General features: G+C 43.7%; 2 protein-coding genes and 4 pseudogenes across 2 annotated transcripts; 4 read left to right on the top strand and 2 right to left on the bottom strand.

Annotated features, from left to right (window-relative positions):
- Positions 1-40,109: 40,109 nt before the first annotated feature.
- Positions 40,110-41,034, top strand: LOC119924307 (annotated as a pseudogene).
- Positions 41,035-59,267: 18,233 nt separating this feature from the next.
- Positions 59,268-61,894, top strand: LOC119924323 (annotated as a pseudogene).
- A 2,011-nt stretch (positions 61,895-63,905) lies between these two features.
- LOC119924322 lies at positions 63,906-82,415 on the top strand. Its single transcript, XM_038743209.1, is given in 12 exon segments — positions 63,906-64,029; positions 66,996-67,253; positions 67,256-67,378; positions 67,381-67,588; positions 69,604-69,725; positions 72,548-72,617; positions 74,593-74,652; positions 76,153-76,236; positions 77,592-77,687; positions 77,689-78,469; positions 78,873-78,878; positions 82,317-82,415. Coding segments are annotated over 12 exon segments (2,031 nt in total).
- Positions 82,416-92,424: 10,009 nt separating this feature from the next.
- LOC119924321 lies at positions 92,425-93,470 on the bottom strand (annotated as a pseudogene).
- A 6,330-nt stretch (positions 93,471-99,800) lies between these two features.
- On the bottom strand, positions 99,801-100,754 carry LOC119924331 (annotated as a pseudogene).
- Positions 100,755-139,112: 38,358 nt separating this feature from the next.
- Positions 139,113-140,142, top strand: LOC119924319 (E3 ubiquitin-protein ligase TRIM52-like). The gene is made up of 3 exons (XM_038743207.1): positions 139,113-139,549; positions 139,735-139,819; positions 140,014-140,142. Exons 1-3 carry the CDS (start codon positions 139,113-139,115, stop codon positions 140,140-140,142), a joined length of 651 nt encoding a protein of 216 aa, XP_038599135.1.
- The last annotated feature ends 4,037 nt before the right edge of the window (positions 140,143-144,179 follow it).

Raw genomic sequence — 144,179 nt, 5'->3', positions numbered from 1 at the left:
GCCTGGGGGGAGGGAGAGAGAGCAGGAGCAGAGATATAGAGTTCGGAGTCATCAGTGTAGAGATAATGGTTCAAGACATGGGAGTGAATGAGTTCACCAAGGGAGTGAGCATAGACAGAGAACTGAACGTGACCATTAGCTGACCTTTGAGGAACCCCTGCAGCAAGGGGATGGGAGAGGGGGCAGGATTCTGCTAAAGAGACAGAGAATGAACGGCCAGAGAGATAAGAGGAGAACCCGGAGAGGACAGAGTCTCTGAAGATAAGGTTGGATAGCGTGCTGAGGAGAAGGGGGTGGTCCACAGTGTCCAAGGCAGCTGAGAGGATGAGGAAGATTACGATAGAGTAGGAGCCATTGGATTAGGCAAGGAGGAGGTCAACGGTGACCTTTGAGAGGGCAGTTTCAGTGGAGTGTAGGGGATGGAAGTCTGTTTGGAGGGGGTCAAGTAGAGAGTTGGGATTACTCAACAGCCTTGTGACCCAGGTAGTCTGGCAGATCAATGGGGTGAGGAAGAGAAAATGGGGCAGGATGGGTGAAAGAAAGAAAGAGGAGTGTGGAGTATAGGAAAGAAAAGGCAAGTGGCTAGAAATTTACCTCCACTTGCCTGCTGTCAAGCAACTACTAGTTGAGCCTACAAAGAAGGTGGACTGAAAATCCCCAGCAGGTTCAGATACGGAAAACTCCACGTATGTACAGTGACAGTGAGATAGCATTCGCTCCCACGGCTTCAACTATCATCTCTACACTGATGACACCCAAATCTACATCTCTGCCCCTGCTCTCTCTCCCTACCTCCAGGCTCGCATCTCCTCCTGCCTTCAGGACTTCTCCATCTGGATGTCTGCCTGCCACCTACAACTCAACATGTCCAAAACTGAACTCCTTGTCTTCCCTCCTAAACCCTGCCCTCTCCCGGACTTTCCCATCACTGTTGATGGCACTACCAACCTCCCCGTCTCACAAGCCCGCAAGCTTGGTGTCATCCTCGACTCCGCTCTCTCGTTCACCCCTCACATCCAAGCCGTCACCAAAACCTGCCCATCTCAACTCCACAACAATGCCAAGATCCGCCCTTTCTTCTCCATCCAAACCGCCACCCTGCTCGTTCAAGCTCTCATCCTATCCCGTCTGGGCTACTGTATCAGCCTCCTCTCCGATCTCCCATCCTCCTGTCTCTCCCCACTTCAATCCATACTTCACGCTGCTGCCCGGATTGTCTTGGTCCAGAAACGCTCTGGGCATGTTACTCCCCTCCTCAAAAATCTCCAGTGGCTACCAATCAATCTGCGCATCAGGCAGAAACTCCTCACCCTCGGCTTCAAGGTTCTCCATCACCTCACCCCCTTCTACCTCACCTCCCTTCCCTCCTTCTACAGCCCAGCCCGCACCTGCCGCTCCTCTGCCGCTAATCTCCTCACCGTGCCTCGTTCTTGCCTGTCCCACAGTCGAACCCCGGCCCACATCATCCCCCTGGCCTGGAATGCCCTCCCTCCCCACATCCGCCAAGCTAGCTCTCTTCCTCCCTTCAAGGCCCTACTGAGAGCTCACCTCCTCCAGGAGGCCTTCCCAGAGTGAGCCCCCTCTATCCTCTCCCCCTTCTTACCTTCTCCATCCCCCCCACCTTACCTCCTTCCATTCCCCACAGCACCTGTATATATGTACATATGTTTGTACATATTTATTACTCTATTGATTTATTTAATTTACTTGTACATATCTATTCTATTCATTTTATTTTGTTAATATGGTTTGTTTTGTTCTCTGTCTCCCCCTTCTAGATTGTGAGCCCACTGTTGCGTAGGGACCATCTCCATATGTTGCCAACTTGTACTTCCCAAGCGCTAAGTACAGTGCTCTGCACAGAGTAAGCTCTCAATAAATACAATTGATTGATTGATTGATGTAGCGAGTGTAGATGACTCGTTCTAGGAGTTTGGAAAAGAAGGGTAGGAGGGAGACAGGGTGATCATTGGAAGGGGCAGTGGAGTCAAGAGAGGGGATTTTTAGGATGGGGGAGATGAGGGCATGTTTGAAGGCTGAGGGGAAGGAACCAGTTGAAATTGAGGAGCTTAGGATGGAAGTTAAGGAGGGGAGGAGGGAAGGAGAAGGAGTTTTCATAAACTGAGAGGGAATGGGGTCTGAAGCACAGGTGGATAGGGTGGCACTTGAGAGGATGGAAGAGATAATTATCAATATCTTAATTAAGAGATTAAGTGGCTTGTCCCAGAACACCCAGCATTCCAGGAGCAGTAACTATTAATAAGAATAATAATAACAATAATAATTATGGTACTTGTTAAGCACTTACTCTGTGCCAAGCACTGTTCTAAACTCTGGGGCAAATACAAGTTAATTAAGTTGGACATAGTCTCTGTCGCACATGAGGTTCTCACTCTTATTTCCCATTTTACAGATGAGGTATCTGAGGTACAGAGAAGTGAAGTCATACAGCAACTCTGTGGTGGAGTCAGTATTTAAACCCAGGTCCTCTGACTCCCAGGACTGTGCACAATCCACTAGTCCATGCTGATTCCCACATGAGGGTCTCTCACTCCCAGTCCTATCATCTTTCCACTGGGCGATAGTGCCCAGCAATAAATATATACCTCTAGAGATCATATCTGTGGCATGAGGATGTTTCAGCATTCAAACAATCTGATTTCCTTTTCCTAATGAATCCCACTCTCCTTTGAATACACACCTTATCATAGCAGTAGAGTTTGTATAAGATGTGAAGCTTAGAGCTTTGAGTAAGAGAGCTATTCTCTCATTGACTTACCCATAATGGATAGGTCTAAGCCAAAGCATCAGATAAAGTTGTTTCACCTGGGCAGCAGCAGCATGGGAAAGAAGGCAATAGAAAAGGAATTCCATATTTTTGACCAAGAAAATTCTATGGACTACAAACCAGAACAAGTACAGATGAAAATGTGATGGTCTGGGGAAGCAGTGTCGAGGAGTCACCATGGGTCAGAAATGACTCAAAGGGATTCAACAACAAGAATACAGCCCATCAGTCATGGGTTTCCTTTAAGGACCACCTGATTAGAACCAAGAAGTCACATGAGGGTGTATAGCCAGATATTCTTTAAACAGCCCTGGGGATCTGCCAAAAGAGAAACTGTGGGCTAAAAAAATGAATTTTATCTGTCTCACAATATTTCAGAATTAAGACTGTGACTTTGGTGAAGACCAAAATTCACAATCCATGCTCAATTTTCCAAGAAGAATCAGTCAATTCGAAACTAGGGCCTTGCCATCCATCTTCCTTTTAGTATTAAAACGGCAAGGGACCTGCATAGGAAAAGTTCATGAATCAAAGAATGAGAACTGGGAAATCAAGAGAAAACTCTGTTGTTATAGAAAAGAAAAAAAATCCTTACCCCTTTGTTATTCTTCCCATAGCGATTCATTTCTGTGTGCTTGGATGTTTATGTCCAGTCCAGTCACTGGAAACAGAAGGCTTTTCAGAGCTGCATCAGGACAGAACTCAAGTCTCAGTGGAAATCCAACCATCACATTGGATGGACTCAGTTTCCAAAAAACTGGAGATTCTGACTCTCCAGTCATCTCTGGTTTCCCGAGAGTCACATTTATTTCCTGGGGGCTGTCTGAGACATTCAACCTCACCCACCTATGTCTGAGCTCAGAGGGAAAAGGAAAATAGAATGACACCTACAAAGTGCTCCCCCACAACCCAGCAAATGCATGGTGCAGAGCTAACTGTAGAAAAACTTTGCCTAGAAGACCCAGCTACTAAAGCTAAGCATTTTAAAGGTCCAGGGACTCTGCTAACTCCCAAAGTCCCTGAAGATCTTCCTTATCAGAGGTGGGGGTGGAACAAACCCAGAAACGTTTCTTCATCATGTTGAAAACAAGTTTGAGTACAGCTTCCTGGGCACTGCTATCAATTCTGTAATTATGCCTATATTTTCGATTATAATTTAACCATTTGTTGATTATTTTCTTGTCCCCAGATTATGCCCTCTCAACTAACCAGTCAGTTCATTTGCACTCACAGCCAGCCATAAACCTTAGGCACTATTAAATAACTTAAAGACTCATTTAACCATCTTTCCATTTTCTTTTTCATCCAACTGGAAATTATTCTGTATCTCTCACTGCCAATAGATTGTACATTACTTGAGGCCAGGAATCATGTCTTTCATCTTTATTGTACTCCTTCAAGGGCTTAGGTTTGTGCTCTGCATGAAGTCGATACTCAGGAAATACTGTAGACTGATTGTTTTATGAGCCAGTTACAGAAAGCATATGGTAAACCTAATGGTCAATGTATACGATAAATGTTCATTCACCTTTAAATTTCAAACTATTTTATTCTAATAGTTGGCTACAGATTTATACAGTTATGAAAACATTGATGAAACTCACAAATCATACAGTTTAGGTGCCTTGTTTAAAGAGAAGCTGATAAAAAATGTCCTTTGGAAATAATAAATTATACATCATCCACGTGCATTGAAACTCAGGTTTAGCTAGTTCTATATCATTCATTCATTCATTCATTCATTCAATCGTATTTTTGAGCGCTTACTGTATGCAGAGCACTGTACTAAGCGCTTGGGAAGTACAAGTTGGCAACATATAGAAACAGTCCCTACCCAGCAGTGAGCTCACAGTCTAGAAGGGGGAGACAGAGAACAAAACAAAACATATTAAGAAAATAAAATAAATAGAATAAATATGTAAAAATAAAATAAATAGAGTAATGAATACGTACAAGCATATAAATATATATACAGGGCTGTGGGGTGGGGATGGAGGTAAGCGGGGGGATGGGGAGAGGAGAGAAGTCTTTGCAGGTGGTCTTCAATTTTTTTCAGAAGCAAAGAATCAGCAGGAAATTTACTGATGGAGTTTGTGTCTCCCTCCTGAGCACAGCCCACATCAGCATGTGGAGCAAAGAGCAGGTCAAAAACACACAGACCAGCCGTGAATGGAGAAGGTCACCTACAAAAGGCCCTCACTGAATTAGCTCTCTCGTCAATTACTTTCTGCACCCTGCGTTCTGCAATGACCGTGTGCTTGTCTGTGTACCTCTTAAGAAGTTTGGTTTTGCCCCAGCCCCCATCATTTATAGTACATCTCCTTATGCTCAAATGTTTTCCCAGCTGTAATTGTTTTTAATGTCTATCTCCCCCTATAAACTGTCAGCTCATATGGGCAAGGGTAATGCCTACCAATTCTGTTGTATTGCACTTTCCCAAGCGCTCTGTAAAGTGCTCCAATCACTTAGTACAGTGGCTTGCACACAGTAAATGCTCAATAAATACTACTCAATGGAGACCACTGTAGGCTAGGATTGACTCTCTTTATTGCTGTAGTGTACTTCCCAAGTGCTTAGTACAGTGCTCTGCACATAGTAAACTCTCACTAAATATGATTTAAAAGAGCTCACCCTAATGAATTAGTCCCTTAACAATATTATGGATCATTAACATGCATTATGCAATGGTAAGATGATTTTTTATTCATCTTTTTAAAATGCTTACTGTGTGCCAGATAATGAACTAAGCGGTGGGGTAGAAATAAGATAATCATTTTGGACACTGTCTAAATTCCACATGGGGGTCAGAGTCTCCGTTTTCATTTTACAGAGGAGGTAACTGAGGCACACAGAAAAAAGTTAAGTGACTGGCGCAAGGTCACACAGGACGCAAATGGAATAAACAGGATTAGAACCCAAATCCTCTGGCTACTAGACTTGTGCTCCTACCACTAAGCACACTACTTCCCACTGAAAATCATAAATGCTGTCCCCGCCCCCCATGCCTGAAAGTAGTTTTCAAACCCCCTTCTGTGCCTTGTCTACCAGCAAGGAGTGACTGAAGCAACTGCATGAATAGAAACCACTGAGAACCTTGCTTTGCACGGAAGAATTTACTAGAAACTATATCTACTAAAACCCACAACTGCCATTGTTGCACAGCACACATCAAAGATGTAACTCCCTCTCCCTAGAAGCTTACAATTAATTTTAACATCAACTGAAGACCCTAATAAGCCTTCCATTCCAATAAGAAAGGAGATATTCCTTCCTTCAAATATTTTATTTGAAATGGCAAAGGATAATGGATGGCTGCATTAAATGTAGTCCTTGAGGTGGAGGAAGGGATGTTTACAGTCAGAGTAAGAGTTCTTGTTTCCCCGAGCCTAGGAGAAAACCTGGGTTGATTGTACAGAGAAGAGTTAGGTGGATAAAATAAGCCAAACGCAGGAGGTGAAGACAGGAGATGTGGACATCCATTTCACCTGCCTGATTTTCCCTTCAAACGTGGCTTCCAACATCACACCTTTCTCATGGCCGTTTTCATCTCTCTGTTCCTCAGCGTGTAGATGAGGGGGTTGAACCTGGGGACGGTGATGATGTAAAACAGAGCAAACACCTTATCCTCGGGGAAGGTCTGGGCTGGCTGGAGGTAAATGAAGATGGAGGGCAAAGAAAAGCAATGCCACCACGGTAATGTGGGAAGCACAGGTGGAGACGACTTTGTGACGTCCTTCTGAAGAGTGGGTCCTCAAGACTGGCTAAAATGGTGACGCAAGAGAAGACCAAGACTGAAAAAGTAACCAACGCCATTGTTCCTGAACTGGCGAGGACTACAAATCCAGTCACATAAGTATCTGAGTAAGCCAGTTACAGGAGACAATAAACACCACAGAAATAGTGATCAATCTTATTAGGGCCACAGAGGGGCAAAAAAATGACAAGGAGCCACTGGAACGAGGAATGGAGAAGTGCTCTTCCCCAGTACCCTGCAACCATTGGGGCACACTGCTGCTTGTTCATGATGACCATATAGTGTAAGGGTTTGTAGATGGCTACATAGTGATCGTAGGCCATCCCCGTGAGAATGAAAATCTCAACCCCTCCAAATAAGTGCATGGTGAAGAGTTGCATCTTGCAGTGTTCCAAAGAGATGGTTTTCTTCTCGGACAGCATATCTCTGACCAGTTTGGGAGTTACCGTGGAAGTATAACAGATGTCCATGAAGGACATGTGGAAGAGGAAGAAATACATGGGTTGCTTGAAGAGGGGGCTCCCTTTGACGGTGATGAGGATGAGGAAATTTCCTTAGAGGTTGGCAATGTAACAAGAGAGAAGCAGTCCAAAGCAGAATATCTGCAAATTTCTACCACTGGACAGACCTAAGAGAACAAATTCTGTGACATTGTTCCTGTTATTTTCCGTCCTGTGAATGAGGAGTATTTACCTGTAATGATTTCAAAAGGAAATGTCATAGATAGTATGTACAAAGTTGCAATAGTTTTTATTATACGTGATTTCTCACCTAAGCCTTATAACCAAACTGCAACAGGTGACATATTGGCATAACTTGGAGCTTTCAATTCCAAATTTTCATATCCTCTCTATTCAACACATCTGTCCTTCGAGTGATAACATTCTGTAAATTGATCCCCATTCAAATCCTGTCCATAGGAAAAAAAAATACCAACGAAATAAATGGTCAATATCTTTCAGATGAATTTTAAAGCCTCAGTTGCCATACCTCATTCTATTAGAAATAGCCAGCTGAAATGAAACATTTTTGCCTCACTGAAGCTATTTCACATTTGAATTGGGAAAAAATTACATATTGATATATAAATAATCATGTTCTGTCACTGTTAAACTTCAGAGTTGATGTGTTTGAGATTCCTTTAAAACCTGCCTGATGGATCCAGAATGTCTTCAGAGAATGATCTGATGGGAGAAGGTAAGCAATCCTAGAAGCATCATTTTTTTTTTTACAATTCTCACTGTGTATGTCACTGACCGACTTTGGACATGACAAAAAAAAAGAAGTGCTTGATATTGTGTCAAATATTTAGGATTTTTTCTTACAAAGTCTGAGGATGGTGGACACAAGACTCCATACTAGCATGGAAAGGGGGTGATTCAAATCCAAAATGTGAATTTAGTCCAGATGAGTTCTTCCAGTAAAAGATAGTTTACAGTGCTTCATCTAATGTGCTAAAATCAGAACACATATGTGAGTTTCAAGGACCTTATGACAATTTCCCAGGAAATAAATGCTAGAATGAACAGAATTTTATCCCAAGAAAACATATCTCTTATCCAGGAATATGCACCAAAGCTTGATAAGGAAATACTCTCTTGCACTCAAACACAAACCTCGTTTTAGGCAGGGAATTCATTCTTTCAATAATATTTATTGAGCACTTACTGTGTGCAGAATACTGTACTAAGTGCTTGGGAAGTACAAATTGGAAACATATAAAGACGGTCCCTACCAAACAATGGGTTCACAGGAATTTCATTGTTTATTTAATGTACCTTCCCAAGAGCTTAGTACAGTTCTCTGCACACAGTAAGCATTTAATAAATAAGATTGAATGAAAGTAAGAGTTTAACAAATAAGATTGAATGAATGAACCAAACGCTTTTTTATAGGTAGACAATACCTAGAACTAGAAGACAAAAATAATAAGTATGGCAAACATACACCCCTATACGTCTTACTGAAGGATTTCTCAGTGGTTCTCTGGTCAGTTTACCAGCTCCTTATTTGGGAACCAGTAAAGATTTTCACGGCTACATAGAAAGCACTGCTGGATCTTTTGCTTGTTTACAAAAATGAAGTACTTACACAGGAGCAACGTCTTAGAAACCGGAGGTCCCGAGTTTCAAGTGGTTTCTGGTTTTCATGAGTGAGACTAGGGAAAAGTCTCTCTGACCTTTTTCTTCATCCAGTTGGGTCTGAACACAGAAAACACTCAATGAGGCTGAGCCAATAGCTCCCATCCTTGACTCTACTAATGCCCAGAGCAGAAACTGTCTTCCAACAATCTTTGCTGAACAGACTCCATATATTTAAAGGCACTTAAGGGGCCAGGGAATGACTTCCTGGGAAGACTCCATAGAGGAAATCTGGAAACTTGCCCCATCTCTATTAATATTTCTTAAGCTCTTACTATGTGACAGGCACTGTGCTAAGCATTGGGAAGATGGAAGCTAATCAGGTTGGACACAGTTCTTGTGCCACATGGGGCTCATAGAATTAATTCCCATTTTACAAATGATGTGATTGAGGCACAGGAAAATTAGTGACTTGCCCAAGGTCACATAGCTGACAAGTGGTGGAGATGGTATGAGAACCCACTCCCAGGCCCATTCTCTATCCAGTAATATCAGAAGTATCAGAACCAAACAAAAGTACAATAATAACAATGATTGTTGTATTTGTATGTGTAGTATCAGAACCAAACAAATTAACAATAATAATGATTACTATTGTATCTGTTAAGTATTTACTATATGCCAGTGCCCTTTGGGGGTTGGAGCTAATGGTTTTTTTTTCAATCCAGAAACTTTGTCTCATGCACTTAATTTGCATTTTAGTTAACCGTTTGACCTCTGCCCTCATTCCGTCTCAGCCTTCTATTTCTGAGCTCTGAGTGAGGCCAACATATTATAAGGAGAGATTTTCTGCCTTACCCATCAGTCTTACTGGAAACAGTCACTGGGAGCCACACAGCTGAAATCAGGCAAGTTCTGGGCAGGAGGCATTTATGGAGTTGAGGAGTTAACTTCTTCAAAGATATCAAAGATAGTCTTGGATTGTTTTCTCTCCCAGTTTCTTGAATTACTATATTTTCTTTTGGTAAACCCATCTGGAAGATGCAGAGTACCAAGGGCAATATATAGCCAACCTTTATCCTTCCCAAATATTCTCCTCCACCTAACTTCCCATCACAACTGACAGTACAGATACCCTCCCCTTTTCTAATGCCCACAGTTGTGGGTTTCTCATTTATTCCTCTCTCATTCCCCATAGTCAATGTATAGCCAGATCCTGCTTAAGAGAATCCTTCCCCCATATGTCCAGGTTCCTGGAGGAAGGCAGGAGGAAAGTTGTGAGTAATGGGGTGAATGCAGGAGAGGTGAGAGCAAGGCACACTGAGAATCAAACAATCATATTTATTGGGTGTTTATGTTGTGCAGAGCACTTCACTAAACAAAGAGTAAAATATAAAAGAGTTGGTGGTCACATTCCCTGCCCACAAGGAGCTTACAGTCTAGGGGGGAGGAGAGGCATTAGTATACATAAAGAAGTTATCGATATGTACACAAGTGGTGGAAAGCTGAGGGTGGGATAAGTAAAGGTGGTGAATCCAAGTGCAAGGGTGATGCAGAAAATGAGAGGGAGTTGGGAAATGAGGGTTTAGTCAAGGAAGGTCTCCTGCAAGAGATGTGAGTTTAATGACACTTGAAGGTGGGGAAAGTGGTGGTCTGTAGTATATAAAGGAGGAGGAATTTCCAGGCCAGAGGCAGGATGTGGGCGAGAGGCCAGTGGTGAGATAGGCAAGATCAAAGTACGGTAAATAGGTTGGTGTGAGAGGATCGAAGTGTGCGTGCTGGGCTCTAGTAGGAAATCAGGGAAGTAAGATAGGAGGGGACAAGGTGGTTAAGTGTTCGAAATTCAATGGTAAGGAGGTTCTGTTTGATGCAGAGATGAATGGGCAACCAATAGAGGTTCTTGAAGAGTGATGAAAGATGGATAGAATGGTTTTGTAGAAAAAAAATGATCCAGGCAATGGAGTGAAGTATGGACTAGAGTTGAGAAAGGCAGGAAGAAGGGAGGTCAGCATGGAGGCTGATGCAGTAATCAAGGAGAGATAAGATAAGAGCTTGGATCAAGATTTTAGCAGTTTGAATGGAGATGAAAGGGCTGAATTTAACTATTTGAGAAGGTAGAATCTACAGGATTTGGTGACAGATTTAATATGTGAGCTGAATAAGAGAAATGAGTTGAGGAGAAGCCCAATGTTACCTCCCTGTGAGACAGAGAAGTAACATCGCCTAGTGGATAAAGCACAGGGCTGGGAATCAGAAGATCTGGGTTCCATTTCTGGAGCTGCCACCTGGCTGCTGTTTGGCCCTGGACAAGTCTCTTAACTTCTTTGGGCCTCAGTCTCCTCAACTGTCAAATGGGGATGAACTGCCTGTTGCCTCTTCTATTTAGACTGTATGTATGTGTCAAGGAATGTGTCTACCAACTCTACTACACTGTACTCTCCCCAGTCCTTAGAATAGTGCTTGACTCATAGTAAACACTTAACAAACACCCCCCAAAAAGGAAGTTTGGCTTATAGCACCTAACGCCTGGGCATCATATAAAGATGGCCAACTAGAAACTTCACCCTGCCATGTTAGCGTAGGTGTTTGCAGATCGAATATAATGGTCTTAAGCCATTCCCACTAGAATGAAGATCACAACCCCGCCAAAGAAATGCACAGCCAAGAGCTGAGCCATAGAGTTGGAGAAAGAAATTGTTTTGCTCCCAACAAGTAGGTTTCAGATCATCTGGGGAATAATGATGGAGACATAGTAGAGATCCATGGCAGACAAGAGACTGAGAAATAAATACATAGGCTGGTCGATCAGATGGCTATGTCTGATGGTGTGAAAATGAGAAGTTTTCCCAAGAAGACTATAAGCTAACATGTTAAGAACAGGACAGAGCACAGTCTTTGCACTTCCAGGTTTGGGGAAATTCCCATGAGAACAAATTTAGTGACGTTGCTGTCCTTGTGTTCAGTGAAATCAGTGAGGGGGCAGGAAAGCTTTAAATGATCTGAAATAATACCAAATATACAAAATTAATCAATCATTTGTTTTCAATATCTGGTTCATGTGAATGACTCTTTACCTTAGAGGACTGTAGCTCTAATCCCAGCACTGTCATGTACCTGCTGTGTGACCTTGGGCAAGTTACTTCACTTCTCTGGGCCTTAGTTTCCTCATCCAAAAAATGGGGATTAAATATCTGTTCTTCCTTCTACTTAGGCTATGAAGCCTATGTGGGATCTGATTACCTTGCACTTGCCACAGTGCTTAGCACAGTGCTTAGCAGAGGCATAATTATCATCATTAATTATTATTAATAGATTGTTATGTTAGAATATTTCAATTCCAATTCAGAAATTCAATTCAACCAGACTGCTGCGCCACAAAGCACAGTGCTTAGCAAATAGAGGCACAATTATCATCATCAATTATTATTAATAGATTGTTATGTTAGAATATTTTCATTCCAATTCAGAACTTCAATTCATCCTGACTGCTGCACCACTAAGCAAATTGTAATCATTTGTGCAAATAGCCAAATCTAGAATGAAACAAAAATATTTCAATTGCAAATTGTTCCAGGAGGAATCCATCCAGATACAAGAAGAGGTTCGTCCTACCGATCCCTTTCAGAAATGTTCACTTAATGAACGGGCCTGCCGAGTGAGGGAGCAAGATGACAGACAAGATCTGCAATCCACGGAAGGTTTACTGGGACATCTGTAGAAGTCGAGGGAAAAGACCTGACTTCCTGCCGACTGCCATCTTGGCTGCCTCCTCCCAGTCTTCTCCCCAGCTCATTCAACCCTTGGCAGCTGAGCTCCTTATCTTTACTTTGGTCAATGCCATTGATGCTGTAACATAGATAGTTGGTTCCAAGCAGCTTATCTCACCCAATGGCCTAGGTTGGCATCTTTGGCCAGGAGGATCCCAATGAAATCTGCAGCCTTCCACTGGCCAAGGAATTAGGCAATGGGAATCAGTGTGGCCTTGTGCATCGAGCACGGGCCTGGGAGTCAGAAGAACCTGGGTAGTAAACCCGGTTCTGCCACTTGTCTGTCGTGTGACCTTGGGAGACTCATGTCACTTCTCTGTACTTTTGTGACATTATCTGTAAAAATGGGAATTAAGACTTGTGAGCCCCATGTGGAACGGGGATTATGTTCAAGCTGATTACCTTGTATCTACCCCGGTGATTAGCACAGTGACTGGCACATGGTAAGGGCTTAACAAATGCCATAAAAAAGAAGAATGAAGAAGAGAAAGAATTTGGAAGAGGAGGAAGAGAAAGAGGAAGAGGAAGAAGAAGAGGTCCCCTATAAGAATTTCTAAGGATAGAAAAGCCTATAAATTGAAAATTGCTTTTGAACTAAACAAGAATGACATAGAAAAGGAGAAAGATAGCATATTTCCAAAATTTACTTTACCTTTAAATTAAAAAATTCCAGTGATGTAGAGTTCACACTTTTTAATTTTTTTCCTAGGAAAAAACCATTCCAAAAAGGTTGATTTCCATGCCCCAGGCTGGGTAGCAAGGCTGGTGTGGGAAAGGGCATAAGATTCTCCTACAGTGATGTTTCTAAACTCTGCACCTGTCAGCTCTGAACAGGTATTTAGGGACGGTCGTGGTAGTGCAATTCTTTAAGCATCCAGTTCTTCTTTCCTTGTCATCATCCACATGAACAGCATACCCGAACATTGGGTTTGAGCAGCTGTGCTGGAAAGTTCTGCCCAGGATCCTGTCAGTCGTGGCTGTTCATAAAAAGAGTCCATGTGGCACACAAAAATATTGCAACATCTGAACATACCCTAGTGTGTTTGGGGAGTGGGAAGGGGGTGAATGAATATAATACCTTTGTCCCATGGGCCAAAGTCTTGAAAGTCCTGTTCTGTCCTTGCAAAATTCCTTTACTGAATGGACCCCACTAGTCACATATTAATGCTCTTTTCCTTGAAATGCAGACACCGAGGGCAGGAAAGATGCCTGTTCTTGTTGTACTGAACTTTCCCAAGCACTTGGTACAATGCTCTGGACACAGTAAGCACTCCATAAATATAATAGACTGACTGACTGACAGATCCACCTTACTGCAGAGCCAGCCAAGGTTCCCGTCACTCCTAAAGTACGGCAATAAACTCTTAGAAGCCGAAATGGCCTGAGACTGCTGAGTCAATCTTTCTCATCCTCCTGAGCTCAGGAAGAACAGAAAAGTTGTTAGGTGGCACCAATATCTCTGGTGAACCAGTCCAAAAAATCCTCCAGAAAATACTTAAAGGCATCTGAAGACTCAAGGGAACCAGTCTCCAAGGGACCTCAAAACTGTCCAGCTATGAATTCTAGCTAATGAGTCTAATGAACTTGGTATCCATTTCATCATCTGATGAAGAAAGCTTACTTATTTTTCTTTTCAATTGCTTCCTTCCTAATTCAGGTAACCAAATCTCAGCTACTTTACATACTAAGAAATGCCAAAAAGCCAAGTGAAATAATAATGATATTTGTTAAGCACTATGTTCAAAGCACTTTTCTAAGTGCTGGGGAGATACAAGGTGATCAAGTTGTTCCACATGGGGCTCACAGTCTTAATCCCCATTTTACAGATGAAGGAACATGTGGCACAGAGAAGTTAAGTGACTTGCCCAAAGTCACACAGCTTACAAGTGGAGGGGCCGGGATTAGAACCCAAAACCTCTGACTTCCAAGCCCGTGCTCTTTCCACTAAGCCATGCTGCTTCAGCATGATGAGTTCTTTTCCTCATCTCCTCCAACTCACCCTTCCACTCTTTTTCTCTTTTTCTTAATGGTATGAGTTAAGTGCTCACTATGTGCCAGACACTGTACAAAACACTTGGGTAGATAAAAGATCATCAGGTAAGACACTGTCCATGTCCCAGATGGGGCTCACAGTCTTAATCCCCATTGTATAGATGAGGCAACTGAGGCACAGAGAAATGAAATGGCTTGCCTAAGATCACACAGCAGGCAAGTGGAGGGGGCAGGATTAGAACCCAAGCCTGTGTTCTTTCAACTAGGCACACTGCTTCTCTTCTTTCTTCTCCCTTCTAGTGCCCTTCTTTTAACACTACCTATATTGTTGCTGCTTTCTACTAGTCAGTTCCTTCTTTCTTGCCTCATCTCAGCCTCCCCTCAAGTCCTCTTGATCTAGTGCTCCCCTAAACTCTTTGCAGGGGTGTGGGTTCATCCTGAGAGAGCCAAACATCTGATTCACTGAACTAAAATCAGATGTTCACTGGCCAGGTTAACTTGAGGGATCTGATAGATTTGGATTGTGAAACCCCTGAGGGACAGGGTCAGGGTCCAATTCCCATCTGTGGATTTTCTCCCAGACCTGAATACAGTGGCCCACACAGTGAGTGCTTAATAAATGCTGTTACTGCTAATTTAAACCATTCCTTTGATTTCAAATGTTAGGGAGAGTCGGTATCTTCTGGCAAATGTATCTCTTCGGGTCTTAGTTCCTTAATAATGTTGTAATCTTGATGACCGTGGCAAGATTCCATCATAGAACACCCAATAAAGGCAGAGAACATGCTTTCACATTGATTAATCTCTATATACAAGTCCCCATATGCATGTGGCTGGTTAATTAGTGATGCCTGAAACTTTTCTGGCCATTTGTGGATTGCTATGTGCTTAGATTGTAATGGGTTTGGAGTTTAAAGCTAAAAAGAACCATCATTTTAGCCTTAGGTTTAAGCCATTTTAGCACTAGTTATAATCTAAACCTGGGACTAGTCACACAGTGTATAGCGATAGACAGAAAGAGAGAGGGAAGAAGGGAGAGAGGGAGAAAGAGAAAATATATTGGTTCAAAGGCAGCACACTCACCTATTATATTGCTACACTTTACTTTCCCAAGCTGTTAGTACAGTGCTCTGCACATAGTAAAGGGCTCAATAAGTACGATTAATTGATTTCTGGGGTCAGAAAATATTTAAATACACATATTCATTGTAGGAAATAGTAAAGGTACATTATCTGCATCCAATTCTGCTCTATCAGCCTGGGAGATTAATACAGTCCCCTTTTCTTAGTAATGGGAAATTAGATAATAACAATAATATTAATGATAATAATATTCATTCAGTGCTTAGTAGGTGTCCAATACTTGGCTAAGTTCGGGGGTAAAGATAAAATAATCAGATGGACATAGTCCCTGTTCTAGGCAGGGATCACAGTCTAAAGGGTTGGTAAATAGGTTTCTGATTCAGCTTTCCAGATGAGGAAACTGAGGCAAAGAACAGTTAAGCAACTTGTGGACAGTCACACCGGGGCCTCCTAACTCTGAATCCTGTGCTTCTTTCCATTTGGCTACACAATTAGGTTAACGGGTTCCAGTCATGATACCTTCCATGTAATGCCTACTTCCTTTCATCCAGTGAGGAGGTAAAAAATCTTTCAGTCTTAGGAATATTAAAAACAAAACAGACACAGAAAGCAAGCAATGGCCTTCAATAGTAGTTTCCATATGAATTCACGCTGGGATTTGCAAGCTGTAGTATATCAACAATAATAATTAATTACAGTATTTGTTAAGCACTTACTCTGTGCAAGGCACTGTACTAAGGTCTGGATATTAGTCTCTTAACTTTATGGAGCTAGTGTCAGAAGTGTGAGGGTGGAATTATGGTAAATGCAGGCAGTACTGATGCAACATATGCAGATCGAATGAATTTCTCAGGTCTGAATATTTTTGAAAGTTATTTGCAAAGGTAACTTACTGTTTCACTGAAGTATGCCACAAGCACGTTGAAATAAATCACACAAAACACCTGGCTTTATATTTTAATTACTAAATGATCACTGTTTTAGGAGCCATTACACATGCAAATGACTATCATTGAAAATTGTTCTCAAGAAAGACATGAAGAGTTCCATGATCTTGAAGATTTTGGAAGAGGGGAAACCTTGGCAGAAGCACACCATAGAACGGTTGATAGCCGTGTGATGTTAACTCTGCCACAAAGGGAGCAGACATGCTGATGATCATTTGATGTACACGATGTCAAGGATCATGTTTACCAACTCTGTGGTATTTTACTATCCCAGGCACTTATTACAGTGCTCTGCACACTGAAGGCGCTCAATAAATACCACTGATTGATTGGTACAAGAAGGGGGCTTGGAAATACAAACTGTGGGTATGCTAATTTGGAATAATGTATGCAGAAAACATATACTAATGCTAATTCATTCATTCAAGCATATTTATTGAGCGCTTACTGTATGCAGAGCACTGTACTAATTGCTTGGGAAATACAAATGGGCAACATATAGAGATGGTCCCTACACAACAACGGGCTCACAGTCTAAAAGGGGGAGACAGACAATGAAACAAAACAAGTAGGTGTCAATACCACTAGAATAAATGGAATTATAGCTATATACATATCATTAATAAAATAAATGTGGTTAATATGTACAAATGAAATAAACAGAGTAATAAATGTGTACAAATATATACAAGTGCTGTGGGGAGGGGAAGGGAGTAGGGCAAAGGGGGGCGGTGATGGGGAGGGGAGGAGGAGGAGGAGAGAAGAGCTAATGCACAACGCTATGCTAAAGTGTATAGAAAACATAAGAAATATAAGTCAATTTTATGCATTTATTTTCTTTCTGATAACACTTTTGTACACCATACCTTTCTCATGGCATTTTTCATGTCGGTGTATCTCACTGTGTAGATGAAGGAGTTGAACATGGGGGCGATGATGGTATAAAAGAGGGCAAACACTTTATCCTCGATGAAGGAATTAGCCACGGGAATATAGGTCAAGATGAGGGGCAAGAAAAGCATGAGTACCACAGTAATTTGTGAACCACAAGTAGAGAAAGCTTTCTGCCACTCCACTCTGTGGAGTGTTTTCTCAGGATGGATAAAATGATGAGATAGGAAACGATCAGGGCAAAAAAAAAGTTGGTAGGGACAGAACATCCGTGCTGGCAATGATTGAGACGTTGAAAAAATAGGTCTCGGTACAGACGAGCTTCAGCAGAGGAAGCACATCACAGAAATAGTGGTCAATCTGATTGGGGCCACAGATAGGTAGCTATACCATGATGAAAATCTGCACGATAGAATGCAAAAAAGACCCTACAAAGGAGGCCAAGAACAACGTGTGACAAGTCTGCCGGCTCATAACCATCAGGTAGTGGAGAGGCTTGCAGATGGTGACATAGAGATCTTAAGCCATGGCCACTAGGATGAATATTTTGGCATTGCTGAAGAAGTGAGTGCTAAAGAGTTGGACCATGCAGGAGTTGTAGGAGATTTTTTTTTCTTTCCACCAATAGGCCTGCGATCATTGTAGGAGGAACTGTGGAGGTGAAACAGAGGACCATGGTGGACAAGGAACTGAGGAAAACATACATAAGCTGTTGACTAAGATGGCTGTTTCTGATGATGATGACGATAAGAAGGTTGTCCAACAATATGACTAAATAACGGAGTAAGAACAGCATGAAACAAGTTACCATCGCCTTTTGGTTTGGTAGGAGACCCCTGAAGACAAACTCTGTGATGTTGTTTGAATTCTCCATCAGGTCGGCCAACGTGATGAGTGTACAGCAGATGGATATTTACCTGAATCAGCCAAATTGAGAAATATCAAGCATTACTAATTTTGAAGCACTAGCCCAGAACACAGGCCCTCATTCTGAATAGAAATGGAAGGACTGCTGTACTATTAAGAATACATTAAAATATAATAATAAAGATGATCATGATGATTATGAAAGGAGTGAGAAAGGCACTAGGAAGTTTCCAGTGCTATACTAAACATTAGGTAGACACAAGGTAATCAAATCAGACACAGCCCAGATTTGGGCAAGTTTGTTAGCTTCTCGGTGCCTCAATTTCTTCATCTGCACAATGGAGATAAAATACCTGTACCCCTTTCCTCTTAGACTGTAATCCTCCAGGGAATATTTAACCCCATGGTATAGATGAAGAAACTGAGGCACTGAGAAGTTAAGGAACTCACCCAAGCTCCCACAGCAGTCCAATAGCACACTTAGGACTAAAAGCCAGAGTCCTGGTCTCTAACTAATTAATACCTCTTCCCTTAATATTTGCTGAGATCATTTCTCTAAAAGAAAACATACTTGAAAGGTCATTGGATCCCCTACAATTCATTGTTTAGAAATTTACTGTAAGCAGTTCAAGATATAAATGGAATCTATAACGTCTCTCAACCCCACTATCATTAAGCATTTTCAGGATGCATTTTTTCACCAGGTTTTACAAGTTCAACATTAACTGCTAGTTATACAAAGTTTTTCCTAGTATTTTCAAATATGAGGAGATCGGAGGTGCAGGTTGGATGCCAGGGCCGAAAACAAAGAGAGTTAAAGAGAGATGCATAAGCAGTCATAAAGACAGAAAAATAAAGAGACAGAGATAAAGGAGGCAGGGCAGGAGAGAGCTGTCTGATAAACTTAGATTCGTCTTCAGAAGAGTCCTATTAGCGAGACTCTTCAGGTAGAGCCTTACATTAATATAAAAAAACCCAACATCTTTGACAATTGAAGAACTGTGGGTAGAACATTCCAGAGAAGTGATCTGGGAGACATAGTGAAGTATGGACCGGAGGAAAGAGAGAAAAGAGGCTGGGAGATCGTAGGGAGCGGGGGAAGGCGATGAGACAGGCAGTATGTGCACACAAACCGTACCCAACGGCTCAAGGCCAAACAGACTCAACAACAGGAGATAAAGAGACCAGGGCAAGAAAAACAAGCTTGCACCTGCAAGGCTCGGAGGCAACCTCAAGGCCATATCCGCAGCCAGCGATGGTTGGCAACGGGTGGCTGGGGGCGAGCCAGAGCAAACGCTTCGTGACTGGCCAGAGCTGTTGCTAGGCTAGTGGCTGGAGGGCGGCGTGTGCCACGGGGCAAAGCCTCGATACGCCATTCCCCGAGAAAACCCTGCCCCCGGGCAACGGAAGGTATAAGAGACGAACAAGACAAGGGGGGGCTCTCTCTCGCGCGCTCTCTCGCTCTCTCTCGCCTCTCTCTCTCTCTCTCTCTCTCGCTCTCTCTCTCTCTCTCTCTCTCGCTCTCTCTCTCTTTCAACCATGTAACCGCTGAAAGCAAATAAACGGCAACCAAGCTTTGAACCTCTGGCTGACTCTTCCTGGTGTGAATGCGCGGGCCGCGTCCGGAGATGTCCGAAGACCCGGAGAGGGTAAGAACCCGAGAGTTGCCCCCGAAACCCCGGGGAGCAACGGGAGATGAGTTAGGAGGGCTTGTAGAGTAGTTATGTCAGGATAAGACAAGTGCCTAGACCAATGTGGTGGCCATTTGGGTGAAGAGGAAGAGGCCCATTCTGGGAATGTTGTAGTAGTAGAAACAAAAGCAATTGGCAACAGTCTGAATATTGGGGTTGAAAGAAAGGGAAGAGTTGAAAATACTGCTTAGGTGGCATTATTCTCACGTAGAGAATTCATCCAAAAAACATGATTTCATCTACTCCCTGATAGCCCCAAATTATCTCTGTAGCCCTGACCTCCCACATCCTAGCCAATCCCCTATCTCCTCCTGCCTCCACATCATGTCCATTTGTCAAAGTCTAAAACTGAATTTCTCAGATTCCCTTCTAATCCTCTTTTCTTCCATTCTGTCCATCTACAATCAATCAATCAATCAGAGGTATTTACTGAACAGTTACTATGGGTGACAAAACTGTGCTACATGTAAAGGAGAAAACAATAGATTTGGTGAACAGGGAAACAGTCAGAGAAACACATTAAAATAAAGTACAGGTAGAGGATGCAAGGGTATATGCGTCAGCACATCAAACACCACCTCGCCTCTCTATCCTCTCTACCCAGTCTTGAGGACCAGATTACTGCTCTCAACACCCACCCTCTCCACTCAACTCAACTCACTCACTCCCCTTTCCCTTTGCCGCTCTCGTACCACTAACCCACAGCCTTGGATCACTCCCATTGTCCACCTCCTTTGCTCATATGCTCGAGCTGCTGAACGCTGCTGCGAAAGTCTAAACACCACGCCAACCTCCTTCACTTCAAGTTTATCCTTTCCTGCCTTAACTCTGCCCTCCCCTCTGCCAAGCAAAACTATTTCTTCTTCCATATTGACATCCATGCCCATCATCCTCGTCAGCTCTTCCGTACATTTAACTCCCTTCTCATGCCCCTTGTTCCTCCCTTTCCTCCATCCCTCATCCCCAAAGATGTGATCTCCTACTTCATTAGTAAAACTAACTCCATGAGGTCTGAGCTCCCCAAAATCACTCCTCCCCCTTCTCCATCCCCCCAGCTCTCAACCCTCTCTGCTACTCTCCCATTCTTCCCAGCAGTATCTTCAGATGAGATCTCCTCCCTCCTCTCAAGTGGTACTCCTTCCACCTGTACTTCAGACCCCATTCCCTCTCATCTTATGAAATTTCTCATCCCTTCCTTCCTCCCCTCCTTAACATCCATCTTCAACTGCTCACTCTGCACTGGTTCCTTCTCCTCTGTCTTCAAACATACCCACGTCTCCCCCATCCTAAAAAAAACCCTCTCTTGACCCCATCTCCCTTTCTAGTTATCGCCCTATCTCCCTCCTACCCTTCCTTTCCAAACTCCTAGAACGAGTCTTCTACACCCGCTGCCTCGAATTTCTCAATGCCAACTCTCTCCTTGACCCCCTCCAATCTGGCTTCCGTCCCCTATGCTCCACCGAAACTGCCCTCTCAAAGGTCACCAACGAACTCCTGCTTGCCAAATCCAAGGGCTCCTACTCTATCCTAATCCTCCTCGACCTCCCAGCTGCCTTCGACACTGTGGGCGACCTGCTTCTCCTCTACACGCTATCCAACCTTGGCTTCACAGATTCCATCCTCTCCTGGTTCTCCTCTTATCTCTCCGGCCATTCATTCTCAGTCCCCTTTGTGGGCTCCTCCTCCCCCTCTCATACCCTTACTGTAGGGGTTCCTCAAAGGTCAGTTCTTGATCCCCTTCTGTTCTCTATCTACACTCACTCCCTTAGTGAACTCATTCACTCCCACGGCTTCAACTATTATCTCTATGCTATGACACCCAAATCTACATCTCTGCCCCTGCTCTCTCTCCCTCCCTCCAGGCTCGTATCTCCTCCTGCCTTCAGGACATCTCCATCTGGATGTCTGCCCACCATCTAAAACTCAATATGTCCAAGACTGAACTCCTTATCGTCCCTCCCAAACCCTACCCTCTCCCTGACTTTCCCATCACTGTAGACAGTACTTCCATTCTTCCTGTCTCATAAGCCCGCAACCTTGGTGACATCCTCGAATCCCCTCTCTCGTTCTCCCCACGTATCCAATCCATCTCCAAAACCTCCGCAACATCACCACGATCTGCCATTTCCTCTCCATCCAAACCGCTACCTTGCTGGTTCAATTTCTCATCCTATTCCAACTGGATTACTGCATCAGCCTCCTCTCTGATCCCCCATCCTCCCGTCTCTCCGCACTTTAGTCTATACTTCACTCTACTGCCCAGAATTTCTTTGTGCAGAAACGCTCTGGACATGTTACTCTCTTCCTCAAAAATCTCCAGTGGCTGCCTGTCAACCTACAAATCAAGCAAAACCTCCTCTTTCTTGGCTTCAAGACCCACCATCACCTCACCCCCTCCTACCTCACCTCCCTTCTCTTCTTCAACAGCCCAGCAAACACCCTCCACTCCTCTGCCTCTCACCTCCTCACTGTACCTCGTTCTCGCCTGTCCCGCTGTCGACTCCCAGCCCATGACCTTCCCCTGGCCTGGAATGCTCTCCCTCCACACATCCGCCAAGCCAGCTCTCTTCCTTCCTTCAGAGCCCTACTGAGAGCTCACCTCCTCCAGGAGCAGCATTTTCCCTCTCCTCCTCCCCATCAGCCCCCGCCCTACCTCCTTCCCCTCCCCACAGCACTTGTATATATTTGTACAGATTCATTGCTCCATTTATTTTACTTGTACATATTTACTATTCTATTTATTTTGTTAATGATGTGCATATAGCTTTAATTCTATTTGTTCTGACGATTTTGACACCTGTCTACATGCTTTGTTTTGTTGTCTGTCTCCTGCTTCTAGACTGTGAGCCCGTTGTTGGGTAGGGACCATCTCTATATGTTGCCCACTTGTACTTCCCAATCACTTAGTACAGGGCTAGTCACACAGTAAGTGCTCAATAAATACGATTGAATGAATGCATGAATATGAGGATATGTGCAATAAGTATGAGGGTGAGGGTCAGATGAGGATCAAAGTGCTTAAATCTCCATTGTCAACGTTACCCTCCACCCAGTATCTGGAAGTAACATCCTTGGTGTCTTCTTCAGTTTCAGCCCATATGCCACGTTGTTTCCTAGGTTGTCTTCCTCTTTACTGTAAGCGCAATGAGGACAGGGAACATGTATACCAGATCTCTTACATTGTATGCTCCCAAACACCTAGTACAGTGCTCTGCAAACAGTAAGTGCTCAATAAATACCATTGATTGATTGATTGATTTTCCTGAAGCTAAGTACTTTTCCCTTCTCCTCAAAACCCTCCAATTTTTGTCGACTTTTCCCTGCATCAGACAATAAACTCCTACCATTGGTGCTCTCCATTTTACATATTGGCCCTTCTAACTTGCTACACTCAAGGTTTTTTGTTTCGTTTTGTTTTTTACCATATTTGTTAAGTACTTACTATATGCCATACACTGTACTAAGCATGGGGGAGATACGAGCTAATCGGGTTGGACACAGTTCGTGTCCCATATGGGGCTCACAGTCTTAATCCCTATTTTACAGAAGAGGTTACTGAAACACAGGGAAGTGAAGTGACTTGCCCATGGTTACAAAGCAGACAAGTGGTGGAGCTAGGCTTTGAAACCAGGTTTTTTCACTCCCAGGTCCGCACTCTATCGACACAGCTATGCTGCTTATCAATTCATACTCTTCCTCATTTAGAATGCTTGCCCTTTTCCAGTCTATTATTCAATCGCAATTATTGAAAACTCCTATATCTCCCTCTCCCTGCCCCACAGCTTGAAACTTCTTTCCTCCACAAACTCATCAGAACTCAACAATCTACATTTTAGTAGCCTGCCTAAAATCCCAACGTCTCCAAAAAGGCTTCCCCAAATTTTTTACCAACACCCTGAGTGGCATAAACCTCACAGCCAATTCTAACACTAGTGTATTAATTTCTGAACCAGCCTCAGCATGATATAAATCTTCTAACCCATCTTTAGCATTTTAATGTGATATTCAAATATTTTATTTTGATTTTCCGCTTTGTAAGCATTATTATGCCTGTTTCCCTTATAGAGGTGGCAGTTCCTGTAGAAAAGGAATGTATCTTCTGCTCCTGTCATACATAAAGTGCTTAGCACAATACATTGTTCTCAGCAGTATCTCAATAAAAAGCACTACTACTACCAATACTAATGCTACTACTATTACTCCTAAATGAGACACAGATATTTCAGAAAACTTACAGTTTTTGCATCTGCCAACTCCAAGACGTTTAATTGGCTTCTAATTCATTAATTCTTTCAATCGTATTTCTTGAGTGCTTACTGTGTGCAGAGCACTATACTAAGTGCTTGGGAAGTACAAGCTGGCAAAATATAGAGACGGTCCCTACCCAACAGCGAGCTCACAGTCTAGAAGGGGGAGACAGACAACAAAACAAAACATATTATCAAAACAAAATAAATACAATAAATATGTACAAGTAAAATAAATACAGTAATAAATATGTACAAACATATATACATATTTACATATATACAGGTGCTGTGGGTAGGGGAAGGAGGTAAGGAAGGGGGAGGGGGAGAGGAAGGAGGGGCTCAGTCTGGGAAGGCCTTCTTGAGGAGGTGAGCTCTCAGTAGGGCTTTGAAGGGAGGAAGAGAGTTAGCTAGGTGGATGTGCGGAGGGAGGGCAGTCCAGGCCAGGGGGAGGATGTGGGTCATCATCAATAGTATTTATTGAGCGCTTACTACGTGCAGAGCACTGTACTAAGCGCTTGGGAAGTACAAATTGGCAACATATAGAGACAGTCCCTACCCAATATTGGGCTCACAGTCTAAAAGGGGGAGACAGAGAACAAAACCAAACATACTAACAAAATAAAATAAATAGAATAGATATGTACAAGTAAAATAAATAAATAAATAAATAGAGTGATAAATATGTACAAACATATATGCATATATACAGGTGCTGTGGGGAAGGGAAGGAGGTAAGATGGGGGGATGGAGAGGGGGATGAGGGGGAGAGGAAGGAAGGGGCTCAGTCTGGGAAGGCCTCCTGGAGGAGGTGAGCTCTCAGCAGGGCCTTGAAGGAAGGAAGAGAGCTAGCTTGGCGGATGAGCAGAGGGAGGGCATTCCAGGCCCGGGGGATGACGTGGGCCGGGGGTCGGGGATTGATAGCGGGACAGGTGAGAACGAGGCACAGTGAGGAGGTTAGAGGCAGAGGATCAGAGGGTGAGGGCTGGGCTGTTGAACGAGAGAAGGGAGGTGAGGTAGGAGGGGGCGAGGTGATGGAGAGCCTTCAAGCCGAGAGTGAGGAGTTTTTGCCTGATATGTAGGTTGATTGGTAGCTACTGGAGATTTTTGAGGAGGGGAGTAACATGCCCAGAGCGTTTCTGCACAAAGATGATCTGGGCAGCAGCGTGAAGTATAGATTGAAGTGGGGAGAGACAGGAGGATGGGAGGTCAGAGAGGAGGCTGATGCAGTAATCCAGTCGGGATAGGATGAGAGATTGAACCAGCAGGGTAGCAGTTCGGATGGAGAGGAAAGGGCGATTCTTGGCAATGTTGCGGAAGTGAGACCAGCAGGTTTTGGTGACGAATTGGATGTGAACGGTGAATGAGAGAGCAGAGTCGAGGATGACACCAAGGTTGCGGGCTTGTGAGATGGGAAGGATGGTAGTGCTGTCTACAGTAATGAGAAAGTCAGGGAAAGGGCAGGATTTGGGAGGGAAGATATGGAGTTCAGTCTTGGACATATTGAGTTTTAGATGGCAGGCAGACATCGAGATGGAGATGTCTTGAAGGCAGGAGGAGACACGAGCCTGAAGGGAGGGAGAAAGAGCAGGGGCAGAGATGTAGATTTCGGTGTCATCAGCGTAGAGATGATAGTTGAAGCCGTGGGAGCGAATGAGTTCACCAAAAGAGTGAGGGCAGTTTCGGTGGAAAGTAGGGGATGGAAGCCAGATTGGAGGGCGTCGTAGAGAGAGTTGGCGTTGAGGAATTCGAGGCAGCACGTGTAGATGACTCGTTCAAAGAGTTTGGAAAGGAAAGAGATAGGACGATAACTAGAAGGTGAGGTGGGGTCAAGAGAATTTTTTTTTAGGATGGGAGAGACATGGGCATGTTTGAAGGCAGAGGGGAAGGAACCAGTGGAGAATGAGCGGTTGAAGATGAAAGTGGAGGGGAGGACGGACGGAGTGAGAGATTTCATAAGATGAGAGGGAATGGGGTCAGAAGCACAGGTGGCCGTAGTCACACTTGAAAGGAGGGAGGAGAGCTCCTCTGAGAATACTGCTGGGAAGGATGGGAGAGTAGCAGAGAGGGTTGAGAGCCGGGGGGTTGGAGAAGGGGGAGGAATGACTTTGGGGAGCTCAGACCTGATGGATTTAATTTTATTAGTGAAGTAGGAGGCCAGATCGTTGGGGGTGAGGGAAGGAGGAGGGAGAGAAACAGGGGGCCTGAGAAGGGAGTTAAATGTGCAGAAGAGCTGAAGGGGATGATGAGCATGAGTGTCAATAAGGGAGGAGAAATAGTTTTGTCTGGCAGAGGAGAGGGCAGAAATAAGGCAGGAAAGGATAAACCTAAAGTGAACGAGGTTGGTATGGTGTTTAGACTTTCGCCAGTAGCGTTCAGTAACTCCAGCATAAGAGCGAAGGAGGTGGACAGTGACAGTGATCCAGGGCTGTGGGTTATTGATATGAAAGCGGCGAAGGGAAAGGGGAGCAAGGGAGTCGAGCTGAGTACAGATGGTAGAGTTGAGAGCAGTAATCTGATCATCAAGATTGGGTAGAGAGGAAAGGGAGTCGAGGTGGGGTGTGAGGCACTCAGAAAGATGGATGGGGTCGAGAGAGCGACTGTTGGACTAAAGATAATATTGATAATAATTACATTGGTGGTATTTGTTAAGCACTTACTAAGTGTCCAGCACTGTTCTAAGTGCTGGGTTAGAGACAAGCTAATCAGGTTGTGCACAGTCCTTGTCTCGCATGGGACTCACAGTCTTAATCCCCATTTTACAGATGAGGAAACTGAGGCACAGAAAAGTGAAGTGACTTGCCCAAGGTTCCACAGCAGACATGTGACAGAGCCAGGATTAGAACGTGTTTTCCGACACCGGCCTCCTCAAAAATCTCCAGTGACTGCCTGTCAACCTACGAACCAAGCAAAAACTCCTCACTCAGCTTCAAAGCGCTCCATCACCTCACCCCCTCCTACCTCACCTCCCTTCTCTCCTTCTACAGCCCAGCCTGCACACTCTGATCCTGTGTCACTAACCTCCACACTGTGCCTCCTTATCTCCTGTCCCACCATCGACCCCTGGCCCACGTCATACCTCTGGCCTGGAATGCTCTCTCTCCACACATCTGCCAAGCTATCTCTCTTCCTGCCTTCAAAGCCATACTGAGAGCTCACCTCCTCTAGGAGGCCTTCCCAGACTGAACCCCCCTTCTCCTCTCTTCCTCCTCCTCCCTTTCCCATCTCCCCTCCTCTGCCCTACCCCCTTCCCCTCCCCACAGCACCTGTGCATATTTATACATATTTATTACTCTATTTTATTAATGATGTGTATAAAGCTATTATTCTATTTATTCTGATGGTTTTGACACCTGTCTACTTGTTTTGGTTTGTGGTCTGTCTCCCACTTCTAGACTGTGAGCCTGTTGTTGATTTGGGACAGTCCCTATATGTTGCCAAATTGTACTTCCCAAGTGCTTAGTACAGTGCTGTGATCACAGTAAGCACTCAATAAATACGATTGAATGAATGAATGAATGTTTTCATCTGGTCAGTTGATCGAGATAAAATCTATATCCCAATGCATTATTAGAATTGTGTTCAAATTACTTTTTTGTAAATGCATAATACTTCCCCCAATGGTTCAGTGGTCGATATAAGGGAGATGCAAGAAATAGAAACATTAATTGCTAAAAGTGTGAAAAAAATTCATGGTTCTGCTCTGAGGCATTTTTGGTTTGTGATTTCTGTACAAATGGTGCTTGTTTCTGTATAAACAGCACCCTTTACATATTGATGTTGTGAGAGGCATGGGTGAGAGACCCTATCAAGCAATCATTCAATCAATTAATTGCATTTATTGAGTGTTTACTATGTGCAGAGCACTTGGAAGCATACAGTATAACAGAGTTGGTAGTCCCTGCCCTCAACAGTGGGTGAAAGGTATTCGACCGACTGCTTTGGTCTCCACTGCGGGGGATCCAAAATGCCATGCAAAGTTCAGTGTGTGATACACAGGGGCCCTAACTCTTTTCACGCTGTACGATTGAGTGTTTTCATCCTAACAGCGAAATAGTTTCCAAAGTATTTGTGATCATGTTCAAATTATATTACAAGTTCTCTCATAATATAGTCCTAGTCCTTTGTGGTTAAAGCATTGAGATAATTGAGACAGTTCAGAAACCGCATGATCTGGTTAAGTCAAGCATAAGGGATAGTTGTTATTGTTCTGTTTTGCTGAATTTTCCAGCCCATCACCTTAACCTCACATGGAGTTTCTCAAGAGTAATAAGTACTGTACCTTGAGAAGCAGAGCTACCGGCTCCTCATGGTTCAGAGGCCAACAGTTACAACCACAGCAACTTCCATAGCCTTCCCGACATTCTAAAATTTGTGGAAGATTTGCTACCGGTGTGTGAGTCATTCCTGGCCTGACTGGCCCAGGGCAGGTCAGGAGAGAAGCCCCCAGCATCATCGTAATCATCATCAGTATCAGTAGTATTTATTGAGTGTTTACTGTGGGCAGATCGGTGTTCTAAGTGCTTGCAAAAGTACGATATTTCAGACACAATAGACAGAGTAGAGACAGTACCTGCCCTTAACGAGCTTACAGTCTATGAGAGGGAGTGAGACATTAATATAAATAGATAATTTATAATTTATAGACATGCATGCAATGTTTTCGAGGTGGGAGTGGGGTGAATATCAAATGCCCAGAGGTCTCATATCCACATGCTTGGACAATGCAGAAGGGAGAGAGAGTCAGGGAAAGAGAGCTTAACCAGGGAACTCCTCTTGGAGGAAATGTAACCTTAATAATTCTTTGAAGGTGAAGAGAGTGATGGTCTGGCAAATTTGGAGGGGGAAGGGAATTCCAAACGTGGGGGGAGGGACGTGGGAAAGGGGATGGACGTGAGATAGACAAAATCAGGACACAGCTGTATCCAATCTGATGGTCTTGTACCTATTCCAGTGTTTTGTATAGTACCTGGCACATAGAAAGTGTTAACAAAATGCCAATATTATTATTACTGAGCTCCTTAAGCTATAGGGCATGGGATGGTCTGTTGTGTTATAATATCCCAAGTGTTCGGTATTGTGCTCTGGACACAGTAGGCACTCAATAAATATGATCTGATTGATCAATGTCCATTTTTTCTGTCTCTAATTTTTCTGTAATGCTGTGTCTGACACCCGCTCCCCACCACTAGGCTATGAGTTCCTTGAGAGTGAAGATTATGTTTTAGAAATCCGTTATTCTGTCCTGAACATTTAGCAGAGTGATCTCAAAGTAATTGTTAAATTGTGATCTGGTTGCTCCATTTTCAGAAAGATAAAGTGGGGCTGGAGAAGAACAAGAGAAGAGCAACAGAGATGATTCAGCTTTCTTGTGAAGAGAAAATTTAAGTATTTAGGTTCAAATCTAAGAGGTGGTGTGATCAAAATCAATAAACCAATGAAGGCTGCAGACAGAGCAAATCTGGAATTGGTAGTAATTCATTCATTCAGTCATATTTATAGAACGTTTATCGTATGCAGAGCAGTGTACTAAGCGCTTGAAAAGTACAATTCAGCAATAAAGAGAGACAATCCCTGCTGACACCGGGCTTACAGTCTACAAGGGGTAAGCAAATAACACCACATGAGGAGAAGGTGACACCTTCAAAGCTTTGGGAGGACGGTTCAAACCAAACAAAAGAAAACACTTCACTCTGCAGTAATGATCATTTCAACTTCACTGTACTTTCTTTAGTTTAATGATATTTTTTAAGCACTTACCATGTTCCAGGCCCTAAAATGGGGTAGGTACCATCTCATCAGATTGGACAAGTCCATGTCCCACATGGGGCTCAGTCTTAATCCCCATTTACAGGTAAGGTAACTAAAGCCTAGAGAAAGCAAGTTACCTGCCCAAGGTCACACAGCAGACACGTGGCAGAGTCAGGATTATGACCCATGTCCTCTGACTCCCAGAACCATGCTCTGTCCACAGGTCAAGCTACCTCTCTGTAACTGTTCAGGAAGACATGGTAGTGGAAAATATTAGTAGGTTCAGGAGGTTGGAATTAATGTGTGGATGAACAGATCACAGTGATTTCCTACAGAGACATAGAAATGTTGAAGGGGAAATTAAGAATGGAAGAGAGTAAGAATCAATCAATCAATCACAGTGCTTTGCACATAGTAAGTTCTTAATAAATTCCATTATTATTATTGTTATTATTATCACATAGTAATTGAGCACTTATGATATGTGCGGAGTACTAAGTACTGTACTAAGTGCTTGGGAGAACACATTACAACAGAGTTGGTAAACATGCTCCCTGCCCAAAAGGAGCCTACAGTCTATTCAGTGAAACAGACATTAAAATAGATAAATTATGGATATGTATGTAAGTGCTGGGGGGCTAAAAGTAGGATGAGGAGTAGCTTGGCATAGTGGATAGAGCACAGGCTTGGGAGCCAGAGGTCATGGATTCCAATCCTGGATCTGCCACTTGTCTGCTGTGTGACCTTGGGCAAGTCACTTCACTTTTCTGGGCCTCAGTTGCTTCATCTGTAAAATGGGGATTGAAACTGTAAGCCCCATATAGGAGAGGGACTATGCTGAGTGCTTACTATATGCCAGGCACTGCTCTAAGCATTGGGGAAAATACAAGAAAATTGGGTTAGGCACAGTCCCTGTCCCAAGTGGGGCTCACAGTCTCAATCCCCAATTTACAGATGAGGTAACTGTTTTACAGTTGAGGTAACTGTATGTTAGATCCGGCCCTGGGTATGTCCATTCAGACAATTAATGACAATATTCGCACTTTTACAATAGAATGACAAGAGCAAAGTTGACGGTATTTAATTGCATTGATTTAAGACAAGGAAAAAAAATTGTGAGTTGTTTTTGAGAAATAAAAATCAAACATAAGCAAATATTCAAATATTACATTTGCTGCATTCTGAAAGTAGATTATGTCCTCTGTCTGAGTTGGTTTTTCCTTCCAGCTCTGACTCTCTCAGGTACTGCATAAGTTCAGATTGCAATGCACCAGTGCACCTTCAGGATAGAAAGTCAGCATCAGCATTCAATTCAGGCACTGACTTCAAGTGCCATTATTATTAAAGAACGTTGAGTCCTAAGTGGACCTAAGTGTTACCTGTATCCAGTTGTTTCCTGCAGGTGTGATCAGGACTTGGTACATCTCCCTGTCCTCAGAAAACTGGGAGAAGCTTGCCCTGCCATTTGGGGTCAAAACTCTGCTAACATAGCACGCTCAATCTGCTTTTTGTCACCATCAGCTCTCTAACCATCTCCTCACAACAGATATTTTATCTTGATCAAAGTTAAGAGACCTAGTTAAGCACCAATTTTCACTCTCTCAGAGGAATAACTAATCTCCTCTGTTTAGAACATTTGCCAAAGTGTATCTACACTGGGCTTTGTTTTGGTCAAGTGTTGGAGGGACATAAACATTTCCTGAATCTGTCCTTTATATGACTTGTTAGCTAAAGCTTAACTTGTCCCGGGAGGAGAACTGAAGTATTGAAAGCCAAAACCTCTCCCCTTGTGGAAGCAGCAACCTGGGAGGAGGCGGTGCCTGGGGTTCAGGTGGACAAGGATGGGGATGATGGACTCTTATAGGCATAATTCACACCCAGAAGTACCTGAAGAAGGGCAGATCTTCTAGACTGGAAGTTCATGTCTTCCAACCCTGTTGTATTATACTCTCCCAAGAGCTTAGTACAGTGCTCTGCAAAGAGTAAGCACTCAATAAATATCAGTGATTGATGCAGAATAGTAAACTCACACATTTGGAAAATTCTGTTTAAAAAGGCAGTTATTATGGAAGTGGATATTTGAATGTTTTTAACACCTTACTTTAAGTATCTCAGGACACTTATTCTTAGTACTTTTTTGAGAGGCAGAGGTGGGTCACCATTATCACCATTTTACAATACATGAGCAAGATTCTGACACTAGTCCCATGAAAGAAAAGTTCTAGTTTCCTCTTTCTGGTAAATGATCCTTCATTCTGTTCTCTTTCATATTCAATAAAATCTAACTACTATCTATCTATCTAATATCTCCATCTATCTATCTATCTATCTATCTATCTATCTATCTATCTATCTATCTATCTATCTATCTATCCCGTTGTCATTCGTACTCAAAGGCCATTATGATTACGATGATTATTAGTTCACACAGCTCCTGGAAGTGAGAGCGGAATTGCTCCAGTTGAAGTTGAAGTTGAAGTTGATGGAATCTCACTGAAATTACATCTCTTCCAAAAGGCCTTCCATGAGTAAGCCCTCCTTTCCTCTTTCACTCGATTTTGTGTAACCTTGACTTACTCCCTTTATTCCTCCTCCCTTCCAGCCCCGCAGAACTTACATACACATCTATAACTGTATTTATATTAATGTCTGTCTCCCCATCTAGACTTTAAGTTCATTGTGGTCAGGGAATGTGTCTGTTATAATGTTATATTGTACTCTCCCAAGCGCTAAGTATAGAGCTCTGCACACAGTAAGCACTTGATAAATATGATTTCCTGACTGGCTGACACCACATCCCATATGCTCCACTATGTCTTGGTCAAAAGAGGTAAGAAGCTGTAGAGTTTGTTTTTTTCTTTTGTTTTGCAATGTTTTACTTTTTAATGGCATTTGTTAGGTGCTTACTGCATGCCAGGCATTAATTTAACCATTCGATTGTATTTATTGAGTGCTTAATGTGTCTAAAGCACTATACTAAACTAAGCACGTGGGAGAGTATAGTATAACAATAAGCAGATACATTCCTTACCCACAACGAGCTCACAGTCCGGACGGGGAGAAAGACATTAATATAAATATATAGAGAGTGAGGTATATATAAATCACAGTATATACAGGTACTGTAATAAGTGCTGGGGTAAGTACAAGCTAATCAGGTTGGATACAGTCCACGTCCCATATGGACGTTCCCCTATGGACGTTATTTCTTTGGTAGAAAGAAACACTCTTGGGTACATGTCTCAAAAAAGAGGGGGTTCACCAGAACCAACCCCTTCACCCCCGAAGCAAGTTGATTCAAGACCCAGGAGCCACAGAAAGGAAGAAGACTTTCAAGAAAGTAATTCAAGCAAAGAAAGGTCTGATTCACCTCCTGTTCCAGCAGTAAAAAACAGACTACACCAGGCACAAAGGCAATTAAATTCACCGGATCTCCCTGTAAAAAGTAGCAATATTGTAACAGAACAAAATATCCATGTTGATAACTCACAATTAGAATCAACTTCTGGAGTGACTGAACCTGAATGGCCTGCTTCTCATTTTATTCCTTATGTTCGAACAAATGAAGTCTACTATCTTGATCCAGATGCACCAATGTCCAGACCTTCAACACATGATCCTCAAAATAAACATGAGAATACCCAGCCTGCACCCTCCGCTCCTCTGCCACTAACCTCCTCACTGTGCCTCGTTCTCACCTGTCCCGCATCGACCCCTGGCCCATGTCCTTCCCCTGGCCTGGAATGCCATCCCTCCGCACATCTGCCAAGCTAGCTCTCTTCCTCCCTTCAAAGCCCTACTGAAAGTTTACCTCTTCCAGGAGGCTCTCCCAGACTGAGCCCCCTCCTTTCTTTCCTCCCCACCATCCACCCCGCCCTACCTCCTTCCCCTCCCTACAGCACCTGTATATATGTTTGTACAGATTTATTACTCTGTTTACTTGTACATATTTACTGTTCTATTTATTTTGTTAATGATGTGCATTTAGCTTTATTTCTATTTATTTTGATGACTTGACACCTGTCCACAAGTTTTGTTTTGTTGTTTGTCTCCCCCTTCTAGACTGTGAGCCCGTGGTTGGGTAGGGACCGTCTCTATATGTTGCCAACTTGTACTTCCCAGCGCTTAGTACAGTGCTCTGCACACAGTAAGCACTCAATAAATGCTATTGAATGAGTGAATATGGAGCTCACAGACTTAATCCCCATTTTATAAATGAGGTAACTGAGACACAGAGCAGTGACTTACCCAAGGACCAAAACCAGACAAGTTGCAGGACCAGGTTTAGAACCCAAGCCCTCCCAGGTTGCTTCAGATTGCATTCTAGAACTGGGACATCTTCCAAATGAATCGTCAACTCATTAGCAAGTTGTAAATCACCCCCTTTAACAAGATGGAGGTCAGTCAGATAGGGGAGCCCAGGCACATCCATAATCCAATCAAATACCTCTTAGGAAAACAGCACCAACCCTCCCCCCCCTCCTTTATCCGTCAAGTACCTGCTGGTGGTCAAAGAGTTAATATCATTTCAACATATTCCACAACTTATCTGTTGCTTTGGGCAAGTCACTTCACTTCTCTGAGCCTCAGTTACCTCATCTGTAAAATGGGGATTGAGACTGTGAACCCCACATGGGAAAGGGACAGCATCCAACCCAATTTGCGTATATCCACCCAAGCAGTTTGTACAGTCCCCGGCACATAGTAAGCACTTAAAAATATCACAATTATCATTATCATTACTATTTCATATGTATCCTGCTGAGGATAAGGTGGATGCCACACCCTTTTGGTGACTCCGTAGTGAGTGCAGGAACTGACAAATATGATCTGGCACCAGGATCAGCAGTCAGGGAGAATTGGGCTTTTGAGACATTAATAATAATAATGGCATTTATGAAGGACTTACTTTGTGCAAAGCACTGTTCTATGCGCGGGGAAGGTTACAAGGTGATCGGGTTATCCCACGGGGGGCTCAAAGTCCTAATCCCCATTTTACAGATGAGGTAACTGAGGCACAGAGAAGTGAAATGACTTGCCCAAAGTCAAATAGTTGACAATTGGCAGAGCCGGGATTTGACCCATGACCTTTGACTCCAAAGCCCGAGTTCTTTTCACTGAGCCACGGGATATGCTACAAATAACTAGAGGGAGCATGTCCAGTAGGATCTAAAATTTGGAAACTCATTTGTAAGCAAATTTTGAAATCGAAGTTTACAAGTAAAGTTTGATTCTTCCCCTCTTGCTTGAAAGAACATCTCAACTCTTCCTTCTATCCCTCTCCATCTCTATAGGAGGTTTGCATCTGGTTACTTCAGAGAATTGATTGGCCACTTCACAACCAGCAGTCCTGGCTGCTTTCTTGCCAAAGTAAGGCCTTTCAAAGCACTGAAAAATCAGTGAGGTGAAAGGCTAAATCTGGGGCATTTGGGGGGAGCTAAGGACAGTTGCAGCAAATCACCACTGCTCTAACCCTCCCTATCTATTTCCCAGCCCAAATCATTCCCCCAAGATACTTAAAAGCATCTCAGCATTTCTGAATCCAGGTTTAAGGGCAGGGAAGATGTTCTCCACTACTCCCTTGTGACAGCTACCGAACATGGAGAAGACTTGACTTCGTTGACTTGACTCTTGGATCACCCATTCTCTCTGCCAATCAATCAATCGATCAATCAAACAATAGTAATCAATTGAGTACTTACTATTTGCAGAGCACTGTTATAAGCACTTGGGAGAGTTAATGCAAGAGAATTAGCAGGCACATTCCCTGCCCATAATTAGCTTGCAGTCTAGATGGGGAGACTGACATTAATATGAAAATGAAACTTGGGAGAGAAGGGTTACGGTGTGCTTGTCTGCATGTATGATCTAGTTATTTCAGTGTCCAGAATTCTCTTGATCAGTAGTGGGGAAATTTCTCCTCAAAAAATCAACAGAAAATCTCTTTTAACAAATTTCTCCAAATACCAATAAATTAATTTGGTACTGAGACATTTATGGATGATAACAGTCACTTTTCTGCACATACCTCTTCCATGAAGGTTTTCACTTCTGAATTTCTCAGAATGTAGATTTAGGGGTTTATCATGGGGCTTAGAATAAAATACTGCTGTCACTCATCGATGAACAGGGTGGAAGTAGGTCACACACAAAGATAAAATGTATGAAAAATAAGACAACAGTGATGTGGGTAGTACACGTGAAAGACCTTTTCATCTCCCCCTCAGAGTTGAGAGATTTCAAGGAAGCTAAAATGACAATGTGAGAGACAAGAAGTATTGCAAAGATTAAGATTCACTGTAGTGACAACTAAAAAGCCAAACATTTGGGTGAGCCCCAAGTGGGACAAGGGGCTGTGTCCAATCCGATTTGCTTCTACCCACCCCAGCACTTAATACAGTGTCTGGCACAGAGTAAGAGCTTAGTAAATACCATAATTACTATTATTATCTATCTAGGTAGTCTGTCCGTTGCCTCTCTTTCCTGGTCCAGCCTGCAGATAGAGGCTCCTCATAGCTGGGAATTTCTAGACTGAGAAGGAATACTTGGGGGACTTCCAGCAGCAGCTGTCAATCACCTGGAGTGGCCCTGCCATTCCAAATGATGGAGATGGGAAGGCTCTCTATTCTATCAAAAGCTCTCAAGGGAAGTACACCAGTCAATGGACCCCTTTTGTGAACTTCAGTGTTGGATGAACTGCTGGCAGGTGTTTTGTCCACAGTAGGAATTCACCTTGCTGGTGTTTTTATCCCCAAGAGTCTCTTCAGAGTCTGAACCCCAGTTAGGTTCACATGGAAGATGATAAATTCATTGGGGGATTGCAGCAATCCTTTCTGAATTCACAGAATAGGCATAGTATCAGGGACAGAACATTCAAATGATGCAACCTTGTAGGCTGTTATTGTTCAAAACATATCCACAGGGTGCTGAGCCCTCTCATCACCCCCTTTCCCCCCACGATGGGAGTAAATGTCATAGTCTACATAATAACCGGTGCCACTTTCAAGGATATAGCCAAGAACCTGTTACAAGACGAGACTCATAATGAAAAGAACCAATTAGTGAAGGACACAAGTTTTTTTCCAAAGAACTATCCAAATTCACATAAGGCTTAACGACCGCTTTTGGCATAAAGACAGTACCAGAAAGGGAGGTAAGAAATTCTACAGAGACTCAGAGCCCTAAGTATTACAATAGTCCCCCAAACTCCTTCAGAGGCGACTTTAAACATCATTCTGTAACCCAAAGAAAAATCTGAGTAAGAGCAATTTGAGAGTGGGGCTGGAGGGAGAGCTATTAACTCCAATTTCTTGCTCTTTTGTGGTTATAGATTTGAAAAGGGGAAGTTCAGAATGTCCTCCCTGGTCTATTCATTGTCCTGTCTCCTTAATGAGCAAAGAGGTCTGGTGAACAGGATGTGAATTTCTACCACTAAATACATTTCCCTGAGAAGATTTATTAAAATGAATTTCTGACTGCTGACTGCAGCTAGACAATCTGAACTTTCTGCTTTAAAGGCTTGTTTTGTCTTTCATCTGTAAAGGACTTTACCATGTGAAGAGGTAAGCGGAGAGATAGAATGAAGTCTCACTCCTTCAGACTCTTTTAGCATCAACAAATCTGACTAGTGTAAATTTTCCAGGCTTCCTGATTTTTATTTTGCATTCCCATTCAAAAAAACACATTTTCATCATTACTCTTTAATATTTTTGGTGGTGTTTACAAATAGATTCTCTTCCTATAGCTCACAAATATATTCAAGTTTTATTTTTGGTCTTATTTACATTCACTTGATACTGTCTTGATATGATCCTTCTAAAACATATTGCAACTGCAAGCAGTGTGGCCTAGTAGAAAGAGTATGGGATTGAGAGTCATAGGACTTGAGTTTTAACCTAACTCTGCTACTTGTTTTCTGGGTGACCTTGGGCAAGTCACTTCACTTCTCTGTACCGCAGTTTCCTCATCTGTAAAATGGCAATTCCCCCCTTGTTCTCCCTTGCCCTTTGACTGTGGCATTCAGAATGTACCTGATCTCTTCCACTCTGGCATCCCACCATTGTTTAGATGCATAACCTAGCCTAACCTATAAATTCCATGGCAGGATTTTGTAGACAATTTTTTGTTTTGATCATCAGGAGTTTGGAGGGGTTGATGCATTTCTTATTTTGTGGTAGGTAGTCTTTAAACCTCTGCCGTTTTCATCAACCAAGGTCATGGGTTCTAATCCCGGCTCTGCCACCCGTCTTCTGTGTGACCTTGGGCAAGTCACTTCACTTCTCTGGGCCTCAGTTAGCTCATCTGTAAAATGAGTATTGAGACTGTGAGCCTCACGTTGGACAGGGACTGTGTCCAACCTGATTAACTTGTATCCACCCCAGCATTAGTGCAGTGCCTAGCCAGAGTAATGTTTAACAAATACCACTACTATTATTATTATTAATCTTGATGGTGTCTCTTTGCTGAACCCCCCTGCTTGATAGCTTCCTAAATCCATTCTCATCTACTCACTGTCCATATCGAGACCTATCTGAGTTTTCTTGTTCCAGTAGGGCTACTGTGCATTTGCCACCAAGGACCTAGGATAGTGGATAGAACACGGCCTAGTGGATAGAACCTAGTGGCCTAGTGGATACAACACGGGCTGGGAATCAGAAGGACCAGTATTTTAATCCTAGCTGAGCCACTTGTCTGCTGTGGAACCTTGGGCAAGACATTTACCTTCTCTGTGCCTCAGTTACCTAACCTGTAAAATGGGAATTAAGATTGTGAGCCCCATGTGGGAGAGGGCCTGAGTCCAGCCTGATCAGCTTGTATCTACCCCAACACTACGTACGGTGCTGGCACATGGTAAGTACCTAAAACTACCTTACAAAAAAAGGACTACCAATCAATCAATCATATTTATTGAGTGCTTACTGTGTGCAAGGCACTGTACTAACCACTTGGGGGAATGCAGTATAACAATAGGTAGACAGAATTCCTGTCCACAACCACTATTCAAGTCTTTTCCCAGAGCTTGATTGTTTTTGAAAGGTTGGATACCACCTTCCAATACTTTGTTTGTACCAATATCCACACATTGAAAATTTTAAAAAGGCTTCAAGCTTGGCCCTACCACCAGTAAAAGTTGGAGAGGAAGCAATTACCACTCCTATCAATGGGAAGAGAGTCTGCTATTGTTTGATATGAAATTTTGAGTATATTGTGTATTTCGTGTTCCTATGTGAGATTCCTGGGTTACGTACAGTCTATTTCCTTGATAGAACTTTCTTTTCTTCTTTCTCTGGAAAATATATGTGCAGTAATCCCATAAGAAGGAGGAAGAAACCTAGGGCTGCCATAAGAGGAGAAATAATCTCAAGGGAATAATCAGGGGAATATAAAAGGTTGTAGGTTTCTTGTCTGCTAAGCATTTGGTTTATCATCCTCTGCCCAGTAGGATTTTAGAAGGTCCTGAACCATCAGCCTAATGCACTTTTCTCTTAGGGGAAATGTGAATGTGATTATCAGTTGGCATTTTTTAGACTGGAATAGTCAGAATTACTGAGCTTCTTCTCTTTTGAAAGGGGCATGGACAACAAACAGAGTGTACTCCAGAGATTACTGTATCAAAAAGACTCTGAAGATATTGACTGTGTTGCCAACTCCACCACTGACCACTTAGGACACCTCTGGATAAGTTCATTCATTCAATCATTATTTATTGAGCACTTACTGTGTGCCTAGCACTGTAGTAAGCACTCGGGTGAGTACAATATAACAATTAATAGACACTCCCTGCCCACACTGAGTTTACAGTCTATATGGGGAGACAGATATTAATATAAATAAATAAATTACAGAAATGTACGTAAGTGCTGTGGGACTGGGCAGGGGGCGATGGATAAGGGGATCAAGTCAGGGTGATGCAGAAGAGAGTGGGAGAAGATAAAAGGGGGGCTTAGTCAGGGAAGGCCCCTTAGAGGAGATTTACCTTCAATAAGTCTTTGAAGCAGGGAAGAGTAATTGTCTGTCGGATTTGAGGAGTTAAGTTAACCTGCTCTACTTCAATTTCCTGCTGTATGAATTGAATACAGTAAATACTTTCCCATCTGGCCCTGGGGTTCGGAGAAAATTGACAAGATGATAGAAATGTGGTACTTTGAGTTCTCTTACTTGGTCGTTTCAAAGCAAAACTAACCAGGATCATCATTCTCTATACAGAATTTGCAGCTCTCACCTGTACCTTCATTGCCTATCCTGAATTGATGGGTAATGAAAACAACGTCACAGAATTCATTCGACTGGGACTTACACCAAATCCAAGGTGGCAGAAAGTCATCCTTATTGTCTTTTTAATCAACTACATCATCACCATAGTGGGAAATCTGATCATTGTGGTAACCATAACCGCCAGTCAGACTTTGGACTCCCCCATGTAATTCTTTCTGGCCTATTTGTCATTTATTGATGGCTGCTATTCTTCTGTCAGCACACCTAAACTGATCGTCGACTCTCTCTGTGAGAAGAAAATCATCTATTTCAAAGTCTGTATAACTCAGGTCTTTGGAGAGCATTTATTTGGTGAGGCCAAAGTTATTCTCTTCACGGTGATGGCCTATGACCGTTGTGTGGTGATATGTATGCCACTGCATTTCACGACCATCATGAACCTGTGTGAGTGTGGTGTGCTGATAGGGGTTGTCTGGACAGGGGGCCTGGTGCTTGCAACCATCCAGATTCTCTTCATGATCAATTTACCCTTCTGTGGCCCCAACGTCATCGATCACTTCATGTGTGATTTGAACCCTTTGCTGAACCTTGCCTGCACAGACACCCACACCCTCGGCCTCTTTGTAGCCGCCAACAGTGGGTTGATCTATTATACTTCGTCATGTTGATGATTTCCTATGTTGTAATCCTGTGCTCCCTGCAAACACACAGTAAAGAGGGTAGGCACAAAGCGCTCTCCATCTGCGCCTCCCACATCACCGTCGTCGTCCTGTTCTTCATTCCATGTATATTTATGTATATGCGGCCGCCTCCACCTTCCCCTTGGATAAAGCTATTGCACTATTTTACACGATTATAACCCCTATGCTAAACCCCCTCATCTACAACCTGAGAAATTACAAGATGAAAAATGCCATCAGGAAGCTATGGAGAAGAAAAGTGACTTCTGAAGATAAATAGGTATCACCCTGTGAAAACGGTAATATTTGTACAAGGGAAGTGGCAAACATGGATTTCAGGTAACGTTTTTAGGAAAAATGTATAGGGAATTCAAAGCTCAGGGAATGTATAGGGAATTAAAAGCATGTCTCATATTTCTGTTGTATTTCCCAAAAGCTCATTATAGTGCTGAAGTAGGTGCTGCAGAAATACCACTACATGAACTACTAAAGAATTTCTTAGCTGTAAAGGTATTCATCCTCACTTCAGCTTATTTAGCAACCATTACATGTTAAGAGCTGGTTTTGCTCCTGCTACAGCTGCTTTCATTTATCTTTTTATCCTTCTCTCATCTCAAATGAGGAGAAATCAGAGGAGCCTGCTCAGTAGTGCACTGTCAGACCTCTTCAAGTTTCAAGTATAAAATTAATGTTTCTTGAGCAGCAGAGTGTTGCCTTTTTCCTATTCCTTTTCCTATAGCTCCACCGAATATCACATTGTACCAGACATAACATAGTCATTAGCAGTAGAATGGGATGTTTCCTAATTTGATTCCTGCAAAGCAGGTCATAGAAAATGGGAATTCCTTGTGAATTTCAAAACAAACCAATGCTAGCTTTTTGCCAATCAACAATCAAAGAGAGACATTAGGAAGAATGATCCGTGATAGCATTCCACATGCATATCATGATGCCTAGCTATGAAGCCACTCAAAGTGTACTTTCATTCATTGATTCTACACTAGATTAAGCAAATCAGAAAACAAAAACAACTTAGAGGAGCCCAAGATCAAATCAGAGGCATTGGGACTGCTTGGCAAACTGTCCCAGCCCAAAGAAAGTGGCTTAAGTAGGTCAGTGTCCAATTTGAGGGATCCAAGTTTACATAAATCTGCATCAGCTCCTTAAAATGAAAGCTGTGAGGGACCAGTCTGGGTCCACTGTGAGAAGTGGAATGACTCTGGAAAGAACGCAGGCCTGGGAGGCAGAGGACCCAAGTTCCAATCCCAGCTACTCCCCTTATTGGCTGTGTGACCTTGGGCAAGTCACTTTATTTCTCTGTGCCTCAGTTCTCTCATCTGTAAAATGCAGATTAAGGCTTTGAGCCCCGTGAGAGACAGGGACTGTGTCCAACTTGATTATGTTGTTTCAACCTCAGCGCTTACTATAGTGCCTGGAACAGCTTAAGCACTTAAAAAATACCATTTACAAAAAAGAGAGAAAAGGAAAAGACAGAAGTGCTTGTGGTGGCAAGGGAAGAGCAGGGAAAGGGACGAATTTGTCAGTTTGTTTTTACCTTTCTCCCAGGGACACAAGTTATTACCTGATAGAAAATGTATTGGTGCCAAGTGCCATCACAGAAGACCCAAAGAGTTACTAAGCATTTCATTCATTCAATCATATTTATTGAGCGCTTACTGTGTGCAGAGCACTGTACTAAGAGCTTGGGAAGTACAACTCGGCAACATACAGAGATGATCCCTACTCAACAACGGGCTCACAGTCTAGAAGGGGGAGACAGACAACAAAATAAGACATGTAAACAGGTGTCAAAATCGTCAGAATAAATAGAATTATAGCTGTATACACATCATTAACGAAATAGAGTAGTAAACATGTACAAGTAAAATGACTAGAGTAACAAATCTGTACATATATATATACAAGCGCTGTGGGGAGGGGAAGGAGGTAGGGCAGAGCGGGGGATGGGGAGGAGAGAAAAAAGGGGGCTCAGTCTGGGAAGGCCTCCTGGAGGAGGTGAGCTCTCAGTAGGGTTTTGAAGGCAGAAAGAGAGCTAGTTTGGCGGATGTGTGGAGGGAGGGCATTCCAAGCCATAGGAAGCTTGTGGGCCGGGTGTCGATGGTGGGACAGACGAGAATGGGGCAGTGAGGAAGTTAGCGGCAGGGGAGTGGAGTGTGCGGGCTGGGCTGTAGAAGGAGAGAAGGGAGGTGAAGTAGGAGGGGGCGAGGTGATGGAGAGCCTTGAAGCCGAGAGTGAGAAGTTTTTGTTTGGTTTGAAGGTTAATAGGCAACTACTGGAGATTTTTGAGGAGGGGAGTGACATGCCCAGAGAGTTTCTGTACAAAGATAATCCGGGCAGCAGAGTGAAGTATAGACTGAAGCAGAGAGAGACAGGAGGACGGGAGATCAGAGAGGAGGCTGAGGGTAATCTAGTCAGTATAGGATGAGAGATTGAACCAGCAAGGTTGCAGTTTGGATGGAGAGGAAAAAGCAGATCTTGACGATGTTATGGAAATGAGAACGGCAGGTTTTGGTGACAGATTGGATTTGTTGGGTAAATGAGAGAGCGGGGTCAAGGATGACACCAGGTTTGCGGGCTTGTAAGACGGGAAGGATGGTAGTGCCATCTACAGTGAAGCACATCAGAGGGAGGGTGTGACTCTATCCAGAGGTGGTGACCAAGGCATTGAGACTTCCCATCATGCTTCACAGCCTTGCTCAAAAATGGAGAATGCCTCTCCTGGTGCAAAGTCTCATTCTAGATGACGGAGTAGTCTACATAATCGAGAGTCGGGTGAGGATTAGTTACCCTAAATGACACCGTGAAACTCTGAGGAGGTGGGAAGGACAAATTGCCCAGGTTGGTATCATCAGCCAACCTTTGTGCGAATTAGGAATAGCCCAGAAGCAGCATGGCCTAGTGGATTGAGCACAGGCTTGGGCGTCAGCAGATCTGGGTTCTAATCTCTGCTCTATCACTTCTCTGCTGTGTGACCCTGAGCAAGTCACTGTTCTGTGCCTGAGTTACCTCATTGGTAAAATGGGGATTAAAACCGTGAGACCCTTGTGGCACATAGATTGTGTCCAACCTGATTAGCTTGTGTCTTCTCCAGCGCTTAGTACAATGCCTGGCACACAGTAAGCGCTTAGCAAATACCATTAATAAAAAGCCATGAGGGTGCAAGAGGCAAAATCATTACTTCTAATTCCAAGGGAAACCATTCAACTGGTAAGACATTTCTGGAGCACTTGCAGGATAGAAGTGCAGTGGAATCCTGAGTCCTGCTAGGTGATCCCGAGTGTGTGGATGGGTTGCTGTGCTGCCATCAAAATGGCCCTCCCCTTTGGAGGAGTCAGCTATTGGAGAAGAGACTTCCAAACTGTAAGCTCATTGTGTGCAGGGAATGTGTCTGTTTCTGTTACATTGTATTCTCTCAAGCATTTAGTATAGTGCTCTGCACACAATAAGCACTCAATATATACCATTGACTGTGAAAGGATTCTCCATAGACAGAGAGGGCTCTGTCCTCTAATGTGTCTCTGTTGAATTCCTTATAGGCATGGCAGGCCTGGAATCATGAGTCACTCTATCCCTCTGTCCAGGCCCTACCCAGTTTAGGAACTGACCATCCCCAAGGTTTTCAAAATGATGGATAGTAGGTAGAAAGATCCAGCCTCAGACAACCTACATAATGCACTAATTGCTTCAATTGAGGCTGTGACAAGAACATCAGCACAAAACTGGAACTAGGTTTGCAAGACCCGTCTTGGGGAATCTTTGGATAATCTCGGTGGCAGAGGTACCTGGGTGAAAGTGTTGGTTTGCTTTATCTCTAGCCCCTCCTTCAGAACAGATTCAAGTCTTCCTTTTCTCCTCTTTCTCACAACTCTCATTCCCACACAAACTAGACAGCCTCTTAAAATGAATGGAAAATATTTGGTTTGAGTCAAAAGAGTCTCATCTCCTACCTGCCTTCTCACCCTTCCCACTTTTTCCACGGTTCACCTCCGGTGAAAAGCTCACGATGAGCTGCTGAAACTAGAACAGAGAAAGGAACGGGAAGAAAGGGCAAGAGACATGCTGTTTCAGACTGTAAGCTCACTGTGGGCAGGGAACGCAGCTACCAACTCTGTTATATTGTACTCTCCCAGAAGCTTAGTACAGTGCTCTCACACAGTAAGCACTCAATAAATACCTCTGATTGACTCTTGGTGAGAAGAGATGATGGTGGCGGTCTTGGAGCTGGAGGGAAGGGAGGAAAGAGATGGAGGGGAGGGAAGAGAACTTAGGGATGACCAACCCAAGGCAATAGAGATAGATGGGAGCAGCGGTGAAAGTGAAAAAAAAAAAGGTTTCTTACCACAATTACCTGGCATTTAATATTGTAAAAGTTTTCTTACCACAACTACCTGGCATTTAATATTGTCACTAGCCTGAGAGACAAAAACAGAAAGTGGTCACCCAAGACCTCCATATATTTGGCCTCGGGGGTCAGAAAAACCCTGCTGCACATGTGGAGGGGGTCAGTAAAGGTCACTAGTCATATGCCTAGAGGTGGACTCTCAGATACTCAGGCACAAGGGATTGGACAAGGAAGATTAAGCCAAAAGACCATTAAGAGCTTCAGTTCAGACAACCCAGAGATGGGGTCGACTGGAGGCCTGAGAGACTTCTCAGTGCTCCCTAACCCAGCCCATAATGATAGCCCAGCCCCCTGTAGAGTTGGGGCTGGTCACAAGGCGCCAGAAAAGGCTCTGGAATGAGTCACTGGAATGAGTCAGGGAAGGCGGCAACGTCAGAACATCCTGTTCCGTCAGGTTGGTGGTGACGGTGGCTAGTTCCATCTCTGTGACAAGTGACTTTCAATGTAGGGAAAGAAAGGGAGAAGAAGAGAGACCCAAAAGAATCCTCTGCCCTCGGCCACCAGACCTAGAGCTAGAAATTCCATTCTCCAACTCCTCATTTTTACAGTTTCCAAGACCCTCCCACAGTTTTCCCTGCAGTCTGTCTTGAGTGTGGACTCTTGCCTCACCAACAGTTTCAAACTTACCTATTTCCCATAGAGTTGATCAGGGGAAGTAGGGAACTTGTGTGCCCTAGTAGAATGAGCATAGGGTCTGGAGTCAGAGGGCCCGGATTCTAATCCTGACTCTGCCAATTGTTTGCTGTGTAATCTTGGGCAAAATCACTTGACTTCTCAGTTTCCTCAACTGTAAAATGGGGATTCAATACCTGTTCTCCCTCCTACTTAGACTGTGAGCCCCATGCAAGACAGGGACTGCGTCTGACCTAATTGACCTGTACCTCCTCCAGTGCTTAGAATACTGTTTGACACATAGTTAGCCCTTAACAAATGCCGTAGAAAACGGTAGAGAGGCTGTCTACCGAAGCTGTCACCTTGAGCTGAGCTGCCCCTACTTTGAACTCGTTATCTTCCAAGGACATACTCCGCTCGTGCTGGATGTGGGCGTTGCTCCCCGGGGTTTCGGGGGCAACTCTCGGGTTCTTACCCTCTCCGGGTCTTCGGACGTCTCCGGACGCAGGCCGCGCGTTCACACCAGGAAGAGTCATCCAGAGGTCCAAAGCTTGGTTGCCGTTTATTTGCTATCAGCGATTACATAGTTAATAAAGAGAGAGAGAGAACGAGAGAGAGAGAGAAAGGGAGGGAGAGAGAGCACCTGTGTGTGTGTGTGTGTGTGTGCGTGCACCCCCCCTTGTCTTGTTCGTCTCTTATACCCCCCGTTGCCCGGGGGCAGGATTTTCTCAGGCCGTGTAGCACACTCCCTCGCCACCCTCCAGCCACTAGCCTAGCAACAGCTCTGTCCATCACGAACCGTTTGCTCTGGCTGGCCCCCAGCCACCCGTTGCCAACCATTGCTGGCTGCGGATATGGCCTTGAGGTTGCCTCCGAGCTTTGCAGGTGCAAGCTTGTTTTTCTTGCCCTGGTCCCTTTATCTCCTGTTGTTGAGTCTGTTTGGCTTTGAGCCGTTGGGTACAGTTTGTGTGCACATACTCCCTGTCTTTCCCACGCTCCCCACGTGTGGGGCCCTGGCCACGCCTAGAACAGCTTCACAGTGTCTGCTCCAGTCCAAATCTTGTGGAGCTTTTTAAACATTAATTCATTCATTCAATTGTACTTATTAAGCGAATACAGTGTGCAGAGCACTGTACAGAGGGTTTGGAAAGTACAAATCGGCAGCATATAAAGATGATCTCTACCTAACAATGGGCTCACAGTCTAGAAGGGGGAGACAGACAAAAAACAAAACGAGATCCAAGGCTATCGGGTGCACCCATCCACCCTGATCAAAGCCTCTATGACCTCAATGACCAACAGAGGGCTGGTGTGGTGGAGGCTCCCAACTTTCACTTCTGAGGTAGGAAGCTTGTGCCTGGCTCCTATTAGGAGTCATGTGGAACGTTGGACAAAGTTGTCATACAGGCTGGGGGATCTAAGTTGAATGGAATGTGTGTAGAATGAGTGGTGGGCAGGGAGAGATGCTGACATCTTCTAGGTCCTCCTCCCTCAGGTGTAGGATGAGGTTATATTTCTGGGTGTGGGCTCTAGTTTGGCTGTATAGTGCATCAGACCCAGCGGGTGCTAAACAAATACCCCTACCTTTAACAATATTAATAAAAATGATATTTGTTAAGTGCTTACTATGTGCAAGACACTGTTCAAGGCGCTGGGGAGGGGAGGGGATACAAGGTGATCAGGATGTCCTACGTGGGGCTCATAGTCTTAATCCCCATTTTACAGATGAGGTAACTGAGGCACAGAGAAGTGAAGTGACTTGCCCAAAGTCACACAGCTGACATGTGGTGGAGCCGAGATTAGAACCCATGACCTCTGACCCCCAGGCCCTGGCTCTTTCCACTGAGCCACACTGCTTCTCTCCTAACTACTGCCACTAATTATGATATTTGTTACGGGGTTATTATATGTAAAACACTGCCTGACATATTTATCATTATTATTAAGTGCCGCCGAGTCAATTCCAAGTCATGGTGACTCCATGGATATACTTTCTCCAGAACGTCCTGTCTTCCGCCATAATCCACAATCTTTCTAGTCATTCTTCCGCTTATCGTTGTTATGGTCTTTAGTCATCTAGCTGCCGGTCGGCCTCTTCCACGTCTTCCCTGGACTTTTCCTAGCATTAACGTCTTCCCCCGAGAATTAGTCCTCCTGATTATGTGTCCAAAATATACTAATCCAAGTCGAGTCATTTAGCCTTCCAAAGACCACTTTGGTTTAATTTGCTCCAAAATCCATTTGTTTGTTTATTGGGCAGTCCAAGGCATTCACAAAAGCCTTCTCCAACACCACATTTCAAAAAAAATCGATATTCCTTCTATCCCATTTTTTCACTGTCCAGCTTTCAGATCCATACATTGTCACTGGAAACACCATAGAGTTGACAATTGGTGTTTTTGTGGCAGTTGTTACATCAGCACATTTCATGACTTTTTCCAGGCTCTTCATAGATAGTAACTATGTAAAACAATGTTTGACACAAAGTGCTGGAATAGATACAAGTTAATCAGATCAGATACAGTTCCTGTCCCACGTGGAGCTAACAGTCTAACTACTACTACTATTACAAGGGCAGAAAGGGTCTGAGAACACAGTGACCAGAACAGGTAGAACAAAATTGTCTTCTTACATGACAGAGGGATAGTGGGACAGAGAACAGAGGGAGAGTGAGGCAGCAAGGGGTTGGGTCATAGTGGTGGCTTGAGACAACTGGATCTGCGAAGAGCTAGGCCTTGCAGACACAGGGAGAGCTTTATGACAAGCCCAGTTGAGAGGATGAAGATTTTGTAGGGGAGATAAAGTAATAATAATGGAGCTATCCAGACTGAAAATATGAAGGGAACAGGGGGAGACCGATGACCTTTTACTTCACATCGGGAAGACTGTAAGCTCATTGTAGGTATGAAAGAATTTCCATCAATGTTATTGTATTGTGTTCTCATTCAATTGTAGGGCTCAGCAAAATGCTCTGTATACAGTAAGTGCTCAATAAGAATGCACTTATTACAGTGCTTTGCACACAGTAAGCACTCAATAAATACGATTGAATGAATGAATACCATTGACTAATTGATTGAAAGGCAGGGAGAACTATAGCCAGCAGCCCAATCCGTGCACTCAGAAATTTCCCCAGCCCTCCGTAGTGCTGTTTCACTCGAGAATAGTGGTATTTGTTAAACACTTACTAGGTGCCAGGCTCTGTAAAAAGTGCTGGGGGGAATACAAGCAAATTGGGTTGGACATAGTCTCTGTCCCACATGGGGCTCAGAGTCTTAATCTTCATTTTACAAATGAAGTAACAGAGGCCCAGAGAAATGAAGTGACTTGCCCAAGGCCCACAGCAGACAAGTGGCACAGTCAGGATTAGAACCTGTGACTTTTTGACTCACATGCCCATGCTCTATCCACTATGTCACACTGTTTCTCCAAGATTCAGGGGCTGCTACCTACCTACTTCAAGTACAAGGCCCACAGGCATCTGTGTGCATTTTGGCACACCCATATACCTCTTCCCTGCGTGGGCACACATCTAGAGAATGCGACTCAGCATCACTGACCCAAAGGCTGCTCCTGTATTAAAGGAGTTGATTAGGCAGAGACACAGATAATCTCCCAAATAGACCCGGGCTCAACTACTTTGGCAAATGCTTCAAGAAAAAAAAAAAAGCAAACTCCTCTGAGAGAAGAAGAGAGAATCCTAAGCATTATTAAAGAGCCATAAACATGTGTGGGATCCCCTTTAAATGACTGTCTGCAGGTCAAAGAGAAACCTGTGAAGTTGTAAACTGGAAGGAGGGAAGGAGAGCCATTAATAAAAGGGTCTCCTCTTAGTGGTCTTTCCTATTTTCTGCAGCTATAGATTTGCAAAGAGGAAGGTCAGTGAACTGTCCTCCAGGCATTAAGTTTTCAGCCCTCTGCCAGAAAGTGGTAGGCCAGCTGCCAGCTGAGCTTGGGGTCTAAAGCTATGGGCCCCATGTAGAACACGGACTGTGCCCAACCTGACCATCTTGTACGTACCCCAATGTTTAGAACAGTGCCTGACACATAGTTAACACTTAACAAATATCCAAAAAGGGGGAAAGGGAGCATCTTTATATGCCCACAGTGTGGAAGGAATTGTTAGTTACACTTAGGCAGCCCAGTAAAAATCTCAATAGGGACATCCTTAAATCCAAAAGAGAAGTAGATATAAATTATTTATGTCTTCACCCATTCTGAAGCATACCCTTGAGCTGCTTGCTTTGTTTTCTTGACATCCTATCTCTATTAAGTGTCCCCTTCTTCACACGTTTTGTCTCCAAATTAATTGGAAATGTTGCTATGACTTGTTTCCAGTAAGAAAATTCTGGTGGTGATTAGTCCTATTGCCAAACATGGTGTTGATTTCCTAAGGCCAGGTGGAGCTCTCTCCTAAATGTTTAGCTTTGACAAATAGTCTTTTTTATTATTTTGTCCCTTTTTCTGCTAAATCTATACCCAGGAATTATCCTAGACAGTCCGTGATACATAGAAAATTTAAATCCAATTCAATTTTTTTGAATGCAATGCTACAAGAATGATTATGGCTTCCTAAAATAGTCTAAATTCTAGCTACTACACTCTCCATAATACTAATCAACATTTCACATTTAGGAAATTGGAATTTTAATAACTGAAGTAGACATTTCTCTTCTTAACCAAGGCCTCAGTTTTTCCTAATCCACAGTCATTTTTGATATTTTTGATACATTTCACAAATAATAATAATATTGGTGTATGTTCAGCATTTACTATTTGTCAGGCACTGTACTAAGCGCTGGGGTAGGTACAAGCAAAACACGTTGGATGCAGTCCCTGGTCCACATAGGACTCACAGTCTCAATCCCCATTTTACAGATGAGGTAACTGAGGCACAGAGAAGTTATGTGAGTTGTCCAAGATAACACAGTAAGCAAGTGGTGGAGCTGGGATGGGAAATCATGATCTTCTGACTCCCAGTCTGTTGCTCTATCCACTATGCCAGACAGCTAGAATACATCATGTACCTATAACTGAAAATGTAATATTTGTAATTATGGAGTGATACAGTTTCAGACAAGTGTTGTTACTGGTTTATGCCCAACTGTAAATTAGAGGAGCTCTGTTTTCATTTGAGCTTAGTCACTGTCTCAACTTTAGGTTCTGTTGTCTTCTACTGTCCCAAGGGCTTAGTACAGTGCTCTGCAAATAGTAAGTGCTCAATAAATATAATTGACTGATTTAGGTTCTTATGCTCCTGATACCTTTCTGATCCACATTATTCCGTGGACATTGTTGTACTGGATCTTCGTTTTCGGGCACTCAATATTTTGGTTTCTCTCTTTGTGTACTGCAGTGGTAATGGTCTTTTACACATTGTCCTTTGACTCAGGTGGTATTTATCCTCTCTGGAAGGTCTTAAATGTCTTGTTTCTTGTGCTAGATATAAAATGTACTTGCCAGAAAAGCCAAATGCTTCATCATTACCTGTTACTCTTACTTCTCTTTTGTGAGACTTGCTCATCTGTATTTCATTTTGATTGATTTTAACACCATCACTCAGCAAATTGAAATTCCCTTTGAGCTGTTACATTGATTTTTTTTCAGGTTTACAGCTACATTATGAATTTTAATCAGTGTTTTTCAGTAATTCAATTCTGGGGACATGGAGTTCTCCTCAGAAACATAAAGCACTTGGATCAACGTGAAAAGCCATCTTTTGACATTGTCCTTAAGTAATCCTGCGAAGTGACTCGTTTTTCAGTGAATACCCATCTGTTACGTCAACAATATTAAATATCTCTGCTGAGGGAGTCAAGTTATTTCAAAAAATCTATTGACATGCAATACTTGAAGATCAGGCAAAGCTAGTCATTTAGGGGTTTATTGTTTATTGCAGAATATGCTTTATGTAAATGTCTGTTTCTCCAGATACAAGAGGGAACATTCTGTATGTTTTCTTGAATCGGCCATCCTCTAGAACAGATACAGATATTCGGAGGCTCAGACCTGGAACATCTAGAAGGTTGAATTTCAGTCATGAAGGCCAAGAGTGCCACAAGTAGTGCCCAGTTGGAATATGACTGAATGACTGAACTCCAGTACAATGGCCACTGTCTTCTAAGCCATAAGTTTGGGGAGAAAATTCACAGAAATGTCTTCATTCCATTGTTGAACTATTGTTCTACTTGATTCTACTGTCTCCCCCTCTAGTACGTAAGCTTGTCATGAGCAGGAAATGTGTGTACCGACTCTATTATATCGTACTCAAGTTATTTGTACAGGGTTCTGCACACAGTAAGTGCTCAATAAATTTGATTTATTGATTCTTTGTCTTATCTCTTTTCATATTCGTTCTCTAGGGTCATTAGAGATATATGAGTCACTTCGTTCAGGTGTCAACAAGAAAAAGGAAGGGACAAAATGGTATTATTTTTCAATGGTCTTTGCTAAACACTGGTCTAAACGTTGATATAGATACAAATCAATCAGGTCGGTTCCTGTCTCACATGAGGCCCATAGTCTAAGTAGGAGGAAGAACAGGTATTGAATCCCCATTTTACAATTGAGCTACCTGAAGTGCAGAGAAGTGAAATGACTTTCCCAAGGTCACCCAGCAGACAAATGGTGAGCCAGGTTAAGAACCCAGGTCCTCTTACTCCCAGACCTGTGCTCTTTCCATTACACCAAGCTGGTTCCTGTTATGATATTATCACAGGATGCCACTTCTAGTTACAAGTGAGTAAGGACTGAGTCTAGCGAGAAACGAGTTGATTATTCAAAAACATTTATTAAGTACCTTAAATGAGAACATGGGGACCAGTCCCTCTAGGCTGTAAGCTCCCTTTGAGCAGGGAACATGCCCGTTATATAATAATAATGAAGATATTTATTAAGCACTTACTATGTGCCAAGCACCGTTCCCATCTGTACTCTCCCAAGCGTTTAGTTCAGTGCTCTCACATAGCAAGTGCTCAATAAATCTTTTTGATTAAATGTCTCCTCAGTTTCTGATCCATCCACATGCTTTTGCCCTCGCCACCTCTCCCCATTCATTGACCCCTATTGTGTGATAGTAGGTAGGACATAGAGCAAGATGGTCTTGGGAGAAAATAGGCCTGGTTAGTGTTCCAGAAACATCAGAAAAGTCTAAAAGGGACATTCACTTGGAAGCTTGGGACAGAGTTTGGTGAGAGTCAGGTGGGAGTTGAACACTGATGAGTTCAGCCCAGTTTTCTATCATTCTTGTTTGTAGGTTTTTCCTCTCCTTGCAGTTAGAGTACTTTGATTTGTCATCTCAAAGCTTCCCTCAGTGTGAGAGAATGTGCAAAGAAACCGAAGAATTCAGCAATGTTCTCAGCACTTATCCCTCTGGGAAACTGGGTGCAATTTTGCAAATAGCATGATTGACCCTCAAAAGGCTAACAGCCTGAACTGCTATTTTTTCAGTGTAGAAGTAGCTTGGCTCAGTGGAAAGTACCCGGGCTTTGGAGTCAGCAGTCATGGGTTCAAATCCTGTCTCTGCCAATTGCCAGCTGTGTGACTTTGAGCAAGTCACTTAACTTCTCTGAGCCTCAGTTACCTCATCTCTAAAATGGAAATTAAGACTGCGAGCCCCCCGTGGGACACCCCGATCACCTTGTAACCTCCCCAGCGCTTAGAACAGTGCTTTGCACATAGAAAGCACTAAATAAATGCTATTATTATTATTATTATTATTATTATTATTATTATTATTATAGACCTCTCCAACCCACCCCACCCACTTTAAGTCCCACCTGGACTTGGTGAACAGCAGAAGATTCGACTTGAAACTATCCTGAAGTAAGGTGGCTTAGTGGAAAGAGCACGGGCTTGGGAGTTGGGGGATGTGCGTTCTAATGCCGGCTCTGCCACTTGTCTGCTGTGTGACCTTATACAAGTCACTTAACGTCTCTGTGCCTCTGTTACCTCATCTTTAAAATGGAGATTAAGACTGTGAGCCCCATGTGGGACAATCTGATTACTTTGTATCTGCTCCAGCGCTTAGAACAGTGCTTGGCACATAGTAAGCGTTTAACCAATACCGTAAACAAAGAGGCATGAAAATCTTCTCTGTACACCATCTCAGGCATTAAATTATATTATCCCTCTGATCAGAGACACCCTTCACTGATTATAGCCAGACATAACTGGTCTAATAGAACACTAGGACAAAGACACTACGAATAATGCTACTGTTTGGGGGGGCTTTGGGTGGGATTTTTTTTTGCTAAATTAGAGTAGATAGTAGTGTCCATCCAGGAAACAGACCCCAAACTCTAGCAGCAGGTGGGTTGAGAAGCAGCATGGTATAGTGGATTGAGCACAGGCCTGGGAGTCAGAAGGTAGTGGGTTCTAATCCCAGCTCTGCTACTTGTCTGCTGTGTGACCTGGGGCAAGTCACTTCAATTTTCTGTGCCCCAGTTCCCTCATCTGTAAAATGGGGATTAAGACTGTGAGCCCCATGTTGGACAGAGATTGTGTCCTACCCAATTTGCTTATATCCACCCCAGCGCTTAGTAAAGTGCCTGGAGCACAGTAAGCACTTAACAAATACCAGAATCATTATTATTATTCCCTGTAGAAAGCTAGGAAAACACACTACTCACGGGTGGAAGGAGATGGGAAAGAAGTACCAATAATCTGGAGAGGTTTCTAAATAAGGAAAGAGAATATACAATTAAAGTTTCTGACCATGAGCCCCAACGGCCATATTTCCCTTGGTCAGTTTTCTCTTAGAAAATCAGCTGCTTCTCTCATTTGTGTGAACGTGAGTTTCATTTGGGACCATTTATCTTGTGGCTTGACACTTTCCTTCTCCATAGTTTCCTCATGACATTCTTCACCACTGCATTTCTCAGAGTGTAGATTAGGGGGTTTAGCATGGGGGCTACCACGGTTTAAAACACAGCCATGTTTTCATTCATTCGTTCATTCATTCAATCGTATTTATTGAGTGCTTACTGTGTGCAGAGCACTGTACTAAACGCTTGGGAAGTACAAATTGGCAACATACAGAGACGATCCCTACCCAACAGCGGGATCGCAGTCTAGAAGGGGGAGACAGACAACAAAACAAAACATATTAACAAAATAAAATAAATAGAATAAATACGTACAGGTAAAATAAATAAATAAATAGAGTAATAAATATGTGCGACCACATATACATATATGCATATATACAGGTGCTGTGGGGAGGGGAAGGAGGTAGGGCGGGGGGGAAGGGGAGCCTTGAAGCCAAGAGTGAGGAGTTTCTGCCTGATGTGTAGGTTGACTGGTAGCCACTGGAGATTTTTAATTTCAAAAAGGGAGTAACATGCCCAGAGCGTTTCCGCACAAAGAAGATCCGGGCAGAAGGGTGAAGTATAGATTGAAGTGGGAAGAGACAGGAGGATGGGAGGTCCAAGAGGAGGCTGATGCAGTAATCCAGTCGGGATAGGATGAGAGATTGAACCAGCAGGGTAGCAGTTTGGATGGAGAGGAAAGGGCGAATCTTGGTGATGTTGCGGAGGTGAGACCGGCAGGTTTTGGTGACGGATTGGATGTGAGGGGTGAACGAGAGGGCAGAGTCGAGGATGACACCAAGGTTGCGGGCTTGTGAGACGGGAAGGAAGGTAGTGCTGTCTACAGTAATGGGAAAGTCAGAGAGAGGGCAGGGTTTGGGAGGGAAGATATGGAGTATAGTCTTAGACACATTGAGTTTTAGATGGCGGGCAGACATCAAGATGGAGATGTCTTGAAGGCAGGAGGAGACAGGAGCCTGAAGGGAGGGAGAAAGAGCAGGGGCAGAGATGTAGATTTGGGCGTCATCAGCGTAGAGATGATAGTTGAAGCCGTGGGAGCAAATGTGTGCACCAAGGGAGTGAGGGCAGTTTCGGTGGAATGTAAGGGATGGACGCCAGATTGGAGGGGGTAGAGGAGAGAGTTGGCCTTGAGGAATTCGAGGCAGCGTGTGTAGACGATTCGTTCAAAGAGTTGGGAAAGGAATGGTAGGAGGGAGATAGGGCGATAACTAGAAGATGAGGTGGGGGTCAAGAGAAAGTTTTTTTTAGGATGGGAGAGATGTGGGCATGTTTGAAGGCAGAGGGGAAGGAACCAGGGGAGAGTGAGCGGTTGAAGATGAAGAGGAGTGTGAGTGAGGAGGCAGATGAGAACGTTATGATCAGATAGAAGGATTTCAGAGTTGGTGAGGGTGGAGATAGTGCAGCGGTAGAAGATTTTGAGGTTGTGGGTGTGACCGAGTTGGTGAGTGGGCAAGGTGGAGTGGAGCAAGAGGTTGGCAGCGTCAAGGAGAGATAGAAGGAGGGCGGCAGAGTAATCACCAGGGATATCCATGTGGATGTTGAAATCTCCGAGGATCATAGTGGGCATGGAAAAGGATGGAAGGAAGATGAGGAAGGGGTCAAAATCGTTAAAGAAGTTGGAGGTGGGGCCGGGGGTGGGGCGGTAGATGACGGCTACAAGAATCTGGAGGGGGTGGTAGAGGAGAATAATGAGGGCCTCAAAGGAAGGGAAGGAAAGGGAAGTTGGAGGAGGGATAGTGGGAAAGCCACATTGGGAGGCGAGAAGGAAACCGACACCTCCTCCTTTTCCAGTGAGTCTAGGGGAGTGGGAGAAGAGGCCTCCACTGGAGAGAGCAGTAGAAGAGACCGTGTCGTCCGGAGACAGCCATGTTTCAGTTAGGGTAAGGAGGAGTAGAGAGCTGGAAAGGAATAGGACCAGGATGAAAGGGAGCTTAGCTATAGCGGAGCAGGGGTTTCCTGAGGCCACACTTGGCAGCAGCTGTGGAGGGAGGGGAGGGAGGGGGAAGGGTACGAGGGGTGGGGAGGGTTTGAATTGGGACGAGTTGGCGGGGGCCTAGGTGGGGAGAGTGGGTAGAGGGGTAGTGATGGGAATGGGGTGGGGGTGGGGGTGGGGAGGAGGGGAGGAAGGGGTCTGGGAGGGAGGGGTTGAGGGTTGGCGCTGGTACAGAGGGATCCTGGGTAGGGGACGAAGGGGAGCAGTGGTGGGGCAGGGGGAAGGGAGGGAAAAAGCTGGGAGGTAGAGGGGAAGGGGGAGGTGAAGAATGGGAATAGCAGTTGGGAGCAAGGGAATTGATGGTTCATGGTGAGGTCGCCAGGGCAAAAAAACAGCACAGCGGGAGGTTAGCAATTGAAATGCAGAAGCAATAACACAGTATCAATGATATAGATAGGCAATGGCATCGAAGAGGGTAGTTAACAATTAACATGCTATGGTAATAAAAAAATAGGCAGATGATGATGTCACAGAGAGCAGGTAACAACCACTATGTGATGGCAAAAATAAGCAGATGATGACATCGCAGACAGGGGTTAACAATTAATATACGATGGCAGTAAAATAAGCAGGTGATGATATCATCGAGAGACGTTAGCAATTAACATTCAATGGGAATAATAAAATAAGCAGACGATGACATCGCAGAGAGTAGTTAACAATTAACATGCAGAAGCGACCATGAAATGTCCATAGGTCAGTCAAATCAGGTCAAAGAGGTTCATAGCAAGCAGAATCCCGGGGCTCTTGGAAAACTTTTCTCGGAGGTGGAGGAGGATGGGGTCCTATGGATGGCAGCTCTGGAGTAGGGTGGAACTGTTAAGGGGGTCAGGGAGTGGAGATGCCCGGGTAGAGGAATGAACAGCCAAATAGCATGGGAGGGCTGACTAGGTCCGAATGATGTTGTCGTTAAAGTAACTTGGTGATAACAAGGGCCTTTTACCAGGGGTAGGGAGGGGGGGACGGGGAATCTGTCAGGTCCGGACTGGGAAGGGAGGATTGGGAGACTCTTCAAGGACGGTCGCTTAAGCGGTGTCGTGGGGGGGGGGGAAGCAGGCGGACACAATGATTCACGGACGAGCAAGGGGATACAATGTGTCTTGAACAAGCAGGGGGACACAATGTGACACGATCTAGCAGCGGGACACAATGTCCCGCGATCCCAGTTGGCTACTTGGACAGAGTGAAGGAGGCTTTTAGGGGTGAGTGTAGCGATGATGTGGGGGTGGGGGCCCAGCCCAAGGGCCTCGGTGTGGTCGAGCGGGGATGCAGATGCCCGCCCGTGTTGGGGGTCACCAGGAGCCCGGCTGCGGGGCATAAGCACCCGATAGCGGGCTGCCGGGGGACGGATAGACGGAGGGAGGGAGGGTGGGGGAGCCCCGGCCCTCGCGGCATCGTCCGGAGGACAGGATCCTTCCAGGAGCAGTGGGGCCACGCCGTGTGATGATGGGCGGGCCTCTCGGGAACGGAGTCCCGGACTTCTATGGCGGCGCTCTGAGGAGAGGATCCTTCCGGTGCAGGTCTACGCGGTGTGATGGCGGGCGGGCCTCTCGGGAACGGAGTCCTAGACTTCTATGGCAGCACTCTGCGGAGAGGATCCTTCTGGGAGCCGCAAGGCCGCACGGTGTGATGGCGGGCGGGCCTCTCGGGAACGGAGTCCCGGGTGCCTATCGGGGCGCTCTGCGGAGAGGATCCTTCCGGAGCAGGGCCACTCGGTGTTTCTATAGGCAAAGTGGTCATGGGTCACATATGCACAAATATACAAGGTATAAAGCCTAAGACAACAACAGTGATGTGGGAGATACAGGTGGAGAGGGCTCAGCAATCTGCTTCCAAGCTGTGAGTTTTGAGAGAGCATAAGATGACGACGTAGGAAAGCGTCAACAGAATGAAACTGAACAAGCAGATCACCCCACTGTTGGCAGCTATGAAGAGACCAAGGCTTGGGTGTCACTGCAGGTGAGTTTCAGCATAGGGTACAGATCACACATGAAGTGATTGATCACAGTGTGGCCACAGAATGTTAACCTCATTATGAAGGTAATCTGGATCACTTATGAAGAGTTCCCCCCATCCAGATGACCCCCACCAGCACCCTGCATAACCGCCTTTTGATGATGGTCGGGTAGTGCAGGGGCTTACGGATGGCCACGTAGCGATTGTAGGCCATCACATTGAGGAGGAGGATCTCAGCACCTCCAAGACCTGGGTCATGCATCCTTCAAAAGAGATGGTGTTCTGCTCCCGGATGGACTCTGCAATCAGTTTGGGGGCTGAGGAAGAAGAATGAATCATATCCATTAAGGACAAATGAGTAAGAAAAAAGTACATGGGAGAGCTCAGAGTCTTGGTGGTGGTTATGACTGTCACGATAAGCAAGATTCCAATAATAGTAACACTGTAGATGGCTAAAAACACGTTAAATATTATTTTCTGCATCCCTGGATTCTGTGTAAGTCCCAAAGGAATGAATTCTGTCACACTGTTTTCATTCTTCATTGAGTCTAGGGGGACGGTGAGCATACAGATGAGAGTCACTTTTCCTTCCAAGAAAACAAAAAGATAATGGAACATATTCACTACTGACATCGCAGATTTATATGAGCTACTTGCCCATATAGCATTAGATTAGTCTGCCCTGCTTTATTCTAGCTCAGATGTTCCATCAATGGCTAACTGAGGGAGTCAAAATTGCCTCTGACCCCCGGAGGGCACGCCTTTCATCAAAAAGCAACAATGATAATTGTTTAATATGTGTCAAGAACTGTTCTAAATCCTAGGGAAGATACAAGATAGTCAGGACAGACAACGTCCTTTATCCCACACAGCACTGACAATCTAAATCGGAGAGACAACAGGTATTTAATCTCTATTTTACAAATGAGGTAACTGAGGCACAGAAAAGTTAAACGACTTGTCTAAGGTCACACAACAGGCACGTTCATTCATTCATTCAATAGTATTTACTGAGCACATACTCTGTGCAGAGCACTGTACTAAGCGCTTGGGAAGTACAAGTTGGCAACATATAGAGACGGTCCCTACCCAGCAGCGGGCTTACAGTCTAGAAGGGGGAGACAGACAACAAAACAAAACATATTAACAAAATAAAATAAATATAATTAATATGTAAAAGTAAAATAAATAGAGTAATAAATATGTACAAACATATATACATATATACAGGTGCTGTGGGGAGGGGAAGGGGGTAAGGTGGGGGATAGAGAGGGGGAGGAGGGGGAGAGGAAGCAGGGGGCTCAGTCTGGGAAGACCTCCTGGAGGAGGTGAGCTCTCAGTAGGGCTTTGAAGGGAGGAAGAGAGCTAGCTTGGTGGATGTGCGGAGGGAGGGAATTCCAGGCCAGGGGGAGGACTTGGGCCGGGGGTCGATGGCGGGACAGGAGAGAACGAGGCACAGTGAGGCGGTTAGTGGCAGAGGAGCGGAGGGTGTGGACTGGGCTGTAGAAGGAAAGAAGGGAGGTGAGATAGGAGGGAGCGAGGTGATGGCGATCCTTGAAGCCGAGAGTGAGGAGCTTTTGCCTGATGCGTAGGTTGATTGGTAGTCACTGGAGATTTTTGAGGAGGGGAGTAACATGCCCAGACCGTTTCTGCACAGAGAGGATCCGGGCAGCAGCGTAAAGTATAGATTGAAGTGGGGAGAGACAGGAGGATGGGAGATCAGAGAGGAGGCTGATGCAGTAATCCAGTCGGGATAGGACGAGAGATTGAACCAGCAGGGTAGCAGTTTGGATGGAGAAGAAAGGGCGGATCTTGGCGATGTTGCGGAGGTGAGACCGGCAGGGTTGGGTGACGGTTGGGTGTGAGGGGTAAACGAGAGAGCAGAGTCGAGGATGACACCAAGTTTGCGGGCTTGTGATACGGAAAGTATGGTAGTGCCATCAACAGTGATGGGAAAGTCAAGGAGAGGGCAGGGTTTGGGAGGGAAGATAAGGAGTTCAGTCTTGGACTTACTGAGTTTTAGATGGCGGACAGACATCCAGATGGAGATGTCTTGAAGGCAGGAGAAGACACGAGCCTGAAGGGAGGGAGAGAGAGCAGGGGCAGAGATGTAGATTTGGGTGTCATCAGCGTAGAGATGATAGATGAAGCCGTGGGAGCGAATGAGTTCACCAAGGGAGTGAGTGTAGATAGAGAACAGAAGGGGACCAAGAACTGACCCTTGAGGAAACCCTACAGTAAGGGGATTGGAGGGGGGAGGAGCCCACAAAAGAGACTGAGAATGAGTAGCCAGAGAGACAAGAGGAGAACCAGGAGAGGACAGAGCCTGTGAAGCCAAGGTTGGATAGCAAGTTGAGGAGAAGGGGGTGGTCCACAGTGTCGAAGGCAGCTGAGAGGTCGAGGAGGATTAGGATAGAGTAGGAGCCGTAACATACGTTACCATATTCATTTTTCTGGGACTCTGTCCAGACAAGGGTCCAGCTTATGCTTTTCATTATTTTCTTGTTCTTCTACCGGGTAGCATTGTCTGGAACCGTTGTTATAATTACTGTGATCTGCCTGAAGCCCCGACTTCAAACCCCAGTGTATTTCTTCCTTGCCAATCTCTCCTTCCTGGACATGTGTTACACTTCCACCAGTGTCCCTCAAATGCTTTCCAACCTGGTTGGGGTGAGAAAGACAATCTCATTCACCGGATGTGCCACCCAAATGTATTTCTCCCTCTCCTTCATTGGCTCATGGCTTACGATCAGTGTGAGGCCATGTATCACCAGTTGCATTACACTGTTATCATGAACAGAATGATGCGTGTCCAGCTGGGAATCACCTCCTGGATCAGCAGCTTTCTGAGCTCCCTGGTGATCAATGCCTTCACTTCGAGCTTGTCCTACTGCGGGCCCAATGTATTAAACCATTTCCTCTGTGAAGTGCCGACAGTCTTGAGGCTGGCATTTACATTCACTTCCTTCCCGGAGACCGTAGCGTCTGTCTTCAGCAGCATCAGCGTCTTCATTCCTTTTCTCTTCATCATGGTCTCCTATGCCCACATTCTCTTTTCCGTCCTCGGGAGACATTCTACCACAGGGAGGTGCAGGGCCTTTTCGAAGTGTGTTTCTCACCTGACCGTGGTGGCTCTCTCCTATGAAAGGGCCATCTTTATGTACATTCGACCATAGTCTGGTGCCTCTCAGGATGTTGGAAAGGTCATTCCGTTAGTCTACACAGTAATCACACCCATGTTCAACCCCTGATCTACAGCCTGGGAAATCAGGAAGTAAGAGGAGCTCTGAAGAATGCCATCAACAGACAGAAGACACCAGAATGTTAGGATCGTCAGTTGACGACTGGTATTTAGTGAGTGTTTACTGTGTGAAGAACACTGAGCTTAAAACTTGGGAGAGAACCGTAAGATAGGGTTGGTAAAAGTTACCTCTGTCCTCAAGGAGATGACAATCTAGTGGGTAAAGCTCTTTCTGTGGTGATTTTCATAGCATGCAGAGGTGATGCAGCGAGTCTTGGTGAATTAAGTTTATAGCTACCCTTCTCATTCAAAGAAGAGGCCACTGACAGTGAAATTCACCTATGAGTAGTTGAGAGGCTGAAAAGGCTATGCAGCAGGCACTGTCAAGATCATGATATGCTCACCCAAAAACGATTCTTCATGTTGCAGTGGAAGAAAATGAAGGGGTTGTTCATGGTTAGCCATGTTCAATCACAAACCTTCTGGTCAAACCATGGCAAGTCCCTTCATCTTCCTGGGTTACCATTTAATTATTCCAAAGGAAACTCATCCCAAGGATGCTACGTTTTCATAAAACGTCCTGCAGTGAGAATCTTGGCGGTAGCCACTACGTCCTCATTTGGGGTCTGCCTGGGCCATTTCAAAACATCAGGAAGATTGCAAGACACTATCTAGGGAAGAGGGAGGGGAAAGGACTGGTTTTGGAGATCTAATCCATCTCTTAAAAATGGCACTCTGTCCAAAGGTGAAATAATTTCCTGAAACTCAGTAGGAGTAGCTCTGCAGGGAAATGTGCACCAACTCTGTTGTATTGTACTCTCCCAAGCTCTTAGTACAGTGCTCTGCACACAGTTAGCAGTCAGTGAATACCACTGAAAACTATATATTTATTTTAATGTCTGCTTCCCACTCTAGATTGTAAGTTCATTGTGGGAAGGGAACATGGCTGCCTACTATGTTGTACTTTCCCAGGCATTTAGAACAGCGGTCTGCACAAACTAAGCACTCAATAAAAACCACTGTTGATGAGGATTGATGATTGATTGACTGATTGTTAGAGAGAGGGCTTTTCTGGTGTAGGAATGAATTTCTAGGAATAAAAAAAACCCAGCAACCAGAAAAGGATTTACTGGGAAATTCACCTTTTGCAGTTTTAAGCTAAATCAAAAAGTAAATTTAAACCTGATCCTGAATAAGTTCCTATGTTAGATTTGTATTAGTCTTTTACTTTTAAAATGATGTGGCACTGCCATCTGATCTTAGGAATTACATTTTTATTAAGCATCTTCCTATTCTTTGCCCTGTTCATAAGCAACATCAGGAATAATTGATTCTAGACACAGGCCCAATCAATATTTAGTGGTTATTTGAACCTGATGTTTGGTAAAATAAAAGGTAGTGGGGCAATGCCAACCCACCCACATAAGGACACTTTTATTGGGCAGCCCACTGGAGACACCATGAACATCTGGGTGCTTTTAAGGGGGTACACAATATGTCAGTGACTTGCTGAGCTATGACCTGCACAAAAAATGCTAAGCTTCATGTGGCTTTTTTTTATTTGGTTTCCCTGACCAATATCAGGTGGGATGGGTAGCTGCAGCTGTGGTGAGAGATGGGTGGAGGTGAGAGGAAGGTCCCATGAGAGATGGTTGGAGGTGAGGAAGTTCTCACACTACCTGATTCCCTCATTCATTCATTCAATCTTATTTATTGAGCGCATACTGTGTGCAGAGCACTGTGCTAAGCGCTTGGAAAGTGCAATTCCCTCCCCCACTTTTTTATCTGTGCTGAAGTCGAGTTTTATTACATTTGGGAAAGTGCATAGTCATCTAAATAGGCTGACTTGAAGGTGGTCAATTTTTGATGAATATGTCAAATAGGAGGGTCACTGTCCAAAACGTTGCCTTGACATGACAGCACACTTGTGCACTTGGTCTGAGACTGTTCTATATACAGGGAGCCTCCCTTGGAACCAAGACTCCTGGGATAGTCCGCAGCCTCCCCAGGTCCAAAACAAATAAGAGAAATAATTGGGTTAGATAGCAGGTTTGGTGGTCCAACCTAACTCCCAGACTGCCTCTCTGTGATTAGCGCTATGGAGAAACCCAATCTGGGTCCTGGATTTGACCTCTATTGGTTCCTGATAGACTACAGCAGATATAGAGCCTTGAAGAGAACGGGTGGCTCTGGGACTCAGAGAATACTGGTTGTCCAGCACCGTGAATACTCTGGGCCCACTCTCTAGTCTATTCATCTTCAGCCAAAATTCAGGTGCTACTGTGTCTTACTTTGGTTCGAGAGGATGATAAGCCAAAGCTCGGTTGTACCATCTTCCAAAGGTAGAAAACCCCAATTTCATTGTCTTAAGTTCCATCCACATTTGCATAATCACCTCCATTTTTCCCATCTAGTGAAATACATCCATGAGTAGTTAGCACTGTTGAGAAGTAGCATGGCATAGTGATAGAGTAAGGGCCTGGGAATCAGAAGGTCATGGGTTCTAATCCCCACTTTGCCACTTGTCTTCTGTGTGATCTTGGGCAAGTCACTTCACTTCTCTCTGCCTCAGTTACCTCATCTGTAAAATGGGGATTGAGACTGTGAGCCCCTAGTGAAGTCCAACACAATATGTGGTAGAGGTAGCATGCCCTAGTAGAAAGGGCATGAGCCTGGACGTCAGGGGTCATGGGTTCTAATCCCAGCTCCACCTTATGCCTGCTGTGTGACCTTGGACAAGTCACTTCACTTCTCTGTGCCTCAGTTACCACAACTGGAAAATGGGGATAAAGACCATGAGCCCCATGAGGGACAGAGGCTTGTCCCATCTGATTACCTTGTGTCTATCCCAGCGCTTAGAACAGTGTTTGGCACATAGTAAATTCTTAACAAAGACCACAGTTATTATTATTATTATTATCATGCATGTGTAGAGGAGTAAATGAATTCCGTACAGAAAATCAATCAATCAATCAATGGTATTTATTGAACACTTACAATGTGCAGAGCACTGTACTAAGCACTTGGGTGCTTCTACCACAAATCCGGTTGGACCCAGTCTCTGTCTTAATTCTCGATCCCCATTTTACAGATGAGGTAACTGAGGGACAGAGAAGTGAAGTAACTTGCCCAAGGTCACACAGCAGACAATACAACACAATTAGCCAGAATGTTCCCTGACCATAAGAGCTTACAGTTTAGAAAAGGGTTTGATTTATAGTTGCCAAGTGTCCTGCTTCACATTCCATGTTCATTGGTGAATGGACCCCACAGAATAATTGTAATCTGGTTAGAAGTGGGATCAGAAGCTTGAGTCTAATCAATGTCAATGCCTAGAAAAAAAGAACTGTAACCTTGAAAGGGTAATGTGCAGCCCTCTGGTGCTAGCTTACTGCAAGTAAGGGAGTATGGGGCAGGAATCTGACAATTATTTTTTGCCAGGGACATTACATCTCAAAGATGCTTCCAGAAGAGTAGCATTTTAATTGCTTCTAACATTCTAGAGGAAAAAATAGATATAAATCACCCGACTTCCTGGCACTGGGGTGTTAATAATACCACTATACTGTCAGAGGTAGGTAATTCACTATATTTGCTGCTTAAATCTCCTTTTTTCTACTAAGTCCATATATTGCTTCTTTCTAAATTGTTAATGTTGAGATTACTAAAGCTTGGTTGTGAGGTTTTCTTTGTTATCATCATCCTTTAGTTGTTGGGCCTTTTATCACCAGGAAGAGAGAGGCTGGAATAGAGCTTTCCACTGTGAGGTAAACCCTAGCAACTCTAGAACAAGTCTGCTATTTCCAGTCAAACAGATGTACAAATGTACAAGGGATGTTGCTATTAAATCTAGGTTGCTGAATCATTAGGCAACTGGAAACATGATGACAGAAGAGAAATTCAGTTTTTAATCTCATTACCTCCATTTGTAGAGGCCCTGAAACAGTCCTTTGGAGGACTTTATGAATTATCTGGGCGGGTTTAAGTCTATCCATTTGATGAGGAAGGTTTAGCAACTGGTCCATCTGGAAACAGCTCAACATGTTTAGAGGACCTCTTTAAGTCACAGTCAGTACTGTGATTCAGAGTATCTTGTATGGCCATTTTGGTGTATTTGGTTTGAAAATAAGTACACCTAAGGTACTTCAATCCCATTCAGGGTCAAACCTTGAGAATTTCCAGTACTCTACCAGTCTCAGCTATGGGAGGGAGAGTCAAGCAGGGGCCTACTCATTCCATTCCTAGGTTGGGCAGTGGCTAGTGAGTGGAAGGCAATCTGCTACAAGTCAAAACTCACCCACGGTGGGCAGCAGTGGCATGGGAGAGATTCAAGGGCAGAGACTAGAGTTTACTGCACGGAAGGCAGCAATGCTAAGCCACTTCTGTATTTTTACCAAGAAAACTCTATTGATCCACTACCAGAACAATTGTAGATGGAGATTGTGTGTTGTGGGAGAGACATGTCTGTGATGTCACTACGGGTTGCAAACAACTAGACAGCATAAGACAAGGTATTTCTGTATGTTTTCATCCTGAAAATTAGTTAAATTAGTTATGTTCATTGGCTTTAGAAAGATATGCAAAATAAATCAGCTCCAGCTGTACCTTGGATAAATAGGTAGAACTATCTAGTCAGCTTTTTCTAAATAATTTGATCCATTCTGATTATCTTAACAGAGGAAAGAATTATTTAATAATTAATAATCAAACCCATTGATTAATATGTAAGGGAGGAAGTCTGCATACCTAAATGGGTTGAGTTCAAATTATCTCTAAATTCTGGGTTTCTAAGATGGCATTTGACCCTTGTGATCTTATGGGCAACAAATGAAATCCCTATGATGCTCATTTATCTTCCAAGCTGCATCTAAATGTTATTTAATAAATAAGGATTTGAGCCAGTTGTCAAGTTTTATCTTGAATTCTATTAAGTTTTGAGAATGGGCTTTCAAATCATGGCTTCAGAATAATATGAGGAAATATAATTTTCTTATTGAATCACTGTACAAGTAAAAGGATGAAAATTAGTATGAGTTGATGTGAATATTCATGCCTGCATGTGTGTACTAGAGAGAGATAGACCATACCACACATGCGTTTTAGCAGTCAAGAGGAAGAACGCAATTTAAACCTGAGCAAAACTCCTTCTCGTCTTCTGTTGTAATCTCTCTCTATCTGAGCAATGCAGATGATAAGGAAATATTTCCTAAAAATTATACTACTGGATTGGAATTTGTTTTCCTGGGACTGGCATCACAGCCTGAGCTGCAGGTAATCCTCTTCGTGTTCTTCCTGGTGATCTACCTTGTCACTCTGGTGAGGAACCTGGGGCTGATCCTTCTAATCAAGGCTGACTCCCTACTACACACTCCCATGTACTTTTTCCTCAGCCACTTCTTCGTGGATCTGTGCTATTCTACCAATTTCTCTCAGATACTAGTGAATTTCAATCAGAGAAGAAGACAATTTCTTCTGCTGGATGCTTTATGCAATACCTTTTGTTCACTGGCCTTGTGATTACCGAATTTTATATCTTTGCTACAATGGCTATTGATTGTTTTGTGGCTGTTACCTTCTACAGTACGAAAGCAAGATGTCCAAGAATGCCTGCCTTTGCCTGGTTGCTGTTCCCTACACCTTTGGCCTCCTGAATGGCCTTTCCCAGACAGTACTGACATTCCACATATCCTTCTGTAGCTCCAAGACCGCCAATCATTTCTACTGTGCTGATCCACCCCATATCATGCTGTCCTGCTCTGCTACCTATATCAAAGAAATGATGCTAGCTTCACTCTAACTAGCTCCATCCTAATAATTCTCATATCATACATTTTTATTCTTGCTGCCATTTTGCGGATCTGTTCTGCTGAAGAAAAGGCACTGAGCCTTCTCCACCTGTGGCTTCCACATGATAGCGGTCATCGTATTTTATGGGACCTTTTCCAGCATGTATCTGAGGTGGCCTTCGAAGCAGACTCTAGAGGAGTCAAAAATCACTGCTGTCTTTTATTCCTTTGTGAGTCCCATGTTGAACCCCTTGATCTACAGTCTGAGGAACAAGGATGTGATTGATGCCCTGAAGAAAGTAATCAGGGGAAAACTGCTTAATCAGATGGCAGGCTCCATGTCCACCATTTTCTAATAACCCAGGAATGCAAGAGCAAAAAAATTAAACTTGTTTACCCTTTCCAGCCTGGCCTTTCTCTTGTCTCATTTTCTCTTATAAATAACAGGGAATGGCCCTTTCTTGACACCTCAGTGTCCCTCTTCTAATGCTGTGTTCCTGGAGATAGGGGAAAGGAAATGATGTTATCCATAGATCATAAATAATCTTACCCATAGACCAAATCAAATTTTTCAGCCTGTTTTGAATGCCATTCTAATTCATATGAATCATAGGATTGAGCTAGGTGCATTTTCACTATTCCAGGCTAGCAAAGGTTCTCTAACAGTCCAATAAGCTTCCCAGGCAAGCCCTAACTTCAGTAGACATCTTTTAAAAGGGACCAGAGACATTACCTGCTGCAGTGCAGATGCACTTTATATAATTGTTGAAGGAAAATGGGCCAAGCAAGGGATCCCTGTCACGAGCGTGACCCAAAACACTTCTTTAGACCATCCTTTGGTAACATAGCATGGCCCCCTTAATCCACTTCTTGAGACTAACTCATTTTACAAACACGATCCCCAGCCTTATGCTTATCACATCCTCCCAAGGTGGAGGGATCCCCATCTTAGCGATTAGAGAGGAAAGGGAAACTGGAGAATATAGTAAAATTCACTGTCATCCCAAATTGCCAAAATGGAGCAAATTATTTGGTTAGTAATAAAGTCGGACATATCCAGAAGAAGCTAAATGTCACAGTCATATTAGGAACAGTGCCTGTCCCACATGGGGATCACAGTTTAAGTAGGAGGGAGAGCAGCTATTTCATCCTCATTTTGCAGATAATGAAACTGAGGCACAGAGAATTTAAGTAACTTGCCCAAGTTCACACGGCAGGCAAATGGAAAGAGCCAGGATTACAATTTAGGTCAGCTGGCTCCCAGGCCCATTCTCTTTCCAGGAAATATTAGTGACCAGATATTTCTGGAACACCCCCACGAACCAAGAAACTGTACTGGTTGCTTGAGAAAGGTGACTGGGTTGTCAGAGGGCCAAGATTGCATGGCTACATAGGGTTGGCTTCCTGGAAGTGGTGATAGAAAGAGAGTCAATCAGTCAGTCAGTTGTATTAATTGAGCACTTACCTTATGCAGAGCATTGTACTAAGCACTTGGGAGAGTACAATACAACAATATAAGAGACACATTCCCTGCCAACAGTGAGCTCACAGTATAGAAGGGAGCTTACAGAAGGAGTTGGGGAATGGAGAGAGGAAAAAAAGGGGAGAGATTCCGGTGGAAGGGCAAAAGAAAGAGGAAAGAAAAGAGGGAGGGTGAGACTCTGCTGTTCAACTACCATTACTGCCCTCTGCTGCCCTCTGCTGTGGGCCATCATCTGCCTGCCCTGGCCACCACAGCCAAAGCCGCTACCTTACGACAACCAAATATCCAAGGCTTCTTCATCTGGCTAGACATATTTCCGTCAAGAATGATACAGACCACAATAATAGATGGGTATTCATTCTATGGGAAGGTTGCCATAGGCTCTTTCTTTTGAAGTGATCGGTTTTTATTGATTTATGTCAGGGTCTTCAATAAGCAAATTGTACTTAGACCTTCTGGCGGTAATCCATTGAGCTTCACTATCATTCCCATCTGCTACATGCTCATTTTTTTTTTGCCATCCTTAGTATCCATTCTGCTGAGGAGCAACAAGAAGCCTTCTCTACCTGTGGCTTCCATATGACCCTGGGTTATCAAGTTTCCTGGAATCCTTTTCTGAATCTCTCTTTGAGCTGCTCAACCTTTTTGGGTCTGATATGGCAGAGATTGTGGATCCCACTTTGGCTTTTTCAGTCTTATACACACTCATAGGTGAACACCATCTATAGTGTCTTCAAATACAATTTAGAGATCTTCTTCATGTACAAAGGACAATTATATAGAGTTGGAGTAAAAGTCTGACTAAGGGAAACATTTTTGCAGTTTTCTTTGACTTTCTGTGTCTCAAATATGATTAACTGATTGATCATCTTTAATATCTCAGCATGGAAGGCATCATGGACTCAACGAAAGAGCAGGGGCCTTAGACTTCTCTGAGACCTTGAGCTAGTCACAACCGCTCCGGATCTCAGTTCCAGCATATATAAAATGGGGAAAAATGCTTGGTTTCCCAACCTTTTAGACTGTGAGCCTTCCATAGGAAAGGGACTGTGTTCGTTCTGGTGATCTTCTACATACCCCAGCACTAAACTTGAGGCTTTAACACATACTAAGTGCTTGAAAAAACATATTATGTCTCTTTCTTTCTGTTTCTCTTTCCCATTCATACACACACAAACATACAAACTCACATTAACATATGCTGCAAGTTTTAACAAGTGTTTATTCTTCCATGAAAGCAGTAACAAGGCTTGACACGAGTCAAACGTAATGGAATTCTGCAATTAGTTGCAGGAGCTTTGTTGTTTAAATAAACCATAGGAGACTTAATTTATCATGGGAAACTAGGAAATGAAGAGAAAGCATGGAGCTTATGTGAACTCCTTTCTTTGAAAAATAAATTATGAATCATATCATTAATATTGTATCTCCAGCGCTGAATCAAACAGCATTACTGTAATTGCTTCCTCTGGGTGAAGTCTAGAAAGGCCTTAAGGATTTGAGTCCCCAAAGCACAGATGCAACTATAAACTGTTTCTACCAACCCCTCTCCTTGGGACCGCTCTGAGATACTTTTCTTCTTTCACAGGTAGGTCCAGCAATCCTATTTGTACATCTAGATACATTTTTCCATTTTCTTTTTTGGTGCTGATCTCGAATAAGGCAGAAATGGTAGAATTGGTTACCTGATAAAACTGTCAGTTGGGTGTGGATGGAAACCTATTTTCATCTACTTAACCAGCTTCCCAAAGAAGTGACTGAAGTTAGCTTAAAGCAGATCTATTTGTTTTAGCAATTTGTTATGCTCATTACAAGGAAACACGGATTGCATTCAGAGGAATTGTCTACTCATAGCAATCCCAAAGAAATTCTGGTAAATGAAATGCTTTCAGGTGGGGAAAAAAACTAAGTATCGCTATTAATAAGTATTTCTACATAATCCTGTATCTCCGTTTGGCAATAAATGGTCAACAATTTCCAAAACATGAGTATGCTTCAGAATGTGACTACCAATTCCATTACACTGTATTCTCCCACGTGCTTAGAACAGTGCTCTGTGCACAATGGTCATACTCTACCATTGAGTTTCTGCAGGATCTGAAGTGAGTCACTTCATTTCAGCTACTTGTCCCAATTATTCCACTATCATATGCCTCCAACCATACCCACAACACCTTCAAAATTGAGCTGACAACAAAATGATCAACTTAACTGAGATGCCTGTCCAGGCTGCGTCTCTGACTCTGCAGTAAGAGAGCAGTGAGGGTGAGGAGAAAGGCAACTTCAATTATCAGAAACACTTACAGGGAACCAAGATTACCTATAAGCACGAGGTGTACAGTGCTATGTACACAGTAAGTCCTCTATAAATGCCATTGATTGATTGAGGATGCTTGGAGTTTGTTTTGGACATTTCCCAGAAGCACTTGCAGTGGGAAGAAATCCAGACCACCAACTAGAATTTTAGATGTACCATAGGGAGAGCATGGATTTTTTTATATTTTCCCTGGTAATTCTCGCTAGATATTCCACACATCATAATTTGTAAACCAGCGTCCTTCTACTCCACAGATTGGGGAATGTATTCTGTCTTTTCATATTTTGATCTGTGGACTTAATTCTCAATGGAATTAGGGCATTCTTTCTCCTCCTTAACAGGGATGAGAATAGGGCTCACTACGCCTATTTAAAATCAATTCGTCTGTATGTGACATTGCTGTAAACCTTATGGACCTGTTTCAAAAATGCATATTGTACAGTGATGAAGGGCAAAACTGCTATTGCATATATTTAATCCTTTGTGATTCCATTGTCTCTTAGATTTCCCAATTCACTGGCAAATACAATCCACCACAGCTTTTGAGATAATAATCATCTTGCTATTCTGTCAGGTTTTATTTTATTTCAGTTGATTCAGATTCCTAGAAATACCAGAATTTGCTCTTCTGAGTCACCTTCGAATTGGGTCGTGCCACGTTACCACCAAGAGGCCTTCCCCAACTAACCCAATTAATCAATCAGTCAGTTGTATTTATTGAGCACTTCCCCTAATAGTCTGTCACCGGGCTCCAATTATATAAAAGCCCTGTCACATTTTAAATAATAATAATAATAATAATGTTGGTATTTGTTAAGCACATACTACATGCCAAGCACTGTTCTAAGCACTGGGGTAGATCCAAGGAAAGCAGGTTGTCCCACGTGGGGCTCACAGTCTTCATGCCCATTTTACAGATGAGGTAACTGAGGCACAGAGAGGTTAAGTGACTTGCCCAAGGTCACACAGCTAACAAGTGGCAAAGCTGGGATTAGAACACATGACCTCTGATTCCCAAGCCCGAGATCTTTCCACTAAGCCACACTGCTTCTCTTAAACCCATACCACCCACCCCCGAGCACTCAAACTCTGAGCACTCAAATGCTCCTTAAATTTCTAAAATGAAAATGAAGGAATTTCTCCTGACTCTTCAGAATTTCGGAAGATCCTTGTTCCTGTGAACCTGTCTCTCTATGACAGCCTGGCTTTCAATTCCATGGGCTGGTAATCTGGTTCATTCTGGATTCTCCCCCCTTCAGCCCATCCTAGGCTCACGGAGCTCTCCCCATCCCTTCCCAGAGATCTTAGTACAATTCCAGTCTCCTCAAACCCTTTCGGTTCCCTTTATTCATCCCGTCCTCAGCCCCATAGCACTTATGGATATGTCCCTACTTTATATTAATGCCTGTCTCCCCCTCTAAGCTGTAAACTCATTGTGGGCAGGGAATATGTCTGTTATATTGTTAAATTGTACTCTCCCAAGTGCTTAGTACAGTGCTCTGCATACAGTAAACGCTCAATAAATATAAATGATTCCCCCTCTTATTTGTTGCTTGTTTTTTCTGATATCAGTGGAGATGTAATGCAGCCTAGTGAATACATCACGGGCCTGGGAGACAGAGGACCTGGGTTTTAATCCGGGTACAGCTGCTTCTCTGCTGTTTGACCTTGGTCAAGTCCCTTCACTTCTCTTTGCCTCCATTACTTTAACTGTAAAATGGGAATTAAGACTTAGCCCCACGTGGGACATGGACTGTGACCAACCTGATCAACTTGTTTATACCCCAGCGCTTTGGACAGTGCTTGGCACATAATAAGTGTGTAACAAATATCATTTAAAATGTATCAAAGTGTACACTAGGCTTTCCCTTTTTGGGATGGGAATTGTACTGTTGCCGAATTGTACTTGTCAAGCGCTTAGTACAGTGCTCTGCACACAGTAAGCACTACATAAATACGATTGAATGAAATAGCAGTTAGCACCTCTTTTCCTTCGTGAGTCATGATTTTGCCCATTCAGATTTCACCAAAGGGACTTTTCACAATGAGCATTGTTAATTTCTGTTCTTTCTTAAGGGAAAACTTCAGGGATCAGTTCAGAAACAGATATAAATGCTTCTGTATTGTTCTAACTAGGAAGCCATTGTGACATTGCCTTCTTTTACAAGGATGTTCCCGAAATTCTGAGGAGTTGGCAGTAAGTCCTTTCTTTTCAGATTACCTAATTTGGAAATTTAAGTAGCATCTGAGTGCATGGAGTTTGAAGAAAGGGTGGGTGATATAGGGCTAAAATGTGTCAGTGCTCTTATATAATTGGAATCTGGAATAAAAAGAAAAGATTGCCTGGCTATAGTTAACATTATTTTTCATTTTTCCATGTTTATCAGTTATTTATCAGCCTGAAATGTGAATAAAGATTTAGAATATCAACAATTCCAGAATAACACCTAAAATCTCCTATTAACATTTCAATTCACAAAGGATGCACCCTACCTATTATATTAGACTAAGTATTCAGTTTAGAGACAAGAAGTATATATGTATTCTGCAAAAGCACATGACGATTCCATATCAAATTATCTTTAAACATTAGTGAAGACATTTCTTATGACATTTGATGATAATTGTCAAGGATAGATATAACATATAGTTACAAGAAGGAAATCTTAGCTATACTACAGCCTAGTTGCATCCTCTGAAAAATTCAAAGGATTCTTGAGTGTTCCCCCTTCCCTGTCTTTTTCTGTCTCTGATTTTTTATGATATTTGTTAAGCACTTACTATGCACCAGGCACTCTACTAAGCACTGGAGTAGATACAAGATAATTAGGCTGGATACAGTCCCTGTCTCACATGGGACTCAAAGTCTAACTCCCCATTTTACAAATGAGGTAACTGAGGCACAGAAAAGTTAAGTGACCTGCCCATGGTCATACAGCAGACAAGTGGCTGAGTCAGGATTAGAACCCAGTTCCTTCTGAATCCCAGACCTATGCTCAATCCACTACGCAATACTCCTTCTCCTGATTGTTCCTTTTCTTTCCCCAATCATTTTATGTTATTTCTTCAATGTCTCTTTTGTTTCACCCTTTTTAAATTCTCATATCTTGTTTACTTTCCCGTCCTATTTCTTTCTTCATCTTCCATTTTCTTCCATATCTTTCCTCCATTTTTCTTGTTAACCCTCACATCCCCTCAGGCATTCAGAATACAGCAACATCTGCTCCTCATATTCCCACGCCTGGCTCCACGCATGCACGTGCGCGCACACACACACACACACACACACACACATCATTCGCATACTCACAATCCATCCAACTTCCCCTGTGATGGGTCTTTTGAAGGCAGAGGCGAAATGGAGACTGGACATTCTTGCATTTTGGTTTGAGCATCTGAAGCAAAATTAGCAACATGGGGCATGGCTAACATACTATAAGCAGGCTTACGGGATTCTTCAAAACATCCCACTTCCCCATCCTCCCTTGGCCTGGCCTGCTGGAGGAACAAGCCTGGCCAGTTGCACTGCTATCCTTCTCATCCCTCCTAACTTGGAATTTCCATGGCTCCCTTCTGCCTCCTTCATCTCCTTCTCTCTCTCCAGAAGCCCCAGAGTCTAATCCTGACCTCCTCCTTACCTGTTGTTTCAGACTTTAAAAATCACACCCATCCCCTGCACACTTAGTTGCTGTGGGTCAGAACTTAGATTTGTAGTAAATATAGAAAACTTGGAAATAGAAGGTGGGTTTCCTAAGTCATGGCATGGTCCATAAAGTAGAAACAGTGGGTTAGGCAATTGATAGATTGCAGACTCATTTAGAAAATGATCATCCAATTGCTTGCTCACATGCTCCTACAGGAGCTCCTAAAATGCTTTGTTACTTTTTTAACAAGGTTGGGATTTCACTAGGTACTTTTGTAATTAGTATTGTAATTAGTTGAGTTCCTCAAAGTGTTTAGGAGTTATCAAGAACATATTCAGTCAGTCAGTCAGTCAATCGTGTTTATTGAACAATTATTGTGTGTACTAGTCGCTTGAGAGAGTATAATACAACAATAAACATATACATTCCCTCCCCATAGTGAGCTTACAGCAACTCCCTACAACAGTTTACAATTAAGGTGCACAAGAATATGAGAACTGTCACACTGTGTCAGATCAATGATTGGTCGATCCTGATATTATGTCTCCAAAAGTGGCAGCGAAGCTCATTTGGAGGAATTTTAATACGACTGCCCTTGCTCAGTGTTAGAGTTATATCTTCTAGAGTTATATCGAGAAGTAGCATGGCCTAGTTGGTACAGCATGGGCCTGGGAGTCAGAAGGGCATGGGTTCTAATCTTTACTCTGCATCTTGTCTGCTGTGTGACCATGGGCAAGTCACTTCACTTCTCTGAGCCTCAGTTACCTCATCTGTAAAATGGGGATTGAGACTGTAAGCCCCACGTGGGACAGGGACTGCGTCCAACCCGATTTGCTTATATCTATCCCAGCGCTTAGTAAAGTTCCTGGCAGATAGTTAAGTGCTTAACAAATACCATCATTAATTATTATTATTATTATTATAGTATAGCTCTAAGAACCCAGGCCCTTCCATCTATATATGGATTTAACCTTTCTTGAGTCTTTAATCATGCTTATCTTTCTCCCTAATAATCAATAATGAACCTACCATTTGTGACAGTATCCAATGGACAACATCATGTTATGATGCTTTTCTTTTCCTGTTCTTTTCCTTTCTTTGCTTGTGCTTGGTAGAATGGGATTAAAGTCCGACGCTGCTATCACTACAGAGAATCACGATATAATTTTTTCAAGGAGAGGAGCTGTGGGGGATGAGCTGTAAGACCTTTAGATCCAGAGAAGTGAGAAGCAAGATGATTTAGTGGATGGCTTGGGAGTTTGAAGGACCTAGGTTGTAATCCCAGTTCGGGCACTTGTCTGCTGTGTGACCTTGGGCAAGTCATTTAAGTTTTCTGCATCTCAGTTACCTCATCTGTAAAATGGGGATTCAGACTATGAGCCCCATGTGGGACTTCAACTGTGTCCAACCTGATTAGCTTGTATCTACTCCAGCACTTAGTACAATGCCTAGCACAAAGTAAGGATTTGATAAATGCATTACAAACAAAACAGAACAAAAAAATTGTTCTTTCTTTCAAGAGAATACAAAGCTTCAGGTTGGTAATTTCTTGAGGGAGAGAATGTTAGCCCTCTACCCCGGTCCTGAATTTTCTCCCCTCAACCCAATTATCCAGTCAGAGAGCCTTAGGGTCTGTCTGGCTTATCCTCATCTTGTATTCAGGCACACTATCTCTAATGAGAAATAGGAGCCCCATTAAAGCACACCAAGGTATTTCAAGGAATTGGTAGGGGGATCATGAAAGGAATTCAAAACCTTTTTTATCTTCATTTTTTATTTATTTCTATTTACTTCAGTCAACGTCAAACCAAGCACTTATATCCTGCCTTAACTACTGCATGAACCTCCTGGCTGACCTCCCTGCTCCTGACTCATCTCCAGTCCATACTTAACTCTGCTGCCTGGATCATTTTTCTGAAAATAATGTTTAGTGCACATCTCCCCTGTACTCTAAAATCTCCAACGGTTGGCCATCTACCTCCGCATCAAACAGAAACCGCTTACCATCAGTTTTAGCACACTCCACCAGCTCTCTCCCTCCTACCTTATCTCGGTGATCTCCTATTACAACCCAATCTGCACACTTTTTTCCTCCAATGCCAACCACTCTGTGTACCTCAATCCTGTCTATCTCATCACCAATTCCTTACCCACATCCTTCTGGTGGCCTAGATCTTCCACTCACTTTCATATCTGACACCCACCTGTCTCTTCACCTTCAAAGCACTACGAAAATCAAATCTCCTCTTAATGTCCTTCCCTGACTAAGCCCGCCCTTCCCTTTCTAAGACTTCCCTTCTGCATGGTCTCTGCTCCTTAAGCCCTACGATATTCACTTCTCCCCCAGCCCCCCAGCATTTATGGACTTTATGCCCCTGTAATTTATTTTAATATCTGTCTTCCCTTCCGGTCTGTACACTTCTTTTGGGCAGGGCGGTCGACCTACTCTGTTTTGTTGTACTCTCCCAAGTACTTAGTACAGTGCTCTGCACACAATAAGTGCTCAATAAATACCACTGATTGTTTAAACCCAGTCCACAAGAAAAATGTCCAGTGACAATTACACTTCTGTGACAGACTTTATTCTCTTGGGTGTCACAAATCGTCCAGAGCTTCAAGGCTTCCTCTTTGTGTTATTTTTAATCATCTACTTTTGTACTAATTCTACCAAATTCTAGCCTTCACACACCCATGTGTTTCTTCCTCACTAACTTAGCATTTGTAGACCTGTGCTATTCTACAATCACAACCCCCAAGATGCTGGCTAACTTCTTATCAGAGAAGACAATCTCCTTTGCCGGTCGTTTCATTCAATTCTATATTTTCATTGCTCTGCCCCTTACAGCGTTTTCTATGTTGGCAGTAATGGTGTATGACCGCTATATGGCTATTTGCCACCCTCTACATTACAGCATCAAAATGTCCAGGAGGGTTGGCACCTGCCTCATCGCTTTCCCCTATGTTTATGGCTTCTCCGATGGCCTGTTCCAAACAATCACGACATTCATATTGTCCTTTTGTGGATGCAGCGTCATCGACCACTTTCACTGTGCCGACCCACCTCTCGTAAAGCTGTCTTGCTCTGATACCCACTTCAAAGAATATGCCACGCGCCTCTCTGCTGGATTTAACCTCTCCACCTCCCTCAAGATCACCATCTTGTCTTATATCTTCATTCTCATGGCAATCCTCAAGACCCAGTCTTCTGAGGAAAGGAGTAAAGAGTTTTCCATCTGCGGATCCCACATGAAGGGTGTCACTTTATTTTATGGGTCACTCTTCTGCATGCATGTGAGACCTCTGAAGGATCAGTCCATAGAGCAGTCCAAGATAATATCTGTTTTCCATACAGATACGTTGAATCCTCTGATCCAGATTTGTCCTCAGATTTGTCTGAGGAACAAAGATGTAAAAGGGGCTTGGAGGAAATTGGTAAATGAAAGGACAATACTTCCATTTTACAGTAAATTGTAACCTTTAAAGCCTGGTTCCTCTCTGGTCCTCTTTGGTCCCCAGGAGTACATACATTTATTTTGTTGGTATGTTTGGTTCTGTTCTCTGTCTCCCCCTTTTAGACTGTGAGCCCACTGTTGGGTAGGGACTGTCTCTATGTGATGCCAATTTGTACTTCCCAAGCGCTTAGTACAGTGCTCTGCACATAGTAAGCGCTCAATAAATACGATTGATTGATTGATTGATTACAGCATCTCGCAAAGGAATTTCACACAAAGAAAAGGAATTGAGTTTCCTGGATGATCTCCCTATAGGACATTAAGAGAGGTGTATCTTCATCACACTCGGGAGCCACTAAACAATTCCCTCACTTTTCCCCCAGAAATCGGTAAGGGAGACAATTTTCCCAGAGCTTATGCTCCACATAGTCCTTCGTTTGAACTTTAAATGCAGGTAAGACTTGAAATGCAAGTCTCCCAGAGAAATCTGGGAAGCAGCATGGCCTAGTGTAAAGACCACAGGCCTGGGAGGCAGAGGATCTGGGTTCTAATACCGACTCTGCCACTTTGCTGTGCGACCTTAGGCTAGTCATTTAATTTCTCTATATCTCAATTGCCTTATCTGTAACATGGGGATTAAGACCGTTAGCCCCATGTGGGACATGGACTGTGTTCAACCTGATAAGCTTATATCTACCCCAGCACTTAGTTCAGTGCCTGCCACATAGAAAGTGGGTAACAAATGCCATCAAAAAAAATTAAAGGACTGGTTTGTTCAAGCATCGTGAATATGTAGCTTTCAATAATAATAATGATAACAATCATGGCATTTTTAAAGCGCCTATTATGTTCCACACTCTGTACTGAGCACGGGGATAAATGCATCAGCACTGTCAGACTAGCCACAAGTTTGGCTGAAAGCAAGTGACTTTATCTCCAAAGGAAGGGCAAGGTGGAAGTCGACCCATTATATCTTGAATTTGGGTCCTAAGAAATGGCATACTGGACCACACCAGTTGTCCCTCAGCCTTCCATTCTGCCTCTGTCCACGACCCACCACCCAACAGAGTTTGGTAATAATAATAATAATGATGGCATTTATTAAGCGCTTACTATGTGCAAAGCACTGTTCTAAGCGCTAGGCGGGGTGGATGCCCTTCTTTTTTATTTTAGATGTCTGCCCACCACCTAAAACTCACCATGTCCAAGACTGAACTCCTTGTCTTCCCTCCCAAACCCTGCCCTCTCCCTGACTTTGCCATCACTGTTGACGGCACTACCATCCTTCCCGTCTCACAAGCCTGCAACCTTGGTGTCATCGTCGACTCCACTCTCTCGTTCACCCCTCACATCCAAGCCATCACCAAAACCTGCCGGTCTCAGCTCCGCAACATTGCCAAGATCCGCCCTTTCCTCACCATCCAAGCCGCTACCCTCCTCGTTCAAGCTCTCATCCCAACCCGTCTGGACTACTTTATCAGCCTCCTCTCCCATCTCCCATCCTCTTGTCTCTCCCCACTTCAATCCATACTTCATGCCACTGCCAGGATTGTCTTTGTCCAGAAACGCTCTGGGCATGTTACTCCCCTCCTCAAAAATCTGCAGTGGCTACCAATCAACCTACGCATCAGGCAGAAACTCCTCACCCCGGGCTTCAAGGCTCTCCATCACCTCGCCCCCTCCTACCTCACCTCCCTTCTCTCCTTCTCCAGCCCAGCCCGCACCCTCCGCTCCTCTGCCGCTAATCTCCTCACCGTGCCTCGTTCTCGCCCGTCCTGCCATCGACCCCCAGCCCACATCATCCCCCTGGCCTGGAGTGCCCTCCCTCCCCACATTCGCCAAGCTAGCTCTCTTCCTCCCTTCAAGGCCCTACTGAAAGCTCACCTCCTCCAGGAGGCCTTCCCAGACTGAGCCCCCTCCTTCCTCTCACCCTTCTTCCTCTCACCCTTCTTCCCCTCTTCATCCCCCCGCCTCACCTCCTTCCCTTCCCCACAGCACTTGTATATATGTATATATGTTTGTACGTATTTATTACTCTATTAATTTATTTATTTTACTTATACATATCTATTCTATTTATTTTATTTTGTTAATGTGTTTTGTTTTGTTCTCTGTCTCCCCCTTCTAGACTGTGAGCCCACTGTTGGGTAGGGACCGTCTCTTTATGTTGCCAACTTGTACTTCCCAAGCGCTTAGTACAGTGCTCTGCACACAGTAAGCACTCAATAAATACGATTGATTGATTGATTGATTACTTTGTGCCAGACACTGTTCTCAGCGCGGGGGTGGACAGATACAAGGTAATCAGGTCAGACACAGTCCATGTCCCCCATTGAGCTGACAATCTTAAACCAAATTTTACAGATGAGGCAACTGAAGCACAGAGAAGTTAAGTGACTTGCCTAAAGTCACACAGCAGTCAAGTGCTGGAGCTGAGATTAGAACCCAGGTCCTTCTTACTCCCAGGCCCACGTTCTATCCACTAGGACATCACACCGCGCGGCCTTGCTGCTGCTGGAAGAATCCTTTCCTCAGGGAGCGCCGCCACAGACGCCCGGGACTCCGTTCCCGAGAGGCCCGCCCGCCCGCCATCACACCGCGTGGCCCCCGCTGCTCCCAGAAGGCTCCTCTCCTCCGAGCACCGCCATAGACGCCCCCTGCTTCCACCCCCGCCCCCCCCCCCCCCACTTAAGCGACCTTCCTTATAGTGCCCCCCAACTCCCCCTTCCCGGTCCGGTCCTGACTGACTCCCCCCCGCCCCGGGGAAAAGGCCCTTGTTATCACCAAGTTACATTAACGACAACCTCATTCGCACCTACTCAGCCTTCCTGTCCCGCCATCGACCCGCGGCTCACGTCCTCCCCCGGGCCTGGAATGGCCTCCCTCTGCCCATGCACCAAGCTAGCTCTCTTCCTCCCTTCAAGCCCCTACTGAGCGCTCTCCTCCTCCAGGAGGCCTTCCCAGACTGAGCCCCTTCCATCCTCTCCCCCTCATCCCCCTCTCCATCCCCCGCATCTTACCTCCTTCCCTTCCCCACAGCACCTGTATATATGTATATATGTTTGTACATATTTATTACTCTATTTATTTATTTTACTTGTACCTATCTATTCTATTTATTTTATTTTGTTAGTATGTTTGGTTTCGTTCTCTGTCTCCCCCTTCTAGATTGTGAGGCCACTGTTGGGTAGGGACTGTCTCTATATGTTGCCAGCTTGTACTTCCCAAGCACTTAGTACAGTGCTCTGCACACAGTAAGTGCTCAATAAATACGAATGATTGATTGATTGATTGATAGGCCATATTGCTTCTTGACATCCATCTTCGTGGTTAGGAATCTTCTTTGAATATCCTTAATTTTCCCTTTAATAATCTATCATGTTTCTCTTCCCTATGAATTTGCTAACAGCAGAAAGACTCCGAATAGCTGAGTGGGTTGACCTAGAAGTTTCAGTATGAACTCTCCCAGGTAATGCATTTAGGAAAACAAATCCAAGCTTTAGAACAAAATCCTTAATAGTGAAGTTTCTAGGGCAACGATTTCAAAACTTATCCTCACTGGTTCTGTTTTCCATTTCTTTAGTCATATTTATTATTTTTCACTGGACTCCTCCAGTTGCTCCGATTTTAAAATGTTAGGGGTCTGATCAAAACCAAATACTGTGGGCAGATTATATCCAAGTTGTGACTGTCAATACACCTACTAATACATCCCTGGAACAGACTGACTTTCCCAGTAATACTGTTGCATTACTGATCTAGAGTCAAATATGGTCATTTATGACCATGAGTATTCTTGTGATTACACATGTAATTCTTGTGCCTAGTCAAGGACATTTTACTTACATGCATTACTTTTACAACTGGAAAGAGGTCATTGGTATACGCTCTGTTTCTATGGGATAGTGCTGAAAGCAGAAGACTAAGAAACACTAGGTGCTGGTTCATAATTATGTGTTTGGATTAAATTAAAGCCAAATAGGGCAAATCTACTGCATATTTCATAAAATAAAAGTCCTATCAATCAATCATCAATCAATAGCATTTATTGAGCACTTACTGTGTGCAGAACAGTGCACGATACGCTTGGAAGAGTGCAATAAAACAGATTTGGTAGACGCTATCCCTGCCACAAGGATGTGATTCAACATGAAAGCACCCAGTTCTATCATGACATTTAAAAAGACGTTTGGGTAAAGTGGGAAGAGCACAGGTTATCACACTAATTGGCACTCCAACCCCTCATTTCAAGATAGTTCGATTCTACAAATTAACATTTCTCAAGAGAGGTGCTTCAAGGAGTAACATTTGAATTGTTATTTTTTTTTCCCCTGGGAAAATTGAAGAAATCCTTCAGGGACTTGGCCAGTGAATTATAAACAAAGTATAAATCCTTCATTATGAAACATAATACAGACCTTCGGTGTCCCTGAGAAAACCTTTTCCTTGCCCACGTAGGTTTGCCAATTGCAAATCCACATTACTGTTTCCATTTCTTTTCTCCAGTGTTGCTTTACGTTGAGTTGCAGTGATCAATAACGAAGGAGTGAGAGGAATGGAAGATGATATGACAAAGGGATGAGTGTGTGAAGTTTTCATCTAGGCATTGTTCCTCCAACCTCTGTTGAAAACATGTGGCTGAAGAATAATTGCGGTGTGGTTGTAATCATGTCGTTTTCACAGAGACCATTATTATGATCATCTTCATGTAATCCTGAATAATTATGAATAATAGTAATAGTAATATCCACTCAACAAATGCCCATCCAAAGAGTTAGAAAGGATGGGCTCAAAAACTTACCCATACGTAGTTCTAAAGCTATAGATTTTTGCAAGACTTGAGAACTCCAACAGGACTTTCATTTTTATTGTCTTGAGATACTTGGAAGCAGTGCATTTCCTGCCAAATGTATTATTTACTGTAGGTGATTAAGAGAGAAAAGATCTGGTTCCTGTTCTTAATAAGTGGTCAGATGTCCTATTTTATAACCAGACAGCCGGGTTTTCAGCTGCTCTGGTATCTGTCTGATGTGGATATGATACATGGGACCTGAGCCCCATATGGGACAAGGACTGTGTCTGACATGATTATCTTGTAGCTACTCCAGTTCCTAGTACAGTACGTGGCCCACATTAAGAACTCCAGGAACCTTAAATGTATGACATGTCCTCAATATGAAAATGTCTTCTCTTCATGTCCATGAATATGTTTGGTCCACAAAAATTGAATCAGAATTGTATACATACTTAACTGATCATGGTATTGCTCTAATCTCATTATCTTAATTTTTTAAAACCTAATTAACCACAAAAAGCAATTCTCCATCTCTAGGAGTTACTGTCTAAAAATAATCCAGACAAGAAGACACAGAATAGAATTTTTTTTTACTCAAGGGAATGATGGAATTAAAATATATACACATTATCACCCAGTCCCTTAAATTGTGAGCCCTGCCGGGGCAGGTCTAACCTGGTAATCTTATGTCTACCTTAGTAAGTGTTTCATAAATTCCATTGTCATCATCATCACCTCCATGGCCTTTAATAGATTTAGTTGTTTCCTTGACATTTTATTAGCAATCTAACAGTCTTGTGAGACAGAGAAGAGAAGCAGTTAAGAGAGAAGTCTCATGAATGTGAGGACAAGAGGAGAAGGGTCTGGGTGGAAGCATTTGTGAGAATGAAGGAAGAAGGAAGCTCGAAAAAGATATGAGGAAGGACAGGAGGCAGAGGGAGAACAGAAATCATAAAATGGAGGCCACAAGCAGAAAAGAAGATAGTAAAGATTAGAAAGAGGGACGAGAATATGGAAACAGATAATGCTCTACTGTGTGTGAGAAAATATAGCACACTCTACAGCTTACAGTCGTGGCCTGTCAGTTCTGGTCCACCAGTCTCCGCTGCTCTTTCCTCAAGAGGTCAGTGGAAGAAAAGTAAATCAAAGGGATTATTGTAGTCTATTGCTAAGTCTAGGTCAATACCTTTGCACAGTAAATTCAATAGTCATCCTATTTCATCTTGCTAGAACTCCTTTCAGCTTCCAGGTGAAGACATCATTAATGGAAAAAGCAAAATCCGTTGTGAAAATTCCACTGCCTCACAGAAACTGGGACTTTCAGACATGGCATGCTTTATCCATTCTTTTTCTCCTCTACCCACTTAGGAAGGAATTTATTTCCCAGAAAATGAGGATGTAGCTAAGAAGGCAACCTTACTGCTCAACACTGAATCTGACAGGTCAGCCTTTGAGAGCTACTTCTCTACTTGAACTCTGGGTTGGTGAGGAAGGAGGGAGGTGAAGAGAAGTCATGCTAAAATTCTGAATGGTGATTATCTTAGATTTACCTATGATCAAGCCTCTTGGGAAAGGGATTCCTCTCATCTGAAATGCTAGTAACTGTTAGGTACGTTTTCTTATACCCCTTAACCTCGAGCCCCATGTGGGCCAGGGACTGGGTTTGACCTGATTAACCTGTATCTACCCCAGTGTTTAAGACAGTGCTTGGTTACATACAGTGGCCTACACACAGAAAGGACTCGCTAAATTTGATTAATGTGGCACATAGTAAGTGTTAAACAAATGCTTCGTGAAAAGAGAGCGTGGGAGTCAGAGGACCCTGGTTCTAATTCTGGCTCTTTCGTTTTCTTGCTGTGTGACCTCGTGCAAGCCACTTAATTTCTCCATGCCTACGTTTCTTCATTTGTAAAATGAAGCTTCAATGTATGTTCTCTTTTCCCCTTAGACTGTAAACTTCATGTGGGACAAGGACTGTATCAAACCTGAGTATTTTGTATTTATCCAGGGGCTTAATATAGTGCTTTGCACATAGTAAGCTCTTAAAAAATATCACTACTATTGTTATTGTTATAAAATAGTCACTGGAACTGGAGAAAGAATGCATCTCTAGTCTGGAAGCTCACTGTGGCCAGATAATTTGTTTACTAACTCTTGCACTGTACTCTCCCGAATGCTTAGTATAGTACTCTTTATGCATTAATTGCTCAATAAATGCTTGTCTTCTCTTATGCCTTCTAGTCATCTCTGACCCATAGCAACACCATGGACATATTTCTCACAGAACACCCCACCTCCATCTGCAATCGTTCTGGTACATTATCCATAGAGTTTTCTTGGTAAAAATATGGAAGTGGTTTACTATTGCTTCCTTCTACGTAGTAAACTTGATTCTCCACCCTTGACTTTCTCCCGTGCTGCTGCTGCCCAGCATAGGTGGCTAGCCACTACCCAAGCTTGAAATGGAATGGATATGCCACTGCTTAACTCTCCCTCCCATAGTTGAGACTGGTACAGAACTGGAAACTCTCCAGGCATGAGCCTGAGAGAGGCAATAAATGCTATTGATTAATTAATTGATCTCCCCCTCCATTCAAGTAAAGCTTCGTTTTACGTTTCTAAATGTATAGATTCTTTTTATGACATTTTAAAAAGTGCTTACTATGTGTCCAGCAGTGTTCTAAGCCCTGGGTTAGATACAGGCTAATCAGGTCAGACACAGTCCCTATGGAAGGAGAACAGATATTAAATCCGCATTTTACAGTTGAGATAACTGAGGCACAGAGAAGTGAGGGGACTTTCCCAAGGTCATGCAGCAGACAAGTGGTGGAGCCAGGATTAGAACCCAAGTAATCTGACTCCCAAGACCATGCTCTTTCAATTAGGTAATGCTACTTCTATTCAACCTTAAATGATAGTTTGAGGGCTTAATCATCACTTTGTCTTGTAACGTATAACAGGTCTATAACAAACGGCTGAAATTGGAATATATTATTGATAAATTAATTGCCTGACCGTCAATATGCAGCCTGTCCCACAGCCCTGGATCACTGCCACTGTCTGCCTCCTTCGCTCTTATGCTCGAGCTGCGGAACGCTGCTGGTGAAAGTCTAAACACCATGCCAACTTCGTTCACTTCAAGTTTATCCTTTCCTGCCTTAACTCAGCCCTCTCTTCTGCCAGACAAAACTATTTCTCCTCCTTTATTGACACCCATGCCCATCACCCCCGCCAGCTCTTCCGTACATTCAACTCCCTCCTCAGGCCCCCGGTTCCTCCCCCTCCTCCTTCTCTCACCCCCAACGATCTGGCCTCCTACTTCATTAACACAATTAAATCCATCAGGTCCGACGTCCCCAAAGTCTCTTCCCCCCCTTCTCCAACCCCCCGGCTCTCAACACTCTCTGCTACTCTCCCATCCTTCCCAGCAGTATCCTTAGAGGAGCTCTCCTCCCTCCTCTCAAGTGCTACTCCGGCCACCTGTGCTTCTGACCCCATTCCCTCTCATCTCATGAAATCTCTTGCTCCATCCCTTCTCCCCTCCTTAACTTCCATCTTCAACAGCTCACTCTCCACTGGTTCCTTCCCCTCTGCCTTCAAACATGCCCATGTCTCTCCCATCCTAAAAAAACCCTCTCTTGACCCCACCTCACCTTCTAGTTATCGCCCCATATCCCTCCTACCATTCCTTTCCAAACTCCTTGAACGAGTTGTCTACACGTGCTGCCTAGAATTCCTCAACACCAACTCTCTTCTCGACCCCCTCCAGTCTGGCTTCCGTCCCCTACATTCCACGGAAACTGCCCTCTCAAAGGTCACCAATGACCTCCTGCTTGCCAAATACAACCGCTCATACTCTGTTCTAATCCTCCTCGACCTCTCAGCTGCCTTTGACACTGTAGACCACCCCCTTCTCCTCAACACGCTATCTGACCTTGGCTTCACAGACTCCATCCTCTCCTGGTTCTCCTCCTATCTCTCCGGTCGTTCTTTCTCAGTCTCTTTTGCAGGCTCCTCCTCCCCCTCCCATCCTCTTACTGTGGGAGTTCCCCAAGGTTCAGTGCATGGTCCCCTTCTATTCTCGATCTACACGCACTCCCTTGGTCGTTGCTCCCCCTGGTTTCGGGGACAACGCTCGGCTTCTTACCCTTTCCGGGTCTTCGGACGTCTCCGGACGCGGCCCGCGCGTTCATACCAGGAAGAGTCAGCCAGAGGTTCAAAGCTTGCCATTTATTTGCTATCAGCGGTTACATGGTTGAAAGAGAGAGAGAGCGAGAGAGAGAGAGAGCGAGAGAGAGAGAGGGAGAGAGCGCGCGCATGCGTGCCCCCCCTTTGTCTTGTTCGTCTCTTATACCCCCCATTGCCCGGGGGCAGGGTTTTCTCGGGGGATGGCGTATCGAGGCGTTCGACCGCCCTCCAGCCACTAGCCTAACAACAGCTCTGTCCAGTCACGAAGGGTTTGCTCTGGCTCGCCCCCAGCCACCCATTGCCAACCATCGCTGGCTGCAGATATGGCCTTGAGGTTGCCTCCGAGCCTTGCAGGTGCAAGCTTGTTTTTCTTGCCCTGGTCTCTTTATCTCCTGTTGTTGAGTCTGTTTGGCCTTGAGCCGTTGGGTACGGTTTGTGTGCACATACTGCCTGTCTCATCGCCTTCCCCCGCTCCCTACGCTTGGTGACCTCATTCGCTCCCACGGCTTCAACTATCATCTCTACGCTGATGACACCCAGATCTACATCTCTGCCCCTGCTCTCTCCCCCTCTCTCCAGGCTCGCATCTCCTCCTGCCTTCAGGACATCTCCATCTGGATGTCTGCACGCCACCTAAAGCTCAACATGTCCAAGACTGAACTCCTTGTCTTCCCTCTCAAACCTTGTCCTCTCCCTGACTTTCCCATCTCTGTTGACGGCACTACCATCCTTCCCGTCTCACAAGCGCGCAACCTTGGTGTCATCCTCGACTCCGCTCTCTCATTCACCCCTCACATCCAAGCCGTCACCAAAACCTGCCGGTCTCAGCTCCGAAACATTGCCAAGATCCACCCTTTCCTCTCCATCCAAACTGCTACCCTGCTCGTTCAAGCTCTCATCCTATCCCGTCTGGACTACTGCATCAGCCTTCTCTCTGATCTCCCATCCTCGTGTCTCTCTCCACTTTAATGCATACTTCATGCTGCTGCCCAGATTATCTTTGTCCAGAAACGCTCTGGGCATATTACTCCCCTCCTCAAAAATCTCCAGTGGCTACCAATCAATCTGCGCATCAGGCAGAAACTCCTCACCCTGGGCTTCAAGGCTCTCCATCACCTCGCCCCCTCCTACCTCACCTCCCTTCTCTCCTTCTACAGCCCAGCCCACACCCTTCACTCCTCTGCCACTAATCTCCTCACTGTACCTCGTTCTCGCCTGTCCCGCCATCGACCCCCGGCCCACATCATCCTCCGGGCCCGGAATGTCCTCCCTCTGCCCATCCGCCGAGCTAGCACTCTTCCTCCCTTCAAGGCCCTGCTGAGAGCTCACCTCCTCCAGGAGGCCTTCCCAGACTGAGCCCCTTCCTTCCTCTCCCCCTCGTCCCCCTCTCCATCTCCCCATTTTACCTCCTTCCCTTCCCCACAGCACCTGTATATATGTATATATGTTTGTACAGATTTATTACTCTATTTATTTATTTATTTTACTTGTACATAGCTATTCTATTTGTTTTATTTTGTTAGTATGTTTGGTTTTGTTCTCTGTCTCCCCCTTTTAGACTGTGAGCCCACTGTTCGGTAGGGACTGTCTCTATATGTTGCCAATTTGTACTTCCCAAGCACTTAGTACAGTGCTCTGCACATAGTAAGCGCTCAGTAAATACGATTGATGATGATGATCTTCAAGTCCATAAATGATAAAAGTGTTTGGCAACATACTAATTGTTCATTAGAAACTGTATGGAATAACTGACTTCAACTATCTTTAAAAAATAACTTTCTATGTACACAAAAGGGACTACAATCCTGAGCCACTTTTAATAATTCCCCTGGGAATGGATTTTCATACTTAGTTATGTGTTGTGCAATTAACACATTTATTGATTTACAAACTTTGACTTTATTCCCCAAGTGACTGCTTTTACAGGGAAACACTGGTGAGTTGTCAAAGATGGTGTTACAGTCTGCTGCATCTGCAAATAAGCCTTGGGAAATTATTTGAGTGTTGATAGGAAAAAACATAAATATGTGATCAGGGTCTTAAAAAAAAGAAAAATGGCACTAGGATACCTGATATGCAGAAAATAAGCCAGGGAACCTAAAAGAAAGCACCCTTACCTCTCCTTATCAATTGATTTCCTTTGTTTTAGGGATAATTTTTAGTAGCAAACTCTTGAAAGAACTTGCAGCAGAGATTTGCCTGTGCTTAACCTAGTGATTTAGTGAACAATAGAAAGAAAATATTAGAGAGGAGAGGGAGTCGAGGTTATCCTAGAGGATAGAGCAGTTTGGGTAGGACAAAGATTTGGTGGGATAAAGACTAATTTTGTGGCCTAATAATTCTGTTTTTGGGAGTTAGGAAGGTGCATTAACTATCAGCAGAACATTTAATCAATAATTGCTGCTACACACCTATTTTTTTTCCTAGAAAACACATTTATCAAAGGCTCATTCACACATAGTATTCCTTCCAAAAGACAGTGCTCTGCACACGGTAAGTGCTCAATAAATGTGGTCGAATTTAGTTGCTTCCCTGCTAGGAATTAAAATGGTAGGGACCATCTCTATATCTTGCCGACTTGTACTTCCCAAGTGCTTAGCACAGTGCTCCGCACACAGTAAGCGCTCAGTAAATACGATTGAAAGAATGAACGAGTGAATGATATGGTGTAAGGAGTCTAAATGAAATGAGGGGGGTCACTGCCTTATAGCTTTCAAAATCTGTTGGGAGTTTACAATCTATTTGCTACAAAACCTAAAGCATTTGTAAATTTGAAACAAATTGGAAGCAATACTGATTTGTTACAGGTCTTAATGTGAATATTTATGGAGATCAAAGCTGGATAAAGAATAGGGCTTCTCGGGGAGAGGTCAAGAAACTACAAGACATAAATACCCCATGTGGGACAGGGACGGGTCCAACACAATTTGCTTGTATCCACCCCAGTGCTTAGTATAGTGTCTAGCACATACTAAGCACTTAACAAATACCTTCATTATGATTATTGTTATTATTATTATAAAGACAGAAAGAATCAGAACAGAAGAGAGACTCAATCCATCAACCAATTAATAGAGAGATTGAGGAAGGCAGAGAAATAGAGGTGGATAAAGAAACAGAGTAAATCTATTAATCTGAGAAGAAGTGTGGCTCAGTGGAAAGAGCTCGGGCTTTGGAGTCAGAGGTCACGAGTTCTAATCCCAGCTATGCCACTTATTGGTTGTGTGACTTTGGGCAAGTCATTTAAATTCTCTGTGCCTCAGTTACCTAATCTGTAAAATGGGGATTAAGATTGTGAGCCCCATGTGGGACAACTTGATCACCCTGTATCCCTCCAGCGCTTAGAACAGTGTTGTGCACATACTAAGCGCTTAACAAATACCATCATTATTATTAATCAATCCAAGTATTTATTGAGTGCCTATTATGTGCAAAGTACTTTTCTCAGCACAAGGAAGAGTAGAATAGAATTAGTAGACATCATCCATTTCTCAAGGATCTTAAAGTCCAGATGAGGAGACAGTCACTGGAATACATTAAAGTTAGGCAGTAAGAAATAAAATGAGACAGGAATAGATAAAAACACTTGGGAACAGTCATTGAGAAAGAACTGGGGACAGAGAAAGACAGTGCAGTGGCTACTGGCAAAGTCACACACATACACAAAGTTGCCTATAAAGGCACACATAGTGATAGACAGTCACCAACTCTCATCTAGACACTCTTCAATAGTTGACATCAACCTTCTTCCATTACTGTCATCAGCCGTCTTCCATTTCCATTGCCCCATCTGTCATGGCGATAGTTGCTGGGGCTGCTTGCTCCCTCTAGGTCCCTGGCATGGCTGCCTTGCACACAGAAAAGGCAGTTCAAGAAACCTCTAGGAAACAGCCGGCAGATTTGGTCATGATAGATGTGCTTGGGGCACATATAAAGTGTTTATTATATTGTTATATTGCACTCTCCCAAGTGCCTAGCACAATGCTCTACACACAGTAAGTGCCCAATAAGTCCAATTGATTGATTGATTGTTTGGGGCAGCCATGGCAGGAACAGGAAAGGAAGAGTAAGGCAATGCAATGACAATGAAAGGAAAGAGGAAAGGTAAGAAGGAGGAGACGAAGTGGGTGAGTAGTATTGGCTATCTCTTCTTTACTTACCTGCTACTATTGCTGTCTCCAATGATGTTGTTTTCATGCCCCCTCTCCTGACTTTGAGCTGAGAGAGATGAAACAAGTAGTCCATACTATCACTTTGGGCTCAGGAGACCAGGACTCAAAAATTTGTGACCATCCCATCTGCCATGGTACAAAAGGTCACCTTAGTCTTTATTGTTTATGATACTTTGTTAATCAATCAATCGTATTAATTGAGTGCTTACTGTGTGCAGAGCACTGTACTAAGCGCTTGGGGAGTACAAGTTGGCGACATATAGAGACAGTCCCTACCCAACAGTGGGCTCACAGTCTAAAAACACATCGAGTCCATCAAATCAGCCCCACCACCCACTCGGAGCTGGCCACACAGCAAGTCTGAGATCCCCAATCATCTTGTTGTCGACATTCACTCTCTCCATTACCTAACACCCAGGACCGAGTGCCCGAACCCGCCTTCTCTTACTTCCTGCCCAGGTGGTACTTTTGGCTGCAATGACCCCGCTGGGACAGAGCAGGAACAATGGAACATAGCTCTCACTATGTTGCAGGCACTGCACTAAGCAATAAGCTAGATACAAGGTTATTGGTTTGGACACAGCTCCTGTCACACATGGGGCTCCAAGTTTCACACAGGAAGGAGGAGGATTTAATACCCATTTTATGGATGAGGTGACTGAGGCATAGAGAAATTAAGTGACTTGCCAAAGGCCAAAGAGCAGACAGGGGGTCGAGCTGACATTAGAACCTGGGTTTGCTGACTTACAGGCACAAGCTCTTTCCATTAGGCAACACTTCTTATTTAGTGAATTGCACTCGTAGTGTCATACAACTTATTATTCCTATTTTCTTCTTTAAGGCACCTTTTACCTCCTGATTTCTCAAGCTATAGATCAAGGGATTAGCATGGATCACAGTGGTGTAGAACATGGAAGCAATTTTATCAGTGTCCAGTGAATGATTTGATTTGGGCTGTAAATACATGAAGATGATGGTCCCATAAAATATGGCAACAGATGTTAAATGGGAGGTGCAGATGGTACTTCTCAAGCACTTACTTGATGGTACTGCTCTGCATACGGTAAGCGCTCAATAAATATGATTGAATGAATGAATGAATGAATGAATGAAAAGGCTTTATGTCTCCCTTCAGAAGAGTGGATCCTTACGATGGCCGAGAGAATAAAAATGTAAGAGATGAGGACAATCAGAAGCGAGCCAAGCGTATTAAAACAAGCAAATGTAAAAATCAGCTTCTCTTTGATGTGGGTGTCAGAGCAAGACAATGCTAACAAGGGGATCTCATCACAATAGAAATGATTAATGACATTGGAGTCACAGTAGGAGAAATGATATGTCAGAAATGTGTGAAAAAATCCAACCAAAAATCAGTACAGGTAAGTACCAGCTACCAGTTGGGTGCACAGTTTCCAAGACACCACAGTCATATAAAGAAGAGGTTGGCAGAATGCCACATAACGGTCATATGCCACCCATGCCAGCAGAAAAAGTTATACACCTATAAAAGTGATGAAGCAACATACCTGAATAGCACAGGCTAAGAAGGAAATGTTTTTCAACTCTACAACCAAATCGACCAGCATGCTGAGAGTGATGGAGGAGGTATAACAGAAGTCAACAAAGGCTAAATGGCTTAGGAAAAAGTACATAGGAGTGTGAAGTCGAGGGCTGAGCCCAATTAATCCACTCAGTCCTAGATTCCCCATGACACTGAGTGCATAGATCAATAGAAAAAGCACAAAAAGGATGACCCTCATCTGTATGCTATCTGTGAGACCCGCCAGAATGAACTCCATTGCTCCAGAATAGTTACCTTGCCCCATGAGATCCTCCAGATTTCCCAGACCTTAACCCAAGAGGTGGTATTTTATTAACGAAGCAAGAGTTAGGAGGTGTGTGATTCTCTCAGGCCAACGGAATAACATTTAGAACAACATAACAAAATAACATTTAGTTTAAAGTAAACTTCCCCCTCCCAATATATTTGTAGACAGTCAACCACCAAAGCATCTACTTGTAGTAATAGTAGAAGCAGTAGTACCATTTATTGATACAGAGAAGTAGTGTGGCTCAGTGGAAAGAGCACGGGCTTGAGAGTCAGAGGCCATGGGTTCTAATCCTGGCTCCACCACTAGTCTGCTGTGTGACTTTGGACAAGTCACTTAACTTCTCTGTTACCTCATGAGTTACCTCATCTGTAAAATGGGGATTAAGACTGTGAGCCCCACGTGGGACAACCTGATCACTTTGTATCCCCCAGGATTTAGAACAGTGTTTCGTACATAGTAAGCACTGAACAAATGCTATTATTATTATTACTATTACTATTATTATTATTATTATTCATTGAGTGATCATTTGGTGTGATGTACTGTTTAGGGACTTGGCGAGGACGGAATAAAGAATTTTAGAAGAAGTAACAGACCTTCTGATCCAGAAAATTAGGGATATTGATTATCTTCAGGTCATTAGTAATCTTCCAAGTGCGAGAGTGAACTCGTCGAAACTTACTTGAACAGGTAAATGTTTTCTTCTCATTTACAGGTTAGCACAAAGTAGTTTGTGTCCGTTGGTTGGTGCAGCCTTGCTAAGGATAGGGATTTCATTAGTTCCCAAATATTCTTCAGAAACTCCGGCAACTTTATAATGAGATGAACTCCTTCTCCTGGGAAATTATGTCAAGACTTCATTTTGTGGATGGAAAAGAAACCATTTACCTTGGAGAGAAGTATAAACAAATTTCACCAGAGGAACTGTGAAGATGAAAGGCTTATTACTGAAGAGTTCTTGAGCCTGCCAAGGCACTGAACTACAGCCATAAGCCCCGAGTGGAAAGTCACTCATACCCCCTCACCTCCTCCTCTAGCCTCCATCTGAAGCAGGTATGTTCCTGCTACAGACCCCTCCTCTAACCTCCGTTTGAAGCAGGAGAGTGCCTGCTACAATTGGAGAATCATCCCTGGGCAAAATGGCTTGCACAGTCTGCTGCTCCACTTCCTTCCAAGATGGCTCTTAAATCTCAGGGAGCCAGCTCACTGGAAAATGAGCCCGACATCGAATTGTTAGTAATACACATAGTTTCTCCTCTGACACTCCATGTGAGAGATGTAGGAATTCTTGGGGTAACTCCCCAAGCTGGGTAAGGTGGAAAAATCCATTATTGCCTTTTATTCACATCTATAGGAATCTCCTTTTGCAGTCTCAAGCCACCCCATTTTCCCCTTAGGCACAGAGGGTTATCAGGCTCAACATTGTTTTTCATGTTGGGTCTTTTTCTCTTCAGTTTTCAAGTAAGCTTTTCATGGGAAATATTTGTGGAGTCAGTAGTGGACGTGAGCAGGGATGAGGATGATTTTGAAGTTCCCCAAAATACTAGACAGAAACCACCTTTTAAAAATCATCACCAATGAAAGAGGACTGGATGTGTAGCTACTGGATTTGTAGCTCTGTGCACAGGAAATTGTAATCATAATTTAATTCCTTCCTTTGATTAACCTATTTATAAATATTCTTCTGTATCTCTTCCATTGGAGTGTGAACAGTTGAGTAGGGAATCTGTCACTTTTCTGTTTTTCATTTCCTAGGCGCTTAGGAGAGGACATTGCATCCAGTGGGCACTCAGTAAATATTACTGCAATGGCTACTACTATGATTTGAGAACCAAGTAAGATTTTCCTGGCTTATTAACAATAATAATAATGATAGTATTTGTTAAGCACTTACTATGTTTCAAGCACTGTTTGAAGCACTGGGGTAGGTATACACTAATCAAGTTGGACACAGTCCCTGTCTCACATGGGGCTCACAGTCTTAATCCCCATTTTACAGATGAGGTAACTGAGACACAGAGAACTTAAATGACTTGCACAAGGTCACGCAGCAGACAAGTGGCAGAGCTGAGATTAGCACTCAGGTCCTTCTGTATAAACAAGAGTTGTTTCGTCAACTGCAACAGAGAAAGTAAAGTGCTCTGGTACAGTGCTCTGCACACAGTATGCGCTCAATAAATATGATTGAATTGAATTGAATTCATTTCTGATTCCCAGGTCAATGCTCTATCCACGAGGCCATGCCCTTTCCCACAAGCAACATCTGAAGAGGACTGCTTAAGCTTTTCTCCTGAATGGCCCCCTTTGCTAGGGTTTTGGCTTATCCTTATGCAAAGGAAAGGTTGAGATCCTTATAAATCCTTATTCTATCAATCTGGTATAAGAAGACTGAAATCTCACGACAAGAATGCTCGCAAGAATGTCACCTTTTCTTGTGGATAGTAGACTCCTCACTTTTCTTGGCAAGTCGCAGAATTTGTAGTTAGGGTCATTTTCAGAGGAGGAATGTGTAAACTCATTGGGGGCAGGGAATGTGTCTGTTTATTGTATTGTACTCTGCCAGGCACTTAGTACAGTGCTCTGCACACAGTAAGCACTCAATAAGTATGATTGAAATAAAAGTGAGGAATTGTCAGGTAGCCTCATAGTTATTATTATTATTAACATTATGGTATTTGTTAAGCACTTACTATGCGCAAGCACTGTTATAAGCTCTGGTTGGCACATTGACCAAAAAATGTTTAAATTTTTGTCATTTGTCATTTTTGTAATCACTGCCATATTTTGCTAGCATGACTATAAATCTCTAGACGGTAAGCTCGATGTGGTCAGAGAATGTGTCTGCCAACTCTGTTTTATTGTACTCTTCCAGTGTTTAGTACAGTGCTCAGCACATAGTAAGGGCTCAATAAATGCCATTGATTGATTGATTGATTCAAGCTAGTTACTTTCTCTGTTGCGGATGATGAAATAATTCTTGTTTACACATAACACCCTCCTTTGTAGCTTAACTATTTAAGGCAGAAGCCAGATATTGTGCCATCTCAATTATATCATTATGGATATTAATTACCAGGAAATCACACAAATTCAGTAAAGCCTAACATACCTCAGTACTGGAAGTTATGAAATCTCCAAAATCATCAGTCCCTAGCAGAAGTCCTTCCCCATACTTCTTTAACTCTTTCACTCTTATCTGGATAATTTAGAGGGCAATTCCTTTAGGAAGGCAGTCGGTTTTTAACCATTACTTCAAAGCATAGGTTACATTATGGAAAAATGAGCAAACCAGTTTCTTCTTCTTTCAAATACTCCTGATAAAAATGCAGATTACACGGGATAAACTATATATTGAAATATATTCTGCTTGGAATATGGTTCCTGAAAGACTCATCAGAGAATGTGTAAAGTAAACAGTGCATAACCCAGAAGCATACCTTAATAAGGATTTTAAATAGCATATCCCAGTGGGCCAAGAGTCACAAAGACATTTGAAAGTGGAAACTGAGGAATTGCAAGCTCTTCTCTGTATTGTAAGCTCATAATTGGGAGGGAATATGACTGCTAATTTATCTTGTGCCCTGCAAATAGTAAATGCTCAATAAATACCATTGATTGATTGATTATGTGGTAAAAATCAATCAGTAGTATTTAACGAGTGCTTAGTGTGCATAGGGCACTGTATTAAGCATTTGGGTGAATACCATAGAGTACCACAGGCTGCCTTCCCTGAAAGGGCTTTAAACAGCTTTCAAAATGAAATGTCACCACAGGTAGGAAAGAATAAAACCAAAGAAGGTGATGAAAGATTACTGCAGCAGGGCACCCCTTCCTACTCCTGCCTCAACCCAAGTGGACCTCTTCTTTATGCTGCATGCTTGGGGTTTTGCAAAGGTTCTGAGGCCATATGTAGTACACTGCATCTGTGGAAGGTAGACTGGGTAAAAATAATGATAATAATTATGGTATCAAGCTCTTACTATGTGACAATCACTGTCCTACGCACTGTGGTAGATAAAAGGTAATCAGGTTAGACACAGTCCCTAACCCATATGGGGATCATAGCCTTAATTCCCAGTTTACAGATAAGGTAACTGAGGGACAGAAAAGATCCAATCTAATCCAATTAGAGCCCAGGGCCTTCTGACTCCTAGGCCTGTACTTTATCCATTAGGTCCTGCTGCTTCTTTAGCTGCCCCATATACCCCCACCCCCACCCCCTCACATACTCCACAGCCCCTTATGCAATTGAAAGAGTTGATTATGACTTGACAATAAAACTGTCTATTAAACCCTTAATATGTGTCAACCACTCTTCTCAAAAGGTAATCACTTCAGATAAAGTTTCTGCCCCATGTGGAACTCACACTCTAAGAGAGAAAGACAGTTTTCATTTAGTAAGAATTTTCTACTGCTGAAAATTTTGTTACTATGATTTTAAGAGAATTATTTCTTATTAGAAAATCCTTTCTGAATTGCTAGTTATTGGAAAGTTGCTCTTTTCTATACTCAGCATTTTAAAGTCATTTTTAGTAACAGCAACTCTATCAAAATTCTCTCTTATCTTTTCCATGTAGGGGATATAAGCAAATTCAGGGTGCTTAATTTTATAAGGAGTTGTCATTAAGATCCAATCTTGTTCACTTGCTTTGAGATTCTGAAAAGTAATTCAATTGAATTTCATTTGAATTTCATCTTATAGAAATTGAATTTCATTTCCAACGTTTAATGTGGTGTCTTTCAAAGCCTATTATTGCTTGGGATTAGTGAATGTTAAGTAGGTATATCAAATATCACAAACTCTTCTTGTTTCAGTGTTCCTGGTTGACAAATTTTATTACAATTCATAAGCAAACATTTTGAACATAAAACTTCCTAGGAAAATTCTAATGCCTTGACTAGTTCCTATATTATATATATTTATATATTAGTACAGTGCCAAGCGCTTAGTACAGTGTTCTGCACACAGTAAGCGCTCAATAAATACGATTGATTGATTGATTGATATACTCCATTGTGATTTGGTTTAAAATATTTTAATATTAATGTTTTTGTCTGTTTCTCTTTTTTTCCCACCATTGGAAAAATTTCAAGTCAATTCACCTGTGCTGTATTTGACCAGAATTTTTTTTCGCAGCCCTGAATTTCTGGTCCAATCATCATCATCATCATCATCATCATCATCATCATCATCATCATCATCATCATGATGCTTGCTAAGCATATACTATATGCTAAACACTGTAATAAGTGCTGAAGTAGATGCAAGATAATCAGGTCCCACAGAGAGCTCATAGTCTAAGTAGGAAGGAGTAGAATTTATCCCCATTTTACAGATGAGGCAACTGAAGCCTAGAGAAGTGAAGTGACTTGGTCAAGGTCACACAGCAGACAAGTGGCAGAACTCGGGGCCTTTTGATTCCAGACCTGTCTTCTTTCCACTAGGCCATGCTGCTTCTCATGCTGGTCTACCCACCTACCCTAAATGGACATACAAATGGATTAATTTAAGGACGGATAACATAGTGCAATTGTCCCAGACGTTGGAGCCAATGTAGATGTTGGCTTCCAGAAGTATCCCAGACTGCCCTGCCTGTAGGGTAAGAGACATTGGTCAATTCATAAGTCACAGGAGCAAGATGACTTTTCCCAAGGAAACTGCACTGGGGTTACTGATAATGGTGATCTTTATTAAGAATTTATTATGAGTCAAGCCCTGGGGCAGATACAGAAAAATCAGATTGTACACAGTCCCTTCTCACCTGGAGCTCACAGTCTAAGGGGGAAGGAAAACAAGTATTTAATCCCTATTTTATCCCTATGTTACAGATGAGGAAACTGAGGCATAAAGAAGTAAAGTGACTTGCCCAAGGTTAAATAACAGGTAAGGAGTGGAGCTGGGACTAGAGCCTAGGTCTCGTAACTCCCATTCCTGTGCTCTTTCCACAAAGCTATGCTTATTCCTACCTTTTCCTAACAGTGTTAGGAAATTGGGCAGACTTCTGTCACTCCATTGTACCTCAAACTGAGGGAAATATGTCTGGGCAGAAGGCAGAAATTCAGAGCAGATTTAAATATTCTGCTTCGTGCTTGACTAGTGCCCAGGATGAGATAACGAAGCTTTATTTTCATGTCAAATATCTAATTGACTGGAACATTTGAAAATGACTGAAAACTCCTTTTGATGTGGTGCAAATTTCTGATCATGGTCCTTTTCTAATTCCCCAGCTTCATTATCTGATCTTTATATTAAAAGGAAACAGTCCAGAGATGTCTTCAACAGTATTCTGGTCTTATTATTAAAGTGTTTTTATTGAGCAGACTTTAGGATTTCAAGAGTTTGAAATGTAGGCAACAAGCAGTGAGAGTTCTTTCCAGGGCCTTCTTCACCTCCCGGTTTCTCAGACTGTAGATCATGGGGTTCAGCATAGGAAGCACCTGGGTGTAAAACACGGAGACAATTTAATCTGTTACGAATGAATGACTAGCTGGTGGCTGCGTGTACATAAAAATCAGAGTCCCGTAGAAAAGAGTCACCCCCACTAGGTGGGAACCACAAGTAGAGAAGACTTTGTGTCTGCCTTGGGCAGAACGGATCTTTAGGATGGTAGAGATGATGAAGATGTAGGAGATCAGGACAACCAGGAGGGAGAAAATCAAAAGGAAAGTAGAATCCCCCAAAATGAAATACTCTATGACATGAGTGTCAGAACAGGACAACGCCAGGATAGGTAGGATATCACAGTAGAAATGATCGATGACATTATCGCCACAGAAGGACAACCGAAATGTGAAGACAACCAAGAACAGGGCGACGGCCAAGCTATAGATGTAGGAAATGGCAAACAAAAGAGTGCAAACTTTCTCCGAGACGATGACCTTGTAGAGCAGAGGATTGCAGATTGCTACATAGCGGTCGTAAGCCATCGCAGACAGGAGGAAAATTTCGGTAATGATAAAAGTAATGAAACAACAAAATTGCATGGCACAGAGGTAGAAGGAAATAGATTTTCTCTCCTCCAGCAAATTGACAAGGAATTGGGGGCCCACAGCTGTGGAATGACCAACATCAACCAAAGCCAAGTGGCCAAGAAAAAAGTACATGGGAGTTTGAAGTCGAGAATCAGTCCTGGTCAGGAAGATGAGGCCCAGGTTCCCCACGACTGTGGTACAATAGATAAGCAGAAACACGACGAAGAGAGGGATCTGCAGCTCTGGAAGGTTTGTGAGCCCGGTGAGAATGAACTCACTCAGCTGGGAATGATTTCCCTCAGTCATGATTCCCAGGGTGGGTATCTGTAGCTGGAGAAAACAGAGCAGTCTAAGTATTATCCTTCACGTTTTAGCTCACATTCATTCAGGAAGGAGAGGTAAAAGGCATTTCTATAGAGCACCTGCAATTAATATTTTTTTTCACCTTAAAGAAAAGTTATTCTAGTCCCTTGACTGTGAGCTCATTGTGGACAGGGAATGTGTGTGTTTGTTTTTTGTATTGAACTCTCCCAAGTGTTTAGTACAGTGCTTTGCACAAAGGAAGTACTCAATAAATACGACTGAATGATTGAATAGTCCTTCTTGGATCTCGAACAGTTTGAGGTTCCACACCTTTTAATTTTCCCAGTTCTTTAGCAGGTTACTGTTAACATAAAACAAGTATAGAAAAAACTAATGAAGAGCTATCCCCACTCTGGTATACGATGTGGAAAAGATTAGGGACCTGCGGTCAACAAGTATCAGTGGTAGCATTCATTGAGTACCCATTTGGTGTGGTTCAGTGTACTAAATGCTTGGGAAGTACAGACAATAAAAGTGAAATGTTCCTTGCCCACAAAAAGCTTACATCCTACCGGGGGAAGCAAACTTAAAAATAAGTACAGAATATTTTTTATAATTTTGTGGGCTGTTTAAATTTATTCAAAAGAGAGCATTTCCTTTCTACTTTGATTAGGGCAGTTACGTCATACGCCTAATACGTGGTTCTCAAAATAAACAGAAACTTTCTTGGTGAAAAACCTCAACACATCAGATAATCAAGACTCTAAGTAATGACCTTGGCATTGAATAAATCCAAAGTTCATAACAGAATGAACATGCTTGTGTGAGTTCTTAGATGAGAATTCACCAAGAAGCATAGATTCAACTCCCTTCTCATGTCCAACAGTGACTCTCCCCTGCTTCAAATCCTTAGAGAAGCAGCTTGGCTCAGTGGAAAGAGCCCGGGCTTGGGAGTCAGAGGTCGTGGATTCTAATCCCGGCTCTGCCACTTGCCTGCTGTGTGACTTTGGGCAAGTCATTTATCTTCTCTATGCCTCAGTTACCTCATCTGTAAAATGGGGATTAAGACTGTCAGCCCTTCGAGGGACAACCTGATTACCTTGTATCTACACCAGCACTTAGAACAGTGCTTGGCACATAGTAAGAGCATAAGAAATACCAACATTATTATTATTATTGAAGGCACATCTCCTCCACGAGGCCTTTCCTGACTAAACCCTCATTTCCTCTTCTCCCACTACCTTCTGCATCACCCTATTCCCTTTATTCATCCCCCTTCCTAGCCCCACAGCACTTATGTACATATCTGTAATTCTGTAATTGAGAAGCAGCGTCGTTCAGTGGAAAGAGCACGGACTTAGGAGTCAGAGGTTGTGGGTTCTAATCCTGGGTTTGCCACTTATCAGCTGTGTGACTTCGGGCAAGTCACTAAACTTCTCTGTGCCTCAGTTACTTCATCTGTAAAATGGGGATTAAGATTGTGAGGCCCACATGGGATAACCTGATTACCTTGTATTTACCCCAGTGCTTAGAACAGTGCTTCGCGCACTCATTCAATCGTATTTATTGAGCTCTTACTGTGTGCAGAGCACTGTACTAAGCACTTAACAAATGTCATCATTATGATTATTAATTCCCTTATATTAACGTCCATCTCCATTTGCTCGTTCAAGCTCTCATCCTATCCTGTCTGGACTACTGCATCAGCCTTCTCCCTGATCTCCCATCCTCGTATCTCTCCCCACTTCAATCCATACTTCACGATGCTGCCCGGATTGTCTTTGTACAGAAACGCTCTGGGCATGTTACTCCCCTCCTCAAAAATCTCCAGTGGCTACCGATCAATCTGCGCATCAGGCAGAAACTCGTCACCCTCGGCTTCAAGGCTCTCCATCCCCTCGACCCCTCCTACCTCACCTCCCTTCTCTCCTTCTACAATCCAGCCCGCACCCTCTGCTCCTCTGCCGCTAATCTCCTCATCGTGCCTCGTTCTCACCTGTCCCGCCATCGACCCCCGGCCCACGTCATCCCTCGGGCCTGGAATGCCCTCCCTCTGCCCATCCGCCAAGCTAGCTCTCTTCCTCCCTTCAAGGTCCTACTGAGAGCTCACCTCCTCCAGGAGGCCTTCCCAGACTGAACCCCTTCCTTCCTCTCCCCCTCGTCCCCCTCTCCATCCTCCTCATCTTACCTCCTTCCCTTCCCCACAGCACCTGTATATATGTATATATGTTTGTACATATTTATTACTCTATTTATTTATTTATTTCACTTGTACCTATCTATTCTATTTATTTTATTTTGTTAGTATGTTTGGTTTTGTTCTCTCTCTCCCCCTTTTAAACTGTGAGCCCAGTGTTGGGTGGGGACTGTCTCTATATGTTGCCAGCATGTACTTCCCAAGCGCTTAATACAGTGCTCTGCATACAGTAGGCACTCAATAAATACAATTGATTGATTGATTGATTGATTGATTGATCTCCCCCTCTAGATTCTAAGCTCACTGTGAGTAGGGGTTGTGATGGTTTATCATTAGATTGTACTATCCTAAGTGCTTAGTACAGTGCTCTGCACAATGTAAGCATCTATAAATATGGTTGACTGACTGACAAACTCAGGTCTCAAGAGAAATTAGATCCTTAGATGAGTGTATATAAAGCACATGCAAAGGCCAGTCCATTTAGCTAACATTAGTGCTAATATGTGGGGAGAGCACAGATGTTTGGTATAGGTGGAGTGCTGGCCAGCCACTTTGGCAATCAGTTTCCTCATTGGGATACAGACAAGAATTGCCCTTTAGAGATTCTTGGGGGGATGGAGGGAAGTGAAGTTAGTGATCACATACCTCTTTAAAGAAATAGGTGGCATCAAGAAAGGGGACAGCAGTGGCTGCCCAGAAAAGCTTGCCAGAGATAGGTGAGCCCCAAGAACAGTGTTCCTTTTTATTGTCATGCCCTAGTGGAAAGAGAATGGGCCTGGAAGTCAGAGGATGTGGGTTCTATACCTGGCTCCACCACTTGTCTACGTATAACCTTGGGCAAGTTGCTTAACTTCTCTATACCTCAGTTACCTCATCTGTAAAATGAGGATTTAGACCATAAGCCACATGTAGGACAGGGACCGTGTCCAACCTGAGAATCTTGTATCTACCCCAGTGCTTAGAATAAACAATTCTTGGAACATTGTAAGCACTTAACACATACCACAATTATTATTATTATTATTATTATTATTGTTATTATTGTTATTATTATCAACCAAACATAGCTTTCGTGCTGGCCTCTGTCCACCTTTCCTCAACCATACGTATCTTGGGCTTGTGGATAAGGAACATGCCTATCATCTGTTATACTGAACTCTCCCAAGCACTTTGTACAATGCTGTGCACACAGCAGTCACTCTAGAAAAATACTTATTATTTTTATTAAACAGTTATGTTCTAGCACTGTGGTAAGCATCGCGGTAGGTACAGTACAGTCAGATCATACACAATCTCTTTTCCATATGGGGCTCACAGTCTATGAAAGGAGGAGGGAAAATAGGCATTTTATTCCCATTTTATAGAAGAGGAAACGGAGACACAGAGAAGATAAGAGAAGCAGCGTGGCTCAGTGGAGAGAGCACGGGCTTTGGAGTCAGAGGTCATGGGTTCAAATCTCTGCTCCACCAACTGTCAGCTGTGTCACTTTGGGCAAGTCACTTAGCTTCTCTGGGCCTCAGTTTCCTCATCTGTAAAATGGGGATTAAGACTGTGAGCCCCCCGTGGGACAGCCTGATCACCTTGTAACCTCCCCAGCGCTTAGAACAGTGCTTTGCACATAGTAAGTGCTTAATAAATACCATTAAAAAAAGTTAAGACTGTTGTCACACATCCGATAAGTGGTGGAGCTGGGATTAGAACTCAGGTTTCCTGATTCCCAGCCCTGTGCTCTTGCCATTAAGCCATGCTACCTCCCTGACCTAGAGCTGACCCTGATCATAGATATCTTGATTTGCCTTTGCATCATTTCAGTCCCAAATAAAATCAAGGATTTCCAAGTGACTTTAGGAGCATCTCAATAAAACCCCAGTGAGACTCATAGATCAAATAAAATCCACAATCAGAAAAGCAATTCTATAAGCCACAGGGATTGGGTCTTCCAACACTGTTGTACTCTTTCAAGTGATTAGAACAGTACTCTGCACAAAAGGAAGATAAGATTATCCTATCAGGACTGAAGTAGAATAGAAAAGAAGAGAAGAGAAGCAGCGTGGCTCTATGGAAAGAGCATGGGCTTTGGAGTCAGAGGTCATGGGTTCAAGTCCCAGCTCCACTTGTCAGCTGTGTGACTTTGGGCAAGTCAGTTAACTTCTCTGGGCCTCAGTTACCTCATCTGTAAAATGGGGATTAAGACTCTGAGCCCCCTTCAGACAACCAGATCACCTTGTAACCTCCCCAGCACTTAGAACAGTGCTTTGCACATAGTAAGTGCTTAATAAATGCCATTATTATTATTATTATTAAGTAAAGAGTGAAAATATGAAGGTCTAATGTCAATATTAGAGAAAAAGACTGGGAGAGACAACATATATTAAGGTCAATTAGAACAAGAAGACAATATGAAGTATTAATAATAATGGTATTTGTTAAGCACTTACTATGTGCCGAGCACTGTTCTAAGCACTGGGGTAGATACAAGGTAATCAGGTTGTCCCAAGTGGGGCTCACAGTCTTTATCCCCATTTTCCATATGAGGTAACTGAGGCCCAGAGAAGTGAAGTGACTTGTCCAAGGCCACACAGCAGATAGGTGGTGGAGCTGGGATTAAAATACATGCCCTCTGACTTCCAAGCCCATACTCTTTGCTCTGATCCACGCTGCTGCTAAAGCATTAATAATTAATGTAAAATATTAGTATCAAGCATGCAAGTAACTGTGATGATATTATTTGTTGTCATTTATGTTAAATGTTTATTTTAAAGGAGAATTTAGCTGTGTTCACCTTTAAGGAAATTCCTGTAGAAGGAAGTACTGGAGCAGAAGACAAAATGGCAGCAGCAGCAGCATGTCAGCTCATAAAGACAGAAAACATATCTTCCCACCACTTATTTGTAATTCTGAAAAATATGAATTACCTCTCAATTAATGGAAAAGTATTTCAATAATGATGGCAGCATTTTGTCCTGAATGAAGCAAACCCTAAATATTTTCCTTGAAGTGAGTTAGATAACTTATCTCATCAAGTAAGCATTTGGTTTGGTTCTGAATATTAAAAAAAATGCAAAACGAAACCTGGCAATCTGACTGACTTGAGGAGGAGAAGTTGTTTTTCCTCGTTCAGTTGGTTCTTGCTTGAAGGTGCTGGAGCATCTTATTTGTTTCTGCTTCCCTCTAGGGATCTCAGTCTTGCCCCCTGTTCCCAGGGTACAGTGGAATCACAAAGGGAATGCCAGCTCCCTGGGAGCAGAAGAAGGATGTTGATCCTAATTAGACAGCACCCTAATCTGTAATCCTTAAATAATCAACGTTCAAGGACTTTCCTCTTTGAGAACTAGGGAATTGATTGCTCTCAGTAACTTAAACGTCCCAGGGCAAAATAAAACAAATATCCAGGATACTTAGACTGTGAGCCCCAAGTGCTCAACCTAATTTTCTAATATCTTATCTTAGTGGTTAGTACAGTGCTTGGCACATGGTAAGTGCTGTATAATAAGTTATTTTTATCATTGTCAGCCCATGCAAAGTTAAATTGAGTGAGGAGAATTGCTTGATGCATTTGGACAAATGATGTGATATATTTTGGGCTAGATAGTCCTAGTAACTAGCTGTATACATTACTGGTCCAGTGTGGAAGGAATCTTCAGTATTTATATTGATTGAGGGCTACTCTTCTGAATGTGTCCATCCAGACCCACATTATCTCAAGAAATCTCACCTCAAAATGCATTTGGATTTGAATTATCCTTTAACATTCAGATATTTTGAGTGGTGGATTTATTTGCTCTGGAAGATTCACTTCAAGATGCCATTTTAGACCCCGATTATCATGGCAATATATACATTAATATAGTCACTCCTGCATGCTTGAAGAAAACGATGTATCTTATTACCTATTGTGATTCTAGGATTGGAGAGGACATTCTGTCATGAATGGGGAACTTGGTAAAGATGGGGAAAAGTTATAGGGGGATAAATAATAGTGATGATAATTCTGGTATTTGTTAAGTGCTCACTATATGGCAGACACTTTAGTAAGTGCTGGGGTGGATACAAGCAAATCGGGGTGGATGCAGTCCCTGTCCCACGTGTTGCTCACAGTCTCAATCCCCATTTTACAGATGAGGAACTGAGGTTTAGAGGATTTAAGTGATTTGCCCGAGATCACACAGTAGACAAGTGGCAGAGCCGGGATAAGAACCCATGACCTTCTGACTTCCAGGCCCACACTTTATCCACTATGTCATGCTGCTCCTAACGATCATTTTCCTAGACAGAGAAGAGTTGCTAGGAATTATTGTTAGGACATGTTCAATTTATCAGTTTCATCTGATAAATCTGGTATCTCTTTTCTACTTAGACTATGAGCCCCATGTGGGACAGGGACTGTATCCAACCTGATTAACTGATATATACTGTAGCACTGCTTAGTACATAGTAAGCAACTAACAAATACCAAAGTTTGTTAGCATTATTATTATTATTACTATCATTATTATGCTTTCATAAATGATCTGGAATAGAGAATGCATAGTGAAATCTCTGAGTTAGCATGGTAGTTTTTAAGACAGAATCTGAGGCAATACTAGTAGTATGTAGCTCCAAAACTTATTTTAATCCATCCTATGCAACTGTTACTCATGAGTTTGGTATACAGGGTTAGGCTTACTTTATGTAGTTGTTATTTTTTGCATTGGTTTGCAAAGTATTTCTTCATTAATTTATATTTTTAATAGAAAGATACAAAAAGAGGCAAGCATTCAATAAATCAGTACTATTTATTGAGCACCTACTGCATGCAGAGCACTGCTCTAAACCTTTAGGAGAGTACTATTGAGTAGCAAATATGATCCATGTCGTCAAGGAGTTTATAATGTAGAGGAGAGACAGACACTAAAATGAATATGGGAGGAAATAATATCTATCAATCAATTAATCATATTTATTGAGCACCTGCTGCGTGCTTCGAATTGTGCCTTAAAGGCACAGTTTGTATTCTGAGAGATTCAGATTTGAAATCCCTCTTAAACCCTGCCCTCTCCCTGACTTTCCCGTCACTGTTGATGGCACTACCATCCTTCGTGTCTCACAAGCCCACAACCTTGGTGTCATCCTCGACTCTGCTCTCTCGTTCACCCTTCACATCCAATCTGTCACCCAAACCTGCCGGTCTCACCACCGCAACATCGCTAAGATCCACCCTTTCTTCTCCATTCAAACTGCTACCCTGCTGGTTCAACCTCTCATCTTATTCTGACTGGATTACTGCATGAGTCTCCTCTCTGATCTCCCATCCTCCCATCTCTCCCTGTCTCTCCCCACTTCAGTCTATACTTCACGTTGCTTCCCGGATCATCTCTGTGCAGAAACGCACAGGGCATGTTACTCCCCTCATCAAAAATCTCCAGTGGCTACCATTCAACCTATGCATCAAGCAAAAACACCTCACTCTAGGCTTCAAGGCTCTCCATCACCTTACCCCCTCCTACCGTACCTCCCTTCTCTCCTTCTACAGCCCAGCCCGCACCTTCCATTGCTCTGCTGCTAGCCTCTCACTGTGCCTCGTTCTCGCCTGTCCCGCCATTGACCCCCGGCCCACGTCCTCCCCCTGTCCTGGAATGCCCTCCCTCCGCACATCTGCCAAGCTAGCTCTCTTTCTTCCTTCAAAGCCCTACTGATTGCTCACCTCCTCCAGGAGGCCTGCACAGACTGAGCCCCTTTTTCCTCTCACCTTCCCCATCCCCCCGCCCTACCTCCTTCCCCTCCCCACAGCACCAGTATATGTTTGTACAGCTTTATTACTCTATGTATTTTACTTGTACATATTTACTATTCTATTTATTTTGTCAATGATTTGCATCTAGCTTTACTTCTATTTATTCTGATGAATTGATACCTGATCACATGTTTTGTTCTGTTGTCTGTCTCCCCCTTCTAGACTGTGAGCCCCTTGTTGGGTAGGGAAGGTCTTCATATGTTGCCAACTTGTACTTCCCAAGTGCTTAGTACAGTGCTCTGCACACAGTAAGCGCTCAATAAATACGATTGAATGAATGAATGAGTGAATGATATCCTGGATGGGAAAAAAATCATGGTAAATGTCCTCTAATTCCCATTTTAGAGCTGGGAAAATTGAGTCGGACAGGAGCAAAGTGAATCATGCAAGGTGATCCAGGCACACTGTCCCTTATCCCAGCACTATAACCACTAGAATAGGTTCTCCTATTAATGACAAAATTTAGCTGCCAGTAAATTCTTCGCCAAAAATTTCTTAAAGCTATGTGCACATCCTGGTTCCTCAGGCTGTAGATCAGAGGGTTCAGCATAGGGATAATCTCTGTATAGAATACAGCGATCACTTTATCTGTTTCCAGAGAGTAACTGGAGCTGGGCCTTAGGTACTTGAAGAGTTTCGTCTTGTGGTAAATGCTCACGGCAGCCAAATGAGCTGCACATGTGGAGAAAGCCGTGCACTTGCCTGCGGTAGAGTTGATTCTGAGGGTGGTGCTGAGAATAGCAGTGTGGAAGGTCAGGATGGCTATCACTGTGATGATCTCACTGAAAAGGACAAAGTTGAAAAGCAGCAGTTTGGTAAGGGAGGTATCCGAACAAGAGAGTCATAACAGAAGAGTAATGTCGCAGAAGAAATGGTTGATTTCATTAGAGCCTCAGAAGGTAAATGAAAAAGTTGAAATCTGTATGTAGGGCTGAATGAAGAAAGCCACCTATGTAGTAACCAAGGAGTGACCAAGGAGACACACGTTTTTGGATGCATTATAATTAGATACATTAATGGATTACAGATGGCCACGAAGCAGTCGTAGGACATGGCTGCCAGAAGGCAACATTCAGTAGCTTCCAGAGCTATAAAGAAATACATCTGGGCTGCACATCCAGCAAAAAAAAAAAAAAGACTGTCTTCTCTCCTAAAAGATCTGTTAGCATTTTGGGCAGGGTCACAGTGGAATAGCAAATGTCTAAGAAGACATTTCTAGACTGTGAGCCCGCTGTTCGGTAGGGACCATCTCCATATGTTGCCAACTTGTACTTCCCAAGCGCTTAGTACAGTGCTCTGCACACAGTAAACGCTCAATAAATCTCATTGAATGAATGAATGAATGAATGAATGAACAAATTGCTGAGAAAAAAAGTACATGGGTGTGTGGAGGTGGGCAACAATCCAGATTAATAACACCATCTCCAGGTTTCCCATCGGTGTAAAGACATAAATCGTTAGGAATAGCACCCCAACAGGACAGTCCAAAGCGATGGGTTATCAGTCAATCCCACAAATATGAAGCCCGTCACTGCAGTGTGATTGTCCCTCACCATTTCAGCATTGATTACATGGGGGAAAATAAGTTGAAAAAAAAAAGATATATTGGAATGATTACCGAGCAGCTAGAAACCAGCTGCCCAGAGCACCAGGCAAAATGGTAAAGAGCTGATTCTTTAGGGTTTTTTTATGGTATTTGTTAAGGACTTATTATGTGCCAGGCCCTCTATTAAGCACTAGGGTAGATGCATTCTAATTAGGTTGGACAAGTCCATGTCCCACATGGAGTTGACAGTCTTAATCCCCATTTTACAGATGAGGTAACTGAGTCACAGGGAGGTTAAATAATAATAATAATAATAACAATGGCATCTGTTAAGCACTTACTATGTGCCAAGCACTGTTCTAAGCACTGGGGTAGATACAAGATAATCAGGTTGTCCCACGTGGGGCAGTCTTAATCCCAATTTTACAGATGAGATAACTGAGGCACAGAGAAGTTGAATGACTTGCCCAAAGTCACACAGCTGACAAGTGGCAGAGCCGGGTTTAGAACCCATTACCTCTGACTCCCAAGCCCATGGTCTTTCCATTAAGCCATGCTGCTTCTCGTTGACTTGCCCAAGGTCACACAGTAGACAAGTGACATAGCTGGGATTAGAACCAAGGTCCTTCTGACTCCCAGACCTATTCTCTAATAATTAGCCAGTATGGTTCATTTTTATCTCTGACCCTTACATGGGAACAATTCTACTGAATTGATAGAGAAGCAGCATGTCTCTGCCAATTATCTGCTGTGTGACCTTGGGCTAGTCACTTCACTTCTCTGAGCCTCAGTTACCTCATCTATAAAATGGGGATTGAGACTGTGAGCCCCATGTGGGTCAGGGACTGTGTCCAACCCAATTACTTTGTATCTATCCCAGCGCTTAAAAGAGTGCTTGGCAAGCACTTGGCAAATGGTAAGCATTTAACACATACCACAATTATTATTGTTATTTTGCCAACTTCTTGTTGATAATTTTGATTTGATCCATGAAGTTCTCCTCAGTACTCTTGGTGCCCAGAGTCAGATCCTCACAAGATATTCGTAATTTCCTGTCCATGTCTTCATCGACAGTGCAAAATAGAAGATCGATTCATTATCTAATGAATTTGTCCCTTATATCTAGAATCTCTCCCGTTGGTGACTTTGCTCTAAAACATCAGGCTTCCCAAACTATCTCCAGTGAACTTTACTCAAGGAAAAATAGGCTTCCAATCACTTTCCAGTTATCTTATCCGCCATGCAATATAACGTAACAATTCAGGGAGCCCATATTGACAAGATTAAGCTTTCAATTCCAGTTGTGATTTTGGGTAAGTAGCTATCAGTAAGAATAAAAAAAACTCTTCATATAGAGAGACATGCACTCAAATACTCTAAAATATTAATCATGCTTTTCTCCAAATGGAGTTCCAAATTTGGTCAGTCATTTAGATATTATATATCTCACTTTCCACAAAATCTACAAATGCCTAATCTACAGCCTACCTGTAGAAAAGAGGATAGAAAAATCACAGGGCAAGGAAAAACTATGGGTGGTTTGTGTCTACATCACTTGTAATAATAATGATGATGGCATCTGTTAAGCTCTTACTATGTGCAAAGCACTGTTTTAAGCGCTGGGGTGGATACAAGGTGATCAGGTTGTCCCACATGGGGCGCACAGTCTTAATCCCCATTTTACAGATGAGGTAACTGAGGCACAGAGAAGCTAAGTGACTTGCCCAAAGTCACACAGATGACAACTGGCAGAGCCAGAATTTGAACCCATGACCTCCGACTCCCAAGGCCCACGGGCATAAAACCGTGCTTTTTCGATTGAGCCACGCTGCTTCTCTAACATAAGTACATCACTTATAAACGCTTTGTACAGTGCTCTGCACACAAGTGCTCAATAAATACGGTTGAATGAATGTATACTTGTGTATACAAAAGCATGAATGTATACTTAACTAGCACCAAGGGATCAATGCACATAAATGCCTAAGGAGAATATAACCCAATAAGGATCCCAATTATCTTTGGGAACAAATACAAATGAGACAGAAGTACCATGTATTTCTGGATAGTAAATGAAGGTAGAGAAGTAGCATGACCTGGTGGAAAGCTCATAGGCCTGGAAGGGAAGAGAGCTGGGCTCTAATTCCAGCCCTGCCATTTGCCTTCTCTGTGACCTTGGACAAGTCCCTTAACATCTCTGTGTCTCAGTTACCTCATCTGCAAAATGGGGATTGAATAGCTGTTCTCTCTCCCACTTAGACTGTGAGCCTCATGTGGGACAAAGATTTTATCCGATCTTAATGCATCAAATCTAACCCAGAACTTAGAACAGTGTTTTCCACATAGTACATGCTTCACAAACACCACGATTTATTATTATCAATAAAACATTTTCTCATATCTTGTTATATTACACTGTTTCCATTAGATGTGGTTATACTAGGGCAGTGACCACAGGCTTAGAAAGATGGGGCATAAGAGCTACATCTTTACATTGGACTCTTACCAGCAGGTCTTTCTTCAATCAATCGGTCAATCAATCGATCAAATTTATGGAGCATTTACTATTTGCAGAGCACTGTGCTAACCCCTGGGAAAGAAAAACACAACAGAATTACCAAACACGTGTTTCAGTTGGTATTTATTTCTAGACTGTGAGCCCACTGTTGGGTAGGGACCGTCTGTATATGTTCCCAACTTGTACTTCCCAAGCGCTTAGTACAGTGCTCTGCACACAGTAAGTGCTCAATAAATATGATTGAATGAATGAATATTTATTTAGTGCCTACTGTGTGCAAAGCACTGTACTAAGAGTTGGAGGAGTACAATACAAAAGGGTATGTATGGATGATCCCTACCCTCAAGGAGCTTATAATAATAATAATGGTAATAATGGTATTTTTAAGTGCTTACTATGTGCAAAGAGCTGTTCTAAGCACTGGGCGTATAGAAGGTAATCAGGTTGTTGCACGTGGGGCTCACAATCTCAATCCCCATTTTACAGATGAGGGAACTGAGGCGCAGAGAAGTTAAGTGACATGCCCAAAGTCACACAGCTGACAATTGGTGGAGCCAGGATTTGAACCCATGACCTCTGTCCCCAAAGCCCGTGCTCTTTCCACTGTGCCACGCTGCTTCTTGAACTAGAGGGGGAGACAAGCAATAAAATACACTACTGAAGGATATGTACCTAAGTGCTGTGGGGCTGGGGGAGAGTGAATTTCAAAGTCCTTAAGGGACACGAAGGCATTTGTCAAAGGGGTGGTAGCCTGAGTGATGAGAGTGGCCGATTGTAAGCTCCTCCTAAAGACTCTAAACTCTTTGTTTAGGGCAGGAAGCATGTTTAGCAGTCAGTCAGTCAATCCTATTTATTGAGCACTTTCTGTGTACAGAGCACTTTACTAAGTGCTTGGGAGAGTACAATACTACAATAAACATTCTCTGCCCACATTAAGCTTACAGTCTAGGAGGGGAGATAGACATTAATATTAATGTAAATGAATAAATTATGGGTATGTACTGTGGGACTGTGAGGGGGAGTGAACAAAGGGCACAAGTCAGGGTGACATAGAAGGAAGTGGAAAAGAGGAAGTGTGAAAAGTGGAAATATTCAGTAATATTTATTGAACACTTACTGTGTGCAGAACACTGTACTAAATGCTTGGGAGAATACAATATACCACTAAACGGATACAACAACGAGTTTAGTGAATGAACTTTCCCAAGAGCTTTGTAAAATGCTTTGCAAGCAGCAAGGATTCCTTAAATATCACTGATTAATTGATTGTACTAGGCCAACAAAAATAATAGGAGTAGTGGTGAGGGGACAATATCAGAGGAAATGGTTGGCAGTGGCATGGATGCAGTGGGGTTGAGATTTCAAAAGTGTTCAGTCTGAATTGGAAGCAGCACCCAGGTTAATGGGGACCTGTGAATGGGGTGGAAGAAACCAGTCCTGCAATTAACATAGAGACTTCCAAGGATATCACTCAATCCCTAAGAGTTTTGGTGAAGGAGGTACCTTTACATCTTCTCTGCGTTTAAGTCATACAATTGCTTGACATACTAAATTTTTTGTATTAAGTTCCTGAGTGGAAGTATGACGTTGCTCCCTCTGAAGTTTAATTCTGAGTTTCTCATTTAAACAAATTGCTTTACTTGTTTTATTACTTAGTTGCTATGCTTCAGAATCAATTTGTGTTCTGTGCCCCTTGCCTGGTAATTGTAGAGCAAGTCTTGTGTTAAAAGCCCAGTATGACTGTGTCATGATGTAATAGTGTCTTACTGGTTTTTTAATAAATCCTTTTGTATAAAACCGCCTGGACTCCAACAGAATGGAAGAAATGTGCTCACGCAGGAGTCCTAAAATGGCACCCCCAGACTCTAGACTGTGAGCCCGTTGTTGGGTAGGGACTGTCTCTATATGTTGCCAACTTGTACTTCCCAAGCGCATAGTACAGTGTTCTGTACACAGTAAGCGCTCAATAAATACGATTGAATGAATTAATGAATTGTTTTGGTAGCAAGACAATGCTATAAGAGCAGGGCTTTCTGGAATGTAGGCTTTGTAAATGCAGGTTCTTAAGCAATTGTGTGTTATTGGTGTCAAGATATAATGTAGCGCTATATAATAGTATATGTATTTCTAAAGCTTTTGGCCTATGTACAGGAGTATACTGATCTAAAGATAATAATAATAATAAATAATGTTGGTATTTGTTAAGTGCTTACTGTGTGCCAAGCACTGTTCTAATCACTGGGGTAGATGCAGGTCATCAGGTTGTCCCACATGGGGCTCACAATCTTAATCCCCATTTTACAGATGAGGTAACTGAGGCCCAAAGACTTGCCCAAACTTACACAGCTGACAAGTGGCAGAGCCGGGGTTCTAACTCACGACCCCTGACTCCCAGGCCAGTGCTCTTTCCACTAAGCCACACTGCTTCTCTATATCTAAAGATGTATACCTATTTAGAAAAATCATGAATTGTACTTCCCAAGCGCTTAGTACAGTGTTCTACACACAGTAAGCGCTCAATAAATACGATTGAATGATTGAAAGAATGAATGAATGAATGACACTGCAAGATACCTCCATGGTTACAATCAAGTACTCTCATTTTGGACTTTATTACCTGTCAAAACCCTGCAGAAAAGTCACAGCTATAACAACTGCATAACATTGCACTTGACCAATCTCCATTAACATTAATAGGTTTCCAGTTTCTTTGCTTTGAGTCAGCCTGCAGTGGTAAAATGTCCCCACAAGAGCCCTCTTTCTGTATAGAACTATACCCCTTAATCTTTCTTTGAGGCTGAAGGTTTGTGTTGTCCAATGAAGATAGGAAATACCAGTTATTTCTTCTGAAAATGAAACCTAATTTCAAACTGATCCATTGCAGAAGGCCATTAACTTTTCTTATCTGTTTCACAGAGGGAATGTGACACCCAAAAAATTAATCATTACAGGCGGTGCCCTTCCTTGAGAAATGGAAAGCTGAACCAATTTCTAGTATAATGAAGAAACGACAAGCATGGCCTAGTGGAAAGAGCATGGACCTAGGAGTCAGAGGATCTGTGTTCCTATCCTGACTCCACCATTTCCGGCTGTAAGATTTTGGGCAAATCATTTAATTTCTCTGTGGGGTAGTTTCCTCATCTATAAACTGAGGATTCAATACCTGTTCCCACTCCTACTTAGACTGTGAGCCCCATGTGAGACCTCATTATCTTGAAATTACCCCAGCACTTAATACAGTGCTTGGGATGTAATAAGGGCTTACAAATAGCACAAGTATCGTTACTAATGAAGGAACCAAAATACCAGACTTGTTATTAAGGAAAATGAGTATTTATTGATCCAAATTATTCAGTTTGGTGGTCCATAATCATCTATTTCTCTGGATCATCATCATTTATTATCAATTGCCACTGAACTCATAAAAGCAAAGATACAACACCCATTTGCTTTAAATATTAAACTGACTTGTAAATTCAAAAATTGAGCATTTGTTGACTGCATTTGTTTGCTGTTAATAGCTATTCAGACTAAGAAACCACTTTTGTCTCACCAGAAGATAATTTGCCTCTACAGTCTACTTCACACTGCTCTTGAATCACCTTCCTTTCTCCAACCTGGCCTTGTGCCTTTGAATTTCTTGCAAAAAGCACAAACAATCCGATTCTCTAGTCCTCAACGTTTGTGATTATGAATCTTTATCGATGGGGGATTACAGGGTAGTGCTGTCTAATTAGGAAACAATTTCCATCCTCCCTCTGGAGATGACACTCATTTCAGGGATTCTTTGCATCCTGAAATGATTAGCCTTCTGTATATCCCATGGGAAACGGGAGCAAACAAAAACCCCGGGAACATTTCAACGAGAACCACCTGAGTGAAGAAAAGCAGCTTTTCCTCCAGTGATAGGTTGGACCACTAGGATTATTTTCCACACTAAACCAGCTCACTTAATTCAGCATAAACCTGTGATAACCAGAAAGTTATCCAAGTTTCCATTTTGGTTGTTCACTTAGGGAGACATTTTATTCACGATTAACCAAGAGAATTCTTGCTGAAGTTTAGAGTAATTTGTATCTTTGATGCTATAGAGAATGCGGATAGAACACTGGCTTGGGAGTCAGAAGGTCTTGGATTTTAATTCCAGCTCTGTCACTTGTCTGCTATGTGACATGCTCTAAACTGTGGCACCAAAAATCAATCAATCAATCAAATGTATTTATTGAGTGCTTACTTTGTGCAGAGCACTATACTAAGCGCTTGGGAAGTACAAGTTGGCAACATATAGAGAGAGTCCCTAACCAACAGTGGGCTCACAATCTAGAACAGTGGGCTCACAGTCTAGAAACAGTGGGCTCACAGTCTAGAAACAGTGGGCTCACAGTCTAGAAACAGTAAAAAGTGAATTGACTTGCCCCAGGTCATGCAGCAGGCAAGTGACGGAGCTGGGATTAGAACCCAGGTCCTCTGACTCCTAGGCCAGTGCTAATTGTGCTACTCCATGCTGCTGTACGTCAGTGATCTAAAAACTGACTGGGAGACATCCAGGTGATTTAGGTGTAGCTGGCAGTCCAGACTTACTATTCAATTGGTCCCCAAAACCCGTGATTTAAGCCACAACAATGTGTCAGAACCAAATGTTTTTAATGGCATTTCTTAAGCACGTACTGTGTGTCAAACACTGTTCTAAGCGGCTGGGGTAGATAGAAGTTAATCAGGCTGGATACAGCCCGTTTCGCACGTGGGGTTTATTTTATTTATTTATTTATCTATCTATTTATTTATATTAATGTCTGTCTCCCCCTATTGACTATGAGCTCGTTGTGGACAGAAATGTGTCTGTTGCTATACTGTACTCTTCCAAGTGCTTAGTACAGTATTTTGCACTCAGTAAGCTCAATAAATAAAATTGAATGAATGAATGTGGCTTACATTCTAAGTAGGAGGGAAAATGAGTATTTAATCCTGATTTTACAGTTAAGGAAATTGAGGCACAAAGGAGTGAAGAGACTTGCTAAAGGTCACACAACAAGCAATTGGCACAGCTGGGATTGTAACCCAGGTCTTCTGACTACCAAACCTGTGCTGTTTCCACTAGACCATATTGCTTTTCAATTTTCCTCCGGAACAATATTATGAATAGAAACTAGCTCCCGTATCAGAGTTGGAGTGTCTACTCTTTCCAAAATTCCCCATAATTGTGCGCTCAATCAATGAGAGATAAATAATAGAATTAGATTAATGCATTTACATCGAGTCAGAGAGGTTCTACAACAGCAGAGCAGACTTTTACCTCTCCGAAATCATAATGGATGTATCCACTCCTGTTGGTGATCCCACCTGGCAGTAAAAAAATTCCTCAATCAATCAAAGGTATTAATTCAGTATTAATTAATTATCCCAACAATCCTCTGTTTAACCTCTCCACCCCTCGTCCAACTTCCCCCTTTTCCCCTTTGTTTTCCCATTTGTCTATGATTCCTGTGCATCCCCTCAATCAATCAGTTGGTATATTTTTTAATGGTATATGTTTAGTGCTTACTATGTTCCAGGCACTATCTAAGCCCTGTAGAACGAAATAATCAAATTGGATACAGTTCCTGCATAGGGCTCAAAGCCATAAACCCCATTTTATAGGTGAGATAACTGAGGAACAGAGAAGTTAAGTGATTGCCTAAGGTCATATAGCCGACAAGTGGTAGAGCCAGGGTTAGAACCCAGGTCCTCTGACTCCCAGGCCCATCGTCTTTTGAGTGCTTATGCTATACCTTATGTGCTAAATGCTCAAAAATTTTCAAAAAATAGTTTAGCCATATGCTCCCCAGAGCTAGTGCCATAATAATGCTGGTACTTATAAAGAGCTTTCTGTGAACCAAGCCCACACATGGCTCCCAGTTTAAGACGGAGGGAGAACAGACATCTTAATGCCATTTTGCAAAGTAGGAAACTGAGTTCCAAACATGTTAAAGGATTTGACCAACAAAGATCACACAACAGGCAAGTGGCAGAACTGGGACTAGAACCCAAGTCTTTGGACTTCTAGCCCTGTGCTCCTTTTACTAGACCACCCTGCCTCACAGTGTCTTAAAACAGGTTAGTGCTGGAAATTGAACCTCCTTGGAACCTGAGGCTCTGTGGAAACTACTTGGAAAAAGGAACTTTGAAACAAATTTACTAATTCTGAAAAAGCTAAATCCTGTTGATGTTAAAGACTGATAAATAGTAGAGGAATAGCATGGCCTAGTGTGAGGAGCACAGGCCTGGGAGTCTAGGATCTGGGTTCTATTCCTGCTTCTGCCACTTGTCTGCTGGTGACCTTGGACAAGTCACTTGTCCACTGCTAACCCAGTGACCTCATTTGTAAAATGGGTATTAAATATCTGTCTTTTCTCCTACATAAACTGGAGTCCCATGGGGGAAAGGGTCTGGGTCCAACCTGATTAAGTTGTACCTACACCAGAGCTTAGAACAATGCTTGACACACAGAAAGTGTTTAAAAAAATCATCATGACAAATCTCAGAATAATTGTTTAATATCATCCTTTATGAACAGGATGATATTTCTTATGTGATCTAATTTTAATCAAGACTAGTTCAGGTAATTGGAAGTTTAGATGGCAACAGCTAATTTTTTAGGTCATTCCAGGTATTGGGTGAATTTTTGTCCACACGCACTTTAAATTTATCTTAACATTAATTCACGTTCCTTAAACCTAGGTAACTGGCTATTTACCTTTAGCTCATCAGCTCTCCAGTTTTGCAGAAATATACACACAAGAAAGTGATTTACAGCTTAGACTTCTGCATGGGCTTTATCTCCACTTTCCTCTGAAGAAGGAGATGCAAATCAAAGACAAGGGTCAGAGAATAACAATGCAAGCTGTCGATGTGACCTTAATGAATTTTTCTTGACCTGAAGAAACTGATTCTGCCCCAAGACAGGTGGAGAATGGGTTGCCCCGTTTATGGAAGGACGTGCATGTGGATTTAAACTGGGAGGGCTCTGTCACCCCAACCTCCTAAAACCCTGGTTTCAACCATGGAAGTTAAGTGACTTGCCCAGGTTCACACAGCAGGCAATTGGTAGAGCTGGGATTAGAACTCTGGTCCTCAGACTCCCAGGCCCCTACTCTTTCTACAAGGCCACACTGCTTCTCTAATACGTAATATACATACAATACAAAAATATACATATAATGTACATGTTAATATAGATAAACACTAGAACATTCACCCTGGGGGAAAATGCAGATATTTCATACAATATTAACAACTAATATTTTACGATAAGCACTTGACCAAAGTATCAGTAAACACTTGGGGAAGTGCTTCTTTACCCCAATGCAATCCTTAATTATTTGATGGTAGAACTGTCAAATAGTACATAGTAAGCACTTAATAAATATCACTAAAGAACAACTACCGCTGTGCTCAGAAGACACTTGCCTACGAAGACACCTCTGTTTTCTTTCTCTAGCAGCTGATGCAGACAGAATATATAGCAGAGAGAAACCTGACCTATGTGACTGGTGTTTTCTCTCGGGAATCTCAAACCATCCAGAATGGCAGATTCCTCTCTTCCTAGTGTTTTTGATCATCTATCTTATTACAGCAGTAGGAAATCTTGGGATAATCACGATTACCAATATAGAGTCCCGACTAAAAGCTCCGATGTATTTTTCCCTCCAGCATTTGGCTTTTTTCAATCTAGGTAATTCCACTGCCATTGCCCCAAAATGTTGGTGAACTTCTTGGCAGAGAATAAAACCTATTCCTATTATAGCCCATGGAAAAAATAAATATAGCCCCAGAGATAACACTGAGTGGAAATTCTGGTTTCTTCACATCTAGCATTTTAGAATCAAATTGATTTGAAGACTGTGAGCATCAAATGTTGTATTTGGCTCAGGGACTGGATCCTGAAATCCCTCATTTCCAGCATTCTGCCAGGTCCCCCCGAAGCATGGAGACACCCCCAGCTCCCAAGCACACAGATGCTTCTCACTGTGGCCGGAGTGAGTTCTGGATTCTGTGCTAAGCTCAGAAACATCAATATGCAAAGGTTTGGAACACCCAAATTTGTTCTGACTCGAGCCTAATAGCTGCACAACTGCCTCTTTGGCTTTCTCAGATGGTCAGTGCCCAGTGGAGCAGGGGGCAGAGGTAGGGTGCTCTGTTGCCATGGACACCATTGTTAAGGATGAGCTGAGGTAGGGTCAGAGCTTGGCTTGGTCAAGCGCTTAGTACAGTGCTCTGCACACAGTAAGGGCTCAATAAATACGATTGATTGATTGATTGATTGATTGGCATGAATGGATGGGACATCACCTAAAGGAGGGCCCTGAAATGTGGCCAAAGAGCCTGGGCCTGGGGGTCAGAGGGCCTGGACAGGATTTGATTTGCTTGGGAAGATAAAAATTTCTGTTTTTGACATGGTAAGTTTAAGGTGATGGGAGGACAGCCCAGTGGAGGTGTCTTGAAAACAGGAGTCAGGAGAAACCTGACTGCAGTGAGGTAGAGAGATCAGGGCTGGAGAGGGATACTTGAGAATCATTTGCATAGAGGTGGCACTTGAAGCCAGGTTGAGCACATGAGTTCTCCAAGGGAGTGGGAATAGGTAGAGAATAAAAGGGTGGGGCCCCTCACAATTAGGGAGTGAGAGGAAGAGGAGAAACCCGTGAAAGAGACTGACAGTGAGTGGCCAGAGAGACAGGAGGACATCCAGAAGAGGACAGTGTCCGGGAAGCAGAGGTTGGATAAAATTTCTAGGAGAAGGGGGTGGTCGAGGGTTTTGAAGGCAGCTGAGAGGTCAAGCAGGATGAGGATGGAGTAGAGGCCAGTGGGTATGGCAAGAAGGAGATCACTGCTGATCTGTCCTTCCCTAAGCGGTGCTGTATCCCGCCCCTCTCACCTTCCCCGGCCCCTCTTCTCTGTCTCCAGGAGGGTTGAGGACACAGATAGACTCACCCCCAAGGAGCCAGGGTGTAGCGTTATGTGTCTCGGGAACTTCTTAGCCAGCAGACAAGAGACACGAGCTCCCTTCCCTGCAAAGCATCATCTCTTCTGACTGGCAGATGTCAATCTGAGGACGCGGCCCATTAGCGGATTGTTAACCAACCCCTTCGCTAGGTGGAAGTAGGTGAAATGGGGCTGCTCAGCTACATCTGCCCTCCAAACAATCCTTTCTTTTTCGAAACACCTCTCTGATCCCCAACCCAGTTACCCACTGACCATTCATTCATTCACTTCAATCATATTGATTGAGCACTTACAGTATGTATTGTACGAATCGTTTGGGAGTGTACAATATAACAATAAAAGAACACATTCCCTGTCCACAAGAAGTCATCAAGTGTTGAATTCCCACTTTACAGATGAGGAAGCTGAGATTCAGAGATGTTTATTTCTGAATCTGAGATCACACAACAGGCAAGGGTCAGTGTGGGGATTAGAATCCAGGTGTCTGGTCTTCAAGCTGTGTGCACTGTCCACTAGGTCATGCTGCTTCTCTTCTATTAACTACTACTAGAAAACAATTAATCAATCAATTAATGGTACTTATTGCACGTTTAGTGGCTGCAGAGCAGTGCTTGTCTCAGTCCAATATAGTGTTAGTGGACATGTTCCCTGCCATCAGAAAGCTTACAGTCTAGAGGGGGAGATAGGTACTAATACAAATAAATAAATTACAAATTCATTCATTCATTCAATCGTATTTATTGAGCGCTTACTGTGGGCAGAGCACTGTACTAAGTGATTGGGAAGTACAAGTTGGCAGCATTTAGAGCTGGTCCCCACCTACCCAACAACGGGCTCAGAGTCTAGAAGGGGGAGACAGACAACAAAGAAAACATGTAGACAGGTGTCAAAATCGTCAGAACAAATAGAATTGTAGCTATATGCACATCATTAACAAAATAAATAGCATAGTAAATATGTACAAGTAAAATAAATAGAATAATAAATCTGTAAAAATATATACAAGGGCTGTAGAGGGGGGGAGGGAGGCAGGGTAGAGGTGGGGATGGGGAGGAGGAGAGGAAAAAGGGGGCTCAGTTTGGGAAGGCCTCCTGGAGGAGGTGGGCTCTCAGTAGTGGTTTGAAGGGAGAAAGAGAGCTAGCTAGGCAGATGTGCGGAGGGAGGGCATTCCAGGCCAGGGGAAGGACGTGGGCCAGGCGTCGACTGCGGGACAGGTGAAAACGAGACACAGTGAGGAGGTTCACAGCAGATGAGTGGAGGGTGCGGCCTGCACTGTAGAAGGAGAGAAGGGAGATGAGGTGGGAGGAAACGAGGTGATGGAGAGCCTTGAAGCCGAGAGTGGGGAGTTTTTGCTTGATTCGTAGGTTGACAGGCAACCACTGGAGATTTTGGAGGAGGGGAGTGACATTCCAAGAGCTTTTCTGTACAGAGATAATCCGGGCAGCAGAGTGAAGTATAGACTGAAGCGGGGAGAGACAGCAGGATGGGAGATCAGAGAGGAGGCTGATGCAGTCATCCATCTGATGCAGATTCAGACACTTATCTATCCCACCTTGACTACTTCATCAGCCTCCTCACTACCTCCCTGCCTCCAAAGTCTCCCCATTCCAGTCCATACCTTACTATGTTGCCCAGATCATTTCTCTACAAAACAGTTCATTCCACATCTCCCCGCTCTTCAAGCCCCTTAAGTGGTTTCCTGTCTCCCTGACACCCCCAAACAAACAAAAACTCCTTCCCTCCCTCTCTCCCTCCCTCCCTCCCTCCCTTCCTTCCTTCCTTCCTTCCTTCCTTCCTTCCTTCCTTCCTTCCTTCCTTCTTTCCTTCCTTCCTTCCTTCCTTCCTTCCTTCCTTCCTTCCTTCCTTCCTCTACCCCTCCCTTCCTTCCTCTACCCCTCCCTTCCTTGTTTTCTTGATTCCTTGGGATTTTCTCATTTATCCAATTTAGCCTTTGCTCTGCTTTTCCATGAGTGCTCCTGTTCAACAAAATATGGTATCTGCCTTTTTTTTATCCCTGTCACTAAATTGTGATTCCTTGAATCTCACGAAGGCCCTGGTTTACAGTGGGTGTTCTTGGTTCAGATGCTCTTTTGCCACTTAGGAGCTTTACAGCTTCCTCCCCTGTAAAATGGGGTTGAAATATCTTTTTGCCTTCTCCGTCAGACTAGGAACTCCATGTGGGACAGGGACTATCCTGATTATCCTGTGTCCATTTCAGGACTTTTTCTCAGAGCAATTTTTCTCAGACTCTTGATTTCCACACCCTAGATGGATGTATTCATTACGTTGGCTATACTTATTCCAGATGAATAGTGGTAGTGAGTCCACTGAATGGGAACCACGTTAGGAATGAACTGCCCAGGACAGAGATAAGGGTTATATTCTATAATTATTATTATTATTATTGTTTTCAATTGATGGTATTCTTTACAAGCTTACTCTATGTGAGGCACTGTATTAATTGCTGGGGTAGATATGAGTTAATGAGGGTTGGACACAATCCCTGTCTGACATAAGACTCACAGTCTTAATCTCCATTTTCCACATGAGAGTTTTGAGCCACAGAGAAGTTAAGTGACTTCCCAAGGTCACACAGCAGATAAGAGGCAGAGCAGGGATTAGAACACAGGTCTTTTGGGCTTCCAGGCCTGCATTCCATCTGCTGGGCAAGGCTGCTCTATTATTATGATTGTGGTTATAGTTTTTTCAATGTTTACTATGTGTCAAACACTGTTCAAAGCATGAGGTAGATGAAAGTTAAACAGGTCAGACCTTGTCTCTGTCCCACATGGGGCTCACAGTCTATCTAGGGGAGAGAACTTCTTTGAATCTCCATTTTACAGTTGAGAAAACTGTGGCATGGAAAGGTTAAGTGACTTTCCCTAGGTCACACAGCATACAAGTGGCAGAAAGAGGATTAGAATGCAAGTCCTCTGACTCCTAGGCCCGTGCTGTACCCACTAGGCCACATTGCTCTGTCCCTTTTGGCCTGCAGTAGCAACATCCTGTGACAGGACTGAGAAGGAGCCTGTTCACCGATCTCATTGCTCTCTTCAACTTTCCTCAGCGCGCCTCATCTATGGAGTCCATCCTTTTGGTTCCAATACCATCCCACCACTCCCAGTTCGTCCGGGAGTTTTGCATTTCCAGTGATTTTTTTTCAGTTGGTATTTGTTAACTGCTTCCTATGTGATAGGTACTTCACTAAACGCTGGGGCAGATACAAGATTATCAGGGTGGATATGGCCCATATCCCACAAGGAGTTCACAGTCTGAAGGGGAGGGAGAACAGGTATTGAATTCTCTTTTCCAGATGAGATAACTGAGGCACAGAGAAGTGAAGTGGCTCTCCCAAGGTCAAAATGCAGACAAACGGCAGAGCCTCACCCTTCCTGAGGCCCCCTGGCTCCCATTATTATTTGTTAAGTGATTACTATGTGTACTAGGTATCTGGGGAATAGAGAAGTTAGGTGACATGCCCAAGGTCACACAGTAGATAACTGCATTTTTCTTGATTCCTTGACTGCGAATCTGAGGACTGGTTGGGTTGGTATGGAGACTCCATTGGTTTGATAGCTCTGAATCTTTGCCTTTCAGCACTGCTGTCCACCAGGCCCTGCCCAGAAGCTCACGTGCCATTTTCTCCAGCACCCACTGCAGGCATGGATGGCTACCCCAGTGAGGCGGTCACCAAAATCTCACAGGACAAGAAGAGCTGCTCTGATAGATTCAGCGAGGAGCAACTCAGAGAGTTGTGGGCACGGTTTGAAGTCACGCCATACCTGACGATGGAACAGGTGCAATCCCTGTCATCTCAGATGGGTATGACAGCGCTGCAGGTATGCTATGCCCTGTCTTCTCTCTGTCTCACATATTGCAGCATCACTGCACACCCACTTGCTCAACCCCTGCAGCCCGACCTGAGGCAATGGGCGTTTATCTCGGGTGCTGAGGTAGAAATCTCTGGTGATTTCTCTATTTCATGGCTTGTTTCTTCCACTTTCTTGGCAAGCGTCCATATTTACCCTAGAACAATGACTAGTTTCCCTCACTGGCTTTTTCAGAGAGGTTGGCTCCTCCCCATCCCTGTTTGGATTTGTGTGAGTGTGTGTGCCTTTGTATGTGTGTGGGGTGGGTGGGGGGGATGTCTGTGTGCCAGGGAATAGGTGAGTGGGAGGGTTCTCTGTCACCTCTCTGACTTATTTTCTGTCCCATCCTACAGGTTGGAAACTGATTCCGGAATCACAGGAAGAAATACAATCTGTGGATTGCCCCAAGACTTCAGACGCCCATAGGTATCTCTGGGTAGAATTGCAGGTTGTGCTACAGTGACCTGTAAATCCGGGAGATAGCAGCAGAACCCCATACTATCATGTGGGCTCCTTGGATCTTCAGGATGTGGAAGGTTTTTATGTAGCTTCCTCGGGATTCTCTCCTCCCTCTGATAAAAGCCCTCATAGTTCTGTTTGAATCAACAGCTCTGCCCACTCACGTGGCCTCCATGCCAATACCTTGTAACTCTTTCTCCTCATTCTTTACAGGAACGACACCATTCCCTTCAGCCCAGGAATGCCAGGTCTGGAGCCAGAAGAATGTGGGTGCATTTCCAACCCCGCTAATGACCAATATCATTTCCGGAATCATCGTCATGTCATCTCTACTCAATCAGTCCGGGAAGATGCACTTAGAATAAGATCTCAGCCCTCAGACTTTCAGGAATGTGTTGTCCAATCCAAATGTGATACCTCATCTCATCATAAATATTTTTAGCCTATTCAAATAAAGTTGACCTGTGTCTCTGTTTCTTGTGTCCAATCTTGAAAGCTCCTTGTTTTACACTTAACCGTGTTAAGGTTGGCTGTTGGTTGGCCAGGAACTGGTGGATGAAAAGTTAATCGAGAAAGGTTTTCCCGAGGAGAAAGGTTTTCAAGGGTGACTGGCGTATGTGGAAGGATAATGGTGATATCTAGCATGTTGGGCTATTACTGCAGACAAGTCACGAACTTCAAAATTGGCTTTTTCACCCGGAGAATTTCCTAATGTGCTGTGGGAGCACCTTGGGAGTATGTGCACGGACGGCACAAGCTCAGGCGAATGAAACCAGGTGGAATAGCCACTGATAGTTGGGTCTTCAGTTGTTCTAAATAGGAAAAGAACATCTGAAACAAGAATACCCACGAAACACCAGTAATGTCGTGAAACCCAAGGAATCACCACGTATTGGCAGAGAGGGAAAAAAGGAAGTGTCATTTCTCCTGAACAGGAACAGTCAGGTGCAGTAGAGATGCATAGTGGATAGAACACAGCCCGGAGAGTGACAGGACGTGGGTTCCAATCCAGGATCTTCCAATTTTCTGCTGTGTGACCTTGGGGAAGTCACGTCACTTCTCTGTGCTCGGTTACCTCCCACAAAATGGAGATGGAGACTGTGAGATCCACATGGAACGGGGACTGTATCCAACCAGATTTTCATGTACACACTCCAGCACTTTATTCATTCAGTCAGTCCTATTTATTGATCGCTTACTGTGTGCAGAGCACTGTACTAAGTGCTTGGGAAGTACAAGTTGGCAACATATAGAGACGGTCCCTAACCAACAGCGGGCTCACAGTCTAGAAAGGAGAGACAGACAACAAAACAAAGCATATTAACAAAATAAAATAAATAGAATAAATATGTACAAGCAACATAAATGAATACATAGAGTGATAAATATGTACAAACATATATACATCAATCAATCAATCAATCGTATTTATTGAGCGCTTACTGTGTGCAGAGCACTGTACTAAGCTCTTGGGAAGTACAAGTTGGCAACATATAGAGACAGTCCCTACCCAACAGTGGGCTCACAGTCTAAAAGGGGAAGACAGAGAACAAAACCAAACATACTAACAAAATAAAATAAATAAAATAGATATGTACAGGTAAAATAAACAAATAAAAAAGAGTAATAAATATGTACAAACATATATACATAAATACAGGTGCTGTGGGAAGGGAAGGAGGTAAGATGGGGGGATAGAGAGGGGGACGAGGGGGAGAGGAAAGAAGGGGTTCAGTCTGGGAAGGCCTCCTGGAGGAGGTGAGCTCTCAGTAGGGCCTTGAAGAGAGGAAGAGAGCTAGCTTGGCGGATGGGAAGAGGGAGGGCATTCTAGGCCCGGGAGATGACGTGGGCCGGGGGTCGATGGAGGGACAGGCGAGAACAAGGTATGGTGAGGAGATTAGCGGTGGAGGAGCGGAGGGTGCGGGCTGGGCTGGACAAGGAGAGAAGGGAGGTGAGGTAGGAGGGGGCGAAGGGATGGACAGCCTTGAAGCCCAGGGTAAGGAGTTTCTGCCTGATGCGCAGATTGATTGGTAGCCACTGGAGATTTTTTGAGGAGGAGAGTAACATGACCAGAGCGTTTTCAGACAAAGACAATCCGGGCAGCAGCATGAAGTATGGATTGAAGTGAGGAGAGACACGAGGATGGGAGATCAGAGAGAAGGCTGATGCAGTAGTCCAGACGGGATAGGATGAGAGCTTGGACGAGCAGGGTAGCGGTATGGATGGAGAGGAAAGGGAGGATCTTGGCAATGTTGCGGAGCTGAGACTGGCAGGTTTTGGTGACGGCTTGGATGTGAGGAGTGAATGAGAGAGCGGAGTCGAGGATGACACCAAGTTTGTGGGCTTGTGAGACGGGAAGGATGGTAGTGCCGTTAACAGTGATGGTAACGTCAGGGAGAGGGCAGGGTTTGGGAGGGAAGATGAGGAGTTCAGTCTTGGACATATTGAGTTGTAAATGGTGGGCAGACATCCAGATGGAGATGTCCTGAAGGCAGGAGGAGACACGAGCCTGGAGGGAGGGAGTAAGAACAGGGGCAGAGATGTAGATTTGGGTGTCATCAGTGTAGAGATGATAGTTGAAGCCGTGGGAGCAAATGAGTTCACCAAGGGAGTAAGTGTAGATAAAGAACAGAAAGGGACCAAGAATTGACCCCTCAGGAACCCCTACGGTAAAGGTATGGGAGGGGGTAGGAGCCCGCAAAGGAGACTGAGAATGAACGGCTGGAGAGATAAGAGGAGAATCAGGAGAGGACGGAGTCTGTGAAGCCAAGGTTTGATAGCGTGTTGAGGAGAAGGGGGTGGTCCATAGTGTCGAAGGAAGCTGAGAGTTCGAGGAGGATTAGGATAGAGTAGGAGCCTTTGGATTTGGCAAGCAGGAAGTCATTGGTGACCTTTGAGAGGGCGGTTTAGGAGGAATGTAGGGGATGGAAGCCAGATTTGAGGGGGTCGAGGAGAGAGTTGGCATTGGGGAATACGAGGCAGTGGGTGTAGACGACTTGTTCAAAGAGTTTGGACTCCTTGACTCCAGCACTTAGTGGAGTGCCTGGCATATAGTAAGCACTTAACAAATACTATGACTACTAGAATTGTTATTAGTAGTAGTAGCAAATACTATAATTACTAATATTGTTATTATTATTATTAGTGGTAGCATTATATAATGGAACACAAGTTGAAACATTTGAGAGATGAAAAGGGAAAGGAATACAGAAATAAAGTGAAGAAAACAGAGGAAGGACAAAAGAAGTAAAGAAAGAAAGAGAGGAGCAAACGAAGAAAGAATGAAAGGATTTAGACCTCTACGTTTAATTTGAGCTCGAGTCTCCTGTCCTATGTACTCTTTGACGTCTTTCCCACCCCCCAATCTCTTCATTAGGAGGCCGATACAGTCGTCGAGGTAAGACATACGGTCAGGGCTGTATCGGCATGGGGGCGGTTTGGCTGGAGAAGAAATCAAGGATTTTCTCAGTATTGTGAAGGTTTATCCTCCAGGTTTCAGAAAGAAAATCAACAAATGGCTTGAATGAGGCCACTGATCCAAGGATAGACAAAATAAGACATGATGAAAGATTAGAGTTAAATAAAATGAGGATGTGTTTGAGATTCATTCATTGAATCATATTTATTGAGCGCTTACTGTGTGCAGAGCACTGTACTAAGCGCTTGGGAAGTACAAGTTGACAGCATATAGAGATGGTCCCTACCGAACAGCAGGCTCACACTCTAGAAGATGACCCACATGCCTAGACAGGGGTGTTGAATTGTGCCAAAGTGTCCCATCCATGAATGGTGTGTGGACATTCGGCTCTGGTTTGATGAGTACTCTCTCGGGGAGGACCCTCATGACTTTGACCTCGCAAAGGTGCAGAGTATCAGGCTGAACATGGCCACGAAGTACAGCTATGTAGGTTCAGTCCCATCATAGCGGGCACAATTGGTGCATTTCCTCAGGGTCTAGTGCTCTTCTTGTTCCCCTCGATCTCTTCGTTTCTACAAACATGGATCACCACGCAAATGACCCACACAATAATTATTAATGGACGTCCATACACAAATGAAGTTTATTTCCGTGCGTGGAGGGAAGGTGTCTAAGTGTGGAGCTGAAGAACGAAGGTGTCAGCCAAGAGAACGGGCTAAGGGTGCTAAGATAGAGTCTTAAAATTGAAGGCCAGTTTGCAGTATAGTAGTAATAATAATGAAGACATTTATTAAGTGCTTACTGTGTGCCAAACACTTTTCTAGGCGCTGGAGCACTATTCTACAGTTTCCCCATATGAAAAATGGGTATATGACATATTCTAAGAGTCCCTGTGGGACATAGATTGAATGCAATCTAATAAATCTTGTATTTAATTTAGTATGAGGGTCTCCCAAAATCTCTGAGGGATGGGTTTTCCTCATCACAGGAAAAACAAAAATAATAAAACAAGCCAGTGGTCAAGTGATTAGTTCAAGGCTAGAATATGTTTTAGGGATGAATGGAGCTGTGGTTGCCCGGGGCTAACAAATTTGGCCACCTTTTATACAGTGCTCTTTTAAAGCGGGTAGGAAGGAGGCAACTGTGAGTGAGGAAGGTCCAAAATTGGTTTCCCCGATCTATGAAAAGGAGGACTTAAGGAGCAGAATTAGTTTCAACTCATATTTCCTGTCTTTATAGTGTCCCCTCCTGGGTTTGTGCTTGCAGTAGAGGGAAGTGGTTCCTAATACTATTCGACCTAAATGGAAAAGAGAGATGAATTAAGATGGGAAAGTCCAGGATCATCACCTGATGATCACAGATGATTCTGAACTCCAAGAGACAGATGCGTAGCAGCCACAGTTACTGAATAGTGGACATACAATATGCTCTCAGGAAGTACTGCACAAGAGGGCCCCAAATGCCTGTACAGGCCCAGACTGAAAGAACCCTGGGCTAATCTCAAAAATCTGTTTCCTGTCTCCAGCACCACTTCCTTTTCTGACAAAGGCAGTCTGGTCCCTAACCCCTCTCACAGGAATCATCTTCAGAGTTGGGGTTTCTGGTCCCCGTCGGGTGAATCTAATTGATCCTCTCTGCCCCGCCTCACAGCCGCAGTGGCTTCATGGTTCTCTGGCTGGTCGTGCTGCTCCTGCAGCCTTCCTGGCCAGAAAGTTTTTTCCAGCTGCAGGTGTTGGTAGATAGGTGCTCAAATAGGCTCTGTCTCCCATCTCGCTGTGGCCCTGGTCAGTGTGTCGCTCGATCTGACGCTGTGGCTCCTGAGTTTAGATTGCCTGGCTGTGGAAGGGCGCTCGTCCCTCTGCAGAGCTATAGAAAGTCCACCATGGGGCTGGACTCGTCAGTGCAATGCTGATCATTTCCTGGTTGTCCTCGAGCTGCGATCTGGAAATTCTTCCAATGAGGTAGAAATTGTCTCTCTCACGATCTGATCAAGTGTCAGGGAAGGGAAATGTCTGGTATGGAGGTAGGCTCAGGTTTATATCTAGTTCAGGGAGGCCCTATCCCACAACTGTGAGAAACTCCCATGAAGTGTGAACTCACCTCCCAGCCTGTTCTTCTATTTGTCAATTTTTCGATTGGTACTACAGGGTTGAATTCTCGGAGGTGGAAAAATCATTTTTCATCCCAGTCAGGAATATAACACCTTACCCGATGAAGGTGTCAGCTATATAGATGCGTTGTTCTCCCCTTAGTACAGTGCTCTGCACGCAGGATGCGCTCAATAAACCCGATGGATTGATCGATTGATTAAGTCGAGTAGAGCACCATGGTCACCTCCTCCAGGAGACCTTCCCAGGCTGAGTCCCTTTTTTCCTCTCCTCCTCCCCTCCCCAAAGCCTCCCCCGAGCACTACCTCCTTCCCCTCCCCACAGCACTTGTATATATTTGTACATATTTATTACTCTATTTTACTTGTACATATTTACTACTCTATTAATTTTATTAATCATGTGCATATAGCTATAATTCTATTTATTCTGACGGTTTTGACACCTATCTACATGTGTTGTTTTGTTGTCTGTCTCCCCCTTCTAGACTGCTTTCCCGTTTTTGGGTAGGGACCTTCTTTATATGTTCCCGACATGTACATCCAAAGCGCTTAGTACAGTGCTCTGCACACAGTAAGCGCTGAATAAATACTATTGAATGAGTGAATGAATGATATAGGCTTATAAGGCAGGAAGAAAAGCTGGACTTCTTAAACTGACGAGAAAGAGAAGCAACGTGTTCTAGTGGATAGTGCCATAGGCCTGGAAATCAATTAAGACAACTGAATAAAGGCATGCATGACAGAATGAATGACTGAATGAATGAATGAATGAATTCTAGGTCTCAGTTACCTTATGTGTAAAAAAGAGGGTTAAGACTCTGAGTCCCATATGGGACAGAATTGTGTCCAATCAAATTAACTTGAATCTACCCCACTTAGTACAGTGCCTGGCACACATCAAGCACTTAGGAAGAAATGACAGTAAAGTAAAATACAAACAAGCAAAGGAAAACGCAAAAAATAACAGGGATTGGGACAGGGATTGAGTGTGAAGAGGAGTTCTGGTTTGGCATGTCTAGTTGGAGGTGTCGACATGTCTGTTTGGAGTATCGGTGGGAAGTAGTACACATGCTCCCTGTCCCATGAATCTGGACAAATGTAGATGGGAGGAAGAGCCAAAAAATATATTCCTGCTAGAAGAACGTCAGGGAGAATGATGGAGTACAAATGTACTGAAGTATCATTTGAGCAGTGACGTGAGACTCCAGAGTAACCATAAGAGGGCAGCTGCCTTTACTACTCTGGCTACTCACGGCTTTTCTGGATTCCCACAGCACCGCCGCCTTCCAAACAACCCCGCTCAACACCTCGAGAAGCTGTGAAGTGAGGGGAAAAGATGCAGGCCTGGGAGGTGGGAGACGTGGGTCCTAGTTCTGGCTCCACCACTTTTGTGCTGTGTGACCTTGGACAAGGCTCTTTGGCATCTGTGTGCCTCAGCTTCTGCACCTTTTAAACTGGGTATTAACGACCTGTTTTCCCCCATTCCACGGCTATGAGAGCCCTAAGGTGTAACGCAGGCTGCTATGATCGTACAGTCCCACACCATCTATTAGCTAAGAGTAATTGTTAAGCCAACACGATCGCGATAATGCGCATATGATGTCGTCCAGCCTAGAACCTCCAGTGGTTGCACATCCACTTCTGCAACAGAAATTCGTTTCCATCGGATTTAAAGCACTAAATCACCTTGACCGCTCCTACTGCCCCTCGTTACTGTACTACTACAACCCAGCCTACATATGTCGCTCCTTTAATGCCATCCTACTCAATCACACCTTCCTTCCTTCCTTGTTCCCTTGGTTCCTTGGGATTGTCTAGCCTATCCAATTTAGCCTTTGTTTTTCTCCTTCATGAGTGTTCCTGTTTCATGGAATATGGTTCCTGCTTTTTTTCATCCGCGTCACTAAGTGGTGATTCCTTGAATCTCAAGACAGCCCTGATTTACTGTGGGTGTTTTGGGTTCAGTGCTCTTTGTTCTATTTAAGGGGAGCATGGATTTCCACAATCAATGATACTTCTAGCTGGCATCCTTTTCCCTGGCATGGTAGTCCATGTTCCTGTGATGCTCTACTGCACATATTCCTAAGGTGTACTGCACATGGAAGTGTACAGCTCACAAGATTTGCCAGGCTTGTTTTCTAATAACAATCGGCTTAGTGTCTAGAGGGAAAATGCATTTGATTTTATTGTGGTTTCACTCTAGTTCTTACTATGTGCTGGCCGGCCACTCTGCTACAAGCTGATTAGGTTGGACACAGTCCATTTCCCACAGGATGAATGGTTTTAATCCCCAGTTCACAAATGAGACAGAAACCATTTTTAAAAACCAGCCCAAGGTCCGAAAACTGACACGTGGTGGAGCCAGAAAATACAACCTAGTCCTCTGACTTCCGGGCCTGTGCCTTTCCTTTCGATCTTTCTCATCTGCCTGCTTGTTTGGTTGCCTGCTTGCTTGGAATCTTCAAATGATCCCAAATGATCTCCCATGATGTGTCTTGCCAATTGTATAATTGTAATTCTCATGGATGGGTCCCTTAGGTTTAGAGGGATTTTCCATGGAAAATGACTATATTGCAACTTATCCAACGATGAACATCATGCTCCGAACATAGTAGTCATTGGAAGATACTGTGTGGTGAGCATTGTTCAGTGTGCATTTTTGAGAGTCCACTAGAAGTTGTCGATATGAACCATGTGTGCCAAGCACGGGACCAAGGGCAAGCGAAAGTCCAAAAGGATGAGTAGGTATTAGGTGTTGAACATATGTCACGAGCCTTATCGTGTGCTTCCAGGATCTTGCCTGCTGGATAGGAGCTCTCCCGACCAGGAAACCTATGTGAGAAGGGTTGCCAGAATGTGATTTCTTCCAGAGATGGAGTTGGTGGCACCAGGATATCCACTGCACTGAAGCGGTTTAGAAGATCAAAGCGAAAATTTGTTAGAAGGGAAGGTGTCTCCCTCAACCCAAATGGGTTACTCTCAAACGAATTGATTGACTAGCTGTATTGTGAAGTGTGGATCTCGTGGTTGGGAAAGTTAGTTCTCAACTAGTGAAATGAAAGGAGGAATGGGGAAAGGGTCATTTTTCCATTGCTCTTTCAAGGCCAGGGATGCCTGTAGGAGTGGTGATTTGGTTATTGTAACTGTCATTCCACTGGCATCCTACTGTGCTTGTTAATTTGGTAAAGAGGTGTTTAGGCAGGTGGAGGATAAACTTTCATCTTTCTATCTGTCTGGTAGAAACGTGATAGTTGGAGCAAAACATTTTACCGTAATGCCATCACTATGGAACTAAGCACATACGTAGCACATACGTATTCTGAAAAATGGGGATGAAGCCTGTGAGCCCCCCGTGGGGACAGCCTGATCACCTTGTAACCTCCCCAGCGCTTAGAGCAGTGCTTTGCACATAGTAAGCACTTAAGAAATGCCATTATTAATATTTTTATATTTAATGTTCCTCACATAATTTTGGATGAACGATATCATGGAACTTTGCTGCTAAGAAATATCTTTCTGAAAGTAAAGGTAATACTCTGAAGGGGAAAATTTGTAATAATTATATCTGGATTTTCGATGAATGGGAACTAGAGGAAAACCTAAGGAATTTGTTAAAGATATGGTTGGCTTACTGGGTTGCAGAAATTCCTTGGGGAATGGATCCAGCATGGGACACTTCCTTATTTACCAAAGGGACTTTAGATCCACCTCAAGCACCGGCTTTCCAAATGGCTCCTAAGGATGAACTAAAGCAGAATTAAGTGGAGAAACTTTTTATCTGCCATGAATCTTAAGAATTCTGATAAGGAGACAGTGGCTCGCAAAGGAAGGATTTAATTACTGAATACTACCAAGTCAATGTATTGAAAATGAGATTTATTTGTTCATCTTTGCCTGTGACATCGATCTTTGGCCTCAAATAGTGTTTAATATCAAATTTCCATTATTTGAGGGTTAAGACAATACAAGCTCTGTACAACGTTTCTACTATAACCTGGCAAATGATTTTTCCACTTGTCTGCTGTTTGACCTTGGGCAAGTCACTTCATTTCCGTGGGTCTCAGTTACCTCATCTATAAAATGGGGATTGAGACTTTGAGCCTATTTGGGACAGGAACTGGGTCCAACCAGATTTGCTCATCTCCATACCCGAGGTTAGAACAGTGCCTGGATCATAGTAAGCACATAGCAAATATCATTATCATTGTAAGTATTATCATTATCAATGTTTGTCACTCTGTGTGATACATGATCATATGGGAAGAACAGGGTCTGGATGTTTGTTGATCTTTGTCTTCACGACTGTGTTTCCTTTAAGGGACTAGGATGATTCAGGCATTCCATCCCAAGGGCTTGGAAAGTGACAAAAGCAACGTCATCGGGGATTAGGATGATTCTTAAGGACCATGGGGAAGGAACTGTTATTCCAAACTTTATCAATTGTATTTGACTATATGATGGTGGTGGCTACTTATCTGCCTAGCAATTCTATGGTTAGTATAGTATCTTCCAAGACTTTACTCCAGTAGGGCACATTGGTTGCCAGAAAGGTCCAGCAAAGGGATCGTCACTCAACAGCCTATTAGAGAGCCTGTCTTCAGTCTGAGGCATGATATCAAAGGGACAGGGACATGGTCCCACCAGACGACCTGATCCAGAGATTGTGGACCCCAGCATCATCTGGGTGAAGATGGGAACTCCAAGACCACAAGAACATTTTGCCTTTCCTGGCAGCTTGTTTATAACATTGTTGGCATAATCTTAATAGATTATTGTAAACAGAGAGGAACAGAACACCTAGTGAGTACTAGAAGCAATATGTTGATCTGGTAGAATCCCTCACGTTGTCTTACTGGTGAGGGCACCAAAGCTTTCCTCAGCAGCACGGTAATCTCCCTGACTGTTCTTTCCTTGGCCCTTCCATTGGTTCTCAGCTAAAAAGATGAGCCAAGGACAACTGGTAGCAAAGGAGAAGATTAAAGTGAAGCCCTGCATCCCACTGTCATTCTGTTGCTGCTGCAGGTGACCGTCTCACTCTACCTGTTGGCCGTTGCCCATTGGACACACTGCAAAGTATGGATACTAATGCATGGGTGTACCTGTTTTGCAAAGAGGAGCACTTGGTTGGGAAAGTTAGTTCTCAACTAGTGAAATGAAAGGAGAAATGGGGAAAGGATCATTTTTCCATTGCTCTTTCAAGGCCAGGGATGCCTATAAGAGGGGTGATTTGGTTATTGTAACTGTCATTCCACTGGCATCCTACTGTGCTTGTTAATTTGGTAAAGAGGTGCTTAGGCAGGTGGAGGATAAACTTTCATCTTTCTATCTGTCTGGTAGAAACGTGACAGTTGGAGCAAAACATTTTAGCTAAAAACCTAAAAAACGTTTTCGGTGAGGTGGTATTGTGACCGCCTCCCCAGCATGTCTGCATAAATCTAGTATTCCCCATCCCCGTGCAAGGTCTCATCTATGTTGCCAACTTGTACTTCCCAAGCGCTTAGTACAGTGCTCTGCACCCAGTAAGCGCTCAATAAATACGATTGATTTATTTATTGATTGATTGATTGATCTAGACAAGGCAAAAGGATACCATGTGCTGGACATGACAGCCCACTGGTCACAGTAACCCAGGTGACTGGGATCCACGGGGTGGCCACAAATGGAGAAGTGGAAAGTGACAGACCCGAGGACTGGACTTCATTTTGTTTGGCCAAGATGCCATTAGCTCGAAGTGGGCACGGAACATACAACAGTATCCCTTGTTTATCACGTGCTGCCGACCTTGACTGCAGCTGCTGACCCTGTTGAGATAAGGAATTGGTAGTCACCGACGTCCTGAGGAGGAGGACAAGAAGGAGCCGAGCAACTACCCCAAATGGAAATTCACTGTGTCCGGCCAGATAAACCCTATGTAAACCAACACCGAGGAATAGCTTTGTGACCCCACTTTGACCTGGGTGTCCATACCACCTGCTGCTGCCAGATGAGGATTGAAGGAACCCTGCGTGGGTAGACCCAATATACACATGCATGTTCCCTCTGCCCAAACCCCAGACAATGGAGAACGAGAGTACACAAAAGTCAGATCAAGGCCAATACCTGGAAAGTTCTTCTCACAACCCAAGGTAGAGTTCAGACCTTCTGCACGTGATGTAGAGGGGAAAGAAAGCATTGACCCAGGATGCCGACACAGATAACTATGGGAGTTCACTTCGCCCTTTGGTATTTGAGCTGCTGGCAGTGCACTCCCAGAGCTGAAGCCCCACAGCAGAGGTCTGAAACCAGAGAAATCATTGGTGCTAACTTCCCTTTGCGGTGATCCACACTCTCTGAATGGTTCCTGGGATCTGCGACAGGAAGAACGGTCTGGCCATCTTCCGACGGGGGCAGATCAACTGGTGATTGACAGCGAGGCTTCTGTGATTCGATCTCGGCCTTGACTACAGTGGAACATGGCTGCCTTGGATCTGGCCAAAGGCCTCCAGAAAGAGTTAACCAGCTCTGTCTGCATGAAATACTTCATCGAATCTGTATGTCCAGCTACGGTTCCAAGAAGAACGGGGAACACAGCGTGAGTCTGGGAGAAGAGGCTGTGCAGGATTCCATGGAAAATTGTTCGTTCCGTGGCCTTCCCAAGGCAAGTGTTGAACGTCGAATTAGGAGGTATTTGACTGGTGCAACGCCAATATCTCCTTACCCTACTCCCGAGGTCCGGGAATTAGGTGAGAGAGGCACCAGTCAGCACATACGTATTCCGAGCGTGCCAGACACCTAGTTCAAGGTCCTCGACGGCCTTTTTGCCTTTCAGAAGAGATTCCAGGAGTTTCTTCATCCCCTGTGGACCGTAATTGAGGAGGTGCAGGCTGTGCTAGCTGCGGAGAAAAAGAATAAGTGAGGTTCTGGTCCCATCCGGCGGGGTCCCTTCTTTTCCTTTAGCGGGGCTTGGGAGGTTCAATGTGTCCAATTGTCTACTGACTCTCCTTTCCACGGCGATCTTTTTCCAGGCAGGAGGAGGTGCAGAAATGTAGGCGGAATCTCGTGTCCGAATTTGAGAAGATGCTTCGATTCCTGGATGTGGAGCTCGAGCTGCTGTTTCGGAGCCTGGAGAAGGACAAGAGTGAAAATCTTTAGAAACTGAGGCAGAGACAAGTGCATCTTTTCCAGCAGAGCCGCACTCTTCGGGCACTGATCACAAAGCAGGAAGGGAAGTGTCATCAGGGGAGCATCGAGCTGCTGCAGGTGAGAGTCCAGAAAATGGCCTTTGGTATTTGAGCTGCTGGGAGAGCACACCCAGAGCTGAAGCCCCATTTAGAGGTCTGACACCAGAGGAATCACTGATGCTAATTTCCCTTTGTGGAGATCCCCTCTCTCTGAATGATTTCTGGGATCTGCGACAGGAACAACTGTCTGGCTATCTTCTTACAGGAGGCAGGCAATGGGCGATTGACAGTGCAGCTCTAGTGACTCGACCTCAGCTCCTCTCCGGAGGAACATGGCTGCCATGGATCTGGCCAAATGCCTCCAGGAGGTGCTGGTCTGTTCTTTATGCATAGAATACTTCATCAGCTCCGTGATCATCAATTGTGGACACAACTTCTGCCGAATCTGTCTTCTCAGGTACTCAGATGATGTTCATGTGTCCTTCTCCTGCCCAGAGTGCCATGGGACCTGCCAGCTGAAGGTCCTGGAGATCACCCAAAGTCTGGGAAGGCTCGTAGTCCTCCTAAAGCAGCTCGGACCTCACCTATTGTGGGGCTCTGCTGAGGAGGAGGAGCAGTGTGAGAGACACCAGAAATCTCTGAAGCTGTTCTGTCCGGAGGATAAAACTGCAATCTGTATATCCTGCTACTATTCCAAAGAGCACGGGGAATGCAGTGTGAGTCCGATAGAAGAGGCTGCGAAGGATTACAGGGAAAGTTGTCTTTTTCGGTGGCCATTCCAAGGCAAGTGTTGAACGTCCAATTAGAACGTCTTTGAGCGATGCAACGCTGATATCTCCCTATCCTACTCCCGAGGTCCGGGAACTAGGTGAGAGAGGCCCAAAGCAGCACATACGTATTCTGAGAATGCCCAAATTCTATTTGAAGTCCATCGACCGCCATTGTGCATTTCAGGAGAGGTTCCAGTAGCTTCTGTATCCAATTTCTGTGGACAGAAATTGTGCTAGCTGCAGAAAAAAAGAATTCAGCAATGGTGAAGGTGAGGTTCTGGTCCCGCCCAGGGGCGTCCCTTCTTGACCATTAGCAGGAGGTTGAATGTGTCCGATGACCTATTGACTCTCCTTTCCACCCCGCCCTCTTTCCTGGAAAGAGGAGATGCAGAAATAGAGGCAGAATCTCGTATCCATGCTTGAGAAAATGCACCGATTCCTGGATAAGGAGCTCTAACTGCAGATTCAGAGCCTGGAGAAGACACAATGGAGAATTTGTGAGGAGCATCTCTTCCAGCAGAGCTGCATTCTTCCAGGACTGATCACAGAGCTGGAGGAGAAGTGCCAGAGGGGCAGCACCGAGCTGATATAGGTGAGAGTTCTGGAAAAAAGCTTGAAGCGAGATGGGGAGGGAGCACAGGAAGACCCTCTCAGATTTTCCGCTGGACCATGCCCAGAGTTAGTACATCCTTTCATGGGAGGGTCCTCGAGAGCCAGGTTCTGGATCGTAGGACCCCAGTTGCATCCCTCCATCCAGGGCTATAGGGGAAGCTTCAAGCCCAGGGAACGACAGCACTGATTGACCAGAAGAGAGTGCACATCAGCTCAGGATCCCAGTTCTTAGCTGTTGGAATGAAATGGGTGCAGAGGGGATTGATGCAGTGCCTCCACGGAGAGCCACGTTACAGGAAGGTGTGGATGGGGAACAGGCCGATAGCCCAGATACTAATCTAGTGTCTTCTTTCTCCTTATGACAAGAGAGGAACATTATGCAGGTACATAGGTGATCTGTGCTCCTTGTGGACAATCCAAGAAATGAAGGGCTAAAGGAGTTCACTTGCAATAGGGGGGTTCTTGGACTTTTTTGGGCAGGGTACACAGGAATGGTTCTGCCTGCTGGAACAATGGCCAAAGTCCACCATGTCCCAGGTGGTGACCAGATGCTGGATGCCTGCGATGACAGAATTACTCAGCAGATATGCAGGTGAGTGGAAGGCCACGGGCTCATCCTGAGTCAATCCTGTGACAAATTTCTTGCCTAATTCCTGTCTCATGCAGTACCTACAGCATACGACCCTGTCTGGGACTTTCAAGTTGTTGCCATTTTACTGAAGGATGGACCACGAGCATCGTCCTGCATAGAGGAAGTCATGTGTTTGCCTGTGGAACTCAATCAGATGGGCTGGGATTTCAAGTCCCTAACATTGATAGGGTTTTAGTCCTGAAATCCTTACGAAATCTTGATTGGCTTCCCACATATGCTTTTCCCTCTCCCAAAGCCCTGGCAGAGGATACTATGGGAGGAGGTCCTCTCTTCCCAATCCCAGATGGAGCCTGCATCACTGCTCTCACCGCTGCAGTGTAGACAAAGATGGCCAAATCCTCAAACTACCTCTTTCCAGGCATTGACTATGAGTGCTACATTGCAATACCCCCCTCTCTACCGCCAAACACTCCAAATACCTGTGGAAGACAGGGATAGCATGCCGTGAAATGAACTGTGACCTTTTCTCTCTCTCCGCAGTGGGCATGACTCTGGACTCAAACATAGCCAGTCCCCATCTCGTCATGTCATAGGATTAGAGGAGTGTGATATTTGTGGAGGCCCCGCAGGATGTGCCCGATCGATTCGAAAATTGTGGCCTCGTTTTTGGCTCCCTGGTGTCCATTTCGTGGTAGTACGACTGGGAGATGGAGGTGGGAGACAAGCTGGCGTTGGAGGTGGTAGTGTGTTACAAGCCGATGAGCAGGAAGAACAACGTGCCAGTTGCCCCAGGGACACCTTTTCACTGATGGCCTTCCAGTCTGTATGTGGGAGCAGTTTCTGGATCGCCTTCTCCTTCACCTACCTCACTGTGGCCCTTTCTATCTGCTGGGCTGGGGTTTTCCTGTATTATGAGGCTAGAGTCATCTCCTACAACATGTGGGAGAAATGCCTCATCCACAGCTTTCCTCCTGACCACTTCTCCGGTCCGCTTCTACCTGTCTTCTCCCCTTCTCTTACCTATGCAGGTCGAAACACAGGGTCACTAGCCATTGGCTGGGTGTGCAAGCTCCACCTCCTCTGTGGAGATTGAGGTTGATCTCCCCCACCACCCTTGCCGCTGCTTGAGTAGGCCTGACTCATTCTCTTGCCCCGGAAATGTTAATCGTTCTATTCCCAAGCTCCCTTTCCATGACCTCGAGCCATCCTGAGCCCCTTGGAGAGGCTAGGACTTGCCTCGGAAGCGGCAAGCCTCCACACTAGAGGTGCCAGTTGCATGGTTAACCCTTTAGGTTCACCCAGAGGAAACTCCCCTTCTCCCCTCTTCCTGAATTCCAGACAACGGAGCACCAGAGTTCACACAACGTAGATGAAGGCAAGTACCTTGATTCTTTCAGGGGAGTTAATTGCGGTAGAATTGAAAATGTAATGTAGACCAGTCCTTTCTTTCACCCCAGTTAATTAGGACCATGGTCTAGAGGGAGCATTGGCTCTTCCATCCATTCCCCTTTTCCCCTGCTTTTTGCACTCATCTCCTATTCATCTCCCTTTCCCTACATGACTCCAGAAGATGCTTTCCAAGATGGTCCCGGATAGGGAGCCCAGTTCGGGGAGGCTTGTGGAGGTGCTAACACCCAAAATCAGAAAATGATATTTCTTGAGTGTTTACAGTGTGCAGGTCATGGAACTGAAAGTTGAGGGACTAGAATGTTGAAGGTTGACAAGAGCAATCCTGACATCCAACTAGAAGTCAAAGCAATAGTACCCCAGTAGTAGCTCTGGGGGTGGGGACAAGATGAGAAGAATATCAAAATACTTCGGAGATATCAATGCCAGGGCTTTGACGATGTCAAAGCCGATGGGGCTTCACCTACCTCACTGTGGCCCTTCCTATCTGCTGGGCTGGGGTTTTCCTGTATTATGAGGCTAGAGTCATCTCCTACAACATGTGGGAGAAATGCCTCATCCACAGCTTTCCTCCTGACCACTTCTCCGGTCCGCTTCTACCTGTCTTCTCCCCTTCTCTTACCTATGCAGGTCGAAACACACGATGGGGAAGCAGCGTGGCTCAGTGGAAAGAGCCCGGGCTTTGGAGTCTGAGGTCAGGGGTTCAAATCCCGGCTCCGCCACTTGTCAGCTGGGTGACCTTGGGCAAGTCACTTCACTTCTCTGTGCCTCAGTTACCTCATCTGTAAAATGGGGATGATGACTGTGAGCCTCATGCGGGACAACCTGATCACCTTGTATCCCCCCAGCGCTTAGAACAGTGCTTTGCACATAGTAAGCGCTTAACAAATGCCATTATTATTATTATTATTATGTCCATATCAGGTATGAAACTGCAGTCAATCTTCGAGTGAAAGCTGTGAGTTTGCAGTGTTGAGTTTGGATCTGCAAGCATCTTTGGTGCGACCTCCTCTCTGCATCAGGTTTGACAAAATGATTGTGGAATAGACAGGGGAAAGTCTTCCAAATGACGGGTTACACCCCATACCCCAAACTGTTGTGCGGGCCCCACGTCTGCAGTACAATACTCTACCTTTATATCAGCCTAAAAATACTCAGGCTGTTACTTTAAATCCTTCTTCACAATTTGAAGAGTGTTAGAGACCTTTTCCCCTCAGGATCACCATTTGGACATGAGTCCTCCAGATTCTGGACTAAGTGCGAATGGATTGGGCAGTACTCGCAGTCCAAAAATACCACCACCATCATCACTAATGACTATTGTACTGTTATTAATAAAAATTAATTGTTATCATTACTTTTTTGCCTCATCGTTTTTATTACCCCAGCCAATTATTTCCTAGTACCAGAGAGGGCTATTGCTCTGTTGAAAGGTTTCATTGAAGAGGTCAGAAAAGCTTCCACCTCCACCCTGCCACGGGAGTCAGAGGTGCAGATGAAATAGCAGTCCCTCCTTTCAAATGTGTACTCATCATTCTGGTCACGTTACCAGAGGAATGAAGTTAGCCTTCATGTCCACACTTGTTTACTCCTAACTCTATCTTTAGCGATATTTGGTGATGATGACATCAGATCCACTCCGGAATAGCACATGGGACTTGATCCCGGATGTCAAAGATAAACTTCCTTTGGGCAGAGAATATTCCCGGTCCTTCCGTTGCCCTTATACAATACAGTGGGGTCACCATGGTGAGACAGAAGGGAAGAAAATCTCTGCTGAGTCCTATAGGATTCAGGCACTATCGTGCCCCGTGGCCGGGAGGATGTCCTGTGTCTCACCTACTAGAGGTGTGAGCCCCCTGAATCAGTGAATGTGCACTGCTCCTTTACTCCTTGGCCAGTTCCACGGTGTTTTTGCTCGGTGTTTTTGTTTTTCCCTGCATTTGTACTCAGGATGCTCACACCCAAGTCCATTAACCCTAGTTGGATCCATATAATAAAAATAATGAAAATAATAG

Source organism: Tachyglossus aculeatus, unplaced genomic scaffold (genome assembly GCF_015852505.1).
Source record: "Tachyglossus aculeatus isolate mTacAcu1 unplaced genomic scaffold, mTacAcu1.pri scaffold_96_arrow_ctg1, whole genome shotgun sequence".
Classification (NCBI taxonomy): domain Eukaryota; kingdom Metazoa; phylum Chordata; class Mammalia; order Monotremata; family Tachyglossidae; genus Tachyglossus; species Tachyglossus aculeatus.
The sequence above is the reverse complement of the archived record's forward strand: the minus strand, read 5'-3'. Positions and strand labels throughout refer to the sequence as shown.

What these genes read in the sequence shown, in the direction of transcription:
- LOC119924319 (XM_038743207.1), top strand. Translation starts at nt 139,113, where the DNA reads ATGGCTGCCATGGATCTGGCCAAATGCCTCCAGGAGGTGCTGGTCTGT. An exon ending in AGGGAAAGTTGTCTTTTTCG is followed by an intron (nt 139,550 to 139,734) that starts GTGGCCATTCCA and finishes TGTGCATTTCAG; the next exon opens with GAGAGGTTCCAGTAGCTTCT. An exon ending in AGAATTCAGCAATGGTGAAG is followed by an intron (nt 139,820 to 140,013) that starts GTGAGGTTCTGG and finishes CTCTAACTGCAG; the next exon opens with ATTCAGAGCCTGGAGAAGAC.